General features: G+C 35.7%; 7 protein-coding genes across 7 annotated transcripts; 3 read left to right on the top strand and 4 right to left on the bottom strand.

Annotated features, from left to right (window-relative positions):
- Positions 1 to 1,903: 1,903 nt before the first annotated feature.
- On the bottom strand, positions 1,904 to 16,108 carry LOC120627561 (DDB1- and CUL4-associated factor 8). Its single transcript, XM_039895564.1, has 12 exons — positions 15,766 to 16,108; positions 14,961 to 15,318; positions 14,467 to 14,678; positions 13,293 to 13,466; positions 12,882 to 13,057; positions 11,098 to 11,273; positions 9,574 to 9,739; positions 7,562 to 7,695; positions 4,819 to 4,888; positions 4,279 to 4,404; positions 2,720 to 2,839; positions 1,904 to 2,155 (listed from the first exon to the last, which is right to left on the bottom strand). Exons 1-12 carry the CDS (start codon positions 15,881 to 15,883, stop codon positions 1,985 to 1,987), a joined length of 2,001 nt encoding a protein of 666 aa, XP_039751498.1. The 5' UTR covers positions 15,884 to 16,108; the 3' UTR covers positions 1,904 to 1,984.
- A 3,957-nt stretch (positions 16,109 to 20,065) lies between these two features.
- On the top strand, positions 20,066 to 26,650 carry LOC120627350. The gene is made up of 7 exons (XM_039895336.1): positions 20,066 to 22,979; positions 23,219 to 23,278; positions 23,362 to 23,692; positions 24,018 to 24,716; positions 24,875 to 25,026; positions 25,402 to 25,575; positions 26,458 to 26,650. Exons 1-7 carry the CDS (start codon positions 20,278 to 20,280, stop codon positions 26,603 to 26,605), a joined length of 4,266 nt encoding a protein of 1,421 aa, XP_039751270.1. The 5' UTR covers positions 20,066 to 20,277; the 3' UTR covers positions 26,606 to 26,650.
- Positions 26,651 to 27,678: 1,028 nt separating this feature from the next.
- Positions 27,679 to 32,145, bottom strand: LOC120627708 (acylglycerol kinase, mitochondrial). Its single transcript, XM_039895735.1, has 4 exons — positions 31,950 to 32,145; positions 30,223 to 30,403; positions 29,172 to 29,289; positions 27,679 to 28,533 (listed from the first exon to the last, which is right to left on the bottom strand). The coding sequence occupies exons 1-4, from the start codon at positions 32,057 to 32,059 to the stop codon at positions 27,689 to 27,691; spliced, it is 1,254 nt and encodes a 417-aa protein (XP_039751669.1). The 5' UTR covers positions 32,060 to 32,145; the 3' UTR covers positions 27,679 to 27,688.
- A 1,618-nt stretch (positions 32,146 to 33,763) lies between these two features.
- LOC120627690 (transcriptional protein SWT1-like) lies at positions 33,764 to 48,480 on the top strand. The gene is made up of 13 exons (XM_039895714.1): positions 33,764 to 33,964; positions 34,134 to 34,284; positions 35,745 to 36,332; positions 36,791 to 37,077; positions 39,468 to 39,606; positions 41,303 to 41,461; positions 42,119 to 42,222; positions 43,357 to 43,539; positions 44,491 to 44,677; positions 45,979 to 46,183; positions 46,787 to 46,924; positions 47,602 to 47,742; positions 48,129 to 48,480. The coding sequence occupies exons 1-13, from the start codon at positions 33,836 to 33,838 to the stop codon at positions 48,223 to 48,225; spliced, it is 2,508 nt and encodes an 835-aa protein (XP_039751648.1). The 5' UTR covers positions 33,764 to 33,835; the 3' UTR covers positions 48,226 to 48,480.
- A 10,707-nt stretch (positions 48,481 to 59,187) lies between these two features.
- Positions 59,188 to 62,339, bottom strand: LOC120627569 (glucose dehydrogenase [FAD, quinone]-like). The gene is made up of 3 exons (XM_039895572.1): positions 62,207 to 62,339; positions 61,207 to 61,340; positions 59,188 to 60,925 (listed from the first exon to the last, which is right to left on the bottom strand). Exons 1-3 carry the CDS (start codon positions 62,337 to 62,339, stop codon positions 59,402 to 59,404), a joined length of 1,791 nt encoding a protein of 596 aa, XP_039751506.1. The 3' UTR covers positions 59,188 to 59,401.
- A 7,761-nt stretch (positions 62,340 to 70,100) lies between these two features.
- LOC120627672 (probable ATP-dependent RNA helicase DDX28) lies at positions 70,101 to 76,790 on the top strand. The gene is made up of 5 exons (XM_039895696.1): positions 70,101 to 70,658; positions 70,983 to 71,254; positions 72,001 to 72,173; positions 74,382 to 74,658; positions 76,073 to 76,790. The coding sequence occupies exons 1-5, from the start codon at positions 70,157 to 70,159 to the stop codon at positions 76,325 to 76,327; spliced, it is 1,479 nt and encodes a 492-aa protein (XP_039751630.1). The 5' UTR covers positions 70,101 to 70,156; the 3' UTR covers positions 76,328 to 76,790.
- Positions 76,791 to 81,735: 4,945 nt separating this feature from the next.
- Positions 81,736 to 143,013, bottom strand: LOC120627341 (gamma-aminobutyric acid type B receptor subunit 2). The gene is made up of 16 exons (XM_039895325.1): positions 142,480 to 143,013; positions 110,356 to 110,540; positions 108,542 to 108,685; positions 103,523 to 103,635; positions 101,936 to 102,098; positions 98,999 to 99,064; positions 97,583 to 97,759; positions 93,677 to 93,919; positions 89,601 to 89,661; positions 88,506 to 88,734; positions 86,636 to 86,771; positions 85,472 to 85,560; positions 84,683 to 84,872; positions 84,018 to 84,336; positions 83,251 to 83,480; positions 81,736 to 82,693 (listed from the first exon to the last, which is right to left on the bottom strand). Exons 1-16 carry the CDS (start codon positions 143,000 to 143,002, stop codon positions 81,755 to 81,757), a joined length of 3,807 nt encoding a protein of 1,268 aa, XP_039751259.1. The 5' UTR covers positions 143,003 to 143,013; the 3' UTR covers positions 81,736 to 81,754.
- Between the last annotated feature and the right edge of the window lie 1,166 nt (positions 143,014 to 144,179).

Genomic DNA, 144,179 nt, shown 5'->3' with positions numbered 1-144,179 from the left:
CTTCCGTCGTTCGGCGTAACGTTTACCGTTCACGCATCGCACGCATCAGAACCTCTCAAAAAGGATATTTTTTGCAGTTTTTCTAAAACTGCCAAATAAATCCTAGCTAGATGGATTTATAGCCCCCGAAACCCCCTGTATACTAAATTTCATGAAAATCGTAGGAGCCGATTCCGAGATTCCAATTATATATATACAAGAATTGCTCGTTTTAAAGATATAGATAAATAATGATCGAGAACAACACCAAGCTGGGTGTACCATATGGCAGTTATATTAAAAACAAACACCTATGTGATTTACGCGGCAACGTACCGGAACGCTAAGTCGGCCATAGTTAAAGCCTCTCTAAATACGGGCATTTTTGAAGGGATTTTGTGACAATATTAACTAAACCGAAATTGCTGTTAAAATCCCGTCCCTTTTTGACATTTGTCATCGTGACGTTATTAGTTAACTAATCTTACGACTCGGTACTCGATACTCACGATAAATCGATCCCAGTTGGTACCAGTATTGTTCGATTATGTATTGCAAAGTCCATTATAAGTACCAAGTATTTAACAATGTCATTGCCCCGAAATGTTGTATGACTCTAGTTAGCGTTGCTTTTATTACTTGCGAAATGTCTGCGGATACGGGCTGGTTGATATTTCAATCTGTCTGTTGCGCCAATATTCCGTAAGCAGCCGACGGCGGCAAACAAGGGCGGAACGAAACTCTGCGACAGTGACTAGTGACTCCCAAAAATAATTAACCTAACGTCTTTATTAATTTACGAGACTTAACGCGGGTTATACGTTAAATCTAAAACATGTATTATAATAATTGTAAAATCATCTGAATAAATAATTATATTTACTTTAGCAAGATAATCATCCCTACTAATCCCTATCCCTACTTAATATTATAAATGTGAATGTAAGTTTGTTTGTTACGCTTTCACGCAAAAACTACTAAACCGATCATCATGAAACTTTGTGCACATATTCCTGAAGGTATTAGAATTAATATAGGATGCTTTTTATCTAGACATAAGCTCGGTTCCTTTGGGAGAGGGGATAAAAGTGTTTGACGATTTTACACCATAACTCCGGCAAATTATAACCGATTTATATAATTATTTTTGTACTTATATATATTATATTATAATATGTATTTAATTTTGCCCAAACTTTGTGTAGATCTGATGAATTTGGTTGGAGATAGAGGACAGAACTCCTCAGCGGAAGGCAGCAAACCCCTCATTTAAGGATTAGCGATAATGAATACTTAAATTTTTTTTATAACTACAACTAAATTGAATGCCACATCAAAAAACAAAATCAAATGCATACGAAGTCGCGGGCAACAGCTAGTAATTTAATAAAATATCCAACCATGTCTATCCGTAGTACGTTCCTCTAACTATCCAAGACTCATGTTAAGCAGTTAAATACAACTCGTTTTAACGATGTAGGCGACCATAGTGAGGAGTCTTAGGCGTGCCGTTTTGCATGGCTAACTTTCGCCATGATGTTCTTACGGCGGGTGGAGACTAATCCGCACGGGGCCAGCGTGGTGGGCTACAGCTTAAACCCTCGAATTCGGAGAGGAAACCCTTGCCCCGTAGCGGGTAATGATGAGTTCAAATTTTGGCTACCAGGGTCAAATAATTGTATCGTTCTATACGCGTTATGGGACTACGATATACAAAATGGCATATTTCAATTTAATTCGCGTTAACGCTTCGATTAATAATTCACTAGAAGTGCCGCCAGTCGTCAAAGTGCGTGTAAACTATGAAATTCCGCAAAGTAACGCCTGCATATATTCAATAAGAAATATATATATTATCATAAGGTATATTTTAAATACTCAACAGATAAACTATAAGTAAACAACGAAGACCGGACACTTTGTCAGATAATAACTGCATATCTAGTAAATTATTGAACGCTAGATTTACGTTCATTCACGAGTGACACTGAACACGGATTACGTCTTATACAGCAGTACAGACATTTCCGTCGAACTCTATATTCCCTCCGTGCGGTGGTAAGGTATCGTTATCGGGGTGGTTGGTCCGCGAGTCGTTACGCCAAGCGCTGTACAGAGACGGTAGGAAATCGTTGAACAGCGGACGGTGCGGTGAGAAACTGTTTTCGCGTACCACCTGCAAAAAAAGAGTGAATAAATATTAACATAACATACTTATGTACTGAAGTTGTACATCTTTTTCTCAAACATTCTTGGAAATTTGAGCGTTATTTTGACTACCCTCTTCGAGATGTATCGAAATTGCTGTGAACACATGCGAGCAGCGGCCCAAAGTTGTATGAAAATCTATATCTGTCGTGGTTTAGCGGCTAATTAAACATAGTGAAAAAATAGAACGATCTTTTACCCCGAAAAATGACAACTGAGGAGGGTAAGTTAAGGTCTTATTTAAATTTCGAACTGGTTTGCAATAGAATGTTTATTGAAAGAAATGAACACTTTAACGCGGGAAAAATTTTTGATGTTCGTCATTGATTTTGAAAATTCGTTAAAAATAAAAAGTATTTGACAAAATGAGTTCCAAGCATGACAACTGAGGAGGTAAGTTATCAAAGGTTTTATTTAAATTTCGTACTGGCTTGCCACTAGAATCCTGTTTATTGAAAAAAATTAACACTTTAACGCGGGAAAAATAGTCGTTGTTCGTTGTTCGTCATTGATTTTGGAAATTCCAACAAACCTTTTTCATTCCTTTGAAATCGGGATCGTTTTCCTTCTTTGGTATCCATATCTTGACGTCCTTGTCGAGGCCGCTAGTCGCCATCACTGGGAAGCGGGGGTGGGTTTCTATGCAGTTTACCTAGAATATTAGAAAGGATTATTTGTAATGATTACGTAATAAGTGATAATTATATATATTCTATGTACCCCTATTACTGCAAGCTCAAAATCCTCGTCTCGGGTATCGGACAGAGTTAAATTGAACTTATGGTTTGATATATGACTAAGAATCAGATGGTATCTTTGCGGCGTCAGAGGCTCTCAACAAGACTGAATTATTAATAGCACATTTATAAAAATGCCAGCTAATTTAATAAAATACTTGGCACACATCAAGGAAATGCCTATAAAATGTTTTAATTATTTACCAACTTCAATAGTTATTTATGCAACCATTTTACAATATAGCATTAAATCACTAGTGTGATAATAGTATCTAGTAGATACTATTATAACACTCGTGGTATAGAGTATTTTAATGCCTAGTTATAACAGTTACATACATGAGTTTATATACTCCCATAATACGAAACCTCTTAAAGATTCTGAAACAGTTAGCTTAATGCTAACATTAAAACTTGTAATCTAATACCATGTAACCAAATTAAAATATGGTGTGGTGCCAAAACTTTAATCGCTATTATTCTTGTAAACAAAAGAATAAAAATAGCGAAGAAAAATGGCGGGGATTTGAATAGCCTATTTTTAATAATCCTTTGCGCAGAAGGGATCGAAAAAAAACAAAGGAGTGTTATAATCACATCAACCCATTACCGTCCCACTACAGGGCACAGGTCTCCCCTTCTCATTGTGGGAGGAGGCCCCCTGCCCTGTAGTGAGGGCCGGTTATGGCTTGATATGAATGAATACTAAATTCAATCTGCCATCTGAAGTTTTTGTTTGACAATTCATTCAAGGTGTAAATGAACCAGTAATAAGTTGGAATCAAGGCGACATAACATCAATCAATCAATCAATCCTAACCGTATTCGGTCACAGCCGATCCGGATCGGATATCGGATTCCGGCTGAGAGCGCCGCTGGTGAGCCCTTAGATGACTCGCATAACCTGATTTTGTGCTAAACGTGCGGCTGCATTCGCTACACGTCAACACACCGGCAATGTAGTTATATGATAAGGCCGCTGGTTGTCGGGCCTTTAGCTCATCGCGTTTAGCATCAAGCGCCTTAAATTAAACTAAACCCTAAACCCCCAATAGTTATTATATGAAACTTCAAGTGGCATGGCTAACTGTCTAGTGGCGTGCACAGGTTTTCGCCAGAGTTGACCGGGGAAGTACTACCGTGCTTATTTCTGCCGCAAAGCAGCGCTGTTGCAAAGCTAATGTTGCGGTCTAATGGCATGGTTGCCGGTGTAATTTCAGGTTTATGGACGCAGGACGTTTTCCTTGCACGCCCTGCGCTGATTTGTCAATTATTACTGGAATTAAAAATTGAGGGTAGCCATTGTATTCGTGCACGCCACTGCTGGCTTTTCTTTATGGAAAAGATAGACCACCACGCCATTTAGGTCGCCCTCCATCCACTGCACGATCGCCTGCGACTCCTTCTCCCAGATGTAGATGTAGGAGCAGTCCGACCCGGACACGATGTACTCGCTTTTGGGGCCGAAGAACGAGACTCCCTGAAATGATTCAAAAAAAGAAGTTAGAGGAAGTTATTAATGAGAATATACGTATATTCTGGGTCTATATACGAGGCGTACGAAAAATGGCTAGAGAGCCGCCATGATTCTACTGTGCGAATTAAATAACCATTTGGTAAGAAATATGGTATGGGTGGTTCTTGACCATATTTCTGACTAAACGGTTGCCCGTTTTACACGACTCGGTAAAATTTTCTGAATAGGAAAAATGGCAATGTTACCTCTACAATAAATTAGCAGTATTGATTCCACTTTTACCACGATTAACACAGTGTATAGACATATGGTTGCCTTTTTCGAAAAAGTTTTCAAAGCTTTTCATTTTCATTGTTAAAGCCAATCAGCATTGTGCCTACCCCAGTTCGAACATAAGAAATAACAAAAAAAAAGTACCTTGAATGTAGCAATGTTTCGATGTCCACTATACCGATGCGTATATCCATCTTTGACATCGGTCGAATCTCTAAAACAATTATTTAATGCTTTACAATAAAGGACATAATCCATTTTGGTCCAAATCTGAAAATGCGGGCCAAAAAGCAGTTTTGTTGATTTTCGTTAGAACTTAGCTCAACGTTTCTTATTGTGTCACCGCAGCTTTAGGACTATCAATTAATCTTTGCTTTATCTAATGTCTATATTTTTGAAGTTATACTTCTTTTGGCGCGTTAGGGAAAAATGATGAGAGTAAATTTTTGCGATGCGCGCGCACACCGTCATAAAAATCGACACCCTGAAGTTAGCTGTAAGGTTTGACAGTGTACAATTTCAATTTTCAAAGTCTACGGACTCATTCCGGTGATTTAATTGATTCAATTGTACAATAATTGTAATGTTGAGTGAAACTTTTTTGTCCGATAATGATTCTATTAGTATTCAAAATTTAATTTCGTTTACTATGTCCATTTTTTTTTGATATTTAAATAAACTTTATTTAACTAGATAATGCGTTATGATAAAACTTTCAATGTATTAAATACCTTTTTTCTATTGTTAGTGTATTTTTTTCTACAAACGTAGAATAAGGCAAATTAAAAAAAATTTAAGGATTTTCATCCTGTTACGCCAAAGAAGTATAAGTTCTAACTCGTGTACATGAGAGTACACACACGGTTTTTTCCTCGATATGGAGTTTATGTTTTTTGTAAAATAATTTAAAAATAAAGATGTATTTTTAAATTATTTTGATTAATTACAAAGATGTATGTATTCATAAGACGGTGTCATAAATATAAAAACAATATACAGCACACTTTTTCTTGGCCTGTACTTTTACATTTGGACCTAAAATGTTGGTACGAATAACGGTTGATGCCCTTTATATGCTTACAAATAATATTGCGCCCGGTCCGGTTGCTAAAAACCAGTCCAAGAAAAAATTAAAGTAGCCTACATTGGTTTCAAGTGTAAGACAACAAAACCGATACCGAAAATTCTAAATTTCAAACTGGTATTGTTATTCTGTGACATGTAAAGCTGGCAGAACAGAAAATGTCTCCACTCCTGACCTTCTTGCGAGTTTCGTACGGGACGGAAATTATAACGGAGAGGTGGCATCAGCGTCCTCTATGCTACTAATAAAATCTACCGCGTTTACCAACCCGTCTGCCAAGCGTGGTGATTATCGGCAAACACTCCCGACAGAAATAAGCTATGAATAATTGTAATTTTTACAAGACAAACTTATACTTGCTTTTCATAAAGAATACTACACAATTAACCAATTTTTTTTTATCCTTGCGTATCTGACAGATTTGTTCTAAAATTGTAATAAACATGAATTTCGTTCAAGTTACCAGAATATGGAAGACATGTAGCTGAAGGGAATCCGCCAAAACCAGTACATCTTTTAAAGTGTCTACGAGAAATACAGTTTGGGAATCTATGATCTAGGCAATGTCGGCATTTGTCACCAGATCAAAAACGTCGAACGAATGTATCCCTTCTTTCTACTGTGTATCAAGAATAAACGATTGTATCTCTTCTTTAATATTACCATAGTTACATTAGTTAATATTAAAGATATTTAACGATTTATATAATTATTCTTCTTCGCTACTAATTGCTTGATAAGTAATATTCAAGAACATTATTATATAAATCGAAGAAAATGTCTCCACAGAGGATGTCACATTATCTATACCTAAGTATAGATAATGATGAATTTTACAATTGATGAATTTTTTAATGACAAGGTTGCTTGGAAGCATCCGGCTCCGCTTTCAGCTCTCACAAGATAGAAAAATGAATGTTAAAATGCAAAATGTAAATTGTTGATTTTGGAAAAGAGCAACTGCTGAGTTTCTTGCCGGCTTCTTCTCGGTAGAATCTGCCTTCCGAACCGGTGGTAGAATCACTACAAACAGACAGACTTGACGTTTCAAAAGTGCTTATATTAGGCCTACTTGAAATAAATGAATTTTGAATGTGACATCCTCTGTCTCTTAACCTATTTTATTATAATTCTCTTTCCTTGACTTGCAATTGCACGATAGATAATATTTTTAGAAGTTTGTAATAAACATTGCATCAAAAATTGTTGAGATTGAGTAAAAGTTCTTAGTTTTAAGTATGTATTTAAATACTAAGAAATTTTAGTTGTGTTGGATAACAAAGTACCACTCAAAATTTACATATTCAAGCAAATAAAACAATTTTTCCTTGACGCATTCGGCGATTTGGGCGACCTTCAAAGCTTCTGGGGTGAGCTTGGCTGGCTGAAACGACCCAGCGGAGAGCCGCATCGGAAGCTCTACGTATAACGGACAGTTCTGGCCATAGAAATCTTAATAACACGATGTTATGTCTAAATACATGTCCTTTATCACTTGAGGAATAAGCTACCAGCCACCGTACCACTAGAAGTAGGGAGTGGAAATACTACGCGCCAGGCCGCTACATTTATATTTTTTTTTACACTTAAAGACCACTTGAAACACACGCAAGAATTTTATAAAATTACAATTATTTCGCTAACTGTATCACATGTTTTCCTAGTACAAAGCGACAGTTCGTGTGCTCTGAGTCACGTTCGCGGCGACAAGTAGACGCCTACACAACATGTCTAACGTCTTGTTATTAAGATTTATATGGCTCCGGCAAACCTAGGAGTACAAGAGTCATAAAGCACACTAACTTGTTATAAACATCCTTCTGCACGTCAAACAGGTAGATGTCCTCGTCGTTATAGGAACCCAGTATCTCGGTGCCGTCGTGATTGTACACCGCGCACGTTAAGTGCATAGCGGACTTGCGGCGCAGACCTTGGGCCTTTAACAAGGGATAATATTGGAAAGTCTATTAAAAAAATAATCTTAAAACATCACATGTCACCGCATAGGGCAGGAGATATTTTTTTCCCTGGGGAAAGGATAAAATATTAGCTTTAACAACTCTCCGAGCATTGGCGCACCCTCTACTTCCCTCTGTACCACTGGTTTTCCTACCACAGAGGGTAGGGCATTCAAATCCCCTAATAATTTCCCCCTCCCCCCACGAGCGAGTAATAACACAGGTTCAGAATCCCCTCTTCTGAACCTGTGTTAGAGGCGCTGAAAACAGACATACTTGGCGTTTCTTTTGAAACTTAATAATAAAATTGATACTACCCTACTAGAAATTAATGAATTTTGAGTTTTGAAGTTTTTTTTTAAATCTCTGTAACTAAAAATTCTCAAGCTTAAATAAGTCAGATTCGTGCCGCAGTCTACCAATCTGAACTGGGCCAGCGAGGTGAACTACGGCCTATAACCTACACAATCTGAGAAGAGACCCATGCCCTGTAGAGCAGTGGCGTGCATAGAGAGTATGCAGATGATATAAAATTAATCCATTCCTCAGTACAGTGGTGAGCGTTGTTTTCTTATAAGCGGAGGTTTCGGGCTCAATCCCACTCCCGATTTATTTTTCCATATAAGCTAATTCAAAACATTCTTAGTGTTTACTTGTGATAACCCTTTTGAAGATAAAAGACCGACACGCGCATAGTACCTACGCTACGAGACGCGTACGTAATAAAGTGACAGGAGTCACTTTTGCTTTTGCATGTGATGTAAGGGCTGTATCTGATTCCTTTTAGTAAAAACTATGGCAATGGTTTACTAAAAAACTATTAGCGTTTCGGTTTCCCAGATAAGTCTCAGAGGCAATAAATAATGTACCTCTAAAGACTCTGAATTATTATTTCGGTTTTCATTTAAACGTTCGCCCTGTCCCCTGTTCTCTGGCCGCACCTCACGCCGTTAAATAAATTCCATCCTCATCATCTGGATGCCAGGTATTATTCTACTGTTACTACATAAATATCAATGTATTAATACATAAATATCATTTCTACTGCGCACTTGCAAATTGTTGAACAATCTCCCATCTGATGCGTAGCAAACACAAAATACAATCTAGGGTTGATCAAGGGTTGTTCAAATAAACTCCTTAAAAGCCTCGGCTAAGCTGTGCTAGCTCTGCTGAAGAGCCACAAAGGAGACAAAAATTATGTCCCCTGGCAAGGGATATAAATTACGCACGGCAACAGGGAATAGGAGAAATTTACCCCCGTTTACACATATCTTATTCGGATATTATTTCCACTTGAGCGCCAGTGCTCGGAGAGTTCATAAAGCTGTGGGAGAAGATACATTTTTATCCTTTCCCCGGGGAGATAGTTGTCTCCTGCCCATGCGGCGGTGATCACTTAAAAACAGGTAAAAGCAGCTCGTTTCCGGCTATTTCTCTCTCTTTAGTCGGTCCCTCATGACTGAGGATCGTAATCACTGGTATGGCGAGTAATTTTGTCATATATGATCTCTCTCCATCGGGTCCTGTCTTTGGCCATTTGTATTGCGTTATAGAAGGTACGGGCACTAGTTTCTCTTAGTTGATTTGACCACCGGGTTGGAGATCTGCCACGGGGACGTTTGCCTTCCACATTTCCATCCACTATCAACTTTTCAATGCTCTCGTTTCCGCGTCGTGTGATATGTCCAAAATAACTAAGGATGCGCTGAAGGCGGATAGTAGAAAAACGTGTTTTAATTCTGAGTTGTGAAAGAATTGATACATTTGCGCGCTCGGCAGTCCACGATATGCGTAGCGTTCGCCTCCAGCACCGCTATTAATATTAAAAGAAAAAAAGTTGTGGATGTTGCTCACCGGCGCGTCGTGGAAGTGCCCGGGGCAGTACATGGCCACGGGCTGCGTGGCGCGGCGCGTGTCGTACACCTGCACGAACTTGTCCTGCCCCGCCAGCAGCAACTGGTGCTTGTTGAGCGGGTGCCCCGCCATGCTGTACAGCGGGAACGAGCACAGGTGGAAGTTCCTGCGGACACACACACGGATACACTTCGGGACTTCTACTGTATGGCTGCTCGCGTTCGGTAAATATGTTTGGACCTACGAATGCAAGAAGATCCTGCAGACATACACTACGGGGCAAAGTTGGGTCTATTTTACTCTATGGCTGCTCGAGTTTAGTCAATATGTTTGGAACTAAGATTGCAAGAAGATCCTGCAGATAAACACACGGATACACTACGGGGCCAAGTTGGGTCTATTTTACTCTATGGCTGCTCGCGTTCAGTCAATATATTTGGAACTACGATTGCAAGAATATGCTGCAGACATACACACGGATACACTACGGGGCCAAGTTGGGTCTATTTTACTCTATGGCTGCTCGCGTTCAGTCAATATATTTGGAACTACGATTGCAAGAAGATCCTGCAGACATACACACGGATACACTACGGGGCAACGTTGAGTCTATTTCACTCTCTGGTTGCTCTGGGTTGCTTCGGTTAATATGTTTGGACCTACGAATGCAAGAAGATCCTGCAGACATACACTACGGGGCAAAGTTGGGTCTATTTTACTCTATGGCTGCTCGCATTCGGTCAATATGTTTGGACCTACGAATGCAAAAAGATCCTGCAGACATACACTACGGGGCAAAGTTAGGTCTATTTTACTCTATACCTGCTCGCACTCGGTCAATATGTTTGGACCTACATATGCAAGAAGATCCTGCAGACATACACTACGGGGCAAAGTTAGGTCTATTTTACTCTATGGCTGCTCGCATTCGGTCAATATGTTTGGACCTACAAATGCATGAAGACCCTGTACACATACATATGAATAGAAAAATAAAAACAGTGTATGTATAGTCAATACTAATTTAAAAAATTAATGTATGTTCAAGAAAATATTTCTAAATTTAAGAAAAAATGTGACTGTTATAATTTGAACATGAATAACTAGCATGTGCATCTGTCTATTCCTCCATTCCTACATAGATTTTTGACGACCTCCCTGGCGCAACGGTAAGCGCTGTGAATTTAAGTAGGAGGTCCCGGGTTCGATTCCCGACAGGGGCAATTTGGGAATTTATAATTTCTGAATTTTCTCTGGTCTAGTCTGGTGGGAGGCATTGGCCGTGGCTAGTAACCACCCTGCCGACAAAGACATGCCACTAAGCGATTTAGTTTTCCGGCGCGATGTCGCGCAGAAACCGATAAGGGTAATGACCACCATACTCACTAACAGGTCAGCCCGCTACCATCTTAGACTGCATCATCACTTGCCACCAGGTGAGATTACAGTCAAGGGCTAACTTGTAGTGGAATAAAAAAAAAGATTTCTAATCTAGCACCAAAACAAAAATAGTTGGGCACTCACTTGACAGTATGCTCTACTCGCACGTCGGACATGATGACAAGCCCGTCCTCCCCCGCGGAGACCACCACGTGCGGGTCCGCCGCCGACACGTGCAGCTTGTGCGCCGCGCGCTTGTGCGACGCCAGGCGACGCCGGGTGGGCGAGCCGCCGCTGGTGGGGCACTGCAGTAACCGGACCTAGGGCCAGCCATCAGTGGCGTCATAGCGATTCCTTCCAAGAAAGCAATGGCGAGGATAAAAAATGCAAAAATTTGTTAGGTGGTGCATATATACATATACCCATAAAATAAATCTTTCATTACTTAAATAACTATATATAAACAATATTTATTGTGGTATTATAATGCAAAAAGGACATAGTCCCAATTTTAAAATGATTGACATGTATGGCGGGCAGTGGCGTGCATAGAGGGTATGCACAGGGTGTGCAAATGATATAAAATCTCCAGTAGGGTAGGATTTTTATAACTCTCCCAATGCCTATGCTTAAGTTTTTAATAGCTTGTACTGGAGATTTTTTTCATTTTATATCATCTGCATACGATGTCCATAGCCTCTATGCACGCCACTGCCAGCCATAATACATGTCAAGCATTTTAAAATATTGTTTAATATATTTATTTTATGGGTATATGTATATATGCACCACCTAACTATTTTCTGTATTTTTCATCTTTACCATTGGTTGCCTGGAAGAAATCGCTATGAAGCGATAAGGCCGCCATATTGTATTCGTTGTTTTGTAATACTTTTCTTTTTTATGTACTTTTTGTAGTTTGCAATAAAAGTATATTCATTCATTCTTTCAATATCGCCATCTAGCCCCAAAGTAAGCGTAGTTTATGTTATGGGTACTTAGATGACGGATGAATATTTTTATGTATAATATACATAAATAACTAATACAAGCGGCCCAGAATCGCGCAGTTTGGAACGCCCTACAAAAGACCTATATCCAGCAGTGGATGTCAATCGGTTGATTTGATGATCGGAAACATAATCGGTCCAAATATGATTCGCCAAATGACATGCAATAATAATATGTGGATAAACTAAACACAAAGAAAATGAATAGTTAAATATTGATAAACATTATGAGTATGACTCACTAATATCATATTATTTGTTATATATTAGATTACATACTACTTAAGATTAGCTTAGTTTTTTGTTTATAAACAGTAGGAAGAAACAAATTTTCAAATGATAACAAATTAATTATTAAATAAATTAATTAATAAAAATTTAACACAATTCATTAAAAATATATAAAATTTGAATTCAATGTAATATATTCGTTATTAATAACTCAATAAAATTTACGCACGTTTCGCTCCGAAACCGGAGCATCCTCGGGAGATGTTGACTTTACAATGAATAATTGTTAAGTCAGACTTAACTCACGCGCCATAGTGACCTTCATATTTCACAGCTAGTATTAATACAGCTCTCGATTTTCGATTCACAAGATATATTATTTTATAGCAGTCTTTGACCAAACATATATCTGCACCCGAACCTTTAATTTTTTTGTTTAAAAATAGATTTATCACAAACATGTGAACATTTTAATGAAGTTTTTGGCGTATTTAACTTGAACATGATAGTCGATGTCATTTCCATTCATACATGTATTTCTCATTCTTGTGATGTAATTTGTAATTTTACTTATTTCCAATATTTCCAGACTGCCTTTGATATAAATGAGGAAAAAGCTAGGTCACATAGGCTACCTGGAGAAACTCCGTTATTCCCAACAAAATCCAATTAAAAAATTAAACATACCTGCCCATCCCTAGCGCATGTGACTATATTAAGTTGACTCTGAGCATTAAGGTAGAGGAATTTGCTCTGAAAAACATTGGATTTGTGGCCAGTTTTAATAGTTTGTAGAGGTGTCTTCTTTGCCCAATCCCATATAATTACAGTGGTGTCATCCGATCCAGATGCTAGCAGACGACCTGAAAAATATTATTTATTTATATATATGGGATGAAGAGAACATTTATATATACATTATTAATCTATAATTAACTGTTAACATTATCCTTACTAATACTCCTTACTTGTTTGTTTGTATGTCCTTCCTTCACAGCTTAATTAAGCAACCAAATTGCTGGATGGATTTGTAAAAGTCAGTAATAAAAGCGGACAAAAACAGCCAGCTTTTCATAAATATTATGTAGTAAACATTACCTTCTGGATGGAAATTAATAGCGTTGACACAGCCCCTATGTTTGACTAGAGCATGCAATTTTTCCATTCTGTAGACAGCATGCAGTGATCCGTAGAATTTTCGCTCAAACATCAAGTCATTTTGTATCGTTTTGCCGCAAGGAAATGTCAGGCCCATTTCACGATTGATTACCTCTGTAATATTGATTCAATGATTCTTACTCTATCTAATAAACAATGTATATAGCAGTTGTATAAGTTTGTCTTTTCAATATTAAGGAATGTAAAAATAAGGAAGAAAAATATTTTGTATACATCTATTGAGATGCAATATTTATTTGTATAATAATAATTGTAAGAGGGATTCTATATCTGCTGTCATCACAATTGGGAGAAAAATAGTAACATTTATAAAAATTCTAGTTGGATTCTTGATATATAGATATTATACACACTTATTTTTCTTGTAATTCAACTATAGAATCACTATTTTAAGTTATGCATTTACCATAAGACAAGTATTATAGTTTAATTCTGCAGATTACATTTATATCATTTATTCCATATATATGTTGCAAAGAAAGTGTTGCATTTTAACGTGAAACATTATTGAATCACTCTTGAAGGTAATCAAGCTATTTGTGGTAAGAAAAAGACATTTGAAAGTTATTTCACTCAAATCAAGTTACTAATATAAATTGACATTGGTAAAGAAAAAGGTTCCAATCCATGATGAAGAAGTTTTGAGGCATTGGTCTTATGGCTCAATAAAGTTCCTAACGTTTTACGGTTTCTACTTGATTGAATGTTATACCAGATTTAAACCTTATTTAATATCACACCAAACAGATCCCTTAATTAGCTCAAACGCTGGAGCAACTTCAGATAATACTGACTGTACAATAAATAGTTGTTAATCCTCAGGAGATTTTGACTTAACAATTAATTATTGAAATGTCAACATCTCCTCTCAAACATCCATAGCTGAAGATCTGTTTGGTCTGAAGTATAAAAAGATTGGAGAAATTATAAATTACACCAGACAGATTCTCCTTCTTTTCCCGCAGCACAGAAAATTAAGCTTAATTTTCATTGCATATCATGGAATTCCCCAAAGTAACGCCTGCTTCTATACAATATTGAAATTTCTCCTTTATCACTATTTGTTACACATCATTTCTACATAAATTCTCACCTCTAAGTATCTGGTATTTATGTTTAGGCTGTGTCTTCAACAGCACAGATGGCATTTTCCCCTGGTCCTCGTTTTGGTCTCCATTTGGCCTGTACCAGGTGGGTGGATCACCACTGTCGGTGATTCCAGTGGCTTGTATTATTCCATTACTTTCGTAGCTGTCATTACTATCTGATGATGTGGTGGTTGAGCTTGAAGAGGAGCTGCCGCTTCTGATTTTAATGAGGGGTAATATTATAAATAAATAGTTTTAGCCAAAAATTGTAAGTTGTCAAGCATATGTTATAAAAATTTCCATATACAGACTCCATAAAATACAGAATGTAGTCAAAGAATTTGAAATTTTTATACAACAAAGCATCTTTATTTTTTTGTATGTTTTTTTATTGATAAGTGACTATGGGATATAATTCTAAGCTTTTCAAATATCAGACATGGTAAAGCCTGGCAGATTTACCTAACATCACTCACTCACATATTAACTCATCACTTACGGACTAGGTGATCCATTTGAGAAGTCTGAAGCAGTATCTAAATCTAATGTGACATTCATTGATCTCTCTGGGATTTCCTCAACTGATAAATCGTCGGAATCCCTTGAAGAGGCATCAGAATCACTCTGCCCCCTACCATGAATCTTGCGTTTTCTATAAAACCTTGTCCTCCTTGGGTGTCTTATATTTAGAAAGATTGCCCGAATGTTGCTACTAGATGGGGCAACAGTCACCACCTCATTGTTAACAGGGCCCTCTACGGCTGCTGTTGCACGATCATCACTACTGGTACTTTCAGATTTATCGGCAGATACGCCACTGTCTACATTTTCATCTTTCTCCTCCTTGCTACCAGATGCTGATGTAAAAAAGAAAAAAAAATCCTTATTAGTATAACTGCTAACATTATAAGTGAGTGCCAATTAACTTGATTTTTGGCTGAGCTAGTTAAAGAGACTGAGAACATAGGCTATTTTATAACTTGGGAAAACAAACAGTCTTCACAGGATTTGTAAAAATCACAGAATACGCAGACAAAAATTGTGGAACACAGCTAGTAAAAAAAGATTTTTCACTCTATCTTTCATACTAGTCTACCAATAACTTTTAAAATTCTTAAATAATAAATACAACAGATTGGCATGTCTCTTTTTTGTTCTTTTGCTTTTATTTATTTTAACACTATTTTTTTTTCTATTTAAAGCATACTACTAAACTAAAAAGTTATGAAAAGATTTTTTAAACTATATGAGAAGTAAAAAAAGATGTAGATGCGGAATTCTACGAAATAAAAATCAATACTTGCCAGTCTCCTTCACACTGTCCTGTGAGCTGCCATCGTTTAGTTTCACCTTTTTACTACCTAAATTAGGGCTCTCAGGGGAATTCTTATTTTCATCACCGCTACTAGAGTTATTTTCCATTTCAATTTACGTTATACAAAATCTTGCGGAGTAAAAATCTTATTAAACAGAGCAAACCCTACTAAACACCAAATTGATCAATAGAATACTTTCCAATCAATTTTTGGCGATGGATCTTGTTTTCTTAATTTGTAAGAAAGTTTAATCGAAATTGTCGACTGAGCAAACCAATTTTTCTTTGATTTTTCTGTTTTGGCAGATGGCTGATTGTCGGACATGAAGAATGAAGATTTACGGAACGAACATGGGAACGAGTTGTAGATAAGTCAAGTGAATGAAGATTGAATGAACACAGACAATTATTAAACATCAGTTAGCAACTCGAACTTTACGTCCTCAGATAAAGGATAATGTCTTTCACAACTTTCTTCAAAACCATCCAAGACCTCCCTTTTCTTTTGAATAGTTGTCCTAAATTCACATCTCTTCGTCATCCAATGCTATCCCTTTTTTCTACACCATTCAAAAGTTTGACTTATAAACCATCCATTGTTAATTTAAATATACATAACGATACAATGGGGGCCAACCAAAGGTTCAATGAAATTACTCTCAGTACCTTACCGTCTATACGGATGCCTCTAAATTATCTCTGTCTTGTTGCGTTGCCGTAGCATGTTGGATACCAATATACAAAATTGGTATTTAATTCAAGTTTCCCCCAAAATCTTCAGTATTTACAGGAGAGTCCATAGGTATTTTGGAAGCAATCCTCTTTGTGGAAGCCCATAACATAAAACGAAAATGTACTGACTGACTCCTTAATCTATTAACAAGCACTAAAGGATAATACATTTCGCTCTAAGATGAGAATCTCCATCGTGTTAAAGATAAGAGAGGTATTGCAATCATGTAAGCAGAAACACCTTACCGTTGTGTTAGGATGGGTTCAAGGTCACTCAGGCATCATTGGTAATGAGACAGCTGACGCCTGGGCTAAACTTGCAACCGAATGGGGTTCTATGAACTATTTTAAAAACCACCCGCAAGACCTTCGTTGCTTAGAATCAGACTTGGAGAAATCATGGAACTCCAAAATATTGGATTGTTAAATTCATGCGTACTTAGTTCATTTTAGTAACAACTACTATTGCACTATTGGCACTCATTGAGTGTTATCGCGCTGAGCCGATACTCTGGCAGTCTAAACTACAACAACAAAAAGAAGAATAAAGTTCATGATGCCTGTCTTCCACCTACGTCTTTTTTTCCGTCACTTTTTTATTTGCTTCTTAAGGTAACTGTAATAAGCAATAGCAAGCAGTAACACAGCAGCAGCACAAATCTCGTCGTCGTAGTCACGAACAAGACTGTGAAGTTTTGCGAGTGACACAGTTCACGCGTGGATCGCGGCATACATTCACCGAGCCGGCTTAATATTATGTGTATACGATATTCCAACTTCATACAAACTGACGAAGCGCGAGCTATGCTATGCCGCAGTGACGATCGGCCATAACAGCGCGATTTTTTCCACTAAAAAGTTCGGATACATATTTAATACGACGTGTAAGATATATTGTTTTTTTGGTTGCATAAATTCATCAATAACGCATCTTATACTTATCAATATTGCAATTGGAAACTCTGAAAGGTAAGATTTTAAAATAATTTTACTTACTAGTAGGTAAGTACATAATGTGTGCCTTTTTAATTGATAAGGTATTTCCTTTTATCTCCCGAATAAAAAGATGTGTGGATTAATAAATAAAGTGAATAGAGTAAAGGGAAGTGATTATTGATACGAGTGAAGTACTTACTCATATTTCATTTTTTTAAACAGCTTTATATTAAAATGCGGATTTTTCATACTTTAAAATGTAGTAATAAAGCATTTCGTACGTCTTAGTCAAGACGCAAATATTTTTCGGTCGCAAAATTATTAGACCGATTGGTTATCTTCTATATACTTATAATAAAACTGTAACTTAAATTTCTGTACATTTCATATATTATGAAAATTTTGACCGGGGGATGCTTTATAATCAAAACAGATTTTTATTTAATGTTTGTCCGTCTGTCTGTCTGTCCGGGCATAATCTGAAACTACGGAACGGATTTAAATAAAATCGTGGTAGCTGATATTCCGAGTCAATATAGCTATATATAGGATACTTTTTATCCCGATAAACAACAAGTTTCCTGCGGGAAATGGGAGGATTTTTTTTATCAATTTTACTACAAAGCTCCGTTAAATTTGAACCGATTTTAATAATTATTTTTTATTTGAAAGTGTATATATATACCTACTATATATATATACCTACTATCAAGCATGCATTGTCTAATTTTAATGAAAATCAGATAAATATTGTCAGAGATAAAGGACCAGCAAGTCGCAAGGCATATGGCCTACTAATATTATAGATGCGAAAATTTGTGAGGATGTATGTATGGCTGGATAGATGGAAGGATGAAGGATGTTTGTTACGCTTTAACGTCAAAACGAATAAACCGATTTGGCTGAAATTTGGCAGAGACATACAATATAGTCCGGAATAGTTCATAGGCTTTTTTTATCCCAGAAAAGCAAAGAACTCATGCATAGTTGAGGATAGTTGAGGACCTAAAAAGTGACAAAGGTTACATTTTTAGCCCGGAAAAACAAGCAGCACAAGCATCAGCGTGCGTGCATGTGTGTGTGTCTATATGTCTGTTCTGTGGTGAGATTCCTATCATGATATTAATCCTTATACAAATAAATAGTTGAAATTAAAATTGATTATGTACCTGCAAATTCCTCTATAAATTATTCAAATTGGACCTATCGTTTAGAAGTTACGACGGGTATAGAAATGATAAAAGCAAGGCCACGTATTATTTAGTTTGGATTAAAACTGGACCCGGTAGGTGGCGCTGCAATTAGGTTCTTGATTTTTTTTAAGATATTATAGTCGGAAAAATGTAATAGGCCCGTTTTGACGTTTGTGCAAGACCATAGAATGTAACTTGGAACGAAACTGAAAGAAACAAAAAAATAAAAATCAATTACATACAGTGTTTTAAAAAATACGTAAATTTTTTTGGGACGTTAAATAATATGAAAGACTATATCGCGAGTATTCTTTTTGCGCTTACTTCATAGTAGCATGCAATTTATAATTGTTGCGAAACGTTCCGAAAACAGTTACGTTCTCAGTCTTTTTTTTTTTTATACTAGCTGTAACCATTTTTTTACTTAATATCGAAATTAAATATTGTGTAGTTATCTTTACTGCAAAGAATAAGCTTGGTTCTCAAAATGGGTTCTAAATAATGAGTCTGAGATGATGTATCTGACCAAGCGGCACATGACTGAAGCGTCCTCGCGCGCACTGCGCAGTTTTTCGTTCCTCATCTTGTAAAGTTGACTGTGCGCTCGTTTAAGTTTGATATAAATTGTTTACTATTACGTTAACTTTGGCTCTTCTATTTTGGACATTAAATTAAACATAGTGATTTGACTCGATTTTTGTGTTTGTTGTTGTATAGTACTAACTCTGTTTCAACATGTTGAAAAGTGGACGTATAATCAACAGCCAGTCACGCGTATTGGTTGTGAAGTTAAAGGAATACTTTGAACGAACGAACACTTTACAATACATAATAATATCAATCAAGTACTGATACAAACTTGAATTGATTTATCGTGAGTATCGAGTACAGAGTCTTATGGTTCCATAACTAGTTACGTCGCGATGACAAATGTCAAAACGGGCCTATTACATTTTTACGACTATAATACCGATAATAACCGATTTGATGCAGACGAAGTTGCGTGGGTCAGCTAGTTCATTCACAAACATGATTTTTCCTATTTAATCTAACAATCAAAACACAACACGCATTTTTATTGAACACTTCCTATTCAATTCACAAAGTATGTTATTTGTTTCTATAAAAAAAAGTATATTTACAATCACAAAACTACGTGGAATTAATTGGAAAATACTAGGCAAGCGCGCTTCTTTTTAGGCTATATTATTCATTACCATACGTCTATTAATATTTAAAACAAATATATGATTAGTTCACTGGGCGAGGGATTAAAATGTATTTATTTTGTCGTCATTTTATCTATGATGTTTTTTTTTTTTTTTTTTTTTTTTTTATGGCTTGCGTTTGTACCTATCTATGATGTTGACATGACACACGTGTATGATGTTGACAGTTGACAGTTGACACTTCACGTGTACGGTGTATATTTTTAAATGGAAAGTTGATTGTTTATACTTTGATTTCGAATGTTTCCGCTATTTACATGTTGAAAAGCTGATGTATTGTTTTGGGTGTTTCATATCCACTGGAAATCATAAAATGCAATTTAAAGTGACTATCATAGATAATAAAGTAAAACTTCTGAATTTTTACTTGAATTAGTAACTGAACGTTCCAACCGGGAAGCATAACCTAAGATGAATTCTGATGAACAAATTTTGTCTTTTATGGATTTACTTGATTTGGACGAGGAAATCATAGACCTGAGAGCAAAAAATTTGATGGAACGAAGCACTTTTACTGCTGGACATCTAAATAATTTCATCCATTTGCTAAATTACAAACAACTAATAAACATTCGCGAAAACAGCGAATGTGATAACGAGTCAGAATACCACTTCATTGGTAAACTCATTACAGTCATAAATGACGAAAACGTAGATGCTGTATGTAAAATAATTTCCACAGTTCTTTCATTGAACCCGAGTACAGTTGTATTCAAATCGGAACATTTAATACAGCAAATACTTGCAGAAATATATTTACCGGCCCATACAAATGTTATATGCACAGAGACCGACTTAGAGAAGCTCAAAACAACATTTCTTCATATGAAAATATGTGGAAGTATTTTAGATGCGGTGGAAAAGTGTAATGCCTATTTGTCTTTACCATTTCTCAGTACACCTTTAGAACACCTTATTTGTAGTAAAGAAGAGAAGATCTTCATATATTTCTTAACAAATACTGTTCCCCGCCTTTTTACTACTGTAAAAGGCTTTAATATTCTCGATAGGATATGGGATTTTCTCAAAGAATTAAAAGATGAGGAGAGTATAGTGGCATTGAAAGTAATATGTTGCTTATCAAATTACTACCTACCGGTAGCTGATTCTAGGACAACTATTGAATCTCAGTTGATTTTTGAAAGTATGTTTTGGGATTTCATTTTCCTCGGTTTAAGTTCAGAAGATGCATTTGCTAGGAAACAATCAATGTATTTAGCCAAAAGAGCAATAGACTATATTATGAAAACCAAAAAGAATGTTAATATATCATCCAAGAGCAGTTTCATATGGACATGTGGTGATAGAGACAATTTAAAAAAAATGTGGGACAACTTCTTTATACTTATAGATAGTTTAGAAGAAAAACAGAGTAATATTGTTCTACCATCAATCAAATTATTTGAAGCTGTAAAAGATATTGGCCATTGTTGGTTAAACTGTGCTTTTAACATAGGCCTTAAGCATGATAACACTCACGTAAAATTAAGATGCTTGCATTACCACCTCCAATATGGCATACACAGTGTTTTTGAAGCTAAAAAAATATTGGAAGCAATTAATGATATTGCACTATCTGATCATCTACATGAATGCAATATTATTAAAGATGAATTGATAAATGTTATCAAAGATAATGCAATACTTATGAGTATCTTAAAAGCTTTACCATTAGTCAAATGGTCACCAGTACAGCTGTACCATGTAACAAAAATCATAATGAGATTTGATGGAGTATTATCTCAAAATGATCAAACAGTTTTGATTGATCTTGTAAGTGTTCTGTCTATAATACCTTGCAATAATGTAATAATTAGAAAATGCATACACATAAACATATCCCATTTAATTGGCAACTGTTGCAAAGATTTACCTTGGCAAAAATATATTCCTGTATATACATATCTGCAATATGATAAAGTCACAACATTGGGAGAGTCTAAATTTGAGAATACATTAGAAAATTTTATAAAGAATAACATAGTCATCCCACAAGAAGATACAGTTGATTTTTTAAAACTGTTATCATCATCACATGCCAATATTGATTTTGCTTTATTATACTTTGACGGCCATGAAGATTCAGTTTTCTTAGATTTTATTGATGAAGTTTTAGATAAAATAGAAGACATTAGTAATAGACCATACTCTGACAAGACAGAATGTTTTGAACATGTTATTTTTATAGCTAATTTGTTGAATAAATCATTACAAAAACATGGTGGTATATATGACAAAATAAATACCAATTCAACAAAAAAATTAAAAACGCTGCTGCAATATTTTATGAGCATTTTAGTGAGTGATATGGTTTTGAATATTGAAAAGATAACATTTTTGTTTGAAAATTTAGATGATGTTATAACAAAAAAAAGCAATTTCCCTGAAAAAGAAATCATGTTACTATTGTATAAAGCAACAACAAGTTGTTTGCAAGATAATGATATCATTATAGATCAGAAAGTTTTGAGCATTTTTATATTATGTTATTTGTTAAAGTCTCCATTGTTCATCGAAAATTACAAACAAGAATTGTTGGATACCAAAACAGTTGTTGAAATGATTGCCAATGTTAAATTTATTGATAATTTGAATAAAGAGAATTGTGGAAGATTAAGAAATGCTTTTTATGAGAAGTCATGTGAGATAGTAAACATATTAGTTCAAAGTGGGAACTTGGAGTCAAATATTTTAGGATTTATCAATGTGGTAATAGAAAGCGGCGGATATGGATGTCTCAAATGGATACTCAGGATCATGAACAGAATACTTCCCACAGTATTAAATGATAAAGACAATAAATTCGATGTAATTCAGTATTTAAATAGAATGTGGATAGAAATAGAAGAACTAAGATCAAATAGTCAATATCCAATATGTATGAAAGAATTTATCATTATGATCACTCATGATGCATTGTTAAAAAAACCTGTTTATAACAACATTGTACTATCATATTGTACCAAAATTATTGATTATGCGTCAGTTAAAAACATGCCTTTATACCTTTTGGTCAAGCAACTAAATAAAATAAACATTTCACAATACAACCACATGGTTTATGTGTTGAGCGAAATTGTATTGAATCCAGTAATATCAAGAAAAGACCATAAGTAAGTATTTATTTTACAATGCCAAATCACAATGAACAATTCACCTATCTGCCAAATTTCTTTAGTAATAAATTTTATTTAATTTGGTAGATAATGGAAAAATGGTATTTAAAAAGTTTTCCACTGTTGTATGCCAAGGTTTTATCTGTAATGTGTATCTATGTATTCCATCAAAGCCATCAGTCAGTCTTATTTCTTAATTTAGTTAGCAATACTGAAATTATTTTGTTTACTTTCAGAATAGTTGAAAATGCATTACTAGAAATATTACGAGAGCCGATTTACGGAGCAGATAAACAGTAGGTAAATTATTAATATACTAACAAATAACAATATATTAATGTAAGCTGCAAACATGTTTTATATGGATTTCATTTTACAGCAATATCTATTTCAATTCACACATCCAGTTAATAGCTGCCTCCATAGTCAGCAAAATATCTGAGCCTGAAGTACTGAACACATTAATATGCTTTATGATTAAGAAAATTGAAGAATTGTTTAAAACTAAACAGAGGTACCACATCAATTCTCATCTCCAAAAAGCTTTACAGGCTTGCGTTCAAAACTTGCTTATCATTTTACTGAAATCTAGAAATGTTAAAATTGAAAGTTCTGCTATGTGGTGTATGGAGTTTCTAGGCAGAATACCTCATCAACCTTTTGAAAGAATATGTCTTGAATGGTATATATCGCTGTATTATTACATGAAGGTTAGTGTTTAAGATTATTTTAATTAGAAGTTGGTACAGTAGGACTGTGTGGTTTACTAATTTTTTATATTTATATGACTTCAACAACTTAAAAGTTGTGGCACTGCAGTTCAGTTTCTGCAAGTATTGAACATAATTGCAGAGGCTGACCATATCTTTTAAATTTTATGCATAATAAGTCTTCTATTTGCCTCCTAATGGTACTGTAGAACTGGCTATTTTCCTTTGTAAATTTCCAACACAATATTGTTCCAGCTTCCATAGTCTAATGTGATTTATTTAGTTTCTGTAAAGAATTGAAATGTTTTATTAAATCAACTTGCAGAAAAGTATCGTAAATGAGGAAATACTACATAAATTGAAGTCAAACAATGTACCCCTTTCATCACAATTTATCATAATGCATTGGATTGTGTTACACAAATTAAAAACTGGCATTTGCCTCAACCAAGAATATGATTTTTTGATGCAGTTTCTTTTATCGCATATTATGGGTCCAGTTTTCAGTATACGTTTGCAAGCTCAGTATTTATCTTCCATACTTTATGAAGCAAATGAGCATTTGTCGAAGAATAAGTTGGATAATTCAAAGTTTGCGTATGTGATTAAAGTTATAAATATCACATTACAAGAGATTGCAAAAGTTGGTGACAAAAGTTTTAAGACACTTAAAAATGATTATTTCGTGAATAAGTTTGATATAGTTGAAGATCTTATACCAGGTGGTATATACTGGATTTTACCTCGACTAGCCGACGTATCAAGTAATGCTACCATTGAGGATGGTTTTCTTAAAGATATCCTTAGTCATATTGAAGTCAATTTAAGTTCAGTTAAAGATGATGAATTTCACAATGAATGGAAGGAACAACGTCGGAAAACTTCAGATGTGCTTAAATTAAAGGCAAACGACATAGTTGTGAATAAAGAATTTGATAATTTAAAAGATACAGGAACAATACAGAAAAAATATGTACCGTGGAGAAATATGAGCGATATTGATGTATACAATAGTGAGAATAATGTGAGTGTATAATTACTTTTATTTTACTCAGTGATGTAATATTGCTTACAAATTAAAACAACTTAAAACAAGTTAATCATTTTACAATACATAATACGAATACCTATACGAAGGCGGTTTTATGGCAATAGAGACTAACTACCCTCTAACGTTTGCAGAATAATAAAACGGAGCTAATAGTGGTGGCGTCTCTTATCGACAAGTTGCCAAACTTGGGGGGAATGGCCCGGACCAGTGAAGTGTTTGGTGTGCAGACTTACGTTGTAGACAGTGTGAGGCATTTGCAAGACAAGCAATTCCAGGGTTTAAGGTATGGCACCAGAATCGAGGAGGTTCTTCTCGGTTAAAATTTTGAACTTTCTTCTTCACTTACTAAGGTGTTGCGCAGCACAACGGTTGCTGGCGCTAAACTTTTAGAACAAATTTTGCTATGCCTGATCCGAAGTATTTGATTATATCGTGTATAAAGCTAAAATGATATTGTACTGCTTATTATCTGAGATAAACAACTTGTGTGTGCATAAGAAACTAAGTTGTCAGACTAATCTGCCTTTGATGTCCCACAGGGATCACTTTTAGATCCGTCTCTATTCTTGGTATATAATAAAAAAAAAACCAAGATTAATCAATTCAAGGCCATAGATTTGAAGCGAGATTGAAGTCTAATGGCCACCTAATATTACAGTGTATCTGCCGAAAGATGGGTAACCATTGAGGAAGTTCGTCCTGGAAACCCCCTCAAGGACTACTTGATGGTGAAGAAAACTGAGGGCTACTCTGTAGTCGCTGCAGAACAGACCTCTACCAGCACAAATCTACAAAGCTTCAAGTTTCCTAAGAAAACTCTACTCTTGCTTGGGTAAGTAAAGGGACCGTAATAAAATGAGGGTCCGGTTACGATTCGTGGAACTATCGGTCTGATTTTAAAAAAAATACATTGCATTTGTTAGCCCTATATATTTATATTGGATTGGAGAAGTAGGCGTTACTTAGCAGAAATCTCCTTTTGTATGGTGTAATTTATAATTTCTTCAATCCTTATACTCCACAGACAAACAGATCAATAGTCAATAGTCAATAGTCATTTATTCATAAATATTAATATTATACGTCACAAAGTAATTATTCAATAATAAATTGTCTCATGCAAATGTATATTATAATTTTATAAATTCATTATAATATTATTCTATAATAACAAATAAGTAAAGTCAATCTTCACAATATTTTACTATCCAAGAATTCATTATAACTGTTGAAAGCCTTCTCGACAAGCCAAGTCTTCAGTTTTTTCCTAAATAAATTATTATTTGGTGCATCTCTTATGCTACCTGGTATCCTATTAAAAACTTCTGGGCCCATGCCTGCTACAGTCTTTGTAGCTTTTTTAAGGCTGTGATATTTGGATAGAAGTCTATGAGGGTATCGTAAGTAACAATGACTCCTTTTGTCAAACTCGTTTCTGTGCTGCTCTACGTATACTGCTACATTATAAATGAGTATGATCTTATGATGTATGATCTTCGGCATTGTACTCTCTACGCACGTTTCGCTCCGAAACTGGAGCACCTTCCAACCGGAGAATCTATCAACCGGAGAATATTTTGAATTCGTTTATATGCTTCTTTTGAATTAAAATTTTTACAGGGTGATTTCTTTTGAAATATACTTATGCATCCCTCAATATTTCCAACTCTACACTTCGTATAATAAGAAGTAACTTTAAACATTTAAATTTTAGGAATGAAAAGGAGGGGGTACCGTGTGATCTACTACCACTAATGGATCATTGCGTAGAAATACCGCAGCAGGGAGTCATTCGATCATTGAACGTTCACGTCACAGCCGCTATATTTATATGGGAATACGCGAGACAAAACATGTTGTAATTGTTAATATGTAATTTATTATTTAAATAATAAGTCTGCAACGTTTTAACATTTTTTTTTTTTAAATAATGTGTATAACGAACGCAGCGATCGATTGTACGCAGATTTATTTTTTTCGACCAATCGCAAATTTTGCTTTAACGAGCGAGTCTTGTCATTGGTCAAACGCAGGACACAAGTTGGTCGCCGTGGTTTGACTTTGCGTTTTTACTAGGTGCGATAGTAATGCCCGTTTTCACTTACGACGAATAAGGCAATGCTTAAGTAAATAACGTCTAATCAAAGAAGATACATTTACCTTTCACCAATCGATTTTCAATAGGCAACTCCCTAATATGGGTAGGTAGGTATTTTGTGATTGTATTATCATATTTTAATTTTTTGTGTGGATATAAGGTTTAAAAAAAACCGAATTTATATTTGGATATTGGATAGAAGCAGGTGTTGGAATCCATGAATGGAAATCCATGATATATGATGAAATCAGGTCAGTCAAGTGTCAGTTTCCGAGCTCCCTAAACATTACACACTGCCGAATTAGTGACCTAACTTAGATGGCGCCTAACATCATCTAAGAGTTGGTGAAACTTTCTTTTGTCTACGCATAACTAAAATCATTAATCCGATTTAAGTGTTTCCTAGGTTCAGTGAAAACGGGCCTAAGTATCGTTACTTTTATGCAATCGAATGTAATTATTCTGTATGTATTCGTCAAGTACAATCACGTATCCATTAAAAATGTAGTAGACATATTCACGTAATGGCCAGTATACCAATCGAAGTCTTTTAGCGTGTCAACATCTGCGTACGCGCAGGTACAGAGCTTTTAGGGGAATCGCGAGCGCTTAGCGAAAAATTCGCTCACAAGTTATAATGCTACTACTTCGCTGAAAGCATTATTATTTAAATAGTTTAGACGTTTTGGATTTATAATCCTTATTTTTGGATGTCAAGATGTCAAAAAACACTTAAAAATAGTACTGCTTTCACCAATGGCAGTAAGCCCCCAGTATATATACGCGTATAATGTCATTCACCGAATAATTGGAAATGGAACTAAAAACACACACATATCTTTCTGTATTAACCTTTTATTTCAGATCTACAGAAAAACTTAACCATATTTGGTAACAAAGTTATTTTAACAGGTTTCACCTCAAACTCTTCTTGATCGATGGAAAGAACCAAATCGGGTTTATTATCCAATGGTTGTAATTCAACTGTCCTAGCTTTTACAACTTCCGGTATATTATCGCCATATTTAGCACGTCTCCATCCATCGGAGACGAATTCTATATAACTGTAGTTATTCTTTCCCAATCCAACGATCAGCATTGGTAGCCCATCACTGACATTTGGTTTTATTTGGAAATCGCAAGTCTTAAAACACAATTCGTTAGTTATTGTACATTCTGGGTTTTCGACGCTCGCCCAATTTGTCTGCGGCAATGTTTGTTGATGAGTAGTCGGCATGAAAAACGCCCATTTTCTCTTAATTACCGGTTTCCTTCTTAAACAATTACTGCATCCTGAACACGGTGGGGTATACTTCAATGTACCACAGCAGTTCCAGCATATGGAGTCCTTGTAACCATTAAAAATGTAGGAGACGTATTCACGTAATGGTCCGTATATCCAGTATTTGTCTTTCCTAGCTAATGTATCTCTGAACGCACCCCACTCTATAGAAGTTAGAGCGTAAATAGGCTTACTTGGTACCTCGTCTTCATTTGCTACCGGCTCGATTTTCATAACATTTTTCCATGTTGTATTATTCTCTATGATTGCCATACAAGCTTGTATGAGTTGTTTGACTCTGTCTGTTCCTTCGCCGCCTGGGAAAAGGGTGTTGCCGAGGCTATTTGTTCGACCGAGTGGAAGGATGCCTAGCGGAAATCTGTTGGCCTCGTCGTTTCGCCGGAGTAATCCTGGCAAAAAAAAATGTCATTGTCACTGCTCAGCGACCATACATATATAAATACTAGGATGGATTTATTGAACTGCCGTTAGCAAGATTATACAATAGGTCGGGTAAGACCATGAACAATCCTAGCATGAGATTTTCTACCTCCAGACAGATACCTTGCGAAGATTGACGTATGATATATTTAATCCTGAGAAAATCATTTTGCTGAATATTATAAAAAAAAACAGAATCAGCAGGACAATGTCTGGGTACTGATATTGCTACATATATTATAAATTTTTAAGGCTTGCCAATATCATTACGTAACTTGTTGACCAGTATAGAGATGTTCTATACATATAGATACATTTAGTTAGCATAGCATTCGTTTTTAAATTACACTTACGCTAAAGGTGTGAAATGACGTATTATAAAGATTTCAGATTTTATTCCCCTTACATTATGTTCTGGCTATAGCTGACGCCCAAGTCGTTGGCCGCTACGTATGTATCTTCAAAAAAGGAACTTCTATGAGCATACAAACACATGCCGCGCGGACGGCCAAAGACTGGCACGCGTACCATAGATAAACCCTGTTTTCTTACAGCGGCAGTTTTAAAACAAATTTTATTTTTTTCAAACAATCTGCCTCAATCGTACCTGTTACTGTTTCAGACAGTGTACCATCGCCACCAGCCACAATAATAGCTTCAGTACCATGCAGGCTCTCTACTATTTCCTTGGCATGCCCTTCTGAAGTTGTCTGGATCACATCTACCTGTTAGATAAACACTCCTAGTTAATAATCAATCTAATCCAATTTCATCACGTTTAATATATAGGATTTTTGAAAAAAAAAAGGATAAAATTTTACTCAATTGGTCATGTTTTATGGAAATTTCATGGACAAATGTATGAATTGAATTAAATGTATCTCTGAAACCTGCTCTAAGGGGGAGCATGACTCTTCTGTCATTTGTTATGCAAATTTAACTGCTGCTTTTGCTGGCTGCAACCAACAGTTGTTAGGAGATGTAGTTATCAACATCAAAATGGATTGAAGTGACACCAGGGACCTGTCACATCTAAGCCGCAAAGAAGGAATATCTTCACATCAAATATCAAATGACCAGCAATTTTTTTTTATTGCTCTTCAAGTTAGCCCTTGACTGCAATCTCACCTGATGGTAAGTGATGATGCTGTCTTAGACGGTAATAGGTTGGATAGAAGCAGGCGTTACTTTGCGGAAATCCATGATATATTATCAAAATTAAGCTTAATTTGCTATACTCCGCGAAAAGCAGGAGAATCTGTGTGGTGTAATTTATAATTTCATCAATCCTTATACGCCACACCAAACAGATCTTCGGCAATATACCCTCTACGCACGTTTCGCTCCGAAACCGGAGCATCATCAGGAGATGTTGACTTTACAATGAATAATTGTTCATCTTAACAATTATTCATAATAAATTACACCACACAGATTCTCCTGTTTTCGCGGAGTATAGCAAATTAAGCTTAATTTTGATAAGGTAATAGGTTAACATGTTAAGAAAGTTATATCAAATCTATATTCCATATAAATTCCTAAAATTGCCAGGCCTCAACCTTGGGACCCCTCCACTTAAAACCACAGCGCTCACTGATGAGCAAGGTAGGTCAGCAAACACTGGCATTTCTTCAGGCATGCTTAGAAAAAGATACAACCTGCAATCCAGCAAGGTGCAGCAACGGTTCACAGTATTTCTCGAAATCCTTCTTCGCCTTCCTTTTATTAGCCACAGGGTTAAGTATAACAGTGACTAGGGTAGGATTTCTGTCCATTGGTATAACTGAGTCACCATATTTAACTGCCTCTTTACACGCTGCTTGCATAAGGATGCTAATTCTGAAACAGAATAAACTTTGTTTGTATGTTTGTGTGTCTGTCCATATAATCCCAACCCGTAATCTGCACCATGCCATGTGGTGACAGATCAGAATTTAATAACCACAGGTGTATTTAAACGTTTAGTATGAGGCAGTAGCCCATCTGACCAAAGTGGTCACTGTGGACAACACCTGCTGCAGGGGGATGTCTTTAGTCCAACAGTGGACTGTTAATGAATCTCTGGTAGTCTCGCAAATCCAACTATGAGTTAGACATTGTCTTGGAAGGATACTAATGGTGATGCAGTCTAATATATTAGGAACCGTGTCTACCCTAAATATAAGCCAGATCCAAAAATGGTAGACTTATTTTATGTCTATCTCGACATTTGGAAAACATAGCAAAAAACCAAAGAAGATCCCGTAGGAGCAGCTAGCTGGACACTAAGAAAAGATTTTGCATACGAGGAGGGGAAGGAGGTGATGGTGTGTGGATTACTGCGTAAGCAAATTTTGTATCATACATGTCTTTTTACATTCAGTGTAACTACGCAGTGTCTCACAGGCGGCGACGTTAACGGGTCGTGCGCGACTGTCACAAGAACCTACAAGCCCTATCAAAATCCAACAGAGTAACCCTAAAATGGATACGAGGTCACAACGGAAACAGAGGAAACGACGCAGCCGACGAATTAGCGCGTCAGGCAGCATCACTAAGGGTAGCTGGACCGGAACCCATCATACCCATACCCTTCACTGAATACAAAACATGGCTCCACAACCAGACGCAAACATCACACTCGGTACTATGGTCAAAAACAAAAGAGTGCAAACACACGAAGGAGGCCGTACCAGTTCTCAACCCACGACTAACAACAAAATTACTACAACTGAATCGACCTAAACTAAGGACAGTTGTAGGTATGATAACAGGGCACTGCCCACTAAACAAACACCTTTCCATTTTAGGTATAACTGACAGCCCTCTCTGCAGAGCATGCATGGAGGCGGAGGAAACACCGATACACGTAATGCTCCAATGCAACGGAGTAGCAGAACAACGCGCAGCACACCTTGGCTCCTCAGCAACACTCCATGAAGCACTCGGCGACCTGGGCGGCCTGCTAAGCTTTTGGAGCGAGCTCGGCTGGCTGGAGTGATCCAGCGGGGAGCCGCATCAGTGGCCATACGTACAACGGACGGTCCCAGACCAACCAAGTGCGGAAAAGGCCCAGGAACAGAAGAAGAAGAACGGGTCGTGCGCTTACTAAATATATACGTCGCAATTAGTATTTAATTTGATTCCAACCGGTCACCCTCTCCAATCTCTAGTTCAGTTTACATTAGTAGAGAAGAGTCTTAGATGGCTTACTCGCTTTCCAACATTTTTCGTTGTTATCACTAAAATAATTTTCACCGATCAATCTCCTTCGTGCCTTCTCCATCGACACGACATTGACGATGTAACTTGTGCCCAATTGACACACTTAAAGTCATAAACAAGAATTGAATTGAATTGAAACACTAAAATAGATCGGCCTATGTAATTTACTTTTGTAACTTACTCATATTTTTCTTTTGCTGTAGCAGCGCCATAAAGCAGGACTACCGCTCCCAAAACAGATTTCTTCCAATTATTGCGCAACGTCTTGCCGATTTTTATAATTCGCTCCATTGCGCTAATAAATAAATTTAATGTTTATAGGTAGGTACAATTTTTGGTTATTTTTTAGTAATCACTAATCAGCTGTTTATGTCAGCTGGTTTTGGCAGTTTTTGTTTATCTGTGATCAATTATTTTACACACTATCCGCGCAAGTGCGAAATATTTATAAGATATCATATGTAATCTGTTTTTGTCAAGTGAAATGAGTTTGCAGAAGCCATTAATTTAATTAATTCCTTACGTTAAAAACGATAGTGAATGTAAGTTATTATACAGCTTTAGCTTTTCACTCAATAACTAAGGACTAGAGAAAAGAATCTGCATCCCGAACCGGTGCATGGTAGAGTCACTACAAACAAACTTAACTTAACGTTTCAAAAGTAGTTGTAAACTACGCCTACGTAAATGAATTAATTGAGGATCAGACTACTTTACAAATTGTGTTTCTAAATGATTAACAGTTCTTAAACGTAACCATAACTTTTTTTTACAGCAGTTAATATACCCAAAAAGAGGTTAAAATCCATGGAGTATAGAGGTAAGGAGAGTCATCTGTGTATATGAAAAAGTGTCGTCAAAATGTATTAAATTAGGGTGGCGCCACATATGCATCAGGGTAACTCTTAAAAGAAGCGCCAAATATAAATATTGTTAGAGTAGGCTTGAAAACACCAACAAGGAAAGAGAAACTTCTTTTTTATAAATTTTTAATAGTGTTTTTTAATTTATTCTTAAGCATTGTTAATAATTTAAAAAAAAAGAAAAATAATAAATGATAGTATAATTAAATATTAAAAATTAAAAAAAATATCGCAAGTATTGATTTTATGATAATAATTTGGCATTTTTTCGATTCATTTTAGTTTTAATTTTTGCTAATTCGTAACGCTTATTCTCTGACTTAGCCAAAAAATGGGCGCGCATAACAATATAAATATCTATAACCTTTGCAGTTAAACTATTTTCATGTTGCAAGCACCCAATTTTCATAACAGTTTCTTTTCTGAGTTCCATAGTTATTCCGCAAATTGTTTCTACATTAGTCAAGTTTTTACTGACAGCTCTTAACACACACGTTTCCAATTGCTTTGTCATATCAAATAATTGATTACTTGCAAACCGCAGTCCACCATATAAGTCCATTTTATTGATAACATCATTACCCATAACTGTTCTGTTATTCACTCACTTTTTCATGAAATTAAATGTTTATATATCAATAACCGTACTATTTACTGTTTACGAAATAAAATCACTCTAAACGCTCGTTTGGTTATAATAACGTAAGTTGTTGAAATTCTCAATAATTAACTACTTTATCTACTTTAGTCGATAATGACATTAAATTTTTTAACTCGGCATACTTCAATTCATCTACAATTGCTATAATTGCTACATTCATACCATACCTTATGCATCCACCAGCGCAATTGTGGAGGATTTTTGAACTGTTATTTAGCGCAACAACTGGACACTTTTTCAACTTTTCTCCCATATAAGATTACTCTCCTTACCTCTATACTCCATGTTAAAATCGGGGCATGACTCCGGATGATAAATCACAAAACATTAAATCACAAACAAACTTGAAATGTAGATTTCTAAACACTGTAATATTTGGCACATGGCAATACTTACTAATCATTAATCTGTGGCATTAAGGTGGCAATACTGATCCGCCATCATCATAATTTTGTCTGCATATTTGACAGAATTAAAATCAACACAACCGTTCCCTAATTTTATTTTACCAACAAAACCAACGAACGGTGTAAACTTTTCGGAATGGAGTCACCTGAAAAGAGAGACCAAGAATTACCCGATGGTTGGGTTTTATGTAAGTCCAAATCGATTCCGGGGAGAAACTATTATTTTAATAGGAAAACCGGAAAATCTTCATGGACGCAACCGCAGGTGAATTTCGTAACTTCTTTCGTATATTTTTCTTTTTTATTACGTTTTTTTGCCTTTTATTTATACACTTTACATTCTTTCAATGCTTGAGTCGCATAACTATCAAACATTACAAAATAACTTTAATATTTTTCTGTGTGTTATTTGGTAATTTTGTCTTGTTTCGAAGGATGACGAAGATTACCAAAAGAAAACTTGCAAAAAGGAGAAACTATTAAAAAAACAGGATAAGAGAAATAGAGAAGAGACTACAAAGAAAGTTGCAAAACGAAAAAGCGATGGCAATGAAGAATGTACATCAAAGAAAAAGACCAAACAAGGTACTAGAATGTATTGGTTTGTATTTACTATTCATTAAACTAGCTGTTGCCCGGGTTATCTTTCCTCGTTTATTCTGGTTTTTCACAAATCCTGTGCAACTATTGGTTCTCCTGGGATAAAAAGTAAATCGGAATACGGAATACGGAAATCCACAATATGTTATAAAAATTAAGCTTAATTTGCTTAACAATTTGTGAGGATGCTCTTGTTATGGAGCGAAATGTGTGTAGAGGGTACGAAGATCTGTTTGGTGTAGAGTATAAGGATTGAAGAAATTATAAATTTCATTCGCAGACTATAGCAAATTAAGCTTAATTCTCATAGTGTATAGGAAGGACAAAAAATTAAACCCACTCACATTTGTAATATTAACAAGAATGAATAACTGATTTTTAGGTTTTACTCTACAGTTTTCTTCAATATTGTAACATTGGTACCACAGGTTTATGCTACTCACTATTAGTACCTTAAAGATGGCCTTCTTATTAAAACACTCATTATTATTGCACTTTGTGATTCTTTTATTCTGAAGGCATTGAGTCCTGGGCTTTTGCAATGCTGGATGTTGAAATAGATTGCATTAGTTAAACAAAATATTTTTATTAAATAATCTTATTGGAATCTTTAAAAAAATATATTGGAGCATATCTATTCTTTTATTGGTGTGGACCAAAAGTGTTACTTAGCATTTCATGATACACAAAGCCTACAAACCTCAGACTGTGTTCATTGCTACTTTAGTGTCACTTAAAACTAAGTACCTCAGTTAGAGCATTTTACACCAAAACTTTATGTAAAAAATTAGGTGGTCATTTCTGCTTCTTCAGTGGCAAAAACTAAGAATCTTGGTTACAACCATTTACATCAAAAGTTTTTATCAATTACGTAATATTAGCCTTAATGTAACATAAAGCCCACAAAGCCCCTAACTGTATCCATTTCTGCTTCTTCATTGTCACTTAAAACAAAGTTATAATAAGTATTAGCAGATGAAAAACAACAATAATATGATCTCTTATGCCAAAAAGAGACTCAAGGCTGTTTGGCTGCTCCCTGTTGTATGTTGTGTGGGTAAATAACTGAATAAAAGTCTAATTAAGGCATTGTAATGATTTTATTTCAGTCTAAACATTAAAAAATTATTAATTATTGATAAGTTTTGTCAAGTAATTCATAGTACTAGCTGGAAGACTGATGTAAGCCATTTTGGCCCTTGTTGGTCACAATTATTAAATATACTAAGACAATACACACTAGCATTGAAGCAGCATGGTGATCTCAGTTATATGATTCTGGTACTCCAGGACTACTTATTTTAGATCCCCCAAAATAAGTACAATTCAATCAATGAATGAAAACAATTTCATTGTACACCACAAAAATAATAATCAAAGGTGACTTAACATTTCAATTTGTTTCATGCAAAAACAATATAGAATTGTGTTTATTTTACTTCTAGATACCACAGATGCTTCATGCAGTAACATTAGTAACACCAGTAAATCTGGTAACATCAGTAAATATAGTAACACAAGTAATACCGGTAACCTCAGTAACTACAGTAACAAGCAGAGTCCGATACAAAATGAGAGGAAAAGAAAGATTGATACTCCACAAAGTACAAGCACTCCAAATAGGCTTCCAAAAAGTACACCACCGAAAACTGTTACTTCAAGAAGTGCGCCAAGTTCAGCAGAAACTTCACATAAGCATTCTCCCATAAAGAATTTAGCTAATACAAGATTATCAAATTTAAGAAGCATGTTAAATGCTGAAGTTAAAAATGAGGAAAGTTTGGAAACATCGCCAAGTAAAAACAAAATAAGCCCTAAGAATGAAACCCCACAGAAATCTAAAACAGAGCGTAAAAGTCCATTAAATGACTCTAAAACTACACAATCGCCAAGCAGCGACAGTTTACAGTCGATTCCATCGCCTTCACAATTCTTTGCGGCAAATAAAATAATCTCATCTATGAAAGCACAGTTGCCGGAGGAATATTGTAATAAGGAGAAACAGAAAGACACTTTTGCTGATATTGAGAAAGGTATGGGTAAAATTTTAATTACAACATCATTATCATTAGGTTTCATATTGAAGTTTGGAGGTCAGCCGGTTGAAAATCGAACGATGATGTGCCATCTTCTTCAATACCGAATAGGTATGTCCGGTCCATTCTCTTATATCGTCGAACCACTTCTTCCTTAGGTGACCGAAAAACGCAACCTTCCTTTGTATAACGGTTGTCATTAGTTTCCGTTGGCATTTGGCCCTTCGTAATACTTGAGCGTTTGAGATGAATTGTCTCCATGATATATTAAACATTTTTCGTAATGACCACATCTCAAATGATTAAAGTTTGAACTGCTAAGTTTCTAGTTCGATTCTTCTCAATGGAATCTTCATTCTGAACCTAGAGTAAAGTGCAGACAGACTTAAATACAATTTTGGAAATACACACAAATACACTTTTTACCAGCTTATCACTCTTCCTGTTTATCATAGGTATATGCAGTCAGACACCAGAATACCCATTTTCAAAGCACCCTGCCACACCACCACAATTTTCAGAAGCTAGTAAACTTGTGTCTGCTATAAAATCCAAATTAGCTTACAAAGTGTCATCGTCAAAAGATGTAAAGCCGTACTCGTCAGCAAAAGATAGGATGGAATCCTTGAGAGCTAATCTCAGTTTGGAAGCTGAGAGAGAAGGGGGCAGTTTTTTAAATAAAAGCAATGAATTGGATCCTATAAAACATGTTGAAGCTATGGAGACCGAAGATATAAGAGAGGTTTGTATTATAGAAAACTTTAAAATTTAAACTATTGTTTCTATTAACAGAGAACGGGCAGCAGTCAGTCGCGTGCACTTCATACATGCACAAAAGCGCAGCCCACCGTAACGTTTTTATATCCAGAGAAGAATTTTGTCATTCTATGCCATTTTACTGCTTTATGCTTCCCTTGGTCCAAATTCCTGTGCATGCAACTGGCAGCAGTGTCTACTACCATTTACTGATCATCTGTTCTTTATTGGCCAACTCTCATGTTAGGAGGACATTTCGTCCAGCAGTGGACTGTTATAGGCTATTGAGTGATTAGTTTCCGTATATAAGCTTTTGTAAAAACACTGCAAAACTTTTTGCGGCACTTTTTGCCAGTTTAAACCCTGGCACGCACCTGTAACTATCTGAGTTGATTGTTTTTAATTTAAGCAATTAAATATTACTTGCTTTAACTGTGAAGGAAAACATCTTGAGGAAACCTGCATGCCTGAGAAATCCCACGCCTTTGAGATCTCTCAGGCATGCAGGTTTGTGACGTTTTCCAATCCCCACTTGGCCTAAACCCATCTCATTCCGGAGTGTTACCGTTCCCTGTCGTGGACCGGAAGTGGGTTGATAATGATGTTTAATGTAAAAAGCAGTTACAGCATAATGGTTAGGACTGCAGCCTCACTTTTTGGGTGTTTAAACCCTGGCATTAAATATGGCATTTGATGTAACCGTGAAGGAAGTATTCATAAGGAAACCTGCCTGCCTGAGAGTTCTCCACAGTGATCTCAAAGGTGTATGAAGTCAGTGGCGTGCATAGAGGGTATGCTTAGGGTATGCAGATGATATAGAATGAAGAAAATCTCCTGTACGAGTTATAAATACTTAAGGGTGGGCATTTTATAACTCTAACAACTATACCTATCCTTGAGTTTATTATAAATCGTACTGGAGATTTTCTCCATTTTTTATCATCTGCATATCCTCTATGCACGCCACTGTATGAAGTCTATCAATCTGTACTTCACTGGTTTGTTGGACTACTGCCAGAAATCTCTTCTTTTGGGTTGATAATTATGCTGATGCTTAAAATAAATAAATAATTAAATAAATAAATATACTACGACACTACACACACCGCCATCTAGCCCCAAAGTAAGCGTAGCTTGTGTTATGGGTACTAAGTGACTGATGAATAATTTTATAAATAGTATACATAAATACTTATAAAATACAGATGAACACCCAGACACTGGAAAACATTCATGTTAATCACACAAACATTTGCCAGTTGTGGAAATCGAACCCACGGCCTCGGACTCAGAAAGCAGTGTCGCTGCCCACTGCGCTAATCGGCCGTCAAAATAGCTCCCTTTAAGCTTCTAGTGACAATAGGAACCATAACTGTAGCACAAGTTGGATTGCAGTTGGATAGCAAATTTAGACACAGATACCAATTTCATTAGAATGTTAGCAAATTTAGACACAGATACCAATTTTATTACAATGTTAGCAAATTTAGACACATATACCAATTTTATTACAATGTTAGCAAATTTAGACACATATACCAATTATATTACAATGTTAGCAAATTTAGACACATATACCAATTTTATTACAATGTTAGCAAATTTAGACACAGATACCAATTTTATTACAATGTTAGCAAATTTAGACACATATACCAATTTTATTACAATGTTAGCAAATTTAGACACAGATACCAATTTTATTACAATGTTAGCAAATTTAGACACATATACCAATTTTATTACAATGTTAGCAAATTTAGACACATATACCAATTTTATAAGACGGCTTAGAGTCACTCAGCGGGCGATGGAGAGAGCTATGCTCGGAGTATCTCTACGCGATCGAATCAGAAATGTGGAGATTCGTAGAAGAACCAAAGTTACCGACATAGCTCAACGAGTCGCGAAGCTTAAGTGGCAATGGGCCTGGCACATAGTTCGAAGAAAGGATGGACGTTGGGGTCCCAAGGTGCTGGAATGGCAGCCCCGTACTGGTAAGCGCAGCGTTGGTCGACCCCCAACGAGGTGGACAGACGACATTAAGTGCGTCGCAGGTAGCCGTTGGATCCAAGCGGCTCAGAATCGTGGAACTTGGAACTCCCTACAAAAGACCTATGTCCAGCAGTGGACGTCTATCGGTTGATGTGATGATGATGACCAATTTTATTACAATGTTAGCAAATTTAGACACATATACCAATTTTATTACAATGTTAGTGTATTGACAGCTTATCAAGCTCAAGAAGGCATGCAGAAGAAGTAGTGGACTTCAGTTTTAATATGTCCATCACTGACTTTAGTTATCTTTGTATAACTAGTGAAAAATTAAAGCGTTACTAGCACTATTAATTTAATGAACATGTTTATTTTTAGGTTAAATGTAACATTCCAACATTTCCAGTGCAAAAGGAGAACGTCACCAACACAGATAATGTAATACTGGTTGTGGATACGAACATATTTATACATGACCTGGACTGTATCAAGAATGTACTCAACTCACATATTAAAGGTAAGACGACTTTCAGGACGAGACGTAAGAAAATCAGTTTCTACACAAATATTTACACGCTCGTAATAGCTTAAAAACCAATCAAAATCCATTTACCTTTCTACCATCGAACTGAGAGACATCGCAAGTATCTGCACCGTAACGAAATTCATATCCCATATACTCTTATAATATGTCTTGTATACAGGCCGCAAGTGTCTTTTATGCAAGTTTATTACATCTCATACACAGGCTGCAATTGTCTTTTATGCAATTTTAGAACGTTTCGTTTAAAGGTCGCAAGTGTCTTTCATGCAAGTTTAGTTCATCTGGTATACAGGAACCAAGTGAATTTTGTGCAAGCTAAGTACGTCTCGTATACAGGCCGTTACTGTCTTTTATGCAAGTTTAGAACATGTCGTACACATGAACCAAGTGTCTTTTATGCAAGTTTAGTACGTCTCGTACACAGGAATCAAGTGCCTTTTATGCAAGTTTAGTACGTTTCGTAAACAGGAACCAAGTGTCCTTTATTCAAGTTTAGTACGTCTCGTACATAAAAACCAAGTGTCTTTTATGCAAGTTTAGTACGTCTCGTACACAGGAACCAAGTGTCCTTTATTCAAGTTTAGTACGTCTCGTACATAAAAACTAAGTGTCTTTTATGCAAGTTTAGTACGTCTCGTACACAGGAACCAAGTGCCTTTTATGCAAGTTTAGAACGTTTCGTAAACAGGAGCCAAGTGTCCTTTATGCAAGTTTAGTACGTCTCGTACACAGGAACCAAGTGTCTTTAATGCAAGTTTAGTACGTTTCGTAAACAGGAACCAAGTGTCCTTTATTCAAGTTTAGTACGTCTCGTACATAAAAACCAAGTGTCTTTTATGCAAGTTTAGTACGTCTCGTACACAGGAGCTAATTGTACTTTATACAAGTTTAGTACCTCTCGTACATAAAAACCTAGTGTCTTTTATGCAACTTTAGTACGTCTCTTACACAGGCTGCAATTGTCTTTTATGCAAGTTTAGTAAGTTTCGGTTACACCTCGCAAGTGCCTTTTATACAAGTTGAGTACGTCTCGTGTACAAGCCGTTAATGTCTTTTATGCAAGTTTAGTGCGTTTCGTAAACAGGAACCAAGTGTCCTTTATTCAAGTTTAGTACGTCTCGCACATAAAAATCAAGTGTCTTTTATGCAAGTTTAGTACGTCTCGTACACAGGAACCAAGTGCCTTTTATGCAAGTTTAGTACGTTTCGTAAACAGGAACCAAGTGTCCTTTATGCAAGTTTAGTACGTCTCGTACATAGAAACATAGAAACCAGGTGTCTTTTATGCAAGTTTAGTACGTCTCGTACACAGGAGCTAATTGTACTTTATACAAGTTTAGTACCTCTCGTACATAAAAACCTAGTGTCTTTTATGCAACTTTAGTACGTCTCTTACACAGGCTGCAATTGTCTTTTATGCAAGTTTAGTACGTCTCGTATGCAGGCCGCCTTTAAATTTCTTAAAACGCACATTAGAAAAGCTGGGATTCACTATGATATATATTATTATAATTTATTGTGGTGTGAGAATAAATAAATGAAATAAACTCAAATAAATATATATCATTTGTGTTGCGTTTACGAACTCGGTCCACCGAAAGTGAAGTCGAGCCCCTACCCCATACGCTATCAACGCTTCAAGTAAACACACTATTCTTCTTAATTGCAGGTTATAGTGAGCAACCAACACTTCTAGTGCCGTGGCGAGTTATAAACGAGCTGGATCGACTCAAAGACAACAATAACGGCAACGGGGCGCTTTGCAAACGCGCCAAAGCAGCAATGGACTACCTTTATAAGTCGCTACCTGAAAATAGTCGAATCAAAGGTATTCTATATTCTACATTCAATCAAAGGTATTCTATTATCTGTATTCTACATTCCTGACTGCTAAGTTTGGAACGCTCTTCCGGCTTTGGTGTTGAAATGCCTATTCACTCTTGAAGGCATTCAAGGCGAGAGTGATTAGGCATTTTCTAGGCAAGCGCGCCCGAACTTAGACCGCATCATTGCTTTTACATCAGGCATGATAGTTGTCAAGCTATCAAGTATGAAAAAAAAAAATGTTGAGAACTTTAAGTATGCTTTGTCTCATTTAGGATCATAATGAACGCCCGTCAAGTTTTGTAATTTTTACCCGTAATATATGATACTTACTAATTTTGTCTTAATTCATCCAAAGTCAAAGTCGAAAATATCTTTATTAAAAACTTAAAATGCAAATATTATGCGTGGCATGCACTCTGTGGAGGGTAACCATCTATGTACGCGTCATAAGTGCCATCTAATAAAGATATTTTTTTTTATAATTTTTAATGAGTGTAATGGTTTTTACCTACACTTGGAGCGATTGGATGGCCCTAATACCGATTGAATTCGAACCTGCGACTCTCTGGTAATAGAGAGACACAGAAAAACAAAAACAACGGTTTTTTTTGAATTACTTCTTTGTTGCAATTAAGTAATTCTATTTATCTATTTTCAGGGCAGTCTTTAAGGGATGCAAACTCTCATATCTACCCCTGCGAGGTTCCCGATGATGAGATACTGAACTGCAGCTTGCAACAGGTCGAGAGGGGAAGAAATGTGGTATGTTTCGAATTATTTACTAATAGAATCACTATTAAATTAGTTAGCCTATATTGAAATATCACTTGCTTCAACGGTGAAGGATAACATCGTGAGGTAACCTTATAGTTCCACTGATTGTTCTCAAAGGTGTGTGGTGGTCCACCAATCTGCACTGGGCCAGCGTGGTGGACTACGGCCTTAAACACTTCTCATTGTAGGAGGAGACCCGTGCTCTCGATTATGGGTTGATGTGATGATAAAACCCATTCGTGAATGGTGAATGAACGATTATGGGAGATCGGTCACCACTCCTCTTTGTGCGGGTGTCGTACGAGGCGACTAAGGGAATATAACGGAGACCGTTTAACAGCGCCCTCTGTGCTACTACCACTGTACTGCGACCACCAACCCGTCTGCCCAGTGTGGTGATTATGAGCAAACCCTCCCGTTGGGAGATACCTCATATATACAAGTGGACTGTTATAGACCCATATCGTACCATCTACACGACATCGTAATGGAAATTGAATGAGAAAATGATGTTGGAAAAGAGCAACTGCTGAGTTTCTTGCCGGCTTCTTCTCGGTAGAATCTGCCTTCCGAACCGGTGGTAGAGTACACACAGACAGACTTGACGTTTCAAAAGTGCTTATATTAATTAGGCCCACTTGAAATAAATGAATTTTCGAATTTTGAATGTGGCTTATTCCGAAATGGTTGCATTGCAATATAGATCTGTTAAATAGTTTCGGAGTCAGACAAAGGAATTTTTTTAAAAGATTGCAGATATTCAACCGCGATTGGAATATGCGTTGTGTACGCTATCACACAATATTACATTCGCTTGGTTATGCAGACGTATTTAGTTTATTTATCTCATCTACATTTTCTATCAATGTTAGTAGCATTTGAAAATTTTTTCGTGTCTGAAAGTTAGTTGTAGCACATAGTACATATATATAGATATATAAACATAAATGATTATTAAACCCATATCGTACCGTCTACACGACATCGTAACTGAAATCGCTTGGCGGTATGTCTTTATGGATAAGGTCGTAGCCAGCCACGACCAAAGCCTCCCACCGTATATGAGAGTAGCTTAAATAGTCTGAAATAGTTGACATTGTTAAAAACATAAAATTGTTTCAGATCCTAGTGTCGAACGATAAGAACCTATGCAACAAGGCGTCAATCAACGGGGTGAAGCGAATAGACGTGAGGGAATTGAAAAATCTGGTCGAGAACAAACCACAGCCTAGCAATCCTGACCTCTTGGCCAGTGTAAAACGTTATCAACAAACTATATATCACCTTTTGGCCAACATACTGGAGGTAAGACTTATAATTCCTACAAAAAATCTGGTCGAGAACAAACCACAGCCTAGTGATCCCGATCTCTGGGCCAATGTAAAACGTTATCAACAAACTATATATCACCTTTTGGCCAACATACTGGAGGTAAGACTTTTAATATCTACAAAAAATCTGGTCGAGGAGAAAACCACAGCCTAGCGATCCCGACCTCTTGGCCAGTGTAAAACGTTACCAGCAAACTATATATCACCTTTTGGCCAACATACTGGAGGTAAGACTTCTAATTCCTACAACAAATCTGGTCAAGAACAAACCACAGCCTAGCGATCGTGACCTCTTGGCTAGTGTAAAACGTTACCAGCAGACTATAATATACCACCTTCTGGCCAACATACTGGAGGTAAGACGTATAATTCCTACAAAATCTGGTCGGGAACAAACCACAGCCTAGCGATCCCGACCTGTTGGCCAGTGTAAAACGTTACCAGCAAACTATGTATCACCTTCTGGCCAACATACTGGAGGTAAGACTTATAATTCCTACAAAAATCTGGTCGAGAACAAATCACAGCCTAGCGATCCTGACCTCTTGGCCAATGTAAAACGTTATCAACAAACTATATATCACCTTCTGGCCAACATACTGGAGGTAAGACTTATAATTCCTACAAAAAGGTTACTACTATTTTATTTTAATTAGTATAAATTTTATTATAGAAGTTGGGTTTTTTTGAAAAAAAATATCTATTGTTTATATCGATATATAATTCTTTTTCTAGCTTCTTATATAGTATATATTCGGAAAATTGGATTTTCGCTGCTTTTCCTTTTTTCAACTATATTTTCCTGTTGGTCTAAGCTGTATAAGTCCACGAAAATCACGTTTAATGTTTAAATAGAGCAATCCTCCTATTTTATTTAACGTAACGTACTAAGTTTATTTGATGTTTTTTTTTCTCGTTGTTTCAGAATGAAATGCGTGCGATGTACGACAATCTATGGCAGCATGTTCTGTTCAAAGCGCCGCCCTGGACGTTGGCGGATGTGCTCCAATGTTTGCTCAAACATTGGATCGCGGTTTTCAACGAAGTATTCCCTCGGATAGAGCACCTTATAACAGACCTCAAGAACAGTTTGATGACTATTGAGAAGAAAAGTAAGTTCAAGTTTTAGTTAATAGACATAACACCTTTTTAAACTGCGCTCAAAATACATATAGAGATAATTTATGACTTTAGAAAGAGTAAGTACAAATCAAACACAAATAATCTTTAATGGCTAAACGTGGTACAATAGTTGTGTTTGACTTTATTAATATGCTCACTTAATGCCATAGGAACATGGCGTGCAAATATTTTATAGTAATACTAGCGGTACCTAGCGACTTCGTCCGCGTAAAAGTCATCCTTAAAAGATAGTCATATGTTGTTAATTTAAAGGGGAACACCTTTTTTATACACCTATTTATACATGATTATATCGAAACTGTTTACGCAGCGCACGCAACAGAAGCTTTCAAAAGAAGAAAAAAAAACCCCGATTTTGATACATTCTTGGTTCTATGCTCCTTTCGGTCCTAGCGTGATGATATAGCCTTTCTCGATAAATGGGCTATCCAACACTGAAATAATTTTTCAAATCAGACCATCAGACCATCAGTAGTTCCTGAAATCATCGCGTTCAAGTAAACAAACAAACAAACTCTTCAGTTTTATGTATAAGTATAAGATTTCTAAATTTATAATATATTATAAGTACAGTAAGTATGTGTCTTTTTCTATCGTACGGAAATAGCCGCAAAGTTTTCAGTCTTACTAGCTGTTGCCCCGGACTTTGTACGAATACAGTTTTAATTTGAGTTTTTAAAAACCCTTCATTTTCCTGGGACAAAAATGTATCTTATGACCGTCTCCAGGATGCAAACAGGTGGATGAGGAAATGGGAATTTGGAAAATACCACATAGGTTCAACAGTTGACATCTGTTGGCTCGAATGTAAAGAGCAACTGCTGAGTTTCTTGACGGCTTCTTCTAGGTAGAATCTGCCTTCCGAACCGATGGTAGAGTCACTACAAACAGACAGACTTGACGTTTTAAAAGTGCTTATATTAGGCCTACTTGAAATAAATGAAATACAAATTTGAAATGTCGATGACCTTGAAGATTTAAGCAAAAATGACTGTGCTCAGGCGCACTGTTTCATAAACATTCTAAGTTAAGTGCGTTTGGAGCAATAAAAATACCACTTGCTTCAACGGTGAAGGAAATCATCGTGAGGAAACCTGCATGCCTGTGAGTTCTCCAGAATGTTCTTAAAGGCGTGTGGAGTCCACTATACCTCATTGGGCCAGCTTGGTAGCCTACGGCCTAAGCCCTCATTGTGGGAGGAGACCCGTGTTCTGTAGTGGGCCGGGAATTGGTTGATGATAACTGTAGCGTCGCTTTCCATTAATTCCAGATCCTAATACGCTTACGCAATCAGAAGTTGCGAACTTCAAAGAGCTATGCCTGGATGTGGCGAAACGGTGTCAGATCATACCGGAGTATATGGAGCTGGCGAAGGCGACGGTCGAGCGACTGTTGCGCAACGGCAATGAAGTCGACGGTACTGATGCTGTAGTTGATGCTTTCGAGGGACTATGGACCGTTTTTTCTAGCTATTGGTAAGTTTACTCTAGCTATTGGTAAGTTTTCTCTAGCTATTGGTAAGCTTACCCTAGCTATTGGTAAATTTTCTCTAGCTATTGGTAAGTTTTCTCTAGCTTTTGGTAAGTTTTCTCTCGCTTTTGGTTAGTTTTCTCTCGCTTTTGGTTAGTTTTACATCCGTAACCCTAGAAGAGCTCTGTGTGTGTGTTTGTGGGTCATCGAATATATAAAACCTAAATACATTATGTATTAAAGGTTTTATAACCTTAATACTACACCTTTAATACATAATGTACGAGATACGCGGTCCCGTACAAAATATAGCCGAAAAGTGTCCGCTGTTTTAATACATTAAAATCGAATTTTGTAGCGGTGTCTACATTACCTAACTAGATGGCTTCACAAGATCCTACATCGCGCTATCGAAGTTTTAACAATGTGCCTGTAATTACACCGGCAACCACACCCTTCAGTCATTTCAACAACGCTGCTTGGGGGCAGAAATAAGCATGGCTGTAGCAAAGGTCCGCTGAAAGACCACAGCGTTTCCCAAGTCTCCATCGAGGTCGTCCGGGAAGGGGTATTTGATGATGTTGATTGAGACATAGCTTTTCTTTCAGTGCCAAGTTGTCGAACGCACTGGGCATCCCGCACAGTATAGAAGACAAGTTGTCCGGGAACGAGCCCCTGGCCGTTCTCACCAGCAAATGGACGCTCTTCAGCGGACATGTTAATGATCTCACACTCGCTATCCAAGGGTAAGTCGCGAAAGCGTGTTTGTTTAGCTTGATATTGCATTGCACTAACATAAAAAAAAAACTAACGACATGGTTGCTTGGAAGCAAACCACTCCGCTGTTATCTCTCACAATATAGAAAATTCTAAATATTGTTACTTACTTAAACTTAAAAAGGATATTGAAAAAGAGCAATCTGCTGAGTTTCTTGCGGGCTCATCTCGGTGGAATCTGCCTTCCGAACCGAAAGTAGAGTCACTACAGAATGGTCAAGCCATTCTGTAGTGAGTATTATATATTATCTTGTCATTAATTATGTATACAACGTGTCAATGAAAACCGAAATAATAATTCACAGTCTTTAGAAATACATTATGCAATGTCTCTGGAAATATATATATGCTTCTTTAGATTCAATATTTTTACAGGGCTAATTATGAAATATACCTATGTATCCTTTAACATTATTTATTAATTCGGTTACACGTTGTGTATGGCTGTATAAATGTATATATTAAATATATTATTGTAACACTCATAACCCACCTGTCACTCATTACGTCCTCTGCAGTTTGGTTGCCTCGCAGATTTTAGCGATAAGGCCGTTAATTGTAACTAAAGTTAAATGTGCTGTTTTATGTTGTTGTTGTATGTGTTTCTTGGAGTGCAGTATAGTATACTTTCTGTCTTTCTTTTCAGCGTGCTAAATACAGACATCACAGAGAGTATAGACACACACGTTCAGAGGTTAGAATGTGTGTTCAGAGATGCGCTATCCGCTATATGTATGAACAACATCGTCACGAGGGAGGATCTGCATTCGTTTTGCATCAAATGCAGGTATGTAAATTGATGGAGAAGTTTATTTTATTCACCACTGAAATTGTGTGTGCGTGTGTGTGTTTGTGTGTGTGCGCGTGTGTGCGTGCGTTCGTACGTGCGTGTGTGTGTGTGTGTCTGCCTGCCTGTCTGTCTCTCTATGTAACGACAACGATTTCAAGTTTCTTTCTTTATTTAAAAATTAAATAAGTCTGGAGCGTTCTTAGCTAAAAACGCTCCAGACTTATTTAATTTCAAATATAATTCTTATTTTGTTTGAACAAAACGGGTCCGAGATGGCCACCGCTACGAAATGGCGACTAACATACTTATTTAAAACCACAGCCACAAAAAAGCAAAATAAGACAATCTTTTTTGTCAATCAAGATTTTCACGCTTTGTTCCAGGAACATGCTACAGGAAGCCCACAGCAAATTCTCCCAACTAACGGAAATATTGAACGTATGTAACAATAGGTTATTTAGTGATAATAATATGAATTAATTGCGTTGTATAGTCACAGTCAATACGGTAAGATAAAATTATTTACTGACCATTCCAATAAGGGGCGATTATTCAATATAATATAGTGTTTAACTGAGGAATATATTTGAGGTTTTCATATTCTTCTTATAGTTTCAATATATTATATGTATTTTTCTGCATTAATTGTATGGAAGGAAAACTAAATTGATTGAACTTAATTTGCTATAATTTGCGTCTACCAGACAAAAATGCATGGTAAAACTTATATTTTTTTATTGGATATACAGTGTAAAATGTACGCTTTTCTTTGTATAAACCTTTATGAAAAGTTATACGAATTTAAATTTGAATTTAAATGTATCCTTTTCGCTGCATACATTAAATATAAAGTTAGTTAGAAAACTAAATTTAATACACACAAGCTTAATCCGCGAAAACCAGACAAATCTGCAAAGCAAAGTGTCTTTGCATATATTAGTATGCAATGCTTTTCCCTTCATAATGAAATGTATGGAAATACGACTAATTTAAATGATATTTAAACTAAATTTCCTATAATCCGCGACATCTAAGCTTCGGACCTAAGGATTTATTTGGAACACAGATCCATAAAAACATGCTCTCTGAGCTCGTTTCACTCCGATACCGGAGCATCCTTTGAAGTTATTGACTTTATTTTGTAACAGCTGTTGCCCACGGCATCGTACGCAGTTTTTTGGTTTTCCATAAAACCAACATCCATTCATCCATCCATCCATACAAACTTTCGCAATTATAATATTGGTAGGATGGAAATCCTGCCAAATGTATTTCTGAGTTAAGGCTATCTAATGATTGGAAAATCGGCCCTTACACCATTATTTTTACTATATTAGGTTTTAACAAATAATTGATTATATTATTTTGTTATTTCGGACCAAATTTTTACAAATGCGTCAATTTTCAACATAATATTTATTGGTTATTATAATAAACTCTAAAGGTTTAGAAAAAAAAAACACCAAAATAAAGTAATTGATAAGTTATTTGATAACGTTGATTTGTCGATTGCGCACTTGTAAAAACATTGATCTAATGTAACAAAATTACATAACCGCTGCGATTCGCTTCATTTTGAAGACATGTAAATAATGTATTTTCTTCTTGGCATACATTGTTATGTTTATTCTATTTTTTTTAACTTGGCTTTAATGTATACAATCTTTTTGTTAAAAGTAATAAAAACATATCTACATAAAGAAAATCTCATTTAAGTGTGTTTGTTTTATTTTTATTTTATCGTTTTTATCATATTTTTCAAACGTACTATAAACTAAATTATATACAAGTTAGAAAAAATAGAGTGCAAATGTATGCTTTTATCTTTATACATAAATTGCAATATTTAATAGCTATAGCTAATAATAGCTATATTATAGACACACTTATGAAAGATTGTGTTTGTATAAAGAGATTCGAATGTAATACATGAGTAAGTTAGTTCTTTTACACTAACATTTCATGAAATTTATTTTTATTTGTTTATATAGATTTATTTATTGCGTATTTTATAACCGTTTCTTTTACGTATATTTTAGAATTACTACGGCTATAGATAATCTTTATGGGCGTTTTAACATTATCTGATAAGATATTCAAGTTGTTGCTGGAGATTTTGAGAAGTTGTAGTACTAGAGAAATTCTCAAACATTCTCACAAAGAACTGCATTCAAGTATTTTTCAAAACACTCTTTACCTAGGTAAATCATACAATTTATTGTGTTGATAAATTTTCCAAAATGCTATTAAATTAAATTTAAAGAAATATAACAGATACGTATTTTAATTGAATGTATAAAAATATATTTGATCAGTGCCCGAAACTTTTCCGCTCGTATCGTTTAGTATAACGGTAACTTCAAATAAAAAAAACCGTTGCAAAAAGTTTTTTTTCAATTTCGCAAAATTTTATTTTTTCGAGACAAATCTGGCGTGATCAGAGAATCCGTGGACTAATGATGTAAAACAAATAATCCTTATCCAATATGAGGTATAAATAAATGTTTAGAATGCAATGCCGCCCATAAGCTTCGGCTCCAGAGTAAAAGTGTCTCATTTTATATTAATATTAAGACAAGTTTGTTATAAATAAATAAACTGACAGACAATACATTCGCAGTTATACTGCAATATTCGTACTCGTGTTTCTCGTACGTGCAAAGATTGGCTGATAGTAAATGCTTTAGCATTAAGTCCGCGTTTTCTAAACCGTTTTTTTTTGGCTGTGCAATAAAGAGTATTAAAGAAATTTGCTGATTTTGGGCAAAATAAAGATTTTGTTAAATACGCTTACTAAATAATTCTAAAATCGCTTCATAAAGATTATCATAATTTTATCAATTTTAGTCATACGGTTTTTTTTTTGCTCGAATGTCTTTTTTAATATGTTTAAACTTCAACGTTTAAAAAAATCACCTTGTATATGAATATTGGTTATAAGCTAACTCTAATTCTCTAATTGATAACGTTATTGACTGTGACCATACCGGTATCTAGTCGCAATTTGTACAAACGTGTTGTTTAGAGCAATTTGTATAAACTATATATTTACCTTCAATATGTTTATGAAGTTTCTTTCATGCTTTGCGCGTGTTCACGGACATGTCTTACAGTGCCTTGATTCGCAGCGTGTAGGACCCATGAATCAGAATAATAAAAGCAATTTATAAACTCAGAAAATTATTAAAAATAAATTGTAGTAAAAAAATAGAGTGGAATTATGAAATGTTTTCGGTTCTTTATTTCTGTTTAGTATCGATGTTTCTCTTCGCCCTTTCAACTAATTCTTTGCCAAAAATCATGTAGATTGGTTGCGTAGTTAGGGCGTAAAGTAACAACGAACAAACAAACAAGCAGTACCGCATTTGTAATATTACTATTAGGATTGTCATAAATGTGTTAAAAAGGTTATTTCAACTTTAAATAATACGTACTAATACGTACCTGTACATTTCTTGATTTATTTTCTATCCCTTTCCCAGGTATACAGTGTGAAAAGGACAGTACGATTTTTAGACTGTCCAGTTTTAAAAGTATTGCCGCCCTTTTCACACCCTATACCTGGGAAAGAGATAGAATAAAGATCAAGAAATACGTGATTCTTTGATTGGTGGGATCTGTTCCTGAGTTTGAATGCTCTGTGAGACATAGTATTTATTGTGCATATAAGTGTGTATATTCCATTGGGGAGTTTTTGTGTTTAAATTCGGGGGTAATATACTTTTTTCCTATTTATGAGAAAATTCTTTAATTCCTGTACATTTACACTCGCTTATATTAAATCATCATTGTCATATTCGTCTATTTATATCCCACTGCTGGGTACGGTATTTCCTGTCGAAGCTGAGTTTTGTAAGGCGTACTTTGACTTTGCTCAGACGTTATTTAGTGTTAAAACAAAAAAGGTTTTATTCAGATGTATTACAATTACAATGATATCTTTGGTATAATTACTTGTAACTAGCTGTTGGCCGCGCTCTCCGACCGCGATTATAGTTTATTGCAAACGCTTGGACCGTTAGTTTTCCTGGGAGAAAAAGTAGCCTATGTTACTATCCCAGCTTTCAAATAAAAAAAAAGTCGATTGGTTACTAATTAAGGGCACAAAGTAAGGACAAACAAACAGAAGCATTTACGCATTTATAATATTAGTTTGTATACTCATTGAGAGTATCGGCACGCTAGCAAACTAGAGCCCGGTTATTTTTTCTAACAGGTACTGTCTAAACTCCTTAATTTCTTTTCTATGAGAGAGAAGTCTTGCGATCAGCATAAGACATAAAAAGGCTGTCAATGAAGATGATTTTGATGGATAGAGTGGACACTTTAAAAACTTTATTTCTATAATAAAATAATAAAATTAATATCTTGAAAGAAACTTCATTGTCTTCCAAGACTGACTAATGTTTATATTTCGATCGCCCCAACTGATTATATTCTTTACATATTCGCGCATAAGTAACTCGAGTGTGATTATATCTGCGGGATCGGAATACTTTCGCTTGGGTTTGCGCGGGCTGAGCTGTTTTAGCATTAAAATTTCACCGAAAGTTTTTTTTTTATATATTAACGATAGGCCAGCGCTTGACGGCAATCATGCCCGTTAGAAAGCAATTATGAGGTCTAGGTTGGAGCACGCTTGCCTAGAAAAAGCCTATTCATTCTAGCTTTGAAGGTAATCAAAACGTGGATAAAAACGTTTCGTGCGTGTTGATGGAATATCAACACGCACGTAAGGATGCCACCGCTCACGGTGTCTCGCTGTTCTATTCTAGAACGGGGAAGGAGGAACAAGATTATGAAGTTCCTGAGCACACTCACCGAAGTTGCGTTGTGTTGAAGTGTTGGAAGTAAATGACGCGCACTGGCACAAAAATTTTGAAACTTTAAATGTGTGTCACATATATAAAGTACACATTTTGTGTGTTCCTAACAAGTCACACCCAATCGAGTGACATTTTTCGTTAAATGGGACTCGCTGGGAACCGTAATGGACAGCTTCTGGATCGACTGGAAGGTACTGAATAGAGAACGCAGACTTTAGTGAACGTCTTTTATTTTCATAATAATTTACACTCGAGTTGCAGATGTAGCCCAGCTAATAAATAGAATTTTAAGCATCATTAACCTGTAAATTGGAGAATGTTAACGTTTATCTTAAGCCGGGTCCATAAAAATAAAGAAAGAAGAAGATTGTATTATTTGCTAAATCAGATTACCTTTCATCCATATCCATAACATTGTCAGCTCTACCTTGATGGATGATTGGACCGAAAAAAGACTTTACATAGAACTTGCTGATTCGTGTTAAGTATCGACATCACGCCCATAGAACACACAAGCTGTATACAAGCTAAATACATTTTAATTTTATTTATTTTCTATCGTTAAGGCTGTTTAATGTCAGTATGAAAAACACTCACAGTCTCAAAACCAAAGTTTTTACAAGAGAAATACGTTAAGCTTTAGGAATCAGTTTTAGAATGACTTTCTGATATACCAGGGGTGCTCAACCTTAAGACCGCACTTACAAGTTCAAAAATTTGACACGGCGCCCGCGTCTTAACCTAGCTAGTTAAAATAGGTACTTGTTAGTTAGGCAGATAGGCGCAAAAAATAAAACATTCTCATAATATGAAAATTAAGCTTAATTATATTTAAAAGTAGTTTTCATAATATATCATGGATTTTCGCGAAGTAACGCCTGATTCTATCCAATATTCTCATAATAATTTTTAACAAAGAATTAAGAAAAATAAAACAACACAAACCATGGGATGGCTGAGCTTGGCGATTTCCACACACTTTTTCAAAGTGTGGGACAAGCCTATTATATATTTATTATTATTATTTTATTGGTATTTGAATAACTTTTTGATAGATTATTATTTCTCTATTGTTAAAAGCCGTGACACCGCTGCACAAAGACTATTAAAAAAAAACTTGTTTTTTTTTAATTGGAGCGCCTCGCGATGTACTCTGTACTCTCTATGGCTCCCAAGTTGGGAAGCCCTGGTATATATATCATTGTACAGATTAAATGAGTATGTAACGTTACTGTAATAACATGTTGAAGGCCGCCCTGGCGCAGCGATGAGCGCTGTTATTTCACGCGTTCCGGGTTCGATTCCCGGGGCCTATTTATAATTTCTGAATTTTCTTTGGTCTGGTCTGGTAGGAGGCTTCGGCCCTGCCTACCGGCAAAGACGTGCCGCTAAGCGATTTAGCGTTCCGGTACGATGTCGCGTAGAAACCGATTAAGGGTTTAATAAATACCATGCTCCCTAACAGGTTAGCCCGCTACCATCTTAAACAGCAACATTACAGATTCTAAAAATAAGCTTTATACAGCTGTCAGGTTAAAGACTTGCTTGAATCGTAGTGTTAAGATTCTGTTTCCTGTCCAGTCTCTTTAAAGTTAGAACTGAACAAGAATTCTCAAACCGCTAGTGTAAAGTCACATGAGTCTTCTTACTCTTTTGTACATTGTTAATAAAACTTAAAGATCATAATGACATGATGTTTGAATGTTTACAACTTATGTGTTACTTGGGCGTATCATGACAGCGTATGATTGTGCTAGTAAAACTTTTATCAGCTCTTTACAGGTTCCAGAACATAATTCCAATCGCAAATAAATATTACTCCAGAGTAGTAGCAAAGTCTTCTTTTTTTATTGACCTTTGCTTAAGTAATGTTGCGAACTCACAACGTATTATGAATTTTAAGTTTTCGTTTATCTGTTAAGTTTATATTTTGTATATAATGTTGTTTATGCTATATAACTTACGTGTAAGCGCCATAGCAACTGTACATTGTTGTATCCACTACAATAATAATAAATAATACGAGAACTAACCAAAAGTCTCCCAAGTTGGCCATTTTTTTTATTGCTGGCCAGTGAAAAATAAACTTTAATTATATCGAGAGTTCATCGTCTCAGAGAATTAACTGAGAGTCTGCTAAGTAAATTCTCCAAGCTGATATTCAAATTACGCTATTTAAGTTTTTATTTACGGAGTATTTATGCTATACCGCGGCAGGAAAGGACCGTGCCTCGTACGAGGTACTGACGAGACACGGACCCAAAACTTCACGAAAAATTCAAAATTTGTTTAGGTAATTCAAGTAGGCCTACCTCATAAGTACTGTTGAAATTTGAAGGTTGTCTGTTTGTAGTCTAACATCGGTTTAGAAGGCAGATTCCACAGAGAAGTTGCCAAGATTCTCCATTTTCAACATCGATATCTTACAATTAATTTTCTATCTTGCGGAAACGGAGCGGAACTGATCGCTTCCAAGTAATCTTGTCATTGTGAAAGTAATCAATTGTATAGTAACGTCTAATAAGTTTGTTTTAACACAATGTTTAAACTTCTGCATTGGTGCGTCCAAAATTACCTTCGAAATCACGTTATAAAAGCGTATAGTGGTAGAGTCACTACAAACAGACTGACTTGACGTTCCAAAACTGCTTATAAACTGGACCTATTTAATAAACGATAGGGTTAATTTATTTATTTCAAATAGGCCCAGTTTATAAGCACTATAAAATATCGTCTGCGAAAGACGATATTTTATATGAAGCCCAGGCGTCGTGTACGACCGAGCGAGTAAATGAAAGGCTCAAAGGGCTTAAAACGCAAGCCTCAGGTTGACTGACAAAGCGCATCGGTTTTGGTTCCGTGTCTCGTCCGTACCCGGTGCCTCGGTGTAGCTTAACTGCTTCATATAAAACGTTCGTGATGTTAAGGTTGATAGGTTTATTAATAGAATAGCTGACGGACCATTCAGATGGCCAACTTGACGACAGAGCAACACTTCGCAGGACATGCAAGAAACTGGTCCTGCAAAGTGCTGTCCATTGACAAAAATTATATACCCAGGTTTATGTTCTATAGCACGGCAACACGGAATAAGAGAAGTTTACTCCCGTTTATAATCACACTTTTATTTGGATATTATTTCCACCATTGCAGATATTTTTTATCCCATATAATTGTCTTCTGTCCATGCTAGCCGTGCTCGAAGAGGTGAGGTAAGGTGTAGAGGTAAACTCTTGCCGGTAACAACGTCCTTCATACCGGAACGCACCAATAGCAGTAGCATTTCCCCGGTCGAGCTCCGTCAGAAAAAGCTACGCTTCTACTACTCGTAACCTTGGTGTACCTACACTAACCGCTACCTATTTTATTTTTCCATTAAGAATTGAAGTTACCTTTTTTTTTTTTTTGCATTATGTCGTGTAGGCAAAACAAGAAGCTACCAACTTAAAGCATATATTTCCCAGATATAGACAGATCGTGGTTAGCATCGGTTCGGAAAGATACACAACAGAAATACAGTGGTTCATTTTACATTTATGTTTATATAAATGGTGATTGTAAATTATAGGAATAAGAATTTAATAAATCCTGTGGTTGATTGTATGAAGTAAAATATCTAAATATGTATGTGTTTTTTTGACTTTCCAAACATTACTTATCTATTATTATTATTATTATTATTAAATTCTTTATTGCACACACAAAAACAAAATACAAAGAAACACATTTACAAAAATAACAAAAAAAAAAAAAAAACTAGTTTAGGTGTGCAAAGGCGGTCTTATCGCTAAAGCGATAAGCAACATCGCAAGCAAAATCGCTAGGCAACCTTTGGCGATAGTAGTTTTTGTAAGGAACGAGTTGGTGCGGCAATAAAAATTTCTACCTACATAAAAATATTGCAAACTAAACTACATACATGGTATAAATTCTTATACTAAATAATTATTATATATAATATATATTGTTCATACATACTATACTATCTATTTTCCGCTTTTAAATATAAATACCTAAGTATTGTTATACGTGTCTTCAAGCAAGCAAGTAAATCGATACTTTTTCATACTAAAGATTTTAAACTAGGATTTTAGTGGCTAATCAACACGACACACATGGTCACGACAGGACCACGATCCATGCAACTGGGTCGTAATATCGACGAATCCCAATATATTATCGTGGTATGTACACTTCGAACTAAGTATGTTTAAGAAATGCAACTGGTTTGAAATATCGCCAAATCCCAAAATATTATCGTGGTAGGCATGTACCCGTTGAACTATATTTCCCGTATTAAATTTCGTTAAGATAACATTTAGGTGAAGGCGTGCATTGGCTTAAGAAGCAGATATTAGAGCATTAAAACAAATAAGAGCAAATAAAACAAACTAGCTTTATTCTCAGTATAGATATAAGTGTTAATGAAAAGACCGTTTGCTAGAGCCGAGGTTAAGACAAGTATAAACTCTGGCTCTATCTAGGTTTCTTACTATTTTTTTCGGAAACCGGAAACTGAAAGACTTGCAGATGCGGGACTCAGAAACACAGTTAAAAACAAAGGTCAAAAAGTCCTCTTTCATTATCACCGCATAGATATATCATGAACATATATGGTGCGCGACCTTTTGAATAATAAATAATATGGTCCAAATATGGTCGCACACTCCAAGCTCATGAGGTTTAACATAGGTAACTGCATCATGGACAGTTAAAAATGTATCAAACTAGCTGCTGCCCGCGCTTATTACAGATTTTTACAAATATTGTGGTAAGATAAAAAGTAACCTATTTATTTATTTAGTTATTTGGTAACTTTGACCCATCTACAATATTATATAACAGAGTAATTAAAATACAGTAATAATCAAAAACTAAATCAAAAATTTACATGAGTATATGTATACATATAAGATAAGTGATATATACATATACTAGCTGACCCAGCGCCATCTGTCGGGCTGATTTGTGAATCTAAACCATCCAGGGGCCACCCAAACGCATACCAAAGAATTCATTCAAATCGGTCCAGCCGTCTAAGAGGAGTGCCATACACACGCACACAAGAAATATATATATATAAAGATATATATGTTAAATATATAATATAGATACAAATTAGAATTTCTGCCTCTAGGCAGCCCTTACATGAAGTTTAATAAGTATATAGCTTGTAAATTGAAGATTCAGTAGCAGTAAAAGCCTTCAGAATGCCGTTACTGCTTACCCACGTTCTTATTTTTCACGTCTTCTATGTTACTCTACGCCAACTAATCTTATGAGAAAAAACCAAGTCGATTAGTTGTTCAGTTAGGGCTATAGTCAAGTTACACAGACAAACACATTTTCGCATTTATTTTTTATTGTTTTTAGGTAACTAAAGGTAGATCTAGACATAAATAATAACAAGTTTTGGTCTAAGCTACAACCCAAAGTATGTGTACACAACTTGGAATTAATATAAATAAAATTAAAGTTGAATAAAAAAAGTAACACTTAAATAATAAACTATCTATATCTATATCTATACCTACTTATAATAAAACTGTAACTGGAAGATTTCTGTACATTTAATATTTTTTTAAATTTTTGTTCGGGGCTTGCTTTATAATGAATACTGAGTCCAAAACAGATTTTTATTTAGTTTTTGTCTGTCTGTCTGTCCGTCCGGGCATCACGTGAAAACTACTGAACGGATTTATATAAAATTTTGTATAGTTGTAGCTGATATTCAGGGTCAACATATAGAATACTTTTTATCCCGATAAACTATAAATTTCCGACGGGAAATGGGATGAAATTTTTTATCAATCAAATTTTAACCGATTTGAATAATTCTTTTTGTATTTGAAAGTGTATACTATCAAGCATGTATTGTCTAATTTTAATTAAGATCTGATAGCTTTTGTCGGAGATAAATGACATAACTCTTCACAGATAACAGCAAGTCGCAAGGCATATGGGAGAGCGAACGAATGCATGTGTATCATCCTACTAATATTATAAATGCGAAGGTTTGCGAGGATGGATGTATGGATGAATATAGTTTGAAAATAAAACTGAACTTTGTAGATGGCGCTGCAAGTCGTTTTTAAGGTTTTTTAAGATATTAAAACCTGTCATAACTGATTTGGTGCAGACGAAGTTGCGCGGGTCAGCTAGTATTTTATATAATTTAATAGTGATACTTCATACTAAAATATTATAAAGGCGGCACATGCGAACGATGGGATTGTCAAAGGAAGTACTGTTCTTGTAGAAACTTAGGACAATGAGTTTATAATATTAGTAGGAAGTAGAATAGAAATTTACTGTTAATGACTTCGAAATAACTCAATAATACAATATTGTCATAGAAATATATTCATTGCCACTTATTTGCGTATTAGGATTTAATTATTCATTTGGTATATTCTTCTTATTAGCACGATTTCGCGTAGAAAACGAGCTTACCCTTAAGTACCTAACCTGAGTAGGTATAGATATGCCATATTCACTAACAGGTACGCCCTCTACCATCTTGAACTACATCATCATTTACCACCTGGAGTGATTGCAGTCAAGATTTTCGAAGCGCACGCTAGCTCTAGAAACCTTTTTGTCATCCCGCCAAATTTCGACGTCTTACCCACACGGGAAGTGTTTGAAGAGTTTTAATGAGTGCTCAGTAAGTAGGTTCTGTAAAATACAACGTTTGAACCTTAAATATCTCAGAAAAGGAAATTCTCAGGTTATCAAAACATGTTTACGTGGCTTAGCAAACTCAATCTTGTTTATAACCTACAAGTTTTTTGGGCAGTTTTAATTGAAAACAACAACTTCTTATTGCATCAAGCGCTGACACCGTTATCAGATTTTATCATATCAGACGCTTTTTCCGCAATCATTAGAACAACAGCGTATGTATTTCCGCTTACAATTTTTGGCATTACGCTCGCATCTACTACCCTAAGACCTTTAACGCCTCTTACCCTTAATCGTTTATCTACAACTCCATCTGTACCCATTGCACAAGTTCCAGATACGTGGTATTGTGACGCCAGCAAGTTCAAAGCATAGCACTCCCAGTATTTTGTACTCGCGAATGGTTTACGGTTACATTGTTTAACTTTCAAATCAACTATTTTCGACTTAACCTTCATAAAAGATTTCGCATTTACCACACTCGTGTAGTCTAAAAGGCATTGTGCAAATTTTTTCACATCACCTTTATTGGAAAGGTGATCAGCGTATACTCGAGGGTTGTCCTTTGGATTTATGCTCTTTAAACGAATCTTACCCCTGGATTTGGGGTGTAACAATGTGACTAATGCGAATAAGGTATCTTGTTTCGTTGAATCAGCCATTGCAATGCATATTTGGTCGTTCCAATTGAATACATTGGAGCACATAAGTGTCGCCAAAAGTGTTCCTCTTTTTAACGGAAACGCGGTGACTTGGTAGTCGGGAAAACTCTGATTCTTTTCCAACGCAACATGTCCCATGATTGTTGATGCGGGGAATCTGTCCAAGTTATTTAACAGTTTCAGATCATCCAAGATGGGCAGTGTTGTCGAACTTTCCCCTGTTAATACTACTGGTACAACGATGTGATCTTGAAGGTTAGTCCCAACGTCTGGGGAATTAAACAATGTATTAACACCCATTTCTTCTAAATGATCTTTTGGTCCAATGCCTGATAGCATCAATAACTGAGGGCTGTTCACCGCTCCAGCTGAGAGTATAATTTCCTTTGTAGCCTTTAAGGTTTTTATAACACCCTTCGATTCTTGAATTTCTACTGCTACAGCTCTCTTGCCGTCAAAAATAACTTTTCTTGCTAACGTATTCTTAAGTATAAATAAATTTGGCCTATCTTTTATCGGTGTAATGAATGCAAATCCAGCACTCTGTCGTAGCTTGTCTAAGGTGTAACTCGGAACGGAATATCCTAGCTGCTCGAAACCATTTATGTCATCTAAAATGTCATGACCCATTTCCTTGAATGCGTCAAAATATTTTTTTGTTTGCTTATCTCGTACGCTTGTAACCCCGAGGTAGCCTTCACTTCCGTGTAACGAGAAAGATTGGCTTCTGGAAATCAGGTCGCTGCGTAAACGTTGGGTCTTTTTAAAATATGGCAGGACAGAATCCCAGTCCCACCCTCTATTTCCCATGGCTGCCCATTCATCGTAATCAGCCTTATTTCCTCTCACGTAGAACATGTAGTTGATGTTGCTGGAGCCACCTAGCATCTTCCCCATTGTTTGGTGGATGGTTCCCGTGTCGTGGCCCCCAGCTGTTACGCCATCCTTCACCGTGTAGTGATTCCAGTCTGGAAATGACGCGCCCAGTAATATGGATATGGCAGGAATCTGAAAACGCGTTTAACACCTCTTTAGGGACGGGGCAAACTTAATCAAGTACATTCGCCACGGCTTATGACTATTAATTTATTTATTTTAAGCAATTTAAATATCTCTTGCTTCCTTCGTGAAGGAAAACCTCGTGGGGAAACCGGCATGCCAAAGAGTTCTCCACTATGTTTTCACAGGCGTCTCAAACCTCACTGGGGGTCCCGTGATTTGTAGTACCGGTAATGAGTTGATATGATGATATGGAGAAAACACACCATATGTATTCAAACAGCGCTTACTTCAGAGACATATGGAGGGTCATCTCCAGCCTCAACGAGTAGCACCGTCCAGTTGCCGACTTCAGTGAGCCGATTGGCGACGACGCAGCCAGCTGAGCCACCGCCGATGACGATGAAGTCAAAGCTTTCACCATCTGAAGGAAAAGTTTGGAATTTATGTTAACTCCGTATCTTAGGGCTCAGTGCGTGGGATGATCCCTCATTTCAATCAATCACAAATATTTTTATGGCTTCAAAATTGTATAAAATTTTGTAGTGCTATAAAAAATACTAAAACAGAAACTGATTCCTATGGGTTTTCTGTTTTCTAAATACCTATATAAAAGCCGCGTGAAGTGGTGATAACCCAGTGGGTAGGACTCGGACTTCACTTTCGGGATGCCTAGTTCGAATACCAGCACGCACCTCTAACCTTTCTAAGTTATATGCGTTTTAAGCAATTAAAATAATACTTGCTTCAACGGTGGAGGAAATCATTTCGAGGTAACTTGCATGCCTGAGAGTTTTCCGTAACGTTCTTAAAGGTGTGGAGTCCACCAATCCGCACTGGGTCAGTGAAGTGGACAACGGCTTTTACTCCTTCTCATTGTGAGAGGAGACCAGTGCCCTGTAGTTGGCCGGTAATGAATTGACATAATGATGATGAGGAGTCAGGCGGCAGAGAGGATGTTAATAGGCTTTTCTTGGACTGCAAGCTAGTCCTTGACTGCACTGTCACCTGGGGGTATGATGAGGCAGTTTAAGATGGTAGCTGGTATACTGTTAGTACCTACTTAGCAGATATGCGTGTAACCGAGTTACAGAATAATGTTGAGGGATACATAAGTATATTTCAAAAGGAATCTATTGCCGTCCGTATCGCTAGAAAGCAATCTCTACCAGGCAATCATACTGCAGAGGATATAATGAGTGACAGGTGGGGTGTGGGTGTACAGAAACTGATGGCACAAAAGCAGATGATGATGATGACTTCTGCTATCGAAAAAAAAAAAGTTCTTACCATAGACTTTTGCTTGATTGGGATAGTGCTCGTTGTTAAGGAACAGTGATGATGTAGAAACTATTAGTATTTGGATAACTGCGAGTAGCGGTGCGAGTATTTTCACTTGAATGTATGCCCATAGAAACCACATCCTGTATATCAGTTAAAGAATACTTAGAGTAAGAAAATTGAGTGTTTTTGTCATTAGCACTAAGCAAATTTCAACACGACGCTATAAAGGTTCATTGTTGTACCCTAAAACGGGCGTATTTAGGTACAGAAGTCGAGACGAAAACGCCTTCAATTTCGGTGGTTTTTTTTAAATAAAATCGTCTAATGCGTATAGCGGCCAGATGATTCTAGAATCCAGGTAGCTTGCAGGGTTGTAAATATAGTAAAAAGGTTTTTGGTAAAATAATAATTATTCGTCTATTTCGAAATCATCGATCCGTATAAAGAAGTGTGTTTGTAGAGTATTATGCAGTAATGTGATTGATATAAAGCTTAATTTTCTATAATCCGCGAAAACCACTCAAATCTGCAAGGTGTAAATAACAATTTTATCTACTCCCCTTCTTGAAAAAAACTGAAGTGAATTTTAATAATTGAACTATATATTACTACTACAATAAGTAATTCTTTTGGTGGGTGAAACTGCATGCAATATCTTAGGATACCGAGCAACCGGAGCAACCTTTTAGGATACCGATTAGGTGCGATTCAGATTAGGGGGAGAACGTGTACTATCAACATTCAACATGTCATCATAAACGTCAATGCCCGCCAACCCGCAAGATAGTAGCGTTGTGGGCCCATAGTATTTATATGACCCAAAAGGTCCGTACCCAGCAGTGGGACTTTAGGAGGCTAGTGACGTTGAGAATAGAGAACTGAGGCAAGCATTAAGACATTGCTTCGGTTTTCCTCTCAGTTTAGGATATCAGGATTTACGCCGTAGTCCACCACGCTTGCCAACTTCAGATTGGTAGACTTTACACGCTTTCGAGAATGTTATGGAGAACTCTCAAACATGCATTTCCTCACGTCGATTTCCTTAACCGTTACAGCGAGTGATATTTTAATACGTAGGTAGTTACACATGACAAAATTAACAGTGTGTGCCGAGTATCGAACTCGGTCCCCCGCAAAGGAGTCCAGAACCCATAACCACTAGGCTATCGGCGCTTTTTTAGAGACATTACTAAAAAAAGTAAAATTTGAATACTAATTGCATTAAAATTAATTAAAAGACATTAATACATAACTATAACCTAAAATAAACTATTTAAAAACTAAATAAAATCTAAAACGTCCTCGAAACCACCGCAGCGAGGCACAGTTCCTAAGATGCTGGCAGCATTTCCCCTCTGGATGGCCAAACTAATTCGTTGGCCAAGGTAACTGCCCGCTCTAGGATCACCGGTAGACTCGATAACCCTTTTCGATAATTCTTTGAAAAGGGCTCTTGCCTCCGGACCCCACGGTCCCAAAACATTAATTAAAAACATTAAAGACATTAATTATTGTTAATTATTTAAATTTAGTATTTTAAACGATTTAATTAAGTAATAACCCATTATGTAATAGAAAAATTCGACCTACGTGCTATAACATACATATACATTAGCTGAATTTATAATATAATAGCTTTGATTTTCGTGAGATTAACATTTTTTTCTAACAGTGGTCAATGTCATTTTGGAGGACGCAAGTAAGCGTAATAGCAGTTTGGATTATTTTATTAAAGTAAAAAAAAAGAACTCGTTGCAAAAAGTAAATTTTCCCATACAAACTTCAATACTCGTGGCAAAAACTAAAGTTAAAGTCAAAGGCCCATAGTTGGCACTTTGGATGGCGTACATCTATCTATATATATAAAAGAGAAAGTCTGTGGGTATGTTCCGTATAGGCTCCGAAACGGCTGGCCCGATTTCAATGAAACTTTCAGGCAATCTACGTATTGACCTGGCGAGTAATCCTGTAAAGTTTGGTGACGATCGGAGCACTCCTATTTTTGAACAGCAGCAGCAACAGTCAAAAACAGCTTTTGTTTACTATGATGATATTCTATTGTTGGGTGTACATGGGTTAGATAATGATCTTCACCCGCTCGAGAAGAGAATAGAAGAGAATGAATACGGAGAGAAATAAATGATTTTATATATTATGAGACTTAAATTAAAAATTTATGATGTAAGTTTATTGTTTAAATAAAATAAAGCAAAATCTAGCCCGGTTCATAAAAATGTATACATTGTTGTGGGACCATGGCGAGTTTTCGGAGTTGTGTGCGTTTTTAATTAAAATATCACCCGATTTAACGGTGAACCTCTTGCGGAAACCTTCCTGACTGTTCAACATAATGTATATAAAAGTGTGTGAAGTCCACTAATGCGCACTTGGCCAACGCGACGTGCTGGACTATGGCCTAAGCTCTTTTCGTTCTGGTCGGAGACGTTGAGACCCATGCCGTGTAATGGGCCGGTAATGATTATGACCCTAGAGGTATTGGTTGTACTCAGGACGAAAAGTTCAACGCGTTTAAAGACGCGTTTAGCTCTCGCCTCACTTCTTGCGATACTCAAGACGGTGTGAGATCAACTTACGAGATCTAATAACAATACGTTTGCCATTCCGAATAATAAGACATAAACACGATTATATCATAATTAATTCAAAAAACTTGTTTATAGAACAAGTTATAAAGAAAAAAATGTTTGCGTTTTTGTTATGACTTCTTAACTCACTGCTAGGTACTTGGGTTTACCTACTCGGTTGGAATTGAAAGCCTGTCTGTCTGTCCTTCTTGTCCGAAATCTTTTGAAGTCAACATTGATATACTTAGTTTTCAAGATTATTATATAGTTACCTACCGGTATTCTCTGCTACGGCCTTTATTTATGAACTTTGTGTGACGTGACAACGTCGTAACAATAATGCACTGTTTTGTAATCGGATTCATTGTTCTAGAGGTTAGCATGTTCGACTGCAGGTCACAAGGTGCTGGGTTCGATACCCGAGTCGAGTCAGTGTTACGTTTGGAAAAAACTTTTTGATACAAAACAAGAAAATGTTGTTTAACTCTGTTAAACAACATTTCTGAGAAAATAATCGGAGAATCTCGAATTCGGAGAAGGAAACTGGGGTCGATTGTCGCTACAAGTGATTTCCACTACACATGGAATCCTAGTGTGGAATTCACAGACTTGATCTATATTCTTTGGCTTACTTTTTATGTGTTTTTTTGAAATAAATAAATAAAATAAAGTAAACATTTTCCAATTAAAACACGTTTATAATTAGATTATTCTAATTATTCAGTAAATAGACTTTAATTAGTAAAATAGTACAAGGATAAAAAAATATTGTGCAGAGTTGTTTACAGCGTGCAGTCAAATATGGAGATAATATAACCAATTCACGTGCAGTGATAAAGCTCGTACTGGAAAGTTCCTTAACATATTTTAAACTGTACCAGAGTTCAACGCAAATGCGGCTCGGCATACATATTGGGTAGAAGCAGGCGTCACTTTGCGGTAATCTATGATATATTATGAAAATAATTAAATAGTTCAAACAAACTAAAAAAACACGCTTGGTATAAAAAACTAAACTCATTTCTTTCTTTTAGTTTATTCATAATAGCGATTTTTTTTAGTTTTTCTTGATCTATTATTTTTATTAGAGCAAAATTAATCGGTAACCCATCCACCATTAAAGAGATATAATATGTGCCCGTCTCTCGAAATGCAAGTTCTAATTATTATTTAAAACAGCTCATTAAAAAGTAATAGCTAACGCCCTCTACCATCTAGTAGCTTAATTTTTTCTGTGGAATTTGTTAGGTACGCGAACGCCATAGGTTTTTTACATTTGGGTCTAGATGGCGCTGTAGTAATTAGTAAAAAATCTTATTTTTTATAGTGAAAATTGGAATAATCTTTTCAGATTAGTGTATTGTCATCGGTCCTTGATATGTCTACAAAGTTTGAAAGAAATCTGATCGTTTAAAGTGGGTCAAAATCGCGCCCAAAGAAGTCGGTTACAAACAAACATACAAGTGAAGCTAATATAAAGCGTGTAATTAAGCTTAATTTGCTATACTCCGTGAAAAGTATAGCAAATTAAGCTTATTTTTCATAAATCCATACAGTTTAATTTCAATACAAGTTAGATAATTGGTATTGAAAATATAATTTTAATGATTTAAAAATTTTAAATCATTACAAATTATGATAAGGATTAATTCTCAATCATTTTATTTAATAATAATAAAATTATTAATTACCTCAAAGACAATTATAAACATACAAAGAGTTATAAAAAAGGGGAGGAAAGGAAAAGAAAAACACATAAAAATCTACGTTGCGTCCTTGTGGTTAATGGCTCAACTACTTAGGCTCTGTGCTGCAGTATATATATAGTTTAGTACCTTTCATACATATAATAAAATCGTATACTAGCTGTGTCCGTAAATTAAAAAATTTCGAAAAAAAATAACTGGAAGACTTTAAAAATAAATACTTAATAGAGCGGAAAAATGTAATTTTTGAAATTATTGTCTGTTTGTTTGTGAATCTATACTTACCATATATGTATATCTATACTTCTATACTAATATTATAATTAAAGAGGAAAGATTTGTTTTGTTTGTTTGTACCAAATGGGCTCCGAAAGTGCTAGACCGATTTTAACCATTTCTTGAACAAAAGAAAGCCTTATTATCAGAAAGTAACTTGGGCTATAATTTATTTTAAAAAAAGGGAAATCCTGGCGAAAACATATATCTAACTATGATTTTTTTTTATTTGAATATTCTAGAACAACGTAATTAAGTATCTTCTCACTTAACAAAGCGGTTACTATTCGTTATTAATGGTAAAAGCTAAAACCAACGTATACTAAATTCTCCTTAAAACCTCCAAAGTAGGTCCTATTCAGTTATTGACTCAAGTTAACATTTCTTACTCAACGCAATCTACTTATTTTTTGCTGCTGCTACTGCCACATATCTCTCAAATACACTGTTCCTAAAAAACAAAAACAAATGCAGACGATGTCGCGGGCCACAACAAGTAGTAATATTAAAAGTAGTAAGTAGATGTACGTACCTAAAAGTGAATATAAATATCTTTTAAATCCTTTTAAAGAAATAATTTCTTTTATTTCACACTTTAGTTATATTTTACACGAGATGTTATTTATTTTTAGGTAAATGGTACCCAAACTACAATACAATACACCACAAAAACTTTGCTTTACACAATCATATTGCATACATAATTTTATATCACTTTAATGAGGGTCTTAACTCCTTATTAAGATATCAGAAAAAAACTATTAATTTAAGCTCTATGAAGAACATGCCTCCCTAGGCGATGAACAACTGGTACTGTAAGTTAAATTAGAAAAATATTCTGTAGTTTAGTATCCTTCCCCCACTTAACGGGTTTTTTTTTTCCATTTAAGGTGCGTTCTTCACTATCTATATTTAAATTTTAAAACACGGCGACTTCTTAAGGCAAGGCTAAACCGCGACATCTACTTAATCTGGGTCTTAAGCGGCGTTCAAGTTTGCGTCCGCGGCGGTGGTTGCGGTTGCAGTCATATATGCTCTTGGCTAGATTACTACATTGATTCCAATATGGTGGTCCATAGAACCCAGGTGCTAGTAGGATGTGCGCCAACATTGTAAACATGGTGTTTCTTTGTCACAATCAAATATATTTTGCTATATATATAATTACAATTTTTAATTTTTAATTTTTTCTTTCATAGAGTCTGGTTAACATGAAAATATTCAAACTACAAGGTTCGCACTTAAGTTATCAAAATATCCAGCTAGGAAAACTACAGGGCTCGGATCACCTGTCCTTATGTTTACGGTTAAGACCGTAGTCCCCCACTCTGTGAATTTATAGTCTTTACATGCCTTTGAGAACGCTCAGGTAGGTGTCCACGCGATGTATTCTTTTACTGTTTAAACTATTGACACTTAATTGCCTAAAACGCTCAGAACTCCGAAAAGTCTAACATTACGGACTACGGAGCTATGCACGTTTCTGGTGCGCGCTGACGTAAAAAAATACGTCTTTAGCCATCAGTAGGAAGAGTAATATCTCAACTGAAGTGAAATATCGCGCGTTATTTCATACAAATATCTACTGTGGAATCGAGCCGCAGTAATAAAAAACGCGTGCGAATTAAGTTGAAGTATCTCTTGTTAATATTCAAAACGTGTTCTGTGTATTAGAATAACGTTTAGTGGTAAGATTTAAAGGAGCTTTGAAAAAGATCATGACGTAAATGCCTATCTATATTTAAATATACTATGTGTTTACTGAGTAGGCTAAAATTGCAAATCTATCCGTTTTTCTGTCAAACCAGATCCTTTTGAGTTCTGAATACAACTCATAACGACGAAACTACTGAATTCAAATGAAACTTGGTATAAATTCATACTACGTGGTAGAACATACGATACTTTTTATCCCAAAATTCAGCACAGTTCCCTTGGGACTTAGGAGAGGGAATTATAGTGTTTGATGATTTTACAAAGATAACTCCGTCAAATGTGAACCGATTTAAATAGTTTATATTTGCCTATATTTCGTATAGACATCATATCAGGACAGAACTCTTCATCAAACAGCAGCAAACCACTCACTTAGGGTTAATGATACTGCACACATTAAGTGTTGCCACATATAATAGGGCTTTCCCGTTACGATTTAATTAAAAAATGATTATACTTTCAGTATATGAGTCTTTCATGCAATTTCGACTCCTTATCCCGAACCGTGATGGAAATTGAGACTGATTTATGCCAAATTCTCTTTCAATCTGCAAAAGTCGGGCTATCTGTATTTAAGTGTCATAAAGCTGAACACTTTGCTTGTATGTTTGTTTATTTTTCACTATTTTGAACAGAAACAAACTTGTCATATTTTTAGGGTCTTCGCACCCTTAACCCGTGTCGACTGCGTGTAGGGATTTCAAATTTGCATTAGTTAACACATCAGTACGCTGCGTCCCGACCGTGCGTCCGGCATGAGATTACGCGGTTGAAACAGCAGGACACTTCAGCTAGTTTTAACGAAAACTATTTAACATCTAGCTACTACTACCCTTAGGATTTTTGCATGACGCAAATGAAGCAAACGGGCAATGCGGTTCGTCGGTGTATATTGTGTACTGCATGAAAATGTGTACGGGATATATTTAAATTGAACGCGACAAACAAATGGTTTGAGTATATTATTTCAAATCGAGATATAATAGTTCCTGAGCACACAAACTTACTATCCTCAGGAACAATACGATCCAGCTCCAGCAACATCCTCTGTTTTCTAACATCGAATCGTCAGATGTTAAAAAGGTCTGCACCATTTTCGCCGTCTGCGTCGCGCCGTTTATACCGCGGTGCTTAGCGTGGCCGCCAATCACATTACTGTTTATAATCTCATGTGCGTGTGTAGTTTCTAAATTAACTGTTTATAATGAAAACTATTCTTTTTATATTCTTTTAGTTAGATTATATCGTGTTTTTAGCCAAAATGTTCATATCCTCATTGATCTAAACTTTGATATACCTATTTTCAACAAGCCTGGCTGTTCAGCGCAGGAATGCTGCATTTTTTCACAATTCTACGCTGGCATCATATAGGAATCAATGTAGTGACCAGTTTTGTTTTACCATTATAGAATAATGGTTTATAGAATAATGGAGTTTTACCATTATAGAATAATGGTAAAACAAAACTGTTGGTGAATATTAGTTAAAATAAACAAAACAAATAAATATAAGCTATTCTCCTCAGGGTTCTAGGCTATTTAATTGTGCAATGTTGTCAATTATGTCAGTTTCACTTGTCCGGGCTTGTGCTTTAATTATCTGTGCTTGTCATTTTATTTACAACTTGATTTGAAAACATCCCGCTTAGTTTTATTTTCAATTTGTAATGCAAGATGTCGAAATTACGCGATGCACTCAAGCTATCATATTGCCGGTATTACAGTGCGAAAAAGAAGCTACCAATTATTGCTTGTAAACGCCCAGAACTAAACCATTATGAGGGCCAAACATACAGTAAGTTTGATAGCGTAAAACTCGCTTCCCAGGGCTGGTTGCACGCTAAATCTAAAAACGACTACTTTATTATATACGGGAACGCAAATAAAAAGGAGGAGAAAGAGGTTTATAGAAAAACTTTTGAAGAAATTGGGTTACATAGTGAGCTCGTGGAGGTTATGTCCCAGCTAGGATATTCCTTACCCACTGCCATACAAGCGAAGTCTTTTCTGCCTATTATACAAGGGCATAACACTGCAGTGACTGCTGAAACTGGTTGTGGGAAGACATTGGCTTATTTGCTTCCGATTTTACAGCATATACTTGAGTGGAAGCCTCATGTACAAGAAGATTTCAACAGCCCCTTGGCCGTGGTTATTACGCCGAGCAGGGAATTAGGTAAGATATACCAATTTTTTGCAATTTGCAATGTTTTCGTGAATTAAGATTCATATAGCGGGTCATGGAAGCTCCAAGAGCAAGAATGGATATATAGAATAGATGCCTTAGTTTTTTGTTGAAAGGAGTTGCATTGCTATCTTTACCTCTTATCTGTACTGAATATCATAAAGCTGAACAGTTAATTCCTATGTATGTGTATTTGGACCTAACTCTGCGATTGAAAAATAAGGAGTATTGTAGAATATGTAGTAGCATCCTACGCCTCATAGTTTACACATGTAAAACAATAGTTATCATTATTAATATGTCTTATATTTATAGCTCTACAAATTGGAGAGGTTGCACAAAGCATCTCACAGAATCTAAACATTAATATCTCAACTCTTGTGGGGGGTAAGACAAAACAGAAGATGCTAAATCCACCAATAGAATACTGTGACATGCTTATAACCACGCTCGGTGCGTACAGTAAACTGGTCACTACAAACATCTACAAAATTCACAATGTGCATCATATAGTTTTGGATGAAGCGGACTCATTGTTGGACGACAGTTTTATTGACAAGCTGTCTTATTTGATGAAGAAGTTCTCAGTAAGTAAATGTCCTTGTTAATCAATGCTTAAGTTACTAGACTTCAAAATACACTTCACAATTCACAAGTTATCTTAGTGCGAGTGAAAGCACTCCTTTGTGCACAAATCAATAGAGTATCACTGTGTCCATTAGGAGATTCCTGCTGTATACATTTTTATATATGAAATAAATAAATAATTATTATTATAATTAAATAACTTTTGTAATGATTTCCCAGGATATCAAGAAATCAGTGGTTCAAATGATTACTTCATAATAAAAAAAAATTATACCACTGCTGGTAGTTGGCTGCCAGCTTACCTGATTTTAAGTGATGAAGTATTCTAAAGATTAACCATTAACCCAATATTTCTACGCAACATAATACCAGAATGATAAATCACTTTGCACATCATTGTCAAAAGGGTGGTAACTGCCAAAGTCAGACCAGACCAGACCAGAGAAAATACAAAAGCTATAAATTTCCAAATCAGATTGAACCTGGGACTTTCAACTTAATGATTATTTAACCAACTAAATATTTATGTTTCCTTCTGAGGTGTGACTCGCACTTACATCTGGTATTTAATAATTTAAATTGTAGCTATTTAATATTTGCACACTTTTATTGGCAACTAATTGTGAAGGAATGCAATTTAATTCTTGTTAAACAAATGTTTGGTTAATGTACCTCAATTATACTTTTACTTATTATTTTTTGCAGTTTCATATATTCTTTATAATGCTTAATCTAATTTTTCCAGTTCCAATTCAAAGTGGATATCAAATCCCCGCCTGAAGGGTGTCAAGTTACACTGGTCAGTGCAACATTACCACATGAGCTACCAGAAGCTGTTAACTCCTTCATGGACCCCCAGTCTTTAAGAACGGTCACTACCAACAAAATACATAAAATATTGCCTCATGTACCTCATAAGTACGTATTTTACAGTTATTTTATCACTTAGGCTTGTTTTCTAATCACATTACACTAAAAATAAATAAATAATACCTACATAACCGATTGTCAGTCTTACGGTTCGAATAATAATTAAATATAAATCATAATGAATAATATACTAAAACAATTTCAGCATTGAAATTGAACGGAGGTGAAATTTAGAAGCTGTAGTTTTTACTTTTTTTTCCTAGAAGTTGGGATTATTATAATAGGATTAAGTTAAGTACTTGAAGTTGGCAGGTTTTTTTTCTTTTAATTTGAAATAGAAATTTCATTGGAGTCGCTTCTTGTTTTCTCTTCAATTCTCACACTCTTGATATTAAAAGAACTGGATCACAGACATTTTCTCCTTTCATGTAGTCATGGATTGAAAAGGTTTGTCATCTTAGTTTAGGTTTTCGCTTGCACTAGCACTGCAAGAGTCCATTATGCCAACATAACAGTACAAGAAACAGTGCTGCAAACATTTAAATAAATATGACGTTTGCTATCAAATAAGGTTTTGCTTGTTTTTTCTATCCCATCAATGCAATGTTATAAAATTTTAAAACAAAAGTTAATGAAAACTACGAATAAGTTTGAAGACATTTATTTTAAACTAGCCTACCCAGCCCGCTTCGCCGGACTAGATTTTGCTTTATTTTGTTTAAACAATACAATACAATACTTACATCATTAAATTTTTAATTTAAGTCTCATAATATATTAAATCATTTATATCTCTCCGTATTCATTCTCTTCTATTCTCTTCTCGAGCGGGTGAAGATCATTATCTACACCCATGTACACCCAACAATTGAATATCATCATAGTAAATAAAAGCTGTATTTTGACAGTTTGACAGTTCAAAAATAGGAGTGCTCCGATCGTCACCAAACTTTACAGGATTACTCGCCAGGTCAATCTGGAGATTCCCTGAAAGTGTCATTGAAATTGGTCCAGCCGTTTCGGAGCCCATACGGAACATACCCACACACTTTATCTTTTATATATATAGATAGATAGATAGATAACGGGTATAACCACCATTAGCTTCAATCACACATTGTAACCTATTTCATACCCACTAGACGGGAGAACAGATCCGGGCCTCTAGTGCCTTCCTAAATAATTCGGCAGTAGTTTTCTATAGCCTCTTTGGTACTTTCATTTGTATTTTTTCTACCGCCATACCATTAAATGAATCGCTGTACCTTTGAATCAACGAAGTCTTTCGACGAAGAATCGACGAAGCTTTTCATTACGTGACTGTACACAAATCGATTCTAATAAGTGTGGCCACGCACTAACCTGATTTAACGTCAGGTTACAATTTGCTGTTAAAAAAACTTTATTTAACATCATTATCATTCCCGGCCCTCTGCGGGGCTAGCACAGGCCGAAAACAAAAATTATATCCCCCGATTATATCCCCTGGCAGGGGATATAATTAACTTGCCCACCTGCTAAACCACTGGAACATGGAATAGGAGAAGTTTACCGCCGCTTATTGTTACGTCTGCAAAAGAGTTAACTTCAAAATATAGGCATATGTAGTAGTTTTTTATCGATAAAACACGAATAAAATTGCATTTTCTAAAAATGGATCATAGCTAGATCGATTTATTGCCCCCGAAACACCCTTTATACTAAATTTCATGAAAATCGTTGGAGCCGATTTCGAGATTCCATTTACATATATATAAATATATACATATATACATATATATATATACAAGAATTGCTGGTTTAAAGATATATGATTTTATTTGGATATTACTTCTACTTGTGTTTCAATGCTCTGAGAGTTGATAAAGCTGTGGGAGAAGATACATACAGTTCTTCCAGAAGGGTTCGGGCCATAGCCCATCATACATACTGGCCATGTGCGGATTGTTAGGCTTAACACTAATGGAGTGCTTAAAGATTTTAAAATAAGATTTTCGTGGTTAATCAACATTTCTTAAATATAGTTCAACGGGTACATACCACGATAATATTTTTGGATTTGTCGATATTACGACCCAGTTGCATGGATCGTGGTCACGAACGGACCACATCCATCCGGTGGTATGTGCCCATTGAACTATATTTAAGGAATAATGGAGAGCTGTCAGTCAGGCTGTCTCATGATAATTTCCTTCACAGTTAAAGTAATATTTTAAATTCCCTAAATAAACTTATCTTAGTTTTTTTTAATCGCAGATTCCTTCGCATAGGAAAAGCTCAGAAGCCTGCAGAACTGTTAAAACTGGTGCAAGCAGACATAAACCAGCAGAAACCTGTCATGATATTCTCGAACAAGACCGCGACCTGCGACTTTGTGTCCATGTTTCTCAATGAGAACAATGTAGAATGTATCAATGTCAACGGGCAGATGGCAGTGCCGTTGAAATTGGGGAAATTTGAAATGTTCAGAAGTGGGAAGATTAACGTGTTGTCTTGTACAGATATTGCTTCGCGTGGTTTGGATACTACTAGGGTAAGTTTAAAATATTGTTTTATCTCCCTGGCGCTGTGTTCTCTCTGCTGTTCTCTGGTCTATTGGCCATGGCTCGTTACCACCCTACCGACAAAGAAGTGCCGCTAAGCGATGCAGCGTTCCAGTACGATCTCGCGTAGAAAACAATGAGGTATGGGTTTAATATAACTGAGATACTCCCTAACAGGTTAGTCAAAGTCAAAGTCAAATATTTCTTTATTCACATAGATGGCACTTTTGAGCGTTGATTATATACAAATTGTGTACATAGCAGTGAGTGAATGGTGATATCTTCAATGGTAAACTTAAAACTAAAGCTACGAGGGTTCCAAACGCGGCCTGGTCTAAGAAGAAGCCCACAACAAACTTAGCCGGGTGTTCTTTTTGTTATCACCATTTCACATTGTTATTAGAAAATATTTAAGAAGCAACCTGGTTAGAGCAATTGTTCACACCCAAGCTTTTTATCACATTCAAATTCAAATTCATTTATTTCAAGTAGGCCTACTTTATAAGCACTTTTGAAACGTCAGGTATGTATGTTTGTAGTGACTCTACCACCGGTTCGGAAAGCAGATTCTACCGAGAAGAGCCCGCAAGAAACTCAGTAGTTGCTCTTTTCCAACATCAACATTTACAATCATTTTTCTATCTTGGAGATGAGAGCGAGGCTGGCTGCTTCTTTAAATGTCAGAAGTGCGTAACACAATGAAGTTATGTGACAACCGACAGGCGCAGTGGCCCAGTCCAAGGCCGTGGGTTCGATTCCCACAACTGGAAAATGTTTGGGTGATGAACATGATTGTTTCTCAGTGTGTGGGTGTTTACCTGTACATTATAAGTATTTAAGTATATTATTCATAAATATATTCATCAAAGTTAAAGTCAAAAATATCTTTATTCAAATATGCCCATAGGTGGCACTTTTGATGCGTACATTACAAGAGAATTACACGGTAGTGAAATTATAGCGATAACCATATTCGTAAACTTGAAACTAAAGCTACGAGGGTTCAAAACGCGTCCTGGTCTAAGAAGAAGCCCACAACAAACTTAGCCGGGTGTTTGTTTTTTGTTATCACCATTTCACATTGTCATTTCTCAACCTGGTTAGAGCAATAATTCACACCCAAGCTTTTTTATCGATTACGTAGTCCTTTATACTATAATAGGACTTTTCTATAAGCTTACGTTTAATACAAACTTTGAACTTTTTAAGAGACATCTCCAAGATGTCAATGAGTAGTCATCAGTTATCGTAGTACCAATAACACAAGCTACACTTACTTTGGGACTAGATGGCGGTGTGTGTATAATTGTCGTAGTATATTTATTTATTTATACACTTACTTTGGGGCTAGATAGCGATGTGTGTATAATTGTAGTATATTTATTCATTTATTTTGCTTGTCAGGCGCGTCATATAATAAATTACGACTTTCCTCTATACACTGCTGAGTACCTTCACCGAACCGGGCGCACCGGCCGTCTGGGGTCATCGACCGACTGCCGCGTCACCAATTTCGTGGCTTGGCCCCGAGAGATACAGCTCGTGCAGAAAATAGAGGCCGCAGTGCGGAAAAACGCACCGTTGCCTAACGTCAATGCTAATATTAGAAGACTCATTGAGGATAGGATTGCGAAAACCTCCGCAGCTGGTTTGCAGTAGGTAAAAAAAAACACCTTTCAATATAGTGTATATTATTCTACCCTTTCATTTGATCCATATTGAAATTGTGGAAAAAGAATCTTGAAATTTGCTATAGTGTACAGTATAGATATCCATATTGAGGGAGTTGTGAAAAAATAAATAATCCGCCATTTTGTGGCGGCGGCCATCTTGTACGGATTTTCATGAAACATAGCTTAGAACTCACTCCTGACTAATTCACCTTTCAAACAAAAAAAATCGATTCATCAGTACGGGAGCTACGATACCAACACATATACAGACACGTCAAACTTATAGCACCCCGTCTTTTTGCGTCGGGGGTAAAATTTGTATTCAAAAATGTACCTAATGTATTTAATTTATGTACATTTCAGTATATTTTTGTGGGTACATATAGTATGTTATGTTAAATATTTATGTAGACCTATCACAGGTTTATAAATATGTATGTATGTGATGATACGCCTACATGATTTTTTTTAAATTTATGTAAATAAAATCATATAAGAAGTTTATCTTTGTTTTATTTTTACTGTGCTTTCTAAAATAAGACGGTTTGGGACATTTTTTTTATGTACAAATCACAATTTCTTATTATTGTAATAATTGACAGACAAACCGGATGGCCCACTTAATAGGAAGTGGAAAACAATGGCCTATAAATAGCAACACTTCGTAAATCATGCGAGGGAAGCGTCTTGCAACGTCTCCGTCAAACTGATGCGTACCTAAGCGTTGAGCCTCGTATACCTACACCAGCAATCACGCCCTTCACTCCTAAACACAGGATTGCAATAATGCTGCTTAACGGCAGATACAAGCTGATTTTTCATCAAATTGTTGAAATTTAGGACTGCCGAAAGAAGTGAAAACTGGGATAGCAAAAATGAAATCAGTCGGGACACGACTGTAGAACTTATCACAGGCACTTATGAAGCGTTCATACATTTAACATGTTAGTGATGGTGATAACTGAATTCGTTAATTTAAACTAAAGCTAGGAGTATTCCATAAGCGCCCTGGTCTAAGAAGAGCCCACAACAAAATTAGCCAGGTTTTTTTTTCTATTACCATCTCAAGAGCCTGTGAGATGGTGATAGAAATGTTGAGCTGTGAAATTAGAGCAATGCATACTCAAGCTTTTTGTATTATGTATGATAATACATACAATCAATATATACCATATATCTGGAGCAATACGTCACTAGCGTGTCGGGGTCGTCGGTGACGCGAAACGATGAGTTTTTCCTCTACCAAAAATCTTTAAAAGTGGAAAATAAAAAGCAACGCACACTTCAATATTTTATATTCCCACACAATTAGATACATTCTAAAATAGTTACATTCAAATCTAGTACAATGTATTAAGTATATTGTATTTTCTCTTATAAAATTTGAACACACTCTCCTATAAAGTATATAAATATCAAGGATAAATTCTTAAATGTTACACAATGTTTTGAAAAATAGGTCTTTAATACTTAACTAGTGAATATAATATTGCTTTCAAGTTATTATAATTCTCTACTTATCACTATTTTTACTATTTTAAATTATATATTTAAAAGTGAGGCCTAGTGTTACGAGATAAAGAATGTAAATAAAAATGCACGGAATGCGTAATGCAGGTTTGCGCCGTAGATTTTGCTTAATCTATATATATAAAAGACAGTTAGTTACACCATTTATAACTCAAGAACGGCTGGACCAATTTTTATGATTATGATTTTTTGGATGCCTCTTAGACCGGAATAGGATAATAAATATTAAAATTCATAAAAAGAAAAATTATCCGCGGTACGAAGTTCGCCGGGACAGCTAGTAAATGGTACTATTTCCATGGTACTAAAATTATTAAATTTTTCGATTTTTTGTATTGAATCTGCATTTCCTTATAATCCCAGCTTATGACTCATATTGAGATGTCAATTATTTTAACGTGCGCTATTACGTTTTTATATACAACGTGTAAATGAAAACCGAAATAATACTACAGAGGCTTTAAAGGTACATTATTTACTGTTTCTGAGAATTATATGTGAAAGCAAAACGCTTATAGTTTTTGAGTAAACCTTGCTATAGTTTTTACTGACAGAAATCAGATACAGCCCTAAAATCACGTGCAAAAGTAAAATCAAGTGACTCCTGGCACTTTATTAGATATGTGTCGCGTAGCGTAGGCACTATGCACGTGTGGGTCTTTTATCTTCAATAGGGTTGTCATAAGTAAACACTTAGAATGTTTCGAATTACTTTGTATGGAAAAATTAAATATTCTTCTTTAAATTTAACAAGCTGTCCCGGCGAACTTCGTATCGCAGATCATTTTTTTTTTTTGATGAATGTTATATTTTATTACTTATTATTCTATTCCGGTCTAGAGTCAAGAGGAATCCAAAAAATCAAATAAAAAAGTTGTTCCTGCCGTTCTTGAGTTATAAATCGTGTAACTAACACAACTTTCTTTTATAATGTTCTGCTCTAGCTTCATAGCTAAATAAATTTACTGTGAGATGGTATCAAATATAGTCATTTTTTTTTACATTCTGTATCGCGTCGCACTGGCCTTACTTTAAAAAATATGAAAAAAAACGCGTGTGTACTTATGTACACGCGTTAGAAGTAATACTTCTTTGGCGTCACAAGATAAAAATCTTTAAAAAATTATATGTGTCGCTTATTTCACGTTTGTAGAAAAAACGACGCTAGTAAAAGGTATTTAATACATTGAAAGTTTTATCATTACGCATTATCTAGTTAAATAAAGTTTATTTAAATATAATCAAAAAAAATAATTAAAGAAATAGACATATTATTTTAGCATTCTACTTATAAGTTATACATTGATATTCCCTTGTTTCGAAAACACTAAAAGATTGACTGAGTAGGTACAGCTAACTTCAGGGTGTCTATTTTTTGTGGCGCGCGCATCGTAAAAACTTATCATTTTTCCCTAACGCGCGGAAAGAAGTATTACTTCAAAAATGACGAGAATTGAGCCCTGTAGAGAAACTGATGTTGCTGAAATAGCTTAATAGGATGAAGTGATTTTTTCCTTCTGGCGTACTTTCAATGTTATTGGCAATATTCTGTATATTGATAATAATGCCAGTGTGCGTGTTGAAGAGTTGACTAATGGTGGAAATTATTGGCAATATTTATCTTGTCAATAATATTGACTGTGTGTGGGCAGCCTTAGTAAACTCGCTCTACACAGTGGACTGAAAAGAATGGCATCATGGCATTTGGAAAATTCCCTGCAAAATACCTTTATCTATTAACACCATAATAATAACCGTCTATAAGTGGTTTCCGAGCACGTGCCCAAGTCTGCTATTACAATTGTTTCTTTTTAAAGTAGGTACTGTGTGCCACAAATAGTTTGTTTACAGCGATTGGAATTTTTTTTTATTTCCGTTCTCAAACTTGCCTTTACTCATTTTGTCAAATGCGATAACATTTTGAAAGAAAAGACGAACAACAATGAATTCCTCGCTTATTCATTTGTACTTTTTTAATGGCTAGCTTTCTATTCGCGAGCCAGTTCGAAATTTAAATAAAACCTTTGATAATTTATCTTCTTGGTTGCCATGTTTCGGGAGTCCTTTACTCCATTCCATTTTTAAATTACACGACAGAATTGTGTTTACTAGGTATATTTGGTCAGTAATGGATTTTCATACAAATTTTGCCGGCCGCTGCTCGCATTTATTTGGTCAGTACAGCAATTCGATGATTGAAACATTATCGCACTAGCAGACTTTGACCAAAGGACTTTTTCGGTTACAACAAAATAAAATTTAAGTTAAGGGGCTTAAATGAAAACGAGTTTTTTTACAATACTACTTAAACTACGCTTAAACGCCTTAATACAATACCTTATACAGATATTGTTTTATACCGTTTCAATCTACATTTTGGTGTTATGTCTCACAGATTTTCACGACAGTCGTGATGTGATATATTATTAATTAGGTTTTGTATCGTTATTTCCTATAGAGAAATCTACAGCATCGATAATCTTCTGTACAACGTATAATATATATACTATACCATCATATTTCTAGTGCTGGGTAATTTTTGAGATGGGCGTCGTATGAAAGGAAAATATAATATAAAATTTAATTTGCTTTAATTCATGACAACCAGAAAAATCTGTAGTGTAAATTATACAGAGACTTGGTGTTTAAGAAGCATCCTGTATCTAGTGTTTGTCGGCGCGGTGCGGCGGTGGTATAAATTCAACCAATTGCGGTTGTTTCAGCAGAAAGTAAGTAAAGTATAGTCAATATGTGAGGAATCTCGGTACCGGAGGGAACTGTGGTTGGAAAGTATTTTGTTGGATCTATCGCTTATAAAATAAAATGATTATATTATTTTATAAGCGATAGATCATAAACCTACACATTATTAAAACTATACCTAAATGTAGAAACCCAAATTTCTTATAGGTATACCTAACATACAAGAAAATTGGGCTATTACATACACATACGAGTACTTATTCATTCTATGATCAAAAACGTCAGTTTTAAACAAAATCGTGTTCTTTTGATTATTTTTCCGACCCAAATATCGACCAATAGAATTGCACCATTCGACGTCACGTGGTACAACCTACATGGTATTATACTGATAATTTTTTGAAAATTTTCTCTGGTAGTTGCTATATATATTTTGCTATATTTATTCATTATGAAATTCTTATTTGTTAACTGTACATTTCGTCTCATGGTGCAATTCTATTGGCCGACATTTGGGACGGAAAAATAATCCCCCGAATACCACACGAGCTTCAAAATTATCTGGCATTTCCCTCAAGGTTCCGTCAAGTTTTTCAGGAAAAATCACTCGCGCTTCGCGCTCGTGGTTTTTTAACCTGAAAATCTTGAATCCTTCATTTGTTTGCAACGAACCTATCGGGAAATACCCGATAATTTTGAAGCTCTTGTGGTATTATAAGTGAATATTCAATTAGCTGTCATATGATGCCCGCCGCAAAAGCTCAACCAGTATATATACATAGATTATGTGTATATAAATATATAAATTTTATTATTTTAGAAAATACAAGTCAATTTTATTTTTATTCCTCGTCAGTAAAGACGTTTGTTTTGGGGAAACATAAACTAAAACATGTCCTGATGAAAAAATAGATCTTGTTGTTTTTTATATGAACATTGAAAAGGTGCTGTCAGTTGGTGTGTTTAAACACTGCATATATATTCCGACGTTACGTCACGTTTATTAATACACGTTATTGGGTTTCGGTAAACACCAATTATGCAAGTTAGGCTAAACGGTCTTTCTATCGTGTTTTAAAGTAAAATTTTTCGCTTGAATATTATAATAAAACGTCTAAAAGTCTCATATAATTCAAAAATACTTTGTTTCTATATTTAATATACACTAACACAGTAAGTCCTAATTCTTTGATGAAGGGCCGGGTCTTGCATCTTCCGTCGATCTCCACCTACTTTCCAATACAGCCTTTGATTTATCTTCTTTATTACAGACGCTCTGGTGACTGTACCGCCTCTGCTCATCGAAAACGGTGTCAGATATGTGAAAAACACTATCCGCACTAGTTTTCCTTTTATTTAGAGCAGTCAAACTAGTTGTAGTCGGCGCTATTCTGTGAGGAAACCTCGGAGAGCCCCTAAACTTCTCACAAGAACTTTGGTTGGACATAGGTCGTCTATGCGTTGTGGGTAAAACGAAATTGACCTTTGTTTCAGGTTCTGCAACGTATTTCTGCGTACCCGAGGATATACTTTTATCTGACACGTTTCTCGAGCTCGTCTGCTCGTATTTCGAGCATGAAGGCTCATATTTCGAGCACGTAGGCTCATCGTCTGTTACCCTTATAATTGGGCCGCTTCTCGCGAAAGATTGTCTTCTCATCTCTGGATGTGGCACGTGTAACGTGTTACAAGATAGCACCATTGAATGCTTTCTGCTTGGCACTAGTCCAGCAATCATTCCCACATGCATTCTTAAAGCTGAAGCAATGCTCTGGCCCGTTGGATCCGCTATGGATATTGCTGAAGCCTTTCTACTAGATGTCCTGCTTCCGAAGAAACTTCGTAGTCTTCTGAGGAAGCCGTGGTTTTCTTCACGTTTGTTAAGGCATAGGTTGTATAAGTCAATGTTTGGTTGGGATTTTCTGTTGAGCTTCGGTTGTGAGCTGAAGCTGACGGAGTTTCTTCCTCTGCAAGCTTCAGCGGAAGGCCAGCTTGCTCGCGGTATGACGGGGGGAAGGACGGAAAGGAGGAGCATGGGTAGACCTCCACTGATGCTAGGAGTTCGTCTGTCTTTATCTGCATCGGGACGGCCTTCTTCTTCAACTGTGTTTAGCTCGGCCTGTAAAATAATTTTGTAGTATTATTTCCTTTATGGATATAGTTGTATTATTTCCTTCATAGACATAGTTGTGTCGAAATGTCTGATTATATATCTTTGCATTCATGTATTTAACTTATTACTCCTATTGTAAGTTCGACTTAATTTAACTCGCATTGATTGATCTGGCATTGAGGTGCTACTGGTGGTAGTTCCTTAAGGAAGATTTTATTAAAATAACAACAAAACATCAAAGATCACGCTCCATCGTGACTTTGTGCAGTTTTTTGTCTCCGAGCAGAGAAAGGTTTTCCTGGTTACATTTAAAATTCAACCGAAAATTCAAGTTTTCTCAAAAAGTTGCACCTTTAAATTGAAGTCGGAGTTGAAAACTATTTATGAAGTTAAACTACGTTTGGCGTGTTATGAAAATCAGATACTCAGATGAAAGTAAATTTTAAAGGAATGAAACTAAAGTTTCAGATGTCACAACTCAGCGTGAAGTTAGTCTCAAAAGAGATTTTTTCCTGAGAACGGATTATTGCTCACATTAGATTTAAGATTCAAGATTAACTTACTCGTTTATGTAACCCAGTGGATGCACCTGACCCAGATGCTAGTTCTAAAGGCTCTGCTAACAATTTCTCCAGCCTCCCTATCTCCCGATCTAAAGCTGCGACCTCCCTCTTGTACACTTTATTCTGTATTTCTATTCTAAAGTGCAGTTCTTGAGTTTCATCTGTCACAAACCTTCTGGTCTTACACTCGAGCCTTAGGCCCATGCTTTGTATTACGGGATCATCTTGCGCTAGAATTATTTAATTAAAAAATAGTAAAATTTATGCTAACTTTTTAAATTATTATGTATAGATTTCTTTTTAACTAGCAAACTAATACTATAGTAATAATCCTGGTAAGAGTTTCCTATAAATCTAATTATTTTGCCTATGACGGTCAAGGCCAAATAAACCAATTTTGCCAAATGGAGTAAAACTTGAATAAAACAGTTTGTTTTTGGGCCCTGGGGTCAGGGGCACAGTACAATTGGCAGTGCAGCGCGGTGATAGCCCAGTGGGTAGGACTTTGACTTTACTTTCGGAGGGCCAAGCTCGATTTGTTGTGTTTTAAGCAATTGAAATATCACTTGCTTCAACCTTGAAGAAAAACATCGTGAGGAAACCTGCATACCTGAGAGTTGTCCACAATGTTCGCAAAGATGCGTGGTGGACTACGGCCTTAATCCCTTCTCATTGTGAGAGGAGACCCGTGCCCTGTAGTGGGCCGTTAATGGGTTGATATGATGATGATGATAATGTTTTAATATGGATCTTATTGAAGTACATACCTTTACACTTAATAGCGATGATTTTTGGCAGAAACAACAAACAAAGGGTCGAAGTAGTAGCAATTAGAATCAAGCTTGTGATGGTAATATAAGCTAACGTAGCGCGTTCGGAAATTATAGTCCCAATCACGACCACGCTGGCACTTGTGATAACCACAGAGTAAACGCTAATTCCGATGTATTTTGAGTCGTTGAGAGCTGATATCTCGACGTTTCTGGTCTCCCATGCCATGTATACCCCAACAATAAGGAGGAGGCCTTTGTAAGCGTAAAGTGCGCACAGCCATCCGGTTGTGTTCTGCGATTTGCACACTTCTATCTGAAAGAGAATTATGCAATACCGTCAAATCTGACATCAGACAATCTCAAAATACGACGGTATCATGTGATAAATTTTTGACGCATTTATATTCGTTTCAAATAAACGTGCCCGAGGATTTAAATATCGCATAGTTCTTGAAGTTAGAAGAAGACTTAACCATAGGTTAAGTTAATGGAAGTTATGGGAACCAAGAAGATTTTAGCTGGTCCAGTTTTCAAATGGAAGCCGTCTGTTAAAGCCGCCGTGAAAAATAATTCTAAATTTTATTTATTATTTCACTTTTTATTTTGCACTTTTTTTGTAGCTTGTTGCTGTACCGGATGGAGTTTTTAGTCGCACAAACCTGAGGCTGATAAACAACGCTGCGATCAGTCGAGCTAATTTCTATCGTCAAGTTCTTCAGATGCCTTTCCATCGGGTCCAGGAACGCCCATAGCGTCACGATCAGTCCATCAATCACCAAGAGGGCACACACCAACGATATCAGTGGTGTATCTTGAAGAAGTTTGGTTTTGCAGACACCGCTACGGTTGCTGAAGGACAATAATGATTTTTACACAGATTTTTAAAAGACTACACCAAAAAGGATACTTTAAATTGGTTGATTTATTGAGTAGAAAAGAACATAAGGGTTTTAGGCTTTTATGTGTACCTACAAAGCGAACTATTTCTAACCGCTTTCGATGGAGAAAATAATACAAACAGTAGGTACTTATGTTCAGGAAAATTGAGTTCCTAATAATATTAACCGGGCCCGAAGGCTAAGTATGATTTTCGAGGCACGGGGTTGGGAATAGCCAGTTTCCTTACTCCGAACCCGGAAATTCTTAGCAGAAATAATCAGTTAAGTATTACATTACTTTAACATACATTACATTTACATATAAAATAGGGCCGTGGTGGACTACGGCCTTAACCCTTTCTGTTTGTGGGAGGAGCCCCGTGCCAGGTGAGCCAGTACCTAATGGGTTGATAAGATGATTTTTACGTGTTCCAACTGATTTGAGAGTGTAAACCCTGTTATAACTTATGCATTAATATTATAGATTGTAAATTACACGAAGGATTAGGTAGACACGTTGGTTTAACTAAGTATAAACTAAGTTGTAAATCCCTAAGTTAATTTACACACCTTATGAATATTCGATGTACTCTGTACGTCTTGGCGAACATCGATCCGAATGCGAGGGAGAATCCAGCGGATAAAATGTACACTCTGCCCTGTAAATAAGTCGAATTTAAGTTAGTAGTTTCAGTGGGAGACGCTGCAGTAGTTTTTAGTCATCATCACGTCAACAAATGGACGTTCACTGTTGGAGAAATGTCTTTTGTAGGAAACTCAAAATACCGCAGACTTGTGCCGCTTTGGTCCAGCGGCTCCCTGCGACCCTTGATGACGTCTGTCCACCACTGTGGGGGTCGGCCGACAATGCATTTACGTGTGCAAGGTTGCCATTCCACCACCATGAAATCCTAACGTCAATAAATTTACGATCCAAAATCTACGATCTTGGGCCGCTTGTTTCCAGTAGCTCCCAGCCACTTGCTTGATGTCTGTCCAGCTCATCAGGGGTCTACCAACGCTGCGCACCTTGGGCTCCCAATGTCCATCGGTTCTCCAAGCTATTTACCCCGCCCATTGCCACTTTAGCTTCACGACTCGGTGAGTTATGTCAGAAACTCGGGTTCTTCAATGGATCTCCTCATTTCTGATGTGAACAGGTAGAAATACTCCGAGTATTGCTCTTTCTATCGCCAGTTAGCGACAACGTTTCTCAGACTTAAAGTAAACTACCATTTAGTCGAAATATTGTAAGGATAAACATAATTTTTTTCGTTGTAAAAAGCGTCATAGATTATATTTTATATGATTTTTTACTTGGAGTTAGTTAAAAGGACGGAGAGTACAAGGCTACTTTTTATCCCAGGGAAATAAACTGTTGCCACAGGCAGGAGGCAAAAATTATATTATCTCCCGATCATATCCTTGGCAGGGGATATAATAAACGTCCATCTGCTAAAGCACGGGAACATAGACGCATATATTATTTGGATATTATTTCCACTTGTGCGCCAATGCTCTGAGAGTTGATATAGCTGTGGGAGAAGATAAATTTTTATCCTTTTCCCGGGGAGATAATTATCTCTTGCCCATGCTAGCCGTGCTGGTTTTGTAAAAACCGTAATAAAAGCGGTCGGAAAATGCGAACAAAGTCAACAAATAGTAGATGGTAGTTTGTTTTACTTTTTTTTTTCACCTTATTTAGTAGTATTCAACAATTTGAGTGACACTTACAGTGCACATTGCGGAGAACGGTATGTAGGTAGGCAGTATGGCGTTGTCCACTCCCAGTAACGCCACGGCGGTGTACACCAGCACGCAGCCGATTAGCGTCATGTTGTTGAGGCGCGGGGACGACAGTTTTATGAACCTGCACAACAAAATACACAGACCCCTAAAAATAAATAAGACGTAATTTAAGAGATCAAATGTTGTTATATAAAATAATACATAATTTAGTTGATTCCCCACTTCATCTAATTAATATAGATTTTACATGTCGTAGGTTAAATGCAAGACGTAAACCTCCCTTTGTGTGGGCTAGATGGAAGACAAGGTTTTCGGCAAAAAACTCTTTATTTGCCGAATACCTTGTCTTTAATTGGCATTTTTAGAAGAAGAAGAAGAAGAGATACTTTATTGCACACAAACATCAAAATATACATAAAATAAAGAATAAACAAAAGAACAAGAATTGTAGGCATGCAAAGGCGGCTTTATTGCTGCAAGCAATCTCTTACAGGCAACCTCTGGCAGTAGGAAAATCTGCAAGAGAGCAGGATAGTGCAATTATATATACATATATATTCGAAAATAAATACATAAACATAAATATAAAATAAATTTTAGGAAAATAAATATGACAAAATATGTATGTAGGTATGCGAGTCCCACTGCTTTTGGACGACCACCTTGAAATATTTTCATACTAAAATATTTTTATATTTTTTATTATGCTTTTAAAGTTTTTTTTTAATTTGCAATTGTGGTTAATGTTATCGTTTATGTATAACTAAGTTGTGGAAACTTCATTGGTTTATGTAATATAAGAAAACGGCATTACTCTAATGTGTAATGTACTGTTTGTTTCTCTTTTCTCTGAAAAAAAGATTTTCGGTGTTAGGAATATAGGTGCTTTCAGTTGAAATATATCAGTAGTAGTAGAGTTTTTTGTCGAAGAGCTAGTCCGGAGAAGTACTATCGCTGTAATTGTCTCTGCTGCCAAAAAGTATAGCTGTGTTCTGGTCTGCTGGGCGTGGTTGCCGTTGGAATTACAGACATATGAGGCTAAACACCTACGCCTCAGGTTTATGGATTCAGAGTATCACATTGTAGGAGGTGTTCTGTGCAAAGTGCTTGTTTATAGACGGTGATTTTCGACTTAGATACTAACAGGTGGACAATCGACTTAGTCCATCAATTATAACTCAATTATTAAAAAGGAAATAAATAAATATATTACGATAATACAAACTTCGTCATCTAGCAGCAAATTAAGCATCACTACATTATGGGTACTAAGATAACTGATAAATATGTTTTTTGGAATAATATTCATAAATACTTATAATATACATATCACATCGACCGTCATGTGACAAAACACTGAATAACTATTCCGACGCTATACCACGTTTATTAATAAGGTTCTGAGGGTATCATATCTTACTACAGGCTTTAGAGGTACAGTATGAACTGTCTCTGAGACTTATTTGTAGAAACTGAAACGCTAATAATTTTTGAGTAAACAACTGCCATAGTTTTTACTTAAAGAGATCAGAAATATCACATGCAAAATTAAAATCAAATGACTACTGTCACTTTATTATGAACGCGTCGCGTAGCGTTAGTACTATGTGCGTGTCGGTCTTTTAACTTCAATAGGGTTGCCATAAGTAAACACTTCGAATGTTTGGAATTCGTTTCTATGGAAAAATAATTGTGCTTATTTTGATTTAATATTTTTACAGGGTGATTCCTTATAAAATATACTTATGCACCCTTCAACAGTATTTCGTTATTTGGTTACACATTGTATAACACAAATACAATGTATAACTTGCCCAACACAATCTTACAGGCAGAAGCTTACAGAACATCTTACCTCCGTTTGCTGTAATGCAAGTTGAATGCTAGGAAAGCAAGGGCCAACGCCACTCCAGCCCCTGATAATGCCGCTACAGCCAGCCTCGCTGGCGCCCAAACAGAATCCACGCGTGTAACCAACACCCGTCTCGCAGCTGGTATTCCGCCCGCCCACTGGGGGCGCGAGCATTCCGAGCATGCCATCTCTCGGCCGTGTGTATAAAGTCCCACTGCTTTTGGACGACCACCTTGAAATATTTTTTTATTGTATATTCTTTGATGTTTGAATGAATGAATAAATACTCGGGCACACCAAACAAAAAAATTACAGAAAAAAAATTAAAATGACAACGCAAAACAGCGTATACAATTTCGAGGACTTATCGTTAGAAAGCGATCTCTTCGGACAACGAATGGCTAAGAAAACCTAAGCATAAAAAAGAGGTAGGTAGGTAGTGCATTTATACACATAAAAGTATAAATAAATTAATAAATACATATGTATACTTAACAGAAACAGAAAAAGTATATTGCTACGATCCGCAATGTTGCAGTTTTAAGTTTAGTACCTTGTTTTAGTGTATAGTTTCGGCAAACCTAATTAACAAAAAAAAAATTGGGTTCAACTATATTTTTTATTTTCTTAATTTTGTAAAAATCGAATCAGACATCGAGATTGATCGAACACGAGAAACCACAGAGTATATTTGCTTTTTTTCAAACACATTCGCATTTTTTTAAGTTTTTTTCCAAGTTAGAAGCTACAAAGGCACAATAAAAATTGTTATAAATGCATTAAAGTAGTATATTATAAACATATATCTGCTATAAAATATATATGTTTATTATAAATATAAATGTTTGTTTATATGCACCACCTTCCTCTCTTCCTGAGCTGTGTTTTACGCCTGGAAGAGATCGCTATCTGTGTAGCTATAACGCCGCCAAAATGTATACTTTTCGTTATATTTTTATTTAGAATTTTTGTATATGTTTATGTGGTATACAATTAAGTTCATTCATTCATTCATTCATCCATCTGCATATAATTCAAAACATACATAAAATGTAATATATACTATCATATCGTTATCACCCTAATCTTACTTCTTACCTTGTATTTGGTAAAACGCAGACATTCCTATTCTGTCTGCTCCGTTGAAAGAAACTGGTCCCTGAAAAATGTGAACTGTTAAAGCTTTAAGATATAATACTGACAAACGTTCACGTAGGCTCCTACTCTCGCTAAAACTATATGACGTAAAAAAAATTGGGTTCAACTATATTTTTTATTTTCTTAATTTTGTAAAAATCGAATCAGACAGCGAGATCGATCGAACACGAGAAACCACAGAGTATATTTGTTTTTTTTTTCAAACACATTTGCAAATTTTTTAAAAGTTTTTTTCCAAGTTAGAAGCTACAAAGGCACAATATAATTGTTATAAATGCATTAAAGTAGTATATTATAAACATATATCTGCTATAAAGTATATATGTTTATTATAAATATATATGTTTGTTTATATAACTATAAGACTAAGAAAAAGGTATCTTACTAAATATCTATTATTTCTAGTCTCCATTAAAAGATAAAACGTATATAAAGAATGGGATGATCTTACTGGCGCAAAGCAAAACTGAATAAGTAACATTTTATTTTATTTTATATACAATATAAATTATACATAGCATATTTTTATTTTCGACAGCCGGTTGGCGCTGTGGGCAGCGACCCTGTTTTCTGAGTCCAAGGCCGTGGGTGGAAAAATGATTGTGTGATGAGCATGAATGTTTTTTAGGGTCTGGGTATTTATCCGTACATTATAAGTATGTATGTGTATTATAATCATAAAAATATATTATAATCATCAGCTATCTTAGTACCCATATAACCAGCTACGCTTTAAAAAGAGCAACTACTGAAAAGAGCAACTACTGAGTTTCTTGCCGGCTCTTCTCGGTAGGATCTGCTTTCCGAACCGGTGGTAGAGTCACTACTAACATACATACTTGACGTTTCAAAAGTGCTTATAAAGTAGGCCTACTTGAAATAAATGAAAATGGATTTGAATTTATGAATTTGCTTACTTTGGGGTTATATGGCGATGTGTGTATTTTCATAGTATATTTATTTATTTATCTTTGACCCGTTTTGATATTTCAAACTTTTTTTAAATTTAAACTTCGTAGACTTCAATGAAATACGTAGGGGTGCAAATTCTTGTCTACTGCAGACATTAGCTCCGATGTTTAGTTATCGATATCTAAACACATAAAGATAAAAGCAGTAACACATTGCAACTCTTTACCAGGAGAAATTAATCATTCTCAGTCATTTAATATTCTCAAACACTAACTGAAAATATAACTTAACAATTTAATTAACTGATGTATATTATAGTGAATACGTATTTTAATATTTATACGAGTATGTGTTAATTATTTGTGTATTATCCATTCAAATTTTAATTATGACGGCCAATTGGCGCAGTTTGCAGCAACCCTGCTTCTGAGTCCCGGGCCGTGGGTTCGATTCCCACAACTGGAAAATCTTTGTGTAATGAGCATGAATGTTTGTCAGTGTCTGGGTGTTTATATGTATATTCTATGTATTTATGTATATTATTCATTAAAAAAAATATATTCATCAGTCATCTTAGTACCCATAACACAAGCTACGCTTACTTTGGGGCTAGATGGCGGTGTGTGTATTGTCGTAGTATATTTATTTATTTATTTATTTAAATTTGGTAATGCATATATGCGAAGGTTTATTATATTTATTTTTTCCGCACCATCCACTTTCCGTTTAACTGATAGCTTTCAAGGGCGTTCGTATCTACTCTTACTCGTATTCAATTTGAATTAAAAAAATACAAAAAATATACTACGACAATACACACAACGCCATTTCGCCCCAAAGTAAGTGTAGCCTGTTATGGGTACTAAGATGACTGATGGATATTTTTATGAATAATATATAAACACTTATAAAATAGATGTAAACACCCAGACGTTGAAAAACATTCATGTCCATTACATATACGTTTTCCGAATACGAATGGGTGCGCAGGCGATCTTTTAGCCTTAAGTTGCCTTTAAAAGAACACTTGTGATGAGGCTGCCATAGTAACTTGAAACAAAGATGTGTTTTCTTGCAATTTAAAAATAATATATTGTATTTGCAAAAATTATATCTATCGTGTAATATAACGTGATATAATCGAAACTTTGATTTTGCAATTAATATGTTTCCCTCTAAGCCGGCGTAAGCTAGACGAAACATAGCTCTTATAGACGATGTCGCATCTATTATTTACTCCAGGGACGCGACGGTGCCTTTCGGCTCGCGCCACCTACTTGCGCATTCCCTCGGGAGCGTCTTTCCAAAAAGTTAGGTTTATTTGTGCCTGAGCAGAATCTATTCCCGCTTTAACCTCGCCCGAGCTGCCGCTAACTTTATATCTGTAGCGTCATTTAGTATCTTGTCAGAAAACGCGGCAATCCCTTGGTATAAAAATAAACAGTATAGGTGCAGCCAGTTGGCGCAGTGGACAGCGACCCTGCTTTCTGCGTCCAAGGCCGTGGGTTCGATTCCCACAACTGGAAAAATGTTTGTGCGACGAGCATGAATGTTTTTCAGGGTCTGGGCATTTATCTGTACATTATAAGTATGTATGTGTATTGTATTCATAAAAATATTCATCAGCTATCTTAGTACCCATAAAACCAGCTACGCTTACTTTGGGGTTATATGGCGATGTGTGTATTTTCATAGTGTATTTATTATTATTGTATTTATTTATATATCTTTAACCCGTTTTGATATTTCTAAATTTAAACATCGTAGACTTCAATGAAATACGTAGGGGTGCACATTCTTGTGTACTGCAGACATTAGCTCCGATGTTTATTCAATAAAGGTTAAGTATAGGTACAGCCAGTTGGCGCAGTGGACAGCGACCCTGCTTTCTGCGTCCAAGGCGGTGGGTTCGATTCCCACAACTGGAGTTGTTTGTGTGATGAATATGAATGTTTTTCAGTGTCTGGATGTTTATCTGTATATAATACGTATTTATGTGTATTATATTCATAAAAATATTCATCAGCTATCTTAGTTACAATAACACAAGCTACGCCTTCTTTGGGGCCAGATGGCGATGTGTGTATTGTCGTAGTGTATTTATAATATTTATAAACACACAGTCGACCTGAGAACCTCTTCCTTTTTTTAATCGTTGGTTGAAAATAAGTACAATTAAATCAAAGGTGCGTCAATTGACGTATTAAGATCAGTAACATATTAAATCAAGTTAAATTTATTTACTGTTAAGTTATTTTTTGATATTATACCGACGATAGTGCAGTTTTTTTTTAGACCTTAGTCCACTACGCTGGCCTAGTGCGAATTGAAAGATTTAACACGCCTTTGAGAACGTTATAGAGAACTCTCTGGCATGCAGGTTTCCTCGCGATGTTTGCCTTCACCAAAAAATCAAAAATATCTTTATTCAAGTAGGCCATAGTTGGCATAGTTGGCATAGTTGGCACTTTTGATGCGTATATAAGAATTACACGGTAGTGAGATGGTGGCGATAACCATATTCGTTAACTTAAAACTAAAGCTACGAGGGTTTCAAACGCGTCCTGGTCTAAGAAGAAGCCCACAACAAACTTAGCCGGGTGTTTTTTTTTTTGTTATCACCATCTCACAATGTCATTTAAAATTGTTAGAAGAGCAACCTGGTTAGAGCAATAATTCACACACAAGCTTTTTTATCGATTACGTAGTCCGTTATACTATTCTATAGAATATATTCTATATTCTAATAGGACTTTTCTATAAGCTTACCGTAACCGCAACAGCAAGTGATATGTTGTGCGTAAAATAAAAATCTCATACATTCTAAATCATCACCATGAACCCACTACCGGCCCACTACAGGGTACGGGTCTCCTTTCAGAATAAGAGGGGTTTAGGTCGTAGTCCACTAGACTGGCCAAGTGTGTTGGTAGACTTCGGGAGTAGAGTTAGGGAGTTCCGAATTGATTGACAAAATCTGCAGGCATCATGTTAATAATATTTGTAGGGGTTTAATATTTTTTTTTAAAGCTGGCTTACCAAAACTTCTAAGAAATTTAATGGGGGTAGTAGGGCTAGGTAATAAAAATAAAAAGTAATCTTACCGAAACACCAAGGAAACTCAAATTCCCGAGCTGATTCAGGAACTCGTCCGCCATGTCCTTTCTATTGTAATCGAATTGGCCCAAACCCAATCTGGTGCTGTTCTCAGTCTCCAAGCTCCTCCACAGCAGTTCTGCTTTGCTCAACGCCAACGCTATGGCCCAGACAGCGTCGTACGAGTGAGGAGCGAAAGGTGAGATGGGCACACCCACCCCTTGCATTTCCCGGTAGAACATCTCGTTCGTCTGGAAAATATTTTTGATGTGAATTCACCCATTCTAAGAGTGTCACTGAATACGAGTGCTGTCTCAAAGGTTGAGATAGGCACAGCCCACCCCTTGTATTTCCCGGTAGAACATCTCGTTCATCTGGAAAATATTTTTGATGTGAATTCACCCATTCTTAAAGTACCAACGAAAACCAGAGTTGTAGTTTACTATTCATCATCACATTAACTAATTGATGTTTTTAAACAGTAGGTATCAGTTATGCAAAGTGTGTCAAACTTTACAATAAGCTACAAGGTTACCTAATAAAAATGTGAATGAATATCTTCGATAATGAAATTAATTATTTTAATGTGTCATAACTTAACTTTTATTTAATTTTTGATACTAAATTGATCTCTAGTTTATTACTTTTGACTTTTAGACTTTCTCTTTTATTTGATTCTATATGTAAAACATTCCATTTCAAAAGAAAAACAGGTTCAAGTTTCTGCTTTTCTTTTGATGTTCTTAACTTGTAGTGTATAAATAAAGAATAAAAAACTTTTGTTATGAAAAAATGGCTGAAAGTTTCTTTAACAAGAGTGCTAATCTTTAAAGAAAGAAACAGATTTTCGATTAAAGACGTCAAGATCGCGGGAGGAAAACAACTTGTTGTAAAGTCTTTATCACTAGTGTGGTACCTCGGAAGCTTCCCACAAGACAAAAACACTTGCTTATTACTTTCAAACTCCTCTTAACGTATCCACTGCCTATAACAGTTTACTGCTGGACTTTACGTTATACGGGTACGAACCCTCTTTTGGGGTAATTGATTATATATTTTTTTTTTGTTATTATTTTTTATTTATTAGATCTCTTAAAATACTTTGCTACTTTTTTACGTGTATATTGAGATGGGTTTTACCTGAATTAAGAAAGTATTATTATTATTTACGTTGAAAGGTTGATAGGTAGGTTGCGCTAGCGAACGTTCGGAATCGTGACATTTACATTCCCTTTCAGTGTTAGATAATAAGAAAGAAAATTTGAATTAATATGAATAAAAAGTAATACAAAGTATTTATGCTTGCACGTTGGATACATTTGATATACGGTACCGAGGTCCTCAGAATGTCACAAGGTAAGGAGATTCAAAATTTGATTAGCACCTCTCGGAACAGTTTCTGCAAATATATCTGAATGAGCTAACTAACGAGCGCTAACGAAGGGAGTTACCAGGACTTGTTTGTTTTCCGTGGAATCGAATCGCCCACATGGACGATTCGATTCGACTAACATTCGTTAGGTATCTCTGCGACGAATGTTCGCTCGACGTATATAATCGTGCCTTTGATCTTTTTATGCTGCAGTTTTCTGAATTTCGGCAGAACTTTCAAACGAGAACGATTCTTTGTTTTGTTTTGACACCATTTGCTTTGTTTGTATGTTGCGGTAATAGTTGCTATGGTCAATAAAACCTATTATTATTATAAATTACCATTATGTAGGCAAAATTCTGGCATACTATTGAATGAACTTTAGGTAAGAAAAACTATGTAATAACTAGCGCATTAGGTGGGCTCGACTTCACTTTTGGGGGGCCGAGTTAGAAAACCAGCACGCACCTCTAACTTTTCAAAGTAAGGAGTTAAAATATCACTTGCTTCAACGGTGGAGTAAAACATCGTGAGGAAACCTGCATGCCTGAGAGTTCTATATATTGTTCTCAGAGGTGTGTGGAGTCCACCAATACGCACTGGGCCAGCGTGGTGGTGGCCTTAACCCCGTTTCATTGTGGAAGGAGACCTGTGCTCTGTAGTGGGTCGGTAACGGGTTGATGTAAACAAAACAAAAAAAAAAGTTATGGCGTGGTAGGTTCTAGATTTGAATCCCGGGTCGGAACAAAAATTGTTAGATGTAGTGTATTTCCTGTGATAGAATTTTCATTACCAGCCGAGTGGATTCACATTGGAGCAGCGTGGTGGGAAAAACCGTTTCTCGAAGAGACGAGCTCTTAATCGAGAAACGTTAAGAGACGAGCCTCTTTGCGTTGTTGCCATGGCGCTGTTTATAACAATATGCAAAATATGTGTATGAAAAATCTTAACAAAGGAAAAGGTAAATTCAAAAAATATATATATTTAATAATTTACATAGATACTCTACTTGTTACTACTCTGTAATGAAACATTGGAAACAGCGTGAACCATGACTCTATTGCGCGGTCAGTGACCCGACTACGCGACTTTGTCGAGTTACATGTATTTGGTTTCACAGAGTAGTGTCATTTTACAGAGATAACATGGTTTATTAAAATAAAATGAAATAAATTAATACTGCACTTTGGAAAAGTTGTTAGTTACTAGATACGATAGGAACTACAAGGACGAGAGCTTTCTGGTTTTTTATGTAACGCTGTATATTAGTTAAACATTGATAAGTTAACTACGGGTTTTTAAATAGTTATAATGGACGGACCAAGTAGACCCATCTGATGGTATGTAGAAAACCATCTCCCAGACCCAGGGCAATATTAAGCGGGGCATGCAAGGAACACGTCCTGCAACATGCCACCCGGTGACAATCAACCTGATGCGGAGATGTTAGGCCTGATATGCCTTAATTAACGCCGGCAACCACGCTCTTCAGAACGCAACCCAGCATTGTGACAATGCTGCTTAGCGGCAGAAATAAGCATATATGTATATTTATATATTTAATGTGATGGCGGTAATACTTCCCTCGATGAGCTGTAACAAACTGTCTACTATTACCGAAGGAGCGATCTTTTTTTATACACTACTAGCTGTTGCCCGCGACTTCGTCTGCGTTTGATATTGTTTTCAGTATCGCTAAGCCTTAAATGAGTATAGTAGTATATATATAACATGTGACTGTCAATTAATTATAGACAAATAATTTGCAATAAAATAAAATTGCGACTATAATTAAAGATCTAAGCTATCCTATCTCTTAAGTTGGACCAGACTGCTCACGGTGTGTCAATTTAATTTAAAATCGGTTAAGTTGTTTATCGCGGACAAACATCGTGACAGGAGATTTATATATATACATATATAGGCTTGCGTTTGACAACTATCATGCCTGATGTAAAGAAATGATGCAGTCTAAGTTGGGGACTGCCTGAAAATGCCTTTTAAATCTTGCTTTGAAGGCATTCAAGTTGTATATGAATCAGGATACATCGAAGCCGCAAGAGCGTTCCAAACCTTAGCGTTACGTATCACGTAGACGAAAAGCGCTTCATGCGTGTTGCCTGTATGTCAACCACACAAGGATGCCATGGAGTGCCACTGTTCTGTGGTAGAATGGTGCCGGAGGAACAAGATTATGAAGTTCATGAGCACACTCGCCAAAGTATATCCTGTAAAAACCGCCAGGCAGGCCACACTACGTCGGTGCTGTAAGCTGTGTAGTTTCGCTTGAGAGCGACGATCCACCGAGTCTAAGGCTTCGCACTGGTACTTGACAGAGCCGTCTCACAAGTGACTACAGTTCGGATTTGAGCCTGGTAAAGTGTAAGAAGTTGTCTCGGCGTTAAATATCACTTAACCTTGTTAAGGATACCAAGTTTTGTAGCAGCAGTTTTGGCTTTATACTCTACACTTTTCCCATAGTTAAGATTGGACGAGATCTCGTTATAAAATGCCGGCGCGTCACCTAAAGAAGAGTACTCACCAGACCGGAGTAAGACACGACGTCACCCACGATCCCCCGATGTGCAGTCACCGACACGAGTCCTTCAAGAGCCCTGGCAAGTTGGGTGCGCGCGCAGGGTGCTACGCCCCGGATCCTCGGAGGAGCCCCCGCGACCAGCCACGCGTACTCCGCGCCGAACATTCCTAGCTGATAGGCCTGCGCTTGGAGAACACAATTTTTAACAGACTTCCTTCCAACAGGAGGAAATATCAATTGGCTGTTTTAATAAACGAGTTTATTTCAAAATGGTGAATTTTTGTTGAGACAGACAACGGAACTCTTCAAAAAATTAAAGCAAATAAATTGCGATTGCTGCTATCGCTGACATGCATTGAACCCTAAGTAGTTTGGAAGCTCTAAGACATAAAAGGCCTACTACTAATTTTGTAGAGGAGCCGTAGGCTAGATGGTTAAAGCGCTCAGGCTGCTATTACCGGAGATTTGCAGGTTCGGATCCTGTCGGTTCCGAAAATATTTATATGTAAATAAATAAACTATTTATTAAACTGACATCATGCTTAGGTAATACTAATGATTTGAGAGTGTTCTCAAAATGTTAATTTCACTGGTCTACTACTACAAACTATGCTTTTTCTCTTTGTAGTGGCTTAAAAAGGCGACTTTTTAAACCGAGTTTTTGGCTAGTAAATTCGATTTTCGTAGCTTTTGCGAAGTTAATTAAAGGCCAGGCTTACAACTCGCCATCGCAAAAGAATTTCAGAGACTGCTTCGTTATTTTGGTCACTACAGCGTCCGTACCTAAAGGCTTTGGATGTCAAAAATTCTGGCTTGCAGAATATAGTTTGAATCAAAATGCAAAATTCCCACAATATTTTAATCAAGTTTATTTAGTATTTTCACAAATAGATAAATTACTTTTTTTGGTTCAAGGCGCTTATTTTATCCTTATATATGAAATCTTAATTTAATGCGAATATTTACAACTTATTTCTGCGATTGTATACTAAAACACCGAGACGAGGCAAATTACAAAGTTCTTTTAAATATTCAATTTTTATTTTTCATTTTATTGTCAGCATTGAAAAAAAGTCTATTTAGAAAAAAATAAAAAGCCGTCTTGGTTTGAAAACCGAAAATATTTCTACCTTTTAGTTTAGTTTATTTAAAAAAGCTCGATTAAAAATCAAGCTTTGGAGTCTTCTTAAATTATTATTTTTATTATTTTATGCTTTACTTAGTATTTTCATTGTTTATACCGAATTGAGAACCTACTCTTGTTTTGAGGTCTGGTGAAAAGCACCTTAATAATTTTAATAAAGAAATTCTCGACTAATACCTTATGTATCGTTAATATATCTATTCTCTCTAGAGATATGTGTACAATAGAATAAGCACGACAGCAACGAAACAAAATTTATTGCAAAACTAACTCACCTCGCAGAATATTTTCGGTAACATCTCCTGTGAGAAACTGCCGATTATTATCCTTGTGTCCAGCTTCTGAAAATAATATTGTACATTATAATACAAGTGTGCTTCGTTGAGAATTACAGCTAGCGCTTCAAGCGCCGAACGGAAATAACTGCTAGGCGCGTTTGTAGTTGCTCGCTGCAGCAGATACCTACTTGCGTAATTATTTTGTTTCCTATTCTTTTTTCTCAATTAGACATGTTTTACAATACTAATTTACAATTAATCTATTATAAACTTATCTTATTTCTTAAAAATAACTTTGGGTTTATTCAGACTTAACTTTCCGCGACATTATCTTACGACATAATTAGAAATAGATTATAATATCTCGAATGAGTTGATGCATGCTTAACGACAATTTCAAGGCATTAACTAAAATGCAACAACTTCTTACGCCCACCCCTTAAATACTTTGTACCCGTTATATTAACACTCCTTTTTATCAGCTTCGGCGGCTTTGTGGTTGATTTTAAAAATGCTGAAATATTATCGTGACTTGTATATTCTCTGTAGTGTTATTTTTTTCACTGAAATAATACTGTTTTAGTAGTCGGTCAGTTATAGAGAATATAAACTGGACGGATAGCTTTACATGCTTTTGGAGACACGGGGGTGAAGCCAATTTTCTAACTCCAGTATGGTACTAAGACTTTCCATCTGGAATAACCCACCTTTTTTGTAGTTAATAAATGATGGACCAAATAAATGGCCCAATTTTTACAGTAATAATTGAATGACCAAACAAATGGCAAAACTTTTGTCAGTAATAATTTATGGACCAAACAAATGGCCCAATTTTTAATTTGGTACTTCCCCGATCGAGCTCTGTCACAAAAACTACTAAAATCCGTCCACCCCTTTGGATATATCAGGATATCTGGAAATACTAGGACTCATGATCCGTACTCGAACATCGACAAATTTAGATATAGGAGCTTGAGCTTGTTAAGACGTGTGATAAACGACTAAGACACCGGTAGGTATCTTTGCATCGTTCGAGTCCACGTAGGACAGTTTCATCGATAATGTAGTCGTATTTATATCTAAATACCTTTCATAAACATTGTTACAGTAACAGTAATTTCGTAAGGTACCTTACGTGATATGTGCCAGACCTATTTTCTCATTATAATTTTTTTAATAAATAAATAGTTTGCAAGGAATTATCAATATTATATTTGATTCCCATCCAATGTTCATAACATTGTGTCGGTGGGTATTTTGATATAAATAGCCGTGCGTTTTCGATAAAAGCCAGTCCAGTAGGTGACTCAGACGATGCAAAGATACCTCGAGGTGTCTTAGTCGTTATCAATATATATAATACCTCATTTCTCTTCCATATACAATGTCGTAAGTTGAGGAAAATGGTCAAGAAATAATATATTGCGTATGGTAAATCGATCACAGCGTATTGATGGTAACGTAGTTCCAGAGATAAAGTAACAGACGCGACGCTTGATCGACAGATTCCATTAGCGGCGACTGTTTCACGCTGCCTCCGATATCTCACGAAAGTGCTCTATTAGAGCGTGTTGACTCTACAGCGTATTCAGTTACGTCTACATACACACGGACTGCGTTCGTTACGTCCGCTTTTTACGTCCGCTTTGACTATTTTGGGATATGTTAAATCCTAGCTTGGCTCCTTAGAAATAATAGGAATCTGGTTAACGATAATTGTGTTTGCTACAACGTCACCAAACTGCGCGGAACCTTCACGATTAACTGACCCGTAGGAAGCGGTGATAGCGCATTAGGTACGAGCTAGACTTGTTAAGACATGTGATAAACGACTAAGACACCGGTAGGTATCTTTGCATCGTTCGAGTCCACGTAGGACAGGTGCATCGATAATGTAGTCGTATTTATATCTAAATACCCACCAACTCAATATCATGAATATCATAAGTTTAATTATTTACTAACTTTATAAATTTACTGTAACTTTCGACCATCCTGTCAGAAGTTTGCGACCCTGCAAACGTACTTATGCCTATAATCGAGAAGCTCAAGCTGTGAATCTACCACCGATTCGGAATGCTGATTGTACTGAGAACAACCGGCAAGAAACTCAATACTTGCTCTTTTTACATAAATAACAAATAAATATATTACGACAATAAACACATCGCCACCTAGCCCCAAAGTAAGCGTAGCTTGTGTTATGGGTACTAAGATGACTGATGAATATTTTTTTTTATAAATTATATATACATAAATACTTAGAAAATACATATAAACACCCAGACACTGAAAAATACTTATTGCTCATCACACAAGTTCATATCACCAGTTGTGGGAATCGAACCCACGGCCTTGGACTCAGAAAGCAGGGTCGCTGCCCACTGCGCCAGTCGGCCGTCAAATATAACAAACAAACATATTTTAGCTGGTGAGTGGCATGGCAACTATGATGCAGCTAATATGACACGGCTCGCAATTACGCGGTCACTAAGACGTTATCGTAGATGGTCACATAGACTTTTTCGTAAATAGGTCACACAGACACATTGCTGACACCGTATGATTAATAGCACAATCACCACTTTTGCCAAAAGATTAGTAGACAATCGTTAAAGATGGCCACAGTCTGAAAAACAATAAGCACTAAGAACAATCGTCATTCCAGCTGACAGTCAAATCGAACAAGGTCACGACGTGGGCTAGACTTTTGTATCGTACCACTTCTAACTGATAAACGATTAAGACACCGGGAGGTATCTTTGCATTGTTCGAGTCCATGTAGGACTGAGGTGCATCGATAAAGTAGTCGTATTTATATCTAAATACCCACAAAATCAATGTCATGAATATTAAAAGTTTAATTATTTACCCACTTTATAAATTTACTGTAACACATGCTTTAATGAGTTGAAATTATGATGATGGTATGACCTTCAGCTGTTGCAACTGCTCCTTGAAGTCAGTCTCAGCGAAGGTGATGGACGCAGCGCAGGTGATGTTCGCAGCCTCCAGCTGAGTGACAAGCTCGTTCACTGCTAAGGAGTATATTTCCTCGTTCTGTGAGAACGCTGTCACTGTATCCCAGCCGAACTGCCTGTAACAATGAGCTGATTTAGAAAACTAGTATCCGAAAAAACATTACCAGGTAGAACCACAGAATTAATAACATTTTCTCTATCTACCTTTTACACTGTGCATCTGAATTAGTTATCGACATATGTACGTTTTTATTTTTAGGTATATATATATATATATATATATATATATATATATATATATATATATAGTATATATGTACCTCTCTTCTTGAGCTTTTTTTAACGCCTTTGGTTGCCTGGAAGCGATCGCTATGTAGCGATAAGCTTTCTATCTCCCTAGCACATGGGTGAGAGCTGGTTTTAAGCAATTGAATATCATTTACTTTAAAGGTGAAGAAACATACATTGTGAGGAAACCTGTAAGCCTGAGAGTAAAATAAGTGTGATAATCTGTGATGCAGCTTAAGATGAAACGCGCTTGCTTATAAGATGCTCATTCACTCTGACTCTAACTCTCTCTCTGACTCTAACTCTGGTCGTGTTTGTCAGTTACTCACTTTTCATTCTTAGAGGACACCCTTGCACCGTAGTGGGCTGGTGAAGGTTTGATTATAATAAAGAACAAACTTATCTAGTAAAATAGTTATAGTATGGTGGCGGAGGTAACAAAATCGGAGGTGCCAGTTATTCACCGAGCCAAATCTCGCTATATTTCACACAACGTTGATTTCGTACAGTATCACTCGGCAGCTATTTCCCGGTATCCCCGAGGCGGTGCGGTTGCGGTTCTGACTGAATTTTTAACGATATGTCACCGCGCTGTTTACTTTTCGACTGTTTGCGCTACGCGTGTTGAATTTTGTAAATGATTACACAAACAGGATATTATTAAAAGTTTGGTGAGCGCTATAGTTGTGTGCCCCAGAAGGAGTGTTTTGGGAATTTACAGTTTCTGGTTTGGATTTACCATTGAAGATTGAACATTATGTACAACCCTTGGGCATGCAGGTTTCCTCACGACGTTTTCCTTCAGCGTTGTAAAAAGTGATATTTTTAATAACTGAAAACGCACATAACTTAGAAAAGTTAGAGGTGCGTGCTGGGTTTCGAACTCGGCCCCCCGAAAGTGAAGTCGAGCTCCTACCCACTGCGCTATCACCGCTTCTTTATTATTACGTACTACGTACCAATAATAAAGATTAAATTACAAAGAAAATTATGAGGCAAACATCTTGATATAATTCCAAAAAAGAGGTATGAATGGGGTAGGTTTATGAGGTATGAATTGAATATGCTAAACACAGCCATACAACAGCGAGGAACAGCTGACTGTATCTTTCTCGCTCGGGTACATTCGGCGGTCCGAGTTCATCCGATCGAGCCTTTCAAAGTTTCACCTCAGAGCCTAACTCACGCCTATGGAAAAATCTGTGTGCGGTGCGCCAAAATAAGTTTTCACTTTATTAAAAAATAAAGTTACCTAATAAAAGCTATCCGTGCCGGGTTATGGGAAGAGTCCGGGGCAACCGTTCTGCAGAAGAGCGGGAACTCGGAGCGGTCGCTGAGAGCTGGTGACGTGGAACCGAAGGAAACCTGTTGAATATATAAATTTAACTGCAAATAAAACAATTCGACCCTATAGGGTTTGATCCCTATCACACAGGCAAGGCGTCGGGTGTGGCTTCTTACCACCCTACTGATAAAGACGTGATGCCAAATAATTAAATAAATATACTACTACAATATACACATCGCCATCTAGCCGAAAAGTAAGCGTAGCTCGTGTTATGGGTACTAAGATGACTGATGAATATTTTTATGAATAATATACTATATTTTTGTACAATATACAGATTAAAAACCTCGACACTAAAAAAACATTCATGCTCATCACACACACATTCTATATATTATGTTGTATGTTTATTATATACCTATAATATACATATGTATATTATAGGTATATATGCAATAAATATATGTTTATTTATATGTACCACCTACCTCTCTTCTTGAGCTGGGTTTACGCTTTTGGATTTCTGGAAGAGATCACTATGTAGCGTTAAGGCCGCCAAATTGTATACTTTTCTTAAATTTTATTTTTAATTTTTCTGTATTTTTATGTGGTGTACAATAAAAGTGTATTAATTCACTCTTCCATTCCTCAGTTGTGGGGATCAAACCCACGGCCATGGACTCAGAAGGCAGGATCGCTGCCGACTGCGCCAATAACTACTAATAATATAAACTTTTATATTATTAGTAGGTATATAATATATTGTAACTTGTAAGGGACTATAACTTTCTTACAGTTTTCTGTTTCTTTCCCGGGAACAAGTGTAGTTACCACTTGTTACTGATACCATACTACAAGTACGCTCGTCTTGTTACTTATCTAACTTTTAACGAGCGTCAAAGAATAACTTCTCTTTTGCGAACAAAGAAAAGAATCACATACGCTTAATATGATACGACGTGTGTGATTTCGACGACATTTCTGAGTGATATTTTCTACCAATGAGTAGAACTACGTTTACTTATTCGACCGCGTAAATGTAAACTTCTATTTATATGGGGTCGAAAAAGTGCCATCTACTGACAATACCGTTTCCCACTATTATAACATAAAATTTAACGACGTCGTCGGCCGATTGGCCAAGTGGACAGGGACTCTCCTTTCTGAGCCAAAGGCCGCGGGTTCGATTCCCGCAACTGGAAAATGTTTGTGTGATGCACGTGAATGTTTTTCAGTGTCTAGGTTTTTATCTGAATATTGTAAGTATTTATATATGTTCTTCATAAAAATATTCCTTAATTACTGAATAAAGATGATTTTGGGGTTAGATGGCGGCGATGTGTGTATTATCGTACGCAGTATATTATTTTTTTAAATTATATTATATATATACTCTTATATATATATATATATATATCTCTGAAAAACATTCATGTTCGTCACACAAACATTTTCCAGTTATGGGAATCGAACACACGGCCTTTGGCTCTGAAAGCTGGGTCGAGTGTGTATATATATATATATATATATATATATATATATATATATATATATATATATATATATATATATATTTATATTCAAAGTATGTATGTATATTATTGATAAAAAATATTCATCAGTTAACTTAGAACACAAGCAACGCTTGCCTTTGGGCTAATGTGTAATGGCGATGTGTGTATTGTCAAAAATTTTTTGACATCAAAATAGTTTTTCATACGTTATAATACTGGGAAACAGTATAATCACAGAAATGTCATCAACATCATCATAGGGCACGGGTTTCCTCCTACAATGAGGGGTTAGGGCTGTGGTCCACCGTGCTGGCCCAGTGAAGATTGGGGGAGTCCACACGCCCTTTTTAATTGCTTCGAGCGCACATAACTTAGAACAGCTAGAGGTGCGTGCTGGGATTCGAACTCCGTACTCCGAAAGTTAAGTCGAGGTCCCATTCCAATAATATAATAGAATAGAATAGAATAGAATTTGTTTATTTACCAGAACAACACAAACAGACTTAAATACGGAGTAACTTAAAATTTTGTACTTAATTATTAATAGCTTAAGTCTATTATGTGTCGTGCCAATAAAAGGTTCTGACTTAGCTTAATGTTCCGGATACTAATGTACCCACAACGCTGGTATTCTGTCTATTTAGTTGAGGGAAGTCCAGTTATGAAATCACATATAAAAACAAAAAATATAAACTTTATAAAAGAAAGTAAACTTCATAATAGAAAGGAGATGAAAATTCATTATATTTAAGAAGAAATGGAAAAGTATGTTTGTCATGTAATAATTTTTAGTTATAATCGTAAATTTACTTCTTTGTATTTTATTTTTGTGTTTACTGAAGTATTTTATATCGTTCGTCGCAAAATTTACTTCACCAGATGCACACTGCATACCGTTATTCCACTTGGTTCACCTTCAAATATAGGTTAAGGAAAATAAATACATCGGGTTTTAATGAGTTTGCATTGAGTTGTTATTTCGTTACTATCTACCTAAAGGTGCGAATTCGCTCGGAGGAAACTGAAACGATTTGTTGAGGTGCGATCTCGTGCGGCAAAGGTGTTTTTTGGGTTTAAAATCGGGGATTTTCAGTTGAGCCCCAGGACTCGAAGTCACCAAGGAGACATAAACTCTAAGAGCGCCTCCTGTGACCTCGTCTCAGGTTGACGCTTGGACAGAATTGCAGGCTTGTGGATTAGGTTTTAAACCGCACATCCTCGTAACCGCAGAAAAGTCATGTTCTCAAAGTTCAGTAGACCTCTTCTTTGGTGATTGACAAACGTACTTACCGTATTTTGCAATTCGTAATGCCATGAATTGTAAAAAAATTACAATTTAACCACACAGTAATGCGCGATAAGTTCTTCAGATGCATCGTACGAGCTCTCAGATTCCAAAATATATTTTCTATACCGCAGTTTTGTGTTTGCACCCTCAGTACAGGAGTAAGGTTAGAAAAAAAATCTTATTTTCATTTCCAACTCAAAAATGAATGACTTTATGAAAGGGCGCTCTCGCCGGAAACACTACGCCGAGCGAAAGGTCACTAACAATTTCACACCGCACAAAAGATCTCTACAGTGGCTGCAATTTGAACGAACTTCATTTCTAAATAGAGCTTAGATACCTATAAATATTTACGACACATTTGCGAAAGAATTTCTCAAAGAAAGCCGTCAACTTCCAAAAAAACGTGTGTATACTTATGTACACGAGTTAGAATTTATACTTCTTTGGCGTAATAAGATAAAAATCTTTTCAAATATTTTATCTTTCTTATTCTACGTTTGTAGAAAAAACATCACTAACAATAGAAAAAAAGGTATTTAATACATTGAAAGTTTAATTATAACGCATTATCTGGTTAAATAAAGTTTATTTTAATATAAAAAAAGTTATTTTATATATAATTAAAGAAATTTACATGATAAACTTACTTAAATTTGGAATACTAAAAGACTCATTATCGGACAACCAAGTTGCAGTCAACATTACAATTTGATTTTTAGTTACAATAATTGTAACAATTAAATCACCCAATGAGCCCACAGGCTTTGACAATTGAAAGTGTACACTGTTGAACCTCATAGGTAACTCCAGGGTGTCGGTTTTTGTTGTGACGCATCGTAAAAATTTACTCTCATATTTTTTCTCTAACGCGCCATACGAAGTATAATTTCAATAACTCAGGTTTTAGGCGTTCTTTATTAATTATTTACTTAATCTCATTTAGCAAATAACGTTCTAAAATAGATCTCATTCGAATTTGTTTCTGTAGGAGTGAAATTAATTAATTAATAATTTCAGGAATTTTCAGACAAGGTAACACAGGCTATATTCTATTTCGGTACCTAATAATAAAATTCAGCGTGAAATAATGGTTATTATGAAATAAGCTTTATCACCGTTTTATCACCGTTCGTTGGCTAATGCTGCTACTACGATAAAATTGGTCTGCAGTATATCTCAAAATTAAAATTCAAATTAAAGAATGTTTTATTCTTATGTAGACATTATCACAGGCACTTATGAAGCGTTCATACATTTAACATGTTATACTTATGTTAGATGATGGTGATAACTGCATTCGTTAACCTAATACTAAAGCAAGGCGGGTTCCAAACGCGCTCTGGTCTAAGAAGAGCCCACAACGAACTTAGCCAGGTATTTTTTTTGTCTCACATCTCACAGTCGAGTTAATATTTTGCTATGGAATTAGAGCAATTCATACTCAAGCTTCTTTATCATACATGTAATCCTTTATATCATAGTATGATTTTTCTATAAGCTTACGTTTTCCATAAACTGTGAACTTATTGAGAAACATCTTCAGGATTTCATCTGGTAAATTTTTATTAAATGATAAACAAATACTCTTAAATGAATTACTAATTTTATGCAGAATAGTAAACTGCACTAAAAGTTTCTATTTTCTTTTAATATTAATATTTTAACAGTCCACTACCTTTTATTATTTTTTTATGTAGAGGCTTTGATCTAAAACAAAGCCTCTGGGGTCCCATTTCTTACAAATAAGCCGCAACTATTCATTACTAGGCATGGAATATTAATCTAGTTCCGAGAGGCCGGTTCGGGAGGGAAACTTACGTCTATAACTATGGTAACCGCGCGATAACATATTGTTAAATCTCATAGTTAACGTGAATAAAATCGCAGGGGTGAATAGCGGGTAAATGATACAGTAGTCTTTGACGGCCGATTGGCGCGGTGGGCAGCGACCCTGCTTTCTGAGCCAAGGCCGTGGGTTCGATTCCCACAACTGGACAATGTTTGTGTGATGAACATGAATGTTTTTCAGTGTCTGGGTGTTTGACTTTATATTATAAGTATTTACGTATATTATTCATCAGTCATCTTCGTACCCATAACACAGGCTACGCTTACTTTGGGGCTTGATGGCGATGTGTGTATTGTCGTAGTATATTTATTTATTTATTTAAGTCTTACCTGTACAATGTTCCAGTATGGTACGATTTTGGCGATGCTCTCGGTTACCTCGGAACAGGCGGTGCCGAGTAGCATCACTAGTCGCGACTGTCTCTCCGTGTACAGGGCGTGGAAGAACCTGTCCACTCCGACTCCGGGGTCACACTAAGGGGCGAAATATAACGAGATCATTTGTACATCACTAGCTGAAGTTGTTAGCTTATCCGGGCTAGATTATATCCACTCACAGGTATAAATAATTAATATAATAAATAATTATTTTTATTTCAGACCAAATACAAATGTCATAAAAATTAAAACAGATAAGACGGATAACAAATAAAGAGTAAAAATTACGATAAATTAAAATTATAATTAAATTAAAAATTTGAAATAAGAATTAAAGTTTAAATTACAAATGTACGGCAACAGAGGAAGGAGAAGTTTACCTACGTGCGTTCATTCTTGTAGAGTGGATAAGTCTTTGGGAGGGGATATACATTTTGTCCTTTCCTTCGAAGCGAAATATCGTTGCCTAAATAACATAAGTTATTTTTTTGAACCCCGCCAAAACGCTATCGGGTGCTATTCCGGGATAATAAGTTACAAGGCAAAGTCAAAGTCAAAAATATAATTATTAAAGTAGGCCCTAGGCCCTATGATGCGTACATTACATAAAATGTATTGGTTGTACCGATCTCATAAACCGTTATACCTTTAACGGTTAATGATAGAGTCGAACACAGTATACTCGTATATTGTCCTCTTTTGCTGTTTCAAAACAAATACCAATAAAAGAAATGCTAATAAAAGGGGCAGTATAATAAAAAAAATTGTATCTTTTGTGTTTTTATCGATCATCTATACTTCTAATAAAACTGTAACTGGACAATTTCTGTACATTAAAAATATTTTGAATATTTTAATTTGGTGAAGCTTAAATACCGATATAGTTCCAAAATCAATCTTTTTTTTATTTTTGACAGTCTGTCTGTTGGCGCATCCCACTAAAACCACAGGACCGATTTGAATGCAATTTGGTATATTTATAGATTTACCAACTATAAATATTAGCACTTTTTTTATCCCGAAAACCAATTAAAGGGTAAGGTAAAGTTTTCATCTCAAATCCAAGAAGGAACACTGAAGGAATTTTGAAAATGGAATCTTAACCAATTTTGACAATTCTTTTATATAACTTTTATTTGTCTATATATATAAAAGGCAAAGGTGACTGACTGACTGATCTATTAACGCACATCTCTAACCACTAGACGGATCGGGCTGAAATTACACATTTGCACACATATAGGTACAACGTATCCGCTAAGAAAGGATTTTTGTAACTTGCAACCCTAAGAGGGTTAAATGGGGGGGAGAAAGTTTGTTTAAAATTCTTCATTTATATAATTATTTTCAACTTACACAAATTAAACTTTGAATTTAGGTTTACGATTAAAAATAAAGAAATACGTGTTTCACAAATTTTAAAAATTCCAACCCTAAGGGCATCGTGATGAAAATTTGAAAGATTCTGATTTTTTAAGTAATTTATGTTCATATTTTTCTATGAGCAGCAAGACTTTTTTTAAACCCTTTTAGTTAAAATTTACCAAATCATAAATTGAACCTAACGTGAGCGAAGCCGCGGGCAAAGCTAGTAAGTGAAAAAACCGTAGACTGACGGGTGACAAATTCTCGCTATCTTTACTATTTGTATTTAGTGCCATTAATTAATTTGAAGGGTTCGTTGGTATGTTTGATCCCGTAGTTTATGCGGGTGAATCCGTAGGGCACAGCTAGTTGAGTGAGAGAAAAGTTGAAAAGTACAATACCTTAGTGTCATTCGTGATGAGATGCAGCTTGTACCCGGGCAGCAAAGTCTGCTGATTGACATGGTGCACCGCCAACTTCGCAGCTGCCAACTCTGACTTCCCATCAGCTCGCGGAAAATCTCCCACAGACAACTCGAATAATCCGAGTATAGATACTATTCGACTTGTTGTGTTTATTCGGAAAGCTAGAAGAAAAAAAAAATTGTGTTAGTAGTTTTAGTCCACCTTTACCTAACCTTGTAAGTCTAGTTTTTTTTAAAATACAAGCCCTTGACCGAAATCTCACCAGATGGTAAGTTATGATACAGTCTAAGCAGTGGCGTGCATTGAGGGTATGCACAGGTTATGCATTAAGCGGGCAGATAATGTAAAATGAAAAGAATCTCCATTACGAGTTAAAAACAACATTGTAAGAGTTATTAAAAGGCTACCCTTTACACTTTATAACTTGTACTGGAGATTTTATTCATTTTATATCATCTGCATACCCTCTATGCACGCCACTGAGTCTAAGATGGTAGCGGTCCAACCTTTTAAAAGTATTTTATTGCTGTATTTTTCATTTTTTTTATTTATTTATTTATTGGACCTACCAGCGATTTCACATAAATAAAAATACTATTATTTATCATCTATACATTACACAGTGTATGCAAAACCATTTAAAGGTGAACACTACATGCTAATTTCGCTTATGAACTAATAATTTGTTTGTTATCTTTCGTTACTTATACAACGTGTAACGGAATAACGGAATACGTTTGAAGGGTGCATAAGTTCATTTCATAAGGATTCACTCTGTAATAATATTAAATCAAAAGAAGCATATTTATTTTTCTATGCAAACTATTTTAAAACATTCTCAGTGTTTACTTATGGCAACCCTATTGAACATAGCTATGCTATGCGACGGGTACCCACTAAAGTGACAGAAATCACATGATTTTACTTTTGCATTTGATGTTAGGGCTGTATCTTTTTTTTTTCAGTAAAACCTATGGCAATGGTGTACTCAAAAACTATTAGCGTTTCGGTTTCACAGAAAAGTCTCAGAGACAGTAAATAATGTACCTCTAAAGTCTAAACCCTGTGAAGTATTATTTCGGTTTTCATTTACACGTTGTATAACTTTCACGACAAGGCAGCTTGGAAGCAGGCCACTCCGCTCACAAAACAGAAAAATCCTAAAGATTGTTAAACTATAAAATGATGTTGGAAAAGGGCAATCTGCTGAGTTTCTTGCCGGCTCTTCTCAGTGGAATGCCTTCCGAACCGGCGGTAGAATCACTACAAACAGACTGACTTGACGTTTCAAAAGTGCTTATAAATTAGGCCTACTTGAAATAAATGAATTTTGAATTTTTATTATTAAATTTAAATATTAAAACCTGGTCCGTGGTTGGGTACGAATTTCCGTGGTATCACCTGGTATAAGGTTCCAACTGGAGATCAGCGCTGTATGCTCCCACTGGCGCATGCACAATTTTGTGCGGGCACCTTTTTCTAGGTTGTGCCACACGTAACATACGTGGTGATATTGTTAATGTGTAAAAATATTAGATTCTTTCTTTCAAAAGTATGGCATTTATATTAAACATATACTGTTAATTGCTTTCTATGCGGCATCGTACTGGAACGCTATCTCTTGGCGGCTTTTTTTGTCGATAGGGTGATAACTAGACAAGGCCTCCCACCAGACCAGACCAGACCCAACAAAATTCAGAAATTAAGTATTCCGAGTATTGTCGCTGCCGGGGATCGGTGTGTGACAATTATAAGACAAAACACTCGCTTCTGCACTAGGGAAGTCGATTTTTTTTAGTTATAATTGACGGATCAAGCAGAGGCGAACCTGATGGAAAGTGAAAAGCATTAAAAAAAAAACAAAAATTTTCAAAAAGGTTTTATTCATGAAGACCTTATCACAGGCATTTATGAAGCATTCATAGATTTAACATGCTACACTAATGTTAGTGATGGTGATAACTGCATTCGTTAACTCTAAACGCGCCCTGGTCTAAGAAGGACCCACAACAAACTTAGCCAGGTTTTTTTTATTGTCACCATCTCACAGACGTGTTAATATTAAGCTATGAAGAAGAAAATTTCATACCCAAGCTTTTTTTATCATACATGTAATCTTTGATATTATAATAGAATTTTAAGAAAAGCAATAGAATTTTATATAAACTTTAAACTTATTGAGAGACGTCTCAAGGACTTAATCTGGTAATTTGTTATAAAATGATATATAATTACCATTTAATGAATTACAAATTTTATGCAGCCTAGTAAACTGCACGACAAGTTTATCTACGTTCTAAACAGAGCAATACCTCGCGGGGCATGCAAGGAGCACTTTCCGCAACGTGCCACCCTGTGTCCATCAAACATGAGGCGTATGTGCCTGTTATTACACCGGCAACCACGCCCTTCAGACCGGATTACAACAATGCTGCTTGGCAGCAGAAAAAAGCATGGCGACATAAAGTACTTCGCCGGTGCAGTTCAGTTAAAAAAAATATAAACAAATAAATAATATACTACGATAATACATACATCGCCATCTAGCCCCAAGGTAAGCGCTAGCTTGCGTTATGGGTACTAAGATGACTGATGATAATTTTATGAATATTATATACAAATACTAAGAATATACATATAAACACCCAGACCCTGAAAAACATTCATGCTCATCACACAAACATTTTCCAGTAGTGGGAATCGAACCCACGGCCTTGGACTCAGAAAGCAGGGTCGCTGCCCACTGCGCCAATTGGCCGTCGAAAAAGTTCTATTATTACCAAAAATGCAGGTATACTGTCATCAAATAGCAATTAAATTTGTTCATTTATCCAATTTATCGCGCTATTCAAAAATATCAACACAATATTTCTGAATGGTGAGATAAATGGATCCCGTTCTTTCGACTATTGTGCGCTGAACTGACTATGGTATGAATGAAAAGAAATTGAAGCGTTGAATGATTTTATTTATACAATGAATGTGTATAAAAAAAATGTGGGTGCGTGTAACCTTTATTTATTTATTTAGGAAGCCAACGTTATATACAATGTTTTAAAATTATTATAAAACAGTAATATTCTGAATTTTACATTGTATACACAACTTACAGGCTAACTCTGCATGCATCATGAAATATAGACGATTGCGCGATTGAAGTAAAACTTTTATTATTATTTGTTGATGAAATAGTTAAATGTCCCTGGGACTCCGCCATTCATTTAATATTCACTATTTCATTTAATATTCTATTTAAAATTCATTAATATCACTTCCACATCAGTAGTCCGTCATAGTAGGGTAAGGTTAGATCAGCACATGTCAATATAACCTTGTCATTGAATATTATAGAATGTCGCAATCGTCAAAAAATTTATTTATTACAAAAGTAATAAATAGACAAGTATATTAAAAGATTTTCAAAAACTTTGCAAATAAAATATATTTTTTAAAACTGTTGAATTTTTATTCGCTTTGCTATTCACAATTGATCCGTTTGAAAATATTGGAAACAAATAATCCCAATTGATTATGACGTTTGCCACTAGCTGGCGTATTAGTCAAGAAGCGTGGAGTATATGACATATACTTACTACAAATTCTAATTGTTATTTGTAAATAGCAGAAACTACACAGACGTCTGACGTAAGCGTTACTTCCGTCAGAAAAAAAATCTGAGTTACCTAGTCGCACCTAAAGACGTTTTACTTCAATAAATAATATACCTATATGGTAATGAATGGATAAATATATTTAGGAAAGACGCCGTAGTTTTTCTGCGATGGCAAGAGACCTGACGGTGTGACGCTGGGAAGGTCGTTTATGTGGGATACCACATGCCACATGCATCTGAGGCAATAATTATTTTTATTTTTATTTATATCTTATATCTTTAAACGAGCAATTATTGCATATATAATTGGACTCTCGGAATCGGCTCCAAAGATTTTAATGAAACTTAGTAAACAGGGGGTTTCGGGGGCGATAAATCGATCGAGCTAAGATTCATTTTTGGAAAACGTAATTTTATCTGTGTTTTCCGGTAATAACCGATTTGGTGCAACGAAGTTGCACGGGTCAGCTAGTTTATCTTTAATAATGATCCTTTTTTTAAGCGACTAAAATACAGTGATATTTATCACACAAACATTTTCAGGTTGTGGGAATCGAACCCATGGCATTTATAATTTCAAAATTTTCTCGAAAGGTCTAATAGGAGTCTTTGGCCCCGGCTAGTTAGGTACTATCTACCGCTAGTTACGGACAAAGACGAGCTGAAAAGCAATTTTTTTTAATCCCTTATAGGTTAGCCCATATGTAGGAAGGAGGTAATTTGGAAACTAAAACAAACGTTTGGACCAGCACACTCACATAGATGCACACACCGACGAGGCCTAAAATCTGAATGAGTTCGCCGTTTCGAACGTTAGTTTCCATACTGCTTTAATATATTTACTGTGCCGCCGATCTTAGACATTATCACTCAAAAGTATATAGCATGGACTTTCTCAAAGTAACTAAGTATATTTCTATACCGTAAACTTTGGCAAACGCTCAGAAATTCAATTTACAGCACAATTTACGCGTTCCGAGTGAAATCCCCTAAATCCGTTTAAAGCTGGATAAGGTAAAAAATACACATAACAATAATTCTCAAAAAATCTCTGTAGGGTTTGAGTTTTTAACAAAAAAGCACCCAGGAGCTGTTTAAAATAATGCAAATGAGCGTTGAATAAGAATAAACTTGACTTTCTCCTCAAAATTGAATAAATGAATAAAGTAATAGAATTAACTTCGAAGAGTTGGAGCAATTTTAATTAACTTTATAATAGGAGTGTTATTACAAATTATTTTAAAACTAGTACTTTTGAACAATGGACGGCTGGCGGTCTACATGTGCCCAAACTAGATGGGCGCCAGAAGAATCAATGTGATCTAACGTAGAGACAATGAAAGACTACATCGTGCTATCGAAGTTTTCATAAATGAGCGAATTTTATATCCTGACACAAAGTACCAAAAAATTCGGGAATAAAATCAGCCATTTCGCTCGCTCGCCTATAAATATTATTTCTATGCAAAAAATTACGTCAATCCGTTGACCGTTACTATGTGATCGATTGACAAACCGACAAATACCTTTTGAATTTATGATATTCATATGAAAAATTGACATGTTATTTTGATATTGTTTGTATAAAGGTTAGTGCACTTTTTAGGATAGTTTATCTTAGTGCCTACCTTGCGCGACACCTATGCTCAGCCAGTATTTACATATATCCTATTTAGGAAAAAGATTGCCCGACCTTATGAGGCACCCTTTAATATGAAACAAGGTGCTTAGCTTATGTTACATACCTCTATGTACCTACTACCGTACTCAATAACTCAAAAAGGTTTAGATGACTTAGAATAGGTAGGCATCCTACGATTATGAAATCCAACTCAAGAGTATCATGAAAAGTTACAGACAGTAGATACCTATTAAATTTATTATTGTTTTTAGCTGTAGTCCGTTACGAAGGTTGAAAAATAATACTTATAAGTGTTTATGAACCATTGTTTTCAAAGCTATTATTAATATTTATAGATATCGCTTAGTAGGTATGTAGTTACTACGCAATTCCCTAAGGCAGGTTTATAAGATGTTTTTGCAAAATGGTATTTATGTTAATATCGCTGCTTTGCTTTTATAGTGTCTTGTGACACTGAAATTGTACAAATTTTTCGCGACAAACCATAAAACTATCAACTAAATATTGGACTAAATAAATAAATAAGTTTATTTTGATTTAATATTTTTAAGGGGTGATTCCTAATGGTTATGCAAGTATTTAGTAATTGCGTTACACGTTGTATATAGCAGTAAAATACTTTTTAATTTACTCCAATCGGACATTTAACTTAGAAGTTTCCCCAGATTAAAACATTTAAGGTCTAAACCCGAACAAAACTGTTATTTTTAGATATTTTTTACTATAAGTGAGTTGAAAAAATTATTGTCAAAAAGTAAACGTGATTTTTTTTTATAACAATACATAAGTTTTATATATATTATAGATATTTATTTAAATAATGATATATTTTTCTATGGGTATATGTATATGTGCACCATCAAACCATTTTCTGTATTTGTTTTCTTCGCCATTGGTTGCCTGGAAGAAATCGCTATGAAGCGATAAGGCCGCCAAATTGTAGGCGTTGTTTTGTTATACTATTCTATTATTATTTACTTTTTGTGGTGTGCAATAAAATTATATTCATTCATTCATTCATTCAACTTACATTCCTTAATAGTCCGTCTGTAAGATCCTGTGCTAAAGTTAATAGTTGTTCCGCCAAACGCTTCAGTCCGTACATAGTCAATACATACTCAATTCTCGTAAAGTAAACTCTTACATAACAAAAAGTCACTATGTTAAGGAAGCCAAATCTTAAATTACCTCCTGGCTCGTATCCTTAACATATGAGTCGACTGAAAATTTAATTGTGAAAAAACTTACGATTACCGAGCGAAAAGTTAACAGGAATTGTCAACTTGAATTGTCAACACCCACGATACCTAATGTGGGTACCAACAGAAATCGTTTTATATTAAACATATAAATTTATATAATTGTTGTTAATAAGCGTTTTTTCATTTTAATTAAATTTTTTTAAATCTCGACTGTGAGATGGTGGTAACAAAACAAAACTTTGTTTGTTGTGGCATCTTCTTAAAACTGAGTTTGTTGTGGCATCTTCTTAAGCCAGGGTGCGTTTGGAACCTCCCAGCTTTAGTTTTAAGTTAACAAATGCATTTAATCACCTAACATTAGTGTTAACATGTTAAATGTACGAACGCTTCATAGGTGCCTGTGATGAAAGGTCAACATGAATCAAATATTTCAAATTTGAATTTGAAATTGAATTAAACATATCAGTAGAACTACACCTTAATTGATACCACACGTCTTCCAAATTAAACTGTTACTACGGGATGCTTTTAAAACAAACATAAAACGCAGACGAAGTCGCGGGAAATAGTAGTTTATATAGGAACAATTCCAATTTGCTGTGTGGTGACGGCAGATCAGAATACAGTTGTCCACTCCTCTGCGTCCCGCGGGTGTCGTACGAGGTGACTAAGGGAATATAACGGAGAGCGGGCAGCAGCGTTCTCTGTGCTACTACTACCATATTCTGCGATCACCAATCCGCCTGCCCAGCATGGTGATTATGGCCAAAACCTCCCGTTGAGAAGAGGCCTTTCGTCCAGCAGTGCACTGTAATATGCTGTTGATGATAGGAACACTTCTATAGAATATACTCAGTAGAATAGACGGCCGACTGGCGGAGTGGTCAGTGACCCTGCTTTCTGTGTCCAAGGCCGTGGGTTAGATTCCTATAACTGGAAAATATTTATGTGGTGAGCATGAATGTTTTTCAGTGTCTGGGTGTTTATATGTATATTCTTTCTAAGTATTTATGTATACCTATACATATTTATAAAGAGAGTAATCCTGTAAAGTTTGGTGACGATCGGAGCACTCCTATTTTTGAACTGTCAAACTGTCAAATATAGCTTTTATTTACTATGATGATATTCTATTGTTGGGTGTACGCGGGTGTAGATAATGATCTTCATCCGCTCGAGAACAGAATAGAAGAGAATGAATACGAAGAGAAATAAATGATTTAATAAATTATGAGACTTAAATTAAAAATTTAATGATGTAAGCTTATTGTATAAATAAAATTAAGCAAAATCTAGCCCGGCGAAGTGGGTACGCTAGTTATTCATAAATATATTCATCAGTCATCTTAGTATCCATGACACAAGCTATGCTTACTTTTGGACTAGGTGGCAATGTGTGTATTGTCGTAGTATATGTATTTACTTATTTTATTTATATTCTATGGAAGTAGATATTCCTTAAACACTCAACAAGAAGCACGCTGCATTCACGCCTCGGTGAACCTTAGCAAACTCATCCGCTTGTAAACCCGGATCAGACCGCTGCATACGACTAGGCGGACTAGGTACATGTCGCAGGGAAATACGGCAGTCAGTAATTATACGAACTTAGGGAACTTCTGGACAAAGACAAAGAACAAAAAAAAATTAGACAAAATAAAGCGGACTTATAATAATAATAATAATTCATTCACAAGAATGCAGGTACATAGAGTTTTTATAATATTTAATAGATTCCAGTACATTCTACCAGTTGGTGTATTTATATTTCAGAATATCAAAAATGTTACAGTATGAATGAATGAATACACTTTTATTGTACACCACAGAGAAAATTTACAGAGATACAAATACAACAGCACAATAAGGCAGAACGTACAATTTGGCGGCCTTATCGCTTTTTATTAAGAACTAAAAAGAAGACTGTAACAATATATATAAGAATATATAAGAAGCAAAAATAAACTCTTTACTAGGCTACATAATTTGCTAATTCATTCAAGGGCAATTGTATATTATTTTATTACAAATTACCGAATGAAATCTTTGAGATGTCTCTCAATAAGTTCAAAGTTTATATAAAATGTAAGCTTACAGAAAAATCCTATTATAATGTTCAGGATTACTTAAACGATAAAAAAGCTTTGGTGAGAAAAAACTCTTTCAAAACTCTAAAAAAATACCCGGCTAAGTTTTTGTGGGCTCGTCTTAGACAAGGGCGCGTTTAGAACCCTCCTTGCTTTCGATTTAAGTTGGCGAACGAAGTAATCACCATCCCCTTACATTATGTAAACATATTTGTATGAACGCTTCATAAGTGCCTGTGATAGGCCTACATGAATAAAGAAATATTGAATTTAAAAAAAACAGGAGAGTTACATATGTTATATATCCCTATCCCTATCCCTAGTTTGTTTGTTTCGCTTTCACGCAAAAACTACTTAACCGATCCCCATTAAACTTTGTACACATATCCTTGGAAGTGTTAGAAGTACTATAGGATACTTTTTATCCCGACATTAAGCTCGGTTCCTTTTGGAGAGGGGATGAAAGTGTTTGACGATTTATTCCATAACTCCGACAAATTATAACTGATTTAAATAATTATTTTTGTACTATAGAGGTTAAAATATGTGTTTAATTTTGCCCAAACTGTGGTTGGAGATAGATGACAGAACTCCTCAGCGGACAGCAGCAAACCCCTCATTTTAGGCTTAGCTATACTGAATACTTTAAATTTTTTTAGAACTACAACTATATTTAATGCCACATAAAAAAACAGAATCAAACGCAGACGATGTCGCGGGCAACAGCTAGTAAATATATATATATATATATATTATTTTTATATATTACTTATATTTATTTAAATTATATATGTATTTGTATCTATACATTTTGATATTTATGTATATATATCAACTCTGTTGGCACTATCACGTTCTCTTGCTGTAAGTCCTGTCTACAAAGGTTGCCTGTATGAGATTGCTTGCAGCAATAAGGCCGCCTTTGCATGTCTACATTGTTTATTGTTTACTCGTTACTGATTCTTTTTCTGTATGATACAATACGTGCAATAGTGTTTCTTCTTCTTCTTATTATTATTATTAAGTCAGTGCCAAGTTAAATGTAAAATTATTAGTTAAAGATATACTTTTTATACGGTTTCCTTTTCAAATATTTGTTTTCCTTACAAGGAAAGTACTTAGTAATTGGTAATTTTCTATATAATTGTTCCGGTTTAAAGGACGTGGCGGCAGCTGTGATTACAGGCCTTCATTTGTCTGTGATTACAGTCACATGAAGGCTTAACCCCTACGGCTCAGATTGTTGGACCCACGACTTGTTCCTTGCATACCCTTCGAAGTGTTCTTGATTGATTTCCACTTACCTTCTATAAAAAAGAGGTAGTTGTATTAATCCCATATCCTATCAGCTTCTACTGCATCATAATAGAACGCTTAGCGATATGTCCGTGTCGGAAGCGTGGTAACTAGACACCAGAACAGGGAATAGAAATTATAATTTCCCACATTTCCCCTGCCTACGATGAAATCCGGGACCTCCCACTTCTTACCTTAACTACATATATATTACAAAAGCGGCCGGAATTAAACAACAGAAGGGTTGTGGTTTTCCATCATGATAACGCTAGACCTCACACATGTTTAACCACTCAGCAAAAATGAAGTGAGTTTGGCTGGGAGTGTTAATGCATCCGCCGTATAGTCCTGACCTTACACCTTCAGATTTCCACCTGTTTCGGTCTCTTCAGAATTCTTCATCAGATTTATTCAGAATCACGAGAGGACTGCCAAAACTACTGGTCGCGGTTTTTTGATCAGAAGCCCAAAAATTTCTATAGCGATGGGATTATGTCCCTACCTACAAGATAGCAAAAAGTTATATGTTTTGAATTTACTTACAAAATGCGAAGAAACATTTTCCCCAACCTAATATTACATAATATAACATTGACTGGAGGTCTTATCGACATAAAGTGACATGTAGTTTATTGCTTTTTTCATTATACAGAAGTAACATTTCGGTACTGAACCGTGCCCGAACTGGTAATTGTTTACATTATTCCGGAAACAATTAAAACACCTGAAAATTTCATTAAGGTTATCCGTGCGGAGTACATTATTATTATCTTTAAAAATAATCATCAATAATAATATTATTTGACTCCACAAAAAGTACAGACAACATAAATACAGTTTACATATTTGGCGTCTTAATCGCTACATAGGGATCTCTTCGAGACAAACCGATGTCAATGAGAATGTAGTATAAAATATACCAAAATAAAGCATATAGACATATACCTATTGCATATATATATATTTATTTACGTTTTTTTTTTTTTTTTAATACACTTTTATTGTACACCAAAGAAACAAAAAGTAGTTACAAAGATATAAATACAAATCAAGAGAGTACAATTTGGTGGCCTTATCGCTATATCGCTACATAGCGATTTCTTCCAGGCAACCAATGGCGTAAAAGGAAAAAAACATAGAAAAGAGGTAGGTGGTGCAATAAATAAGATTTAAAAATTATACAAATATATTAATATAAATGAAATATATATATATATTTAGTTTTTTATATATAAATTGATAATGGTTGATAATGAAGAGACTGAAGATGTCAAATTGAGAGAGGAGTTTGACAGGGATGTATTTTGTCACCTACGCTATTTAATAGGTACTCTAAAATAATAATCACAGAAGCTGTCGAGGGCATAGATTGCGGAGTCAAAATAAATGACCGGCACATAAATAATATGAGATACGCCGACGATACAGTCTCTATAGCATCGTCTTTGGAAGATATTCATAGAATTGTCACCCAAGTTACAATACAGAGTTACAGTGCGAAGTTTCGAAAGTCGCGAAGACCAAGTTCATGGTCATATAAAATAAAGTTATGTATATTATAATATGATCATGAACTTGATCAGGAACAATGAAGTTGATGACATTGACATCACAATAGCAGGCCAAAAAGTTGAGAGAGTGCGCCAATATAATAATATTTAGGTAAGTGACTTAATGATACCTCACAGGAAATTAAGACTCGGATTGAAGAAGCTAGAAGTACCTTTACCAGAATGAAAAAAGTACTCTGCAACCGCAGACTTAAGATCCCTTTGTGCACTCCTGCGCTGTTACATCTGCCCATACTGCTGTACAGATGCGAGGCTTGGATTATTAAAGGAGACCTCAGGAAACGAATAGAAGCATTTGAGATGCGGGCATTCAGACGCATGTTGGCCATTCTTTGGACTCACAAAATGTATCCAACGAGGAAGTTCTGTGACGCGTCAACCATCGACGTGAACCTTTGCACACCATCAAGATCAGGAGAGTTGCATATCTGGGCACATGCTAAGGGACTTGTTATGATGGGAAAATTTGCAGGAAAAAGAGGCGTTGGTCGCAGAATAGAGTCCTGGCTTCGTAACATCAGAGAATGAACTGGAACCTCGAGTGCATCAGAATTATTTCGCCTCGCGAAAAAAGGAAAGGATTTACGAGGCTGACTGCCAACCTTCGCTAGTCGGAGAGGCACCGCAAGAAGAAGAATATAAATGTAAACATGTATAAAATAGCGCTTTTGAAAAATAGCAACTTTGGAAAATAATGTACAGAGATTATATTGTCCTTTTACTAGATTCAGGCTACTGCCACACTAAAAATGTCGTATTTTTTTTTCCGTGTTTCCGTTACTCCACGGTAATTTTTTAAAGTGGTTTCAACCAGTGCTTGACGGTATTCTGGAATATTGCAACGCGTGTTAAACCCTTCGCACGCGTATCCCTAGGAATTTCACAGAATACTTGGTTTCTTCATTTCCCTGCGACATAATATATGTATATCATATGCATATTCTATGCAAAGAGTATATGCATATTTATTGCATACCTATTTAAACCAGTGCTGCTAAACTAGGAAAATAAACCTATGACAACCGTTTGGCGCAGTGGGCAGCGACCCTGCTTTCTATGTTCATGGCCGAGGGTTCGATTCCCACAAGTGGAAATTTTTTGTGATTAAATCATTGACATTTGTGGTAAACTCCTTATCTGGATAATAGACTTCCTAAACGAAAGAAAATTCCGCGTGAGGATTGGCAATGAATTTTCAAGTATTCGCCCAGTACGCAGCGGCGTGCCTCAAGGTTCTGTACTAGGGCCGATATTATTCACCCTGTACTTAACCGATCTGCAAAATGTTTTACATCTTCCTTTTTCCCTGTTCGCTGATGACACAAAATTCTTCGGGAACCCTATGCATCAGCATAAAATGATTCAACAAGATTTGAATGCTTTTTTAAAGTGGACGAAGGAATGGCTACTATCGCTAAATGTCAATAAGTGCACTGTTTTACATATTGGTAGGAAGAACCCACGGCTGCCATATTATCTAGATAATAAGCAATTGAAAGTGGTGGATACACAAAAAGACCTAGGCGTGATCATAAGCAGTGATCTAAAATGGGAAGCGCACATTGTGGCCATTGTCAGTAAGGTCAACTCTATCCTTTACACAATTAGGAAAGCATTTTTTTATATAAATAAGAAAACCTTCATACAGATATATAAGACATATGTAAGACCTTTATTGGAGTATGCTTTCCAGGTCTGGAGTCCCTATTTTGTTAAGGATATAAAAATGCTTGAAAAGGTTCAGAGACGAGCCACTAAACTGCCAAGAGAATTGAGAAATCTTTCATATGAGCAAAGGCTTGCAAACCTGGGACTCAGCACCCTCAAAAGTAGGCGAGAAAGAGGTGATCTCATTGAAACTTATAAAATATTAAATAAGTATTACAACATACCGAATTTTGAGGAAATATTTTCAAAAAAGAGTAACCCCAGATTAAGGAGCTATGGTCTCAAACTTGAATATCAGCAGGCATCGTCTAATCCTTCCAAGCACTTTATCAGCAATAGAGTTATACAAATGTGGAATGCCTTGCCTGAAGATGTAGTGACTGCAGAATCACTGAATCAGTTTAAGAATAGACTGGATAAACATCAAAAAGACAAAGAGCGCAAGAAATGATATAGACGCATCAGCGAAAGCTGCTTAGTCTATTATATAATAATAATAATAATAATAATTATTTGTCTCAATAAGTTCATAGTTCATACAAAACGCCATAAGGTTATATAAATCCTATCTCCTATATTTAGGATTATACGAAGGATAAAATAGCTTGGATATGAATTCTTCTAACTTCATAGCTAAATATTAATTTGACTTTGAGATTATGATAACAAAAAATATCCCGGTTAAGTTTGTTGTAGACTCTTCTTAGACCAGGGCTTAGAATTCTCATAGCTTGAGTTTTAAGTTTTTAATATAGATATCACTATCACTTCTCAATAATGGTAACAAATTATTATATGTTAAGCTTCATAAGTGCCTGTGATAGGCCTACATGAATAATATTGGATAGAAGCAGGCGTTACTTTGCGGAAATGTACCTATATATATAAAAGAGAAAGTGTGGGTATGTTCCGTATAGGCTCCGAAACGGCTGGACCGAAAAGTTTGGTGACGATCCCCTATTTTTGAACTGTCAAACTGTCAAATACAGCTTTTATTTACTACGATGATATTCTATTGTTGGGTGTACATAATGATCTTCACCCGCTCGAGAAGAGAATAGAAGAGAATGAATACGGAGAGAAATAAATGATTTAATATATTATGAGACTTAAATTAAAAATTTAATGATGTAAGTTTATTGTTTAAATAAAATAAAGCAAAATCTAGCCCGGCGGAACGGGCTGGGTACGCTAGTATATTATGAAAATTAAGCTTAATTTGCTATAGTCCGCGAAAAGCAGGAGAATTCGTATGATGTAATTTATGATTTTTTTCAATCCTTATACTCCACAGCAAACAGATCTTCGGCAATGTACTCTCAACGTTTCTCTCCGAAACCGGAGCATCCTCAGGAGATATTGACTTTACAATGAAAAATTGTTACATGAATAAAGAATTTTTGAATGTGTATGCCGCGCTGCATATTTGATTAAAGCCACTGGAATTGAATTGATCGTAGTTACTCTAAGATTATTAATTACCTAAACACCTGTGAGTGCAATGCGATATACACAAATGGATTAACGTCAAAGCAGCAATCAAACTAGCTGAACGGTAAGCTCTAAATGTCAAACCAAAGGTCAGCGCACACCGCCGGGTTACTGAAATCAAACTAGGTTACCGGCAACGGCTTCAAGGTGCCTTACTACCAACGCCATAATAAATGATGATGTTATACTGTATATATATAGTAATACGTGAAGCAAAAACTATGTACCATTTAAAACAAGAATGACGCAGATGGAGAAGTATGAAATTGCATATGCAGAATACTAATATTGCTTTTAAATTATGCATAATAAATACATTAAATTTATAAAAAAAACTATTGCACACAATGTATTTTATATAAATTGAGGATGTTATATGTTATATATTTATATAGGTATTTATGTATTTATTTATGTTGTATATGATTGTTTTTAGTTATTGTTAATAGTTGAAAATATGTATAACATACATAATTTCATGTATGTTTATATTTTATTTGTATTTATATATTTTATTTATATATTTGTATAATTTTAAATCTTATTTATTGCACCACCTACCTCTTTTCTATGTTTTTTCCTTTTGCGCCATTGGTTGCCTGGAAGAAATCGCTATGTAGCGATAAGGCCACACATTTGTACTCTCTTGATATGTATTTATATCTCTGTAACTACTTTTTTCTTTGGTGTACAATAAAAGTGTATTCATTCATTCATTCATACTACGCATTCGAAACACACGCATATATTTACTGTTTTTAATATTTTTTTGGTAGTAATTTGTTTGAAAAAGAAAATGCAAATTAACAGTGTTAGTGTCAGTTGGCTAAATCTGTGGTAATAGAAGTATAGTCTTTGACAGTAGAACCCTAAGATTGTTCAAACTTATTATATAAATTAAAAATGGTCGATATTTGACCAAAAACCTTTTATAAACCAAGGTACCAAAACATAGTGTACATAATATGTTGATTTATAATTGTTTATTAGTTTTAATCCTGAGCAAATTATTTATTTTTATGGTTGTGCCTACTTAAGTAATTAAAATATCACTTGCTTCAACGGTGAAGGAAAACATCGTAAGGATAATGTTCTCAAAGGAGTGTGGAGTCTACCAATCCGCACTGGGCTAGCGTGGTGGACTACGGCCTTTGCCCCGTCTCATTCTGGGAAGAGAACCGTACCTTGTAGTGGGCCAGTAATGGGTTGATATGATGATGATGATTACTACTTAAAATGGTCAGTCAAAAGGAGCCGCAAAATGCTCCCCAAGCGCCCACGGACGTTTCTCGAAAAGAGGTGTCCATTCTAGGGTTAAAACTGTATTACTTTAAAATTCATTATCATCAATAGCTACTTCCGGACTTAAAATGGCAGTAATAGCACAGAGTAGCAGTAGATAGGTATATTCCCTTAGTCATCACGTACGACACCCACGGGAGTAGTAGGAGTTGTGTATTCTGACTTGCTGTTACTAAGTCACGTCACGTCATTTTGACGTCATAAGGATGAACATCATACAGCTTTCGTAGTAGCATATACAAGGCTTTTCGGGAAGGACTTTACTAAGATAATTACAATGACTAAATAAAAAAAAAACAACATCTCTTGAGGATGCTCTGGCGTTGAAAACTGCGTACCGAGTACATTGCCGAAGGTCTTTTTCGTGTCAAGTAGGAAGATTGAAGAAATTACATACGGTACAGATTCGCCTGTTTTCCGGAGCATAGCAAATTAAGCTTAATTTTCATTTCATCATGGAATTCTGCAAAGTAACGCTTGCTTCTATCCAACATTTGAGACTATTTGCTTATATTCAGAGGGACATGGTCAATTTCGTATGTACTCAACAAAAAACGTAATGATATTATGACACGAGGTCGATATGTGACCGCCCCAGCAGATCTGACGTGTGTACAGCTTATCGGATTAGGGGGTTTTGTATTAGATTATGGTTCGTTTCTCGGGATGATCTCGGATATTGTTAATGAATTATTCATAAGGCTGACTCCACACGGGTGCGGGTAAATTCGATATTGGATCGTCACAGAGCTTTAGTGGTATCTATCAAGAGGAATAATCGTAATTCCAGAAAAAGACATGTTGAACTGTCGAAATAAGGTTGGATTGGATTGGGCTATATATATAATGCACTGTAAAGTTTCATAAACTTATATATTTATATGTATGTATATGTATCTTTTAATGTTTATTTATTCATAAAACACAACAGCAATTAATTGTAAATACATTCATAAAAAAAAATTATGTGTTAGAATTTAAAGTATTAGTGTTTTTGTTTTATTGTTGATGTTTTCTTTTGCAAGATTTTTTTTTTGTACAAAACTAAAATAAACTTTTTTTAAGTATCAGGTATAGTTGTGTGGTAGAAAAATGGAAGAGACCTTTACCCAAAAGGGGTCCTTGGTTTCATAACTGAATTTATCAAATGTTTGTCAAAACAAATTTGCAAAAGCTTACATTTTAATCTATTTCTTTCATATTTATTGTTTTTTTTTCTGTACTTCAATCAAGGAATAATTAAAAGATTTTTAATTATATTTATTTATTTATAGTTGTGTGTTTTAGCACATACCTTATAAAATATCTTAGTAAAATACATTTCTAAATTTGGTCATATATTGCTATTGCATTCTTTATTGAGATATGATTGTATGGAAAACAAAATAGATATTATTTATTTTATTCAAACTCAAATTCATTTAAAAAGTAATAGAAAACTAAAGAAAAAGAATAGAAGTAATTATTTAATAGGTTATTTTCATAGATAATTAGATAATAGTCTACGAAAATAAGATAAAAATACTACGACCATACATTAATCGCCCTCTAGCCCGAAAGTATACGTAGCCTGTGTTAATATACATAAGTACATATAATATACAGATAATATGTGTTAAATTGTATACGTTGTTTTGTTATACTTTTATTTTTTTTCTATGTACTTTTTGTGGTGTGCAATAAAAGTATATTCATTCATTCATTCATTTATCAGTTTCACTCAGAAAGCAGGTTGCTGTTCACTGCGCCAATCGGCCGTCAAGATGTTTTTTGTTCATTTAATATCTCTTTATGATATGAGTACCTATGCAAAAAACGTTTAGAAGTAAAAAACATTATTATTATTTATTTATTTTATTTAGAGTACTTTATTGCCCAAACTTAGAAACAATACATGAAACACACAAGAAAAGAAAAAAATAAGTAAAATTAAAAACAATAAAAACAGTTTTTGAAGATGCGCGCGCATCTGTGACACAAAATTAACAGTATGAAGCTGTCTGCTTAACCGCTCATTAAGTCTCGAAAAAAAAGCTACCAACAAAATAGAAATTGAACCTCGATATTAGTCGCGCATGTTGGTACGCTCGTCACCTCTGATCACTGTTTTTATCATTATTATATGTATCTATGTGTGTGTGTATATTTATATATGTTATTGTAAGCCCCCGTGTACCAACCGTCTGTTTTTTGAAATCTTGGCCTACGTACGCTCTTTGATCTATCCTCTTAGAGACGAGGGCAAAACTTTGAATGTCATCTCCATATTAAGCGGAAGGGTAGTTTTCCCATACACCAACAACTACATGTAAATGGAAAACTAATTTTATGTAGATTAATAGTGATTGTACTTTGGGGAGAAATCTGAAATCGTAAACTTGTAAGGTCATGTTTACAACACGTTGACGACCGTTACCATAATAGACTGCATCACACCAGCTGGTGAGATTGCAGTCAACGGCTAACTTGTAGCAGAAAAAAAAAGTTTAAGGATATATGGAGGTTTATATGTATATTATTGGTTCATTAATGGTTTTTATTTTATATTTGCCTTCAAGTAAAAGTTGAAAATAGCACAAAAAAAATATAGTTCCATTAACCCCACTTTACTTAGCAACCTTCCCAAAAGTTTAAAGAAAGAGATGAACAAAATAAACTAGAAGCACTAACTCATCTACACCTACATATATAATAAAATTGGAGTATCTGTTTGTAATAGACAAAAAAACCATTTTTTACTACATGTTTAAGAAAATATATATGGTACATACACCAAAACAACATTTTTACCATTTTTGTCTGTCGGTCTGCCTGTTTGTTCTAGCTATTCTCTGAAATGGCTGGACCGATTTTGACGGGACTTTTATTGGCAGGTAGCTGATGTAATAAGGAGTAACTTAGACTTCGTTCATTTCAGAAAAAATCTTGGAAAATAAAGTAATGTTGCAATGTCCAAGTACTATCCAGTACCGCGCTCAACTCAGGCGCATGTCACCACTGGGCCGTCATGTCGGGCGCCTCCCATTACTCCTCGAAACGGTATTAATATATAAAGCTGCAGAGTTGGTTTGTTTGTTTACTTGAACGCGATGATCTCAGGAACTACTGGTCCGCTTTGAAAATGTTTTTCAGTGTTTGATTGTACATCTATCGAGGAAGGCTGTAGACTATATAGCATCACGCTAAGAGCGTAGCAGCAATGAAGCATGTTTTAAAATCCGTGTTTTTTTTTTGAGAGCTCCCGCCGCGTGCGCTGCATAAACGGTTAAAGTTATTCCGTTTAAATATGTTTATCTTTTAAGGTTGACCTATACGCGTATGAAGTCGCGAGGGACCACTAGATGAATATAACTTTTGAAGCAACCTTTAGTACCAAAAAGTAGAAACAAAAAGAAGAAAATCAAAATCTGTTCCACAGACCGTCAAACACACAAAGACACGTCAAACTTATAACACCCAGTCGTGTTTGAGTCGGGATTAAAAAAAAAAAAAAAATAAATAAATATACTACGACAATACACACATCGCAATCTAGCCCCAAAGTAAGCGTAGCTTGTGTTATGGGTACTAAGATAACTGATGAATATTTTTATAAATAATATACATAAAATACTTATAATATACAGATAAACACCCAGACACTGAAAAACTTTCATGTTCATCACACAAACACTTCCAGTCGTGGGAATCGAACCCACGGCCTTTGACTCAGAAAGCAGGGTCGCTGCAAACTGCGCCAATGGGCTGTCAAAAAAGGATCTATCTAAACATTATGTCAAAAAAGGATCTATTTAAACATTATGTCTCATAATATATACCTACGTTTAGGTTCTAATACTGTACGCAGCATCAAACTAAATTGGTTATAATTATTTATTACTTAATGCATCGAAACCCCGACGGATAATCTGCTAATACTGAAATATATAATTAATGCTACCATTTGTCACCCGCGGGCTAATCCCTCGCATACACAACGTGACGTAGTAGGATAAAGGCTTAGGACAGGAACACATTATATTTTTAAGGAACTTGTGATAATGGTTTTTTCGGCAATCGCTTGAATAGATACAACGATCTTAAAAATGGCATAATTTAGGATTCAGCGCTCTGCTCCAGTAAAATTGACTGCCCCATAAACCATTGCATAGTGAATTAAAAACATATTGGTTAGAAGCAGGCGTTAGCTTGCGGAATACAATAGTTTATTATGAAAATTAAGCTTAATTTGCTATACTCCGCGAAAAGCAGGAGCATCTGATCATTGTAAGGTTAACATCTCCTGAGGATGCTCTGGTCTAGAAGGGAAACTCGCGTGGAGGGAACATTGCCGAGGATCTGTGTTTGGTGTGGAGTATAAGGATTGTAGAAATCATAAAGTGCACCGTACCTACAGATTCTCCAGCTTTCCGCGGAGTATATAGCAAATTAAGCTTAATTTTCATAATATAAAGACATGCTTTTTTGCCTTATTTAAAGATAATGGTACGCTATCTACGCGCGCGAGTCCGTCTCGCGCTTGGCCGGTTTATTACACAATACCTGCATATAAGCGGATGGATTGCATTAGTAACAATGACTAAGGTTATATATTATTTCAAAATACTCTTATGAAGTCTCATTGTTCTACAACGTGAAACCGAAGTTTATATTAAACGGGCGATGTCCTTTGCTAACGTAAGCATGCCGTAAGAACGTAAATTGTATAGCGTACCTACAATTCAAAAGTTACAAAACAGAACATTTTCAACTCGCATTCAATTTTAACAAAATAGAAAGTTACGTAGTTAGTGTCTGAATCTGTTTACATTTTCATTGTGTCACAAATCCGAGCGGCTGCAAAGCTGTGTCGAACAAGTTGTGTCATAATTATTGTTACTGCATGTGCACAAAGCATTGTGACACCGGAGGAAATAACCGAGCGTTAGCACACCTTGCACTATAACAATGAAACTTCTGCGGTTTCGCTGCAAAACTATATGTTCCAACCAGCTTCTGACTTATAAGTACATTTGGATGCAAGTCAAAAAGAAATACTTCTATTGTGGCTTTAGTTTTGTAGTGATATGTAATCTTTTAGTAGTAGAATAGCTTTTTGTGGGACGTGTTTCTTGCATGCTTTCCGAAGTGTTGCTCTGTTTGAAGCTGATGGTTTTCCACTTACCATGAGGTGGACAAACTGCTTGCTCCGTCAATTATTAGTAAAAACATAATATAAATGCATAAACGGTTAAAGATTCGATAAAATCATGTGTCACAAAGTGGTTCCACTTTAAAAGTTCTAAAAAAAGTCCGCGATAGTGTTTATCTTTTAAGGTTGACTTATACGCGGATGAAGCCGCGAGGGACCGCTAGTAGAATATAACATTAGAAGCAACCTTTAAAGTACCAAAAAGAAGTAACAAAAAAATGAAAATCAAAATCGGTTCCACAGACCCCCACAGACCCACACAGACAAGAAAATCTTATAACACCTCGTCGTGTTTGAGTCTGGGGTTAAACCATGAGGTGGGCCAACTGCTTGCTTCGACAATTATTGCCATAATAATAAAAAAAAAAATGGAATGCTATCCTTAACTACGAAAAAGAGTAGGAAAAATGTAGCTCTACCAAGTTGAATCTGCTATCTAAATATATAGTATTACATGACGCGATTCTTGTCTATGTCATTTCTTGTATTTTGTTCGCAAAAATTCTATATAATATAATTCAATATTTAGTCTATTACAATCGTTATAATAAAATTACAGACGTTTTACAATATTAATAGTGAGCAATGGTAAGTAATGCAGTGCTGAGTAGGTATTGCCGGTGCCGGCATCAAAGACAAGCAGCGTTGCAAATCGCCACCACGTTGCTACAATGATGGTTGGTGGGCTTCAACAATTATTATCACAATATGATACAAACAATAATCGGGATCGCCGGTTTTACGTGCTCACCCAAGCACCAACAATTGTCTAACTCAAGGCGGGTACCTGCTGTGAATTTTTGACAGATAATCTTATCTTACCAGTTACCATTGGCCTGACCCAAATTGAACCTAGAAACTTTGGACCAGTAGTTAAACATGATAACTAGACCAACGAGGTAGTAATAGGGGCATTCAGATGTTAATTTTAATTAAACATCGACTTACGTATCGCGTATTCAAAAGTAAACACACGTAATTTAATTCAAACTCACAAACGGAATGTTGTTAAGTTGTAGGCAATTTTGTGAGCTATTTTAAGTTTTGTTATTTGTCGGAGAAACGGTTTGCATTTTCATTGTGTCACAAATCCAAGCGGCGACAGAGCAATGCCAAACAAATTGTATTCTGATTGTTACTGGATACATTAGCAATGAGATAGCGAAGGGAATTATTAAAACTTTAAATAAATAAATAAAATCTATATACTTATAATAAAGCTGTAACTGGATGATTTCTGTACATTTAATATATTTTGAAAATTTTGACCGGGGAATGATTTATAATCGATACCGAGTCCCAAACATATTTTATTTAATTTTTGTCCGCTGTCTCTCTGTCTGTCTGTCTGTCTGTCCGGGCATTACATGAAAACTACAGAACGGATTTAAATAAAATTTGGTATAGTGGTAGCTGATATTCTGGGTCAACATATAGGCTACTTTTTATCCCGATAAACAGTAACGGCTGCGGTCGATCGCGGTGAACGTCTCAAATTTGAACCGCCGCGGTTTTCCGAATGACGGTTTGCCACCCCCGCCACCTAAGTTTCGTTTTTTGCACATTATTTATTCAAAAATTTGTTGGAGCAATATTATATAATATTAATTATTTATAATTTATTAATAATATTATTTTTATTAATATTAATTTTTTTGGAAGTCGTTTAAGTCCTCAGAGAGCACTTTAAGCCATCGGCTTTGGTCAAACAATGAGGATACGATAAGCATTGTACGCGTAGGTATACAGCGAACCCTCGCTTCCAAACCGTTAAGCACTCGAAGCCAAAATAAACACTTGACGCCTAATCCCATTTCATTTCGAACAATAATCCAATAAAGTGGAAACCCCTTACGCCCGTCGCCGCCAATAAATGTCGAAATTAATAAGCACTGAACGATAATGCTTTGATCCCTCCAAGCTTTCAATATAACCCATGAAAAATCATCAAAAATCTAAAGATGGTTAAAAAAAAAACTACATATTTTTTTTTTTATCACTGTCATCATGTTTGTTGTGTGACTTAGACTCGGAAGAATATGAAAAAAATTATGCTAAAAATAACTGCTTTATCTGTTATAAGAGTAAAATTAACAAGAGCACTTCATTTCGTAGTTTAAGTATAACTTGTTCCGTTTTCTTACACAAATACAAACTGCACCTGTTTCCGAACTAGGTTAGACTGTCTCGGAAAACATGTATTTCTATTCATAAAGGTATCTTCGAGACAGCTTTATAAAAACCTACTTTGTCTTATATCTTACAAGGTTTGTAAGATATAAGACAAAGTAGGTTTTTATAAAGCTTTTTCTTACGAAACCCTTTTTCTTTACACCTCCTTAAGTATTTTGCAGCAAAGAAACATCGAAATCAGATTTAAACAGACAGAAAAAATCACCAGTTCATTTTCAAAAAATTCAAAATTCAAACTTTAAATTTATTTACTTCAAGTAGGCCTACTTTACAAGCACTTTTGAAACGTCAAGTATGTATGTTTGTAGTGCCGAGAAGAGCCGGCAAGAAACACAGTAGTCGCTCTTTTCCAACATCAACATTTTTGATTGAGAGTCTATTTCAGAAGGTTAGTTTTTGTAAACAAACAAATGTTTGACATTAGAGAGTTAAATCAAATAAGAATAAAGATTTTAAAACATAAAATACAAAACAAAACTGTTTAAAAAAAAAGTTAACATATTGGTCAAAATGTTAACAAGTATGGCGGCATAATAAAAAGTACGCCTAAGTTCTTATATGGACGAGCCATAAGCTTTGCCAATCTATTACAAATTCTCCAATTACAACCAAACTGTTAAACAGATTATTAAAGACACATTACCAACTTGCAAAACACAGATAAAGTATAAATCACAAACTCAAGATAGTCAAACAGATTACCACAGATACTATAAAAACATACATTTCACTATATTCCAATAAGCTGAAAAAACAGTTTAGTAACAAAATAGCCCTCACGTTCGTAAGAAAAACCGACTCACTTGACCTTAAACGCGATCCCAAGTGGCTCTTTTATAAGCTCGACGCGGATAGACAGCAGACTGGATCAGTTCCAATATCCGTCCCGGCTTCAAAGGGCGGTTTCACATTAACTATTCAAGTAGGTAAAATAATAAAGAAAATCTTTTATTCCGGAAACTAAAATACCAACATAAAAAAATGTTAAACTACATATACCTATCTATTAAAATATTAATATTAAAATATAAAACTACGTACACTAAAATATAGAATGTAGTATAACTACCGAACGTAAATGAATAAACAGTTGAATTAAAATAACTAATGTCAACTCGATTCGATTAAGTAATGTAAGATTCTATTAATAAAATATAAAATTAACAAGCTAAGACATAACTTTGACTAAGCACAATGTTATTTACTTCCAAACAGAGTATCGCCTATAGTTATATCCCTCGATTATATCTCCAGACAAGGGGATTAACGACTCCACCTTCTAAAGCACGGGAAAATGGAATAAGAGAAGTTGATCTCCTTTCATTATTACACATATATTATTTGGATATTATTTCCGCTTGTGCGCCATTGTACGAGAGTTGATAAAGCTGTGGGAGAAGGTTGGAGAAGATAATTTTTCATAAGGGGAGAAAATTGTCTCCTGCCCATTCTAGCATAGTAGAGGTTCAATGTCACAGCGCTGATTTTTTAGGCGACCTCCTTTGTCCCGGACCGGATAAAGTATTTTTTTTTTGTAAATCGGTGTTTTTGAGTTTTTTTTGTAGGAATAATTGATGGACCATGCACATGGCCCACCTGATTTTAAGTTTATAAACTTAAGGGCATTCAAGAAACTAGTCCTGCTATGTGCCGATGTGTAAATCAACCTGAGACCTCGCTCTTCAGACTATTAAGTAATTCTGCTTAGCGGCAGAAATAAGCATGGCGAGGGAACTTTCCCGAACGAGCTCTGTCACACAACGCTTTACTACGACCAAAATAGCTGAATAGGTTGATCGCATAGTAGGTATCCCACGAACGTTTTATTATTGCAAGTCGTACCTGATGATGATGAAATTTCAGGTTTGACTATGAATTTTGAATTCAGTTATAGTAAATTGGACAATTCAAATTGAATATACTAAATCTCGTATACCTACTTACAATCTGTCAATAAAGATATTATTATATTATATTATAATTCTTATAGTATACTAGCGGACCCACGCGACTTCGTCCGCGTATGATTCAATCGAGAAGCTAGAATAGATCTGATGCTAAAATCATAATCATCGTGGCTAGCAATGTACCTACTATTATTTTACGTGGTATACTGATTAGTAAGTTGTCATTATTTTAGTAGATACATACATACATACGTCCATCCATACATCCATCCTCACAAACTTACGCATGCTTTCGATTGTTGTCCCATAAGCCTTGCGATTTGCTGTTATTTGTGAAGAGTTATGTCCTTTATCCGATAATATTTATCAGATCTTCATTAAAATATCACAATACACGGATGATGTGAAATTGATAAAAAATTTCATTCCATTTCCCGGAGGAAACTTATTGTTTATCGGGATACAAAGTATCCTTTATGTTGAACCGAAATATCAGCTACAGACAGACAGACAGACAGACAGACAGATAGACAGACAGACAGACGGACGGACGGACGGACGGACGGACGGACGGACGGACGGACGGACAGACAGACAGACAGACAGACAGACAGACAAAAAAAAAATCTGTTTTGGACTTACGAGTAGTATCGATTAAAAAGCATCCTACGGTCACAATTTTCAAAATATATTAAATGTACAGAAATCTTCCAGTTACAGTTTTATTATATGTATAGATTACAGTTGAAACTGTGGCGGTCTCCACATTACTGAACTAGATGGCGCCACAAAGAACCTGCATCGCGCTAGCAAAGTTTTCACAAACAATGACCGTAAATACAACTTCCAAAGATGAATAGTCGGACCTCGGTCCCCGAGCACGAACACCTACTCGGAGGTAGTTCTTCCTATTGTGTCGTTTTAGCGCTCCCGCACAAAACAATGATTTGTTAGTACTGCAAGTAAATATGTTTTATTATGACGTCATCAACTTTTCCTAGCGCAGTTCAGTTGTACTTCTTTTAGATAACAGTTTTGTATAAAATATAGGTAATATAAACCTAGTTAATTGTAAACCTTAAACGTAATTCCGAATGGCACTTAAGTAAACTTGACTCTGATAGATAGCATGGCGGATCAAATCCAATATCCGTATATCACCGTATCGTTTCAGAAGGTGGTTTCACATTGCCTATTTTTTAAAACAAAATTTCAATTTCATAACAGTGTGAATTGCGTGTGTTAAAAGGAACCTTAGGGTAGAGGTAAAGAGAGATACAGAGCTAGACTCTCACATCAAAATTGTCAGGAAAATAAGACTTATTAAAAAAATATATACTTTCTTATAGTCTAGTCTCTCATCTCTGTCTATATTATTACACGTGTAACAAAGTTTTCTATAGTGTAAATATACTTAGATAAAGATTAAGTTACAAAGATCCAGTCTGTGTATTTTTATCACTGGTTCGAAAAGCAGATTCGACCGAGTACAGGCCCAGATAAACTTAAAAATCGGACCGGTTGTCCCTGAGCTTATCGCGTTCAAACAAACAAACTAACAAACTCTGCAGCTGTATATATTAGTATAAGATAAATGAGTCAATAAGTAATAATAACAATAATTGGCACATTGTTTTAACTTATGCATTATTAGGTTCGAGTATTAGTTTCAATGCCATCTTTGAAACCTAATGTCTATTGTCCAACTTTCGTATGATATATGAGCTTTGCCCATTGCCACTGTAGCTTTATAACTCTTCCGAATCATTTTGGCAACTCCTCATTACAATCTACCCCAAAAGCTGCGCTCTAACTGGGTTCTAGGCTCAGAGTCACTCAGCGGGCGATGTAGAGAGCTATCTTAGGAGTACATCAGTGAGAAATGAGGAGATCCGTAGAATAACTAGAGTTACTGACATAGCTCAACAGTCGCCAAGCTGAAGTGGCAATGGGCAGAATACATAGCTCAGAGAACCGATTGATGTTGGTGTCCACAGGCGCTGGTATGGCACCAGTAAAAGCAGCGTTGGTCGAGTCTTAACGTGGTGGACAGACGACGTCAAACAAGTCAAGAAAGAGGACCGACCGCTTAACGTGCTCTCTGAGGCACGGGACGGAATCACCGCCAATATACAAACTCCGATGGTACTAAGAATTTCTTGGTAGAAAAAACGAATACTATTTATTTTTTTAGTAGGTTCATACGTTACGTAGCCGCTCATAAATTAAAATCTGTGCCACATAACACATTCATTATGAAACATCCTTTTCCTGTTCAAAAGCCACAGTGTAATGTGGTGATTCTACAGATTACTTCGCAAGCCAATTAAATGAGTTCCCCAACATTTAATTAATATTTTAAATGCAATCATCCGATACTAAAACGTTTGCTCTTTGGTTGATTATGGACGTAATCACTTTGAATAATTTATAAGGATCATTAGCTATATAACTTTCTGGTTTGAGTTTAGATTACGAAGGCGGCTACTTTTACTATGGTAGAATTAAAAAAAAAATAGAATACGACTGCAATCATTTGCGCATTATAAGCAAAACAAACTTCCAATTGTTTTTGATGAGATGCATCTATAGGCGGAGAGTAAACCTGGCTTTTGGCGTGGCGACACAGGCCGTGGCGACGCATCGCCACGCTGTTTGATAGAATATATGTAGTATACGTTGATGAAAATACTTGAGTTGTCACCTTTTGAAAGAAATTTTTGAATTAAAACATTTTGTACATGAAGAATATAAAAGTATATTAAATAAACAGTCATCATTTTCTGGAGAGAATCCGTAATATTGCATTTTTTTATCATGTCATATTCAGTTCCTGTCATATTCTGTACTTTTGTGCCTATTACTTGTACAAAATAATTTCGATGTTTCACATCTGCCAGGCGTGTCGTGACGGCTCACAATTTTTTTGATGTGAACATCTATAGGCGGAGGTTAAATCAGATTTTTGGCGTGGCGACACAGGCCGTGGCGACGCATCGCCACGTTATATGATTGAATTTTTGTTTTTCGTATGTAACAATAAAAATGAATATTAGTTTTGTAATAAAACAGTCATTATTAACCGACTTACAAAAAGGAGTGGTTATCCATTTGGTTGTATTTTTTTTAAATTTGTGGAACAAATTTGTAATGCTTTATCTTTTCATTATGCAATATCTTACAGAATACAATTTCGATGTTTCACATCTGCCAGGCGTCCCGTGACGGCTCACACGTTTTTTTATAGTGTTAACTGACAGACCAAGCAGATGGTCTACCTGATAAGTGGAAAATTATCGCCTATAAATAGAGCAGTACTTCGCAGCAACCACGCCCTTCAGACCGGAACACAGCATTGCAACTATGCTGCTTCACGGTAGAGCTAAGTTTGACTTTAATACCTTAATTTAATTTATAATTAATTTATATACTTACTAGAGGACCCCAGCGCGATCTGTCGGGCTGATTTGTGAATCTAAACCATCCAGGGTGCCACCCAAACGCTGCCAGCGCGACAACGCGGAGGCACAAATGGTGACATCGATGACGCGAGGCCCATTGGAATCGATAACATCCCCGCGCGCGCCGACGACGAGTTCGCTGACAGTGACGCGGGGTCATTTCACGGACTCGACAAACCAACAGGCCCAAAGCCAATGATGGCGGGCCCTAGCCCCTAGAAAGGGGCTAAAACAACAAATACCAGGGCAGCGTAGCTGCCCTGCGAATATGACCCGGGTAAGGAGGCGTTGCCTCGAGGCCAGTACCCCCGACCGGCCTATTGGCCGCTTGGAGATGACCCGCACGCACCCAAACGCATACCAAAAAATTCATTCAAATCGGTCCAGCCGTTTAGGAGGAGTTCAGTGACATACACACGCACACAGGAAATATATATATGTAAAGATGTATGACCGTATAAAATGTTTTTGTTGTCTTTATCCGTGTGATAAAGTGTTTCTTCATCTTCTAGCTCTGTCACAAAAATTTTTCAGTAGACATGTTGTGTATGCGATATTCTCGCAAAATAAAATTGATTTTAAATCGAAAAGAAGCCCAGCCCGGGGATTGAGCTCAGTACTTCGTGATCTACAATCGAACATGCTGTATATTAGAAAGTTAGTAAAAAGCATATAAAAGCAATAAATACTGAGAATTTTGAGCTTTGTATCCAATTTGACCAAATGTATCCAGTATGTACTTTGGTATAGTAAGAATCATTATAGAACTAGTTTGACGCAGCTTGTTGTCACTCGGATTTGTGACACAATGCAAATGTGAACATATTCCGCGACTAACTACGTAGCTAACTTTCTATTTTGCTCAGAAAATTGAATACGAGCATGGAAAATTACATCTGTAAGCTATTATATTGTAGAGTACGCTTACTTTCAAGTTTACGTGATGCCCAACAAACATTAATTAAACTTTACTTAGCAAGGAATATAACATTTGAAGAACCTGATGTTTATTAAGAGCCTAGAGGACAAAAAAGGTTACTGGTATTTTTTTCTATTGAGAAAAAAATTACTTAATCGTAATTCCGTCAGAAATATGGTCAAGAACAACTTGTCTTTTTTGCACTGAAAAGAGCTTCTGTATCTGTACTTCTGTTTAGGATTCAGGAGCGTTTTCTTGATTGTAAATACGTTAATAATAATAATTTACCAGCGTTGTTGGCCGACAGAAACCAAAATGTTATCTTCTTTTAAAAGAATTCTTTTAAGCGAATAACGCTTAAAAGAATTCTTTTAAAAAAAGAGATATTACACAATACCAGAATATTTGTGTGACATTTTATAACACACTTGACATATTTAATTAAGATATAAGAATTACATTAGTTAAGAATTAGGTTAATACATTTTTGGAGTTCACTCCTTAAGAATCGATTTTCATATATAAGGCGCCCGGTATGAGATAAATGTGAGGAGTAAAATCTACTGATGAATGACCTCGTTACGTTTTCGCTTTGCGACGTTGCATGCCCGGCAACTGTGATGCGCAAACATGCAACGTCGCTTTCGTTTAATTAAATTATTTTTAATTTACCCTTTCATATGGTATTAATCTTTATTCAGCTAAATAAACTCTTTGACGGCCTAGTGGCGCAGTGCGCAGCGACCCTGCTTTCTGAGTCCAAGGTCGTGGGTTCGATTCCCACAACTGGAAAATGTTGGTGTGATGAACATGAATGTTTTCCAGTGTCTGGGTGTTTATCTGTATATTATAAGTATTTATGTGTATTTCATTCATAAAAAAAAAATATTCATCAGTACCCATAACACAAGCTACGCTTACTTTGGGGCTAGATGGCGTTGTGTGTATTGTCGTAGTATTTAGTATATTTATCTTTTTGTGTACGTTTCGACATTCGTACTTCAGAATTAAACTCCAGTCGTGCGTCGGAGCTGACACACATTTTTTTATTATGACGTTATATAGTTCTTAATTCATAAAATTAAATATCCACCACCAACAATCCGCACTGGGCCCGCGTGGGGGCTCAGGCCATTGTGGGTGACCCGAGAATTGTAGTAAGCCTGTAAAAGGTTGATGATGATTGAGATAAGTGGCAGTCTCGACGTTATTTGTATCGACGAAATATCGTTCTTAGTTCCGAGCAGACATATTATATAAACACTGAGATCTTCTTAATTTTAACAGTGGATTTCAGTAGACTTTAAAATTCTGATACGGTGACAGCTTTTGCTGGAGCCAGTACCCTGTTTTGGTTCTAGCGAGCTCTGGCTGTCTGAATAATAGTAGCACTGTAGTAATATATTCATTTATTGTAAAAATACTAGATAACACAGTTTACAAGGTAATCCGACTAATGTAAAGGTGATTGCTATGCGTATGAAGGTAAACAGCGCAAGGTCCGTTGCATTCGTGAGTAGCCACTCGGCGCGAACCCCGAACCCCGACTGTTAGCGACCGAAGTTATACGTTGTCCGCGTATTTCCGTCCATTAGATTTGTCTCCAGGCGTCTTGAACAGCTTTAGCCTTTAGGCCCGCATAGTTGATAAAGGCGACGATTCTTTCAAAAGTCTTACCTACCTATATCTTATGTATATATTATGTGTGTTTAATTTATATATTACGCATATTTATTTAAATTATCCATGTATTTGTGTCTTTACATTTTGGTATTTGTATATATATCAACACTCTTGGCACTATCCCGTTCTCTTGCTTTAAGTCCTGTCTACTAAGATTGCCTGTAAGAGATTGCTTGCAGCAATAAGGCCGCCTTTGCATGTCTACATTGTTACTATAAAGCTTAATAAATTGAAATTAATGTTAAAAGTTGCGGCGGCCGTGCTACCCAACTCAACCAATTAATAAACTCACTTTAACAACTTTAGAACTTATATTATCTCCACCGATTTTTTTGTTGTTTTTAATAATAACTATGGAGGACTTTCTCTACTAATGTAAACTGAACTAGAGATTAGAAAGTGACCTGTAGGAATTTAACTAAATACTAAATGCGACGTATATATTTATTAAGCGCGCGACCCGTTAACGTCGCCGCCTGTGAGACACTGCGGAGTTAAACTGAATGTACAAAGACTTATGTAACATACAAAATTTGCTTACACATTAATAGGCAAAGAATTATAAAGTGAAAAGAAACAATTAAAATGTAAGTTGCTCCATTGTGGTCAAGGGGCCATTTTCTCAGCTCTGTAACACATCAGTGGTGGAACGAAGGAAACGGCTAGTACACTCTTTGGAAAGAAAGTCTAGTATACTCTTTGGGAAACTATCGATAGTTTTTACTTTTACGTCATCTTAATAGCAAAATAATTATTTTAACCCTTTTCATTTTATCAAATGTTAGAGTTAAGTTGGTAGAAATGACTCAATTAATTTCGAAAAAAATAATGACATCTACAGCAATAACAATCCATTAGTATAGAATTTACTCACCATCTACAAAGCTGGGGTTTGTTGATTTAAAATTGCCCTTAATTGAAGGATAGGAAAGGTTTGCTGGGCCTAATGAGTTATTCGAGACATTTCGCGAAACGATATCGCTTTCTATCTCCAGATTTTCATTTCCAACTTCTAATGTATTTCCAAGAGATATTACTTTTTCAGTACTAGATTCATTGTTGCCACGCATTGAATTGCTTCTATTAAAAGTTGATGTGTAGTCAAAAAACAGTTTTGATCTCGTTTCGTCGTCAATCTTTAACTTTCCCATCGTTTCTTCTCTGTCCGACTTTAAATTCGATCTTCCTAATATTGTTAAATTCGTTTTTGTAGTATTGATTATGTTATTAGTTGCCAGATTATTTAGTGGTTTGTCGTGATTTTTTGAATAGTCAAAAAATAGCTTCGTTCTTGTTTCATCATCAATTTTTAGCTTACCTTTTGCTTTATTTACCATTTTGTCTGTTTTTATGTTTCCCTGTTCAAATTTTTCTATTTTGTTCACTTTAAATTCCATATCTCCATTGGTTATAACAGATATAGAGCCGTTATTAGTGTAGTTTGATGCTAGTTTTTCCCTAATTTCATCATTAATTATTAATTTTCCCGCAGTTTTCTCTTGCATTTCATTTGATTTTGAATTTTCGTTTCTCTCGTTTTGTAAATTATTTTTAGTCTTATTGCCGGGATTATTGTTTGTTTCATTATTAATGATTTGGTCATATTTTTTATGACTTTCACTTAATTTATTATTTTCAATATTATCTACCATAGTATATGCAGGTTCGGGATTTAAATGATTATTAAAATTTGCGTCAAAAAGTTCTTTAGGCGTTGTAGTTTCTAAATAATTTTGCTCTACGTTAGTTTCTTTTCTTCTAAATCTGTTAAGAAGTGCTAGGTATATATTGAAACTACTTATGTTGAAATCCCAATCTAACTGTGTTTTTAATTCTAGTTCTGTTGATAGGTTTGGAGTTATATTTGTTTTAGATTCATTTGTTAAAAAGACGTTCCCATCTTTTGTTTTTTCAATTGTATTGTTTTTTGTGTATGAAACATTATAGCTAGTCATTTGCGAGTGGCTAATAGGAAAGATCAAAAGGAAAAGGGATAGGAAGAGGATGGAGTGGGGTATATTCAAGGTGGGCTCTCGAGGGGATGAGTAGAGGTACAGGGGCGATGTCCGACGTGATCCCCTCATACCAGGCCGGAGGTCAGCGCTGACTACGCTGTAACAAAAACAAATGATTAATTATGTAGCCATGCAAATTTTCTGTAAGGGGCTGATTTATTCCCGAATTGCAGATCTCTATTTATTTAGCGGAAGTCAGCGGTTCGGAACGACTGTGGAGTTTATAATTTACTCTTTAATATTGTCATTATTGGAAAACAACACTCTCGATACAAGCACTGCAAATATAAATACAAAATAAAATCATTAAGTTTTTATTTCGTTGAAAATATTAAGATATTGTAATAAGAAATTAAACTAGATAGTTTAATTAAATGCAATCTTCTTCTAACATAATATCTACCTAGTTAGTTTAGTACATAACTTAAATTAAATTTATTTTCCGTTTTAATTTTATTTCATCACTATTCTTTGTATAGTATTGCAGGTATAAAGTTTTAAATGTTGCTTTGTTATTTGTTTAGCTTTTAGTTTATCTTAATTAAGCATGCTGTGGTAA

The sequence above is a fragment of the Pararge aegeria genome, chromosome 11, assembly GCF_905163445.1.
Source record: "Pararge aegeria chromosome 11, ilParAegt1.1, whole genome shotgun sequence".
In the NCBI taxonomy this organism is placed as follows: Eukaryota; Metazoa; Arthropoda; class Insecta; order Lepidoptera; family Nymphalidae; genus Pararge; species Pararge aegeria.
This window is presented reverse-complemented; position numbering and strand designations above follow the sequence as displayed.

Excerpts from the sequence above, each read along its gene's own strand:
- LOC120627561 (XM_039895564.1), bottom strand. The coding sequence starts at position 15,883 with ATGGAAAATAACTCTAGTAGCGGTGATGAAAATAAGAATTCCCCTGAG. Across the intron at positions 9,740-11,097 it reads CGAGTAGAGCATACTGTCAA|GAACTTCCACCTGTGCTCGT; the intron begins GTGAGTGCCCAA and ends GTGTGTCCGCAG. Across the intron at positions 4,889-7,561 it reads CAGAAGGATGTTTATAACAA|AGATTCGACCGATGTCAAAG; the intron begins GTTAGTGTGCTT and ends TAATTGTTTTAG.
- LOC120627350 (XM_039895336.1), top strand. The coding sequence starts at position 20,278 with ATGAATTCTGATGAACAAATTTTGTCTTTTATGGATTTACTTGATTTG. Across the intron at positions 23,279-23,361 it reads ATTTACGGAGCAGATAAACA|CAATATCTATTTCAATTCAC; the intron begins GTAGGTAAATTA and ends TTCATTTTACAG. Across the intron at positions 24,717-24,874 it reads TATACAATAGTGAGAATAAT|AATAATAAAACGGAGCTAAT; the intron begins GTGAGTGTATAA and ends TAACGTTTGCAG.
- LOC120627708 (XM_039895735.1), bottom strand. The coding sequence starts at position 32,059 with ATGGAGCGAATTATAAAAATCGGCAAGACGTTGCGCAATAATTGGAAG. Across the intron at positions 29,290-30,222 it reads TGCACCTTGCTGGATTGCAG|GTAGATGTGATCCAGACAAC; the intron begins GTTGTATCTTTT and ends TTTATCTAACAG. Across the intron at positions 28,534-29,171 it reads ACTGTCTGAAACAGTAACAG|GATTACTCCGGCGAAACGAC; the intron begins GTACGATTGAGG and ends TTTTTTTGCCAG.
- LOC120627690 (XM_039895714.1), top strand. The coding sequence starts at position 33,836 with ATGGAGTCACCTGAAAAGAGAGACCAAGAATTACCCGATGGTTGGGTT. Across the intron at positions 33,965-34,133 it reads CTTCATGGACGCAACCGCAG|GATGACGAAGATTACCAAAA; the intron begins GTGAATTTCGTA and ends CTTGTTTCGAAG. Across the intron at positions 36,333-36,790 it reads TTTTGCTGATATTGAGAAAG|GTATATGCAGTCAGACACCA; the intron begins GTATGGGTAAAA and ends TGTTTATCATAG.
- LOC120627569 (XM_039895572.1), bottom strand. The coding sequence starts at position 62,339 with ATGTGGTTTCTATGGGCATACATTCAAGTGAAAATACTCGCACCGCTA. Across the intron at positions 61,341-62,206 it reads CAATCAAGCAAAAGTCTATG|ATGGTGAAAGCTTTGACTTC; the intron begins GTAAGAACTTTT and ends CTTTTCCTTCAG. Across the intron at positions 60,926-61,206 it reads ACCCTCCATATGTCTCTGAA|ATTCCTGCCATATCCATATT; the intron begins GTAAGCGCTGTT and ends ACGCGTTTTCAG.
- LOC120627672 (XM_039895696.1), top strand. The coding sequence starts at position 70,157 with ATGTCGAAATTACGCGATGCACTCAAGCTATCATATTGCCGGTATTAC. Across the intron at positions 71,255-72,000 it reads ATTTGATGAAGAAGTTCTCA|TTCCAATTCAAAGTGGATAT; the intron begins GTAAGTAAATGT and ends TAATTTTTCCAG. Across the intron at positions 72,174-74,381 it reads TTGCCTCATGTACCTCATAA|ATTCCTTCGCATAGGAAAAG; the intron begins GTACGTATTTTA and ends TTTTAATCGCAG.
- LOC120627341 (XM_039895325.1), bottom strand. The coding sequence starts at position 143,002 with ATGGAATTTAAAGTGAACAAAATAGAAAAATTTGAACAGGGAAACATA. Across the intron at positions 97,760-98,998 it reads TACCGAAAATATTCTGCGAG|GCCTATCAGCTAGGAATGTT; the intron begins GTGAGTTAGTTT and ends CTCCAAGCGCAG. Across the intron at positions 84,873-85,471 it reads GTACATCGAATATTCATAAG|CAACCGTAGCGGTGTCTGCA; the intron begins GTGTGTAAATTA and ends ATTGTCCTTCAG.